Below are 141,071 nucleotides of genomic sequence, written 5' to 3'. Positions count from 1 at the left end.
CGTCCTTCATTCCAACCCTGCTAAAGTGATTACCCACATCAGTAGAAAGGTATGGAGAAAGGCTTTCTCTCCGTGTTATCAGGCTCCTGGCAGCCATCCGAGGTCTGACTGGGAATGGGAAGCCATCGCAGGCTGTAACGGTGATGAATGGACGGCTCAATGAGCTGGACCTGAGCGAGAAGACCGCATTACAGGGGACTGATTCTGCAGAACACCCCTCAGCTGTGCATGAAGACAGACACTCTGTTTGCAAGGTACAAAAACGGAAAATGGATTTTCTCATTTTCGACCCTTGTGGATTGATTTGTGAATCGTGTGCGGCTGAAACCGTAATGACAAAATGAGTACAGAACGTACAGGTTTGTTGAGAACACCGTTCTGTTTGTGCTTCAGTACATAACGTGTTGAATCAAACACAGTTTGAGTACAAGATGTGGGACACGTTTCCTCTAGGGGCCGGGGAAGAATAAATCCTTGTTTCTGATGCCGTGCAAAAGACTTTAAATTCAAGAGCTTCAAAGAGTATTCTTATGGTGCTGCTTTTCCATTGGTATCACACACACACACATGTACACATACACACACACATACACACGCACTCACACAAACAGTCACACAAGTCACACAACGACGCTTCAGAGAGACATGTGTGTGCGTGTGTCTGTGTGAGAGTGTGTGTAAGACATCATCCTTTTCATCAGGAAAGGATATAGTCGTAATGACCTGTGTGTGTGTGTGTGTGTGTGTGTGTGTGTGTGTGTGTGTGTGTGTGTGTGTGTGTGTGTGTGTGTGTGTGTGTGTGTGTGTGTCTGTCTGTTTCTGTGCATATGTGTGAGACAGGGAAGGGCATCGCTGTAGTTCTCAGTGCAACAGATGCTCTCCAGTTTCATAACACATCAGTGTCCTTAATCCCAGATGGGGCTTCACACACACACACACACACACACACACACACACACACACACACACACACAAGTAGAGGGTTATACACTCATCACCAGGCCACAAGGGCAGACAGACGTCTTTATGTTTCCTCAAGTAGTGTTGAGCTGTCTGTGCTTGAGTACTTTATACTTTATGAATTACTTAAAAGTACTGAAGCTCTGGAGAAGTTGAGTTATCATGCAACCGCAAGAATCACAGGAAGGTTTTTTTGGAATCACATTCGCACACTCGCTTTTCATAAATATGAGGTCAGGTTCAAAAACACAAATAGTAGTAATAGTGACATTGCTGGTAATTATGTTGATCATTCACGGTGGGTGGTTGAAGGGAAGTGTGAGTGTGGGGCTGAGAGGACAGGGTTCCAGGTGGTAATGGGATGCAAACAGGGCCCTGGGGAAGAACCGAGCTGAAGAACCGGCTGACACTATTCCAACACGCCCGGTTGGATGATCTAGTTCTGTGGGTAGCGTGTCATGGACTCTCGGCGTAGAAACATGCAAAGCATCTGTGTGTAAGCATACTTATTTGTGTAAGTGTTTGTGTGTGTGTGTGTGTGTGTGGGTGTGTGTGGGTGTGTGTGTGTGGGTGTGTGTGTGTGGGTGAGAGTGAGTAAGTGAGTGAGTGAGTGAGTGAGTCGGAGAGAGAGAGAGAGAGAGAGAGAGAGAGAGAGAGAGAGAGAGAGAGAGAGAGAGAGAGAGAGAGAGAGAGAGCGAGACAGACAGACAGAGAGAGAGAGACAGAGAAGGAGAGAGAGAGAGAACGTGTTTCTATGCTCTGTATTATTGTGTGACATAGGGTGAGTTTTCTGTTGTTTTTCTATTTTGTTGCCATGCGTAAGACAAGACTAGGTCATCCTAACTCAATAATAATACAATCACAGCTGAGGACCTCACACTACTGACCAACAGACAGCCTGAGTAATCCATGTCTCCCTCATTCCTGACCCATGACACACGCAAAGTCACTGATATTCAGAATGTGATGAATGAGTGTCATTTGTCACCCTCATCATTCCGATGAAACCTTTTATAAATAGTACTTAGAATTGTGTAGCATCTTATCCTAGCTATGTTTTTGTACACAGGGAATGGGTTAACCTAGCAATTGTAAGTGCTTTGCACTTGTTTCTATGAATATCTTTACCGTACCAACAGCGATTTATTGTTTCAAAGCGTATGATAAATGCCTTAAATGTAAATGTAACCTAGATACAAATATAAATATCAAGTGATTTATTTGACTCTATCAGCAAGACAAGATTAGGGTCAAGGGAGTGAAGACACACAGCGAGTGGACAGCTCAACCAGAATGATTTCCTATACCATACTGTAAATAATCAAACCATAAGAAAACTTGGGTAAGGTCATATCTTCATGTTAGACACCAAATCAGAGCCTTGATACTAAATCATAGGACAGACCATGATTTATGTGTAGCCAGTAGCTCTGTGATGAAATGTTGGAGGTCGCCATTAATCGTCAAATGTGTTTACAATTCTAATGTAATTATCTGTAGCATCTTCAAAGTGTTTGCCCAAGGGCACCAGGGACTGGATATAGAGCAGGGCAGAGATTATACAAAATTAACTTGTTCCTCTCGCTCTCTCTCTCTACCTCTACCTCTGTATCCCTGTCTCTCTCTCTCTGTCTCTCTCCCTTGTTCTCTCTTTTTCTTTCTCTACCTCTACCGCTACCTCTGTATCCCTGTCTCTCTCTCCCCCCCCTCTCTCTCTCTCTCTTTCTCTCTCTCTCTCTCTCTCTCTCTCTCTCTCTCTCTCTCTCCCTCTATCTCTCTCTCTCTCTGTCTCTCTCTCTCGTTCTCTCTCCCTCTCTCTCTCTCTCTCTCTCTCTCTGTCTCTCTCTCTCGTTCTCTCTCCCTCTCTCTCTCTGTCTCTCTCTCGTTCAGCTAGTATGTTATGATAGATCCCTAGCATCCCTGCCTCTCCCTTCCTGGAGATGTGTGTATGTGTGTGTGCATGTGTGTGTCTTGTGTCTTTGTATGTGTGTGTGTGTGTGTGTGTGTGTGTGTGTGTATGACTGTGTAGTGTGTGTGTCCTTGGTTCACATGGTATTTCTTTGCTCAGTTACAGAGAGTTTACGTAAGCGTGGTACATAAGAAGTCCAATCAAGGCCGGGCTGACGTCAGCAGCTCTGGGCGGCTTAGTTTGAATAAGAGAAAGGAGTGATAATCATGAGCCCAAAGGGAAAGCTCCGAGGCAGAGCGCAGACGGCCGCAATCGACGTTGGAATGTGGCCCTGTGCGTTCTTTAGTAATACTTTAGTAATACAGGGCTGTTCAGTAATACCAATATGAATTCGCTTTGGGCTCCACGTCAGAGACATGAAAACAGTGTGTTACATAGAGATATGACACATAGAACAAAATACATAGGCTTGTTTTGGTTTGGTTGCAGCAGTTCATCAGGGCAGCGAGGAGCTGATCTAGAGGTGCTTTCAGACATATAGTTCGATTGCTTTGGTCCGCACCAGGCCATAAAATGATACAATGTAGCAATGTAGTTGGTTTGGTTCGGTTTCACATATGCATATTTCTAAACAAACCAAAATAGACCAAGCAAACCAAAATAGACCGCGAAGACTACGCCAGTTTCGCGCCACTCACGGGCCACTTCCGAGAACAAAATGGAGCGACAGATTTTCGTTGCGCTCCTGGGGCTGATTCTCGCCTATTACATTGTATGTGTCTGTAACTTTCAGCAAACTATTCAGTTTGAAAATGAGTCGCGGCTGCAACTCGAAAACAACGCCATGATGAATTGGAGTCACCAACGGCGCATTGCTCGCCACTTCAAACAGAAGAGACGTGCCCACCTCCTGAATGACCGCAGATAACCTTTCTCCCTTAGCTGCTTGCTGAATAGTGCATAAACGTCGCTGTTTTTATGGGTTGTGGCAAGTTGTTCCTGTATGTGCTGATCCAACCAAATATTTATGAGGCATTTTATCTCCTCACTAGTCCACGTTTCTCCGCGGTTTGAGGGTTTTGGAGCTTTTTTCATCTCGAGCCACCGATGAATAAACAAATGGGTAAGCGTGAGATCAACAGGAAGTAAAAAATGAATAATTTGACCCATAATTCCGTGCTCCCAACACCCACAATGCATCGTTTTGGACCTTTTTTTTTGGTTGCTTTCACACCAGAGGAACCGCACCAAATTTAGGGAGATGGAGCAGATCGAGACCACCTCTTCAGCGAGGTCTCGGACGGCTGATTTGGTGCGCATCAAAGTGCGCCGGTTGCATTCACACCAACGCAAACGTACCGAACCAAGGGACCAAACTCATTTAGTGCTCACTAAATGCTGTATGTGTGAAAGCACCCTAGGTATCTAGGTCCAGGTCTAGGTGTTGGCTTCTGTGAGCCACACCCAGCAAAAGGCGTAACTTTCTCTCAACACATGCAACTTGTTAAGCCGACGTGAACATGATTTTGGTGTGTTTCGTACCGGGTTGAAGTCACATGACCTACGTGTCCCGCTCGTTCTTTCACCACCCTGCTGACAAGAGAACCAGGTGACACACATATCTCTCTCTCACAATGACTCCCGCGGGTATGTCTACTGAAAAAAAGGTTGCCATGGAGACAGCGGAGGAGGAGGGCCTCCTCCGGCTCCCTGTAGGAGACGTGGGTCAGCGACCCGGATTGGGAGGTCAGAGGTCAAGGGTCCAGAGGTGGTTTAAGATGTTAGCTGTGGTTCTCCCACCTGCGTGCCAGTAGCCTAGATACCCATGATGCATCAGTAGCCTGCAGCCTGCAGACCAGCTGGCACCTCTCGGATAAACGTGCACCACGCAACGTAACAAGCGCACCTGAGATTCGGGCTGGTTTGAATCACGGGAACGTTGGCTCCTTTGTTTGATCTCTAGTCTGGTGATGGTGTAAATATTTATTTTATTTTAGCAGTTTGTTTTGTACACACAGATATGTATTTTTATGTTTTTGGCTGCTTCACAAGGATTTTCCTCACAGAATTAACAAGCATTATCTTGTATTTGCTTAGGCCTAGTGCCAAGTGAATTCGCTAAACATAAATCTTTTTTATGTGTGTGTGTGTGTGTGTGTGTGTGTGTATGTGTGTGTCACACCATCGATACCTGACCCCTGACCCAATTTAGAGATGGAACGGAAACCCACCACACACACACACAGACACACATTCACACACACACACACACACACACACGCACACACACACACACACACATTCACACACACACACACGCACGCACGCACGCGCACACACACACACGCACGCAAACACACACACAGCTCTATTTCATTGCCCTACATTGCGTGTCCCGTGTGGCTGTGTTCATCACCTCTGACTTGAATCAATAACTTAAAGAGCTGGCGAGAAACGGGAGTGATGTCACCTTTGTGATGTCATGGTCTGCCGTCATCGTGTTCTCACAACTTGTTTTTAGTGGCTGAACATGTGATTTTTCCTCTCGCACTGAGCCCTGTTGAACACACTTTGGGTCAGATGACACACACAGATGAACACACACACACACACACACACACACACACATGGACCATGCTGTGTGTACGGTGTTTGCGTGACTAAGGACGTCCGACGGTGACGTCACCTGGATCGGTCCAGGTGTCACGACATCAGGAGCTGAATCACCGCTAATACCTGAAGCAAACGACAGTCTTTACATCCGATCATTGGACTGATGGCCTGGAGCCAGCGGGTTCATCAGCGCGTGACTAAGACCCCCTCCTCCGGGGTCACCGTTAAATCATCACGGAGCCAAACACAAAAGCCTTATTTTCCCCCTCCTGATGTCTTCTGCAGATCACGTCTCCTGAACTTCAACACCGTCACCGCCGGCGCCCGGACCCTCAGCAGACCCCGCGCCGCCACCCCGGGCCGCCCCCCCCCCCGCACGGCTCCCAGGAAAACCATGTGGTTCCATGCGGGGCCGGGGCCCCACAGAGACCCTTTGTGTATGGAGCCTGGGATAGGGGGGTGGGTTTAAATGAGTAGGGAAGACCTCTTTTTGTGTGTTTGTGTATGTGTGTGTGTGTGTGTGTGTGTGTGTGTGTGTGTGTGTGTGTGTGTGTGTGTGTGTGTGTGTGCGTGAGTGAGTGGGTGAGTGAGTGAGTGAGCCTGGGATAGGGGGGTGGGTTTAAATGAGTAGGGAAGACCTCTTTTTGTGTGTTTGTGTATGTGTGTGCCTGCGTGTGTGCGTGCGTGTGCGTGCGTATGTGTGTGTGTGTAAATGTGCGTGTGTGTGTGTGTGTGTGTGTGTATATATGCATGTGTGCGTGCATGTGCGTGTGTGTGCACATGTGTGTGTGTGCAGGAGAAAGCGTCGGGGCGTGGCCAGGCCCAGCGATACGGAGCGGGAGCACGCCGCAGCAGAGTGTCATGTTGCCAGGTTTTCCCCTGGTTAATAATGGAGAGGTGGATCCTATCGCCAGGCCTCCTCTCCACAGCCAGGGGTCACCCCGATCAACCCCGGCTTCCAGGGGCCCCTTTCAGCCAGCGGCCATCTTGGGGCGAGCTGAATGATTTGACCATTTATGGCGAACCGTGAGATAGGTTTTCTGGAACAGGTCCCCAGACTGTTTGTGAAGTCATAAGCCCTCTAAACTGGATCCACACAGGCTCCAATACTGGTGGACCTGTGTGCGTGTGTGTGTGTGTGTGTGTGTGTGTGTGTGTGTGTGTGTGTGTGTATCTGTGCAGGGGTCTCCCTGAATATTACATTATTAGATAACACCCTCTTCCCCTGGAGGGAGATACAGAGAGAGAGAGAGAGAGAGAGAGAGAGAGAGAGAGAGAGAGTGGGGGATAAAAAGGGAGAGAGGCGGAGATATCCTTTGATTATATATATTTTTTAAAAGCCATGCGAATGAAGCACTCAACGTTTAAATTGAATTGAGAAAGACAGTAACAGAGACAGAGAGAGCGAGAGCGTGAGAGAGAGAGAGCGAGAGAGAGACAGAGACAGAGGAAAAACAAGCTGTCCAAGCACATTTGGTATTTTCCGACCTCAACACGATCCAGACACCTGCGGTGTGCAGGGCCATTACTGAGAACATCCCATAATGATAACAACAGCACACAGTATTCATCTTCATAGGTGTGTGTTTGCGTTGCGATGATGGCGCTCCCTAAGTTTAGGCCAGGCTGTCGGAGGCCGTTGATAAACAACGCAGAGCAAAGAACATTAGCTGAGACGGGCCGCACACACCATACATCTAACAGAGAATTTAGATCTGGGTCTCCAAGTGCTTATGTAACTCTCTCTCTACTCCCTCTCTCCCTCTCCCCCTCTCTCTCTTCTCTCTCTACTCCCTCTCCCTCTCTCTCGCTCTCTCTTCTCTCTCTATTTCCTCTCTCCCTTCCTCTTAGTCGCGCCCTCTCTCTCTCTTTTTCTCTCCCTTCCTATCACCCTCGCCATCTATCTCTCTCTCCTTTCCTCTCTCCCTCTCTCTCGCTCTCTTCTCCCTCTCTCCCTCCCTCTCCCCCTCCCCCTCTCCCTCTCTCTCTCTCTCGGTTCTTCCTTTAAGTAGGTCTCTCATGCTGGCATGAATCAGTCAATATCGCAATGCACCAAACTGTTTCAATACCTTCGTTTCTAGGCCAAGCCGTATCGACAGCCAGAGGTGACTCAACTGCAGACTGAAAGCCATAACAGAACTGGCATTACAGCTCAGCACAGAGTAGATCAACTCAGACAAACTCGTACTCGTTCCTGCAATGGTCTATGATGATCCGCAAATTCAATAATGCTTCAGTGTGAGCCATGCGTTTGCTAAGATCATTATTACAGGCAAATCCCCCTCACACACACACACACACACACACACACACACACACACACACACACACACACACACACACACACACACACACACACACACACACACACACACACACACACACACATGACACAAAGGTGGTGTTGGTGGAGGTGTTGGTGGTTGTAGTGGAGGTAGTGGTAGTGGAGGTGGTGGAGGTGGTGGTAGTGGAGGTGGTGGAGGTGGTGTTGGTGGTAGTGGTGTTGGTGTTGGTAGTGGAGGTGGTGGTGGTGGTAGTGGAGGTGGTGGTAGTGGTAGTGGAGGTGGTGGAGGTGGTGTTGGTGTTGGTAGTGGTAGTGGAGGTGGTGGTGGTGGTAGTGGAGGTGGTGGTGGTGGTAGTGGAGGTGGTGGTAGTGGTAGTGGAGGTGGTGGTGGTGTTAGGGGGGTGCTAGATTAGAGCAGGCCTATTTTGTGTGACCCTTCAGCTCTGGGAGCCAAACAACCCAAACTCATTTCCACCCATTCAGCTTCTGGTCCGCATCACTGCGCCGACACACTACACATACCGTAGGGTCAGGAATGTAGAGGTCCTGCACACACACACACACACACACACACACACACACACACACACACACACACACACACACACACACACACACACACACACACAGACACACAGGCACATGGTGGGTACACACAGACACACACACACAGGCATTCACACATCACATGACTGCATACAGACAAATACAGTCAAACATGTATGGCCCCATGCACATGCAATCACACGTGTGTGATGCATGTGAATGGGGCAACAATACAAGTACAGCACGGTTTCAAACGCTCCCTCACACACACACACACACACACACACACAAACACACGAGTCCGGTAAAATATGTTTAGACCCATGCAAATACCAACACACACACGATATAGACGCACACACAAACACTTGCATACACAGACAGGTGAAATACATAAAGACCAGAAATACCTTTCAGAGCGTTTCAACACACACACACACACACACACACACACACACACACACACACACACACACACACACACACACACACACACACACACACACACACACACACACACACACACACACACACCATGCCAGGGGGGCGGCTGGCTGGATTAGCCGCCACAGCAACATTAATCCAGTGTCTTCCAAACAGATCGTGTGTAATCCAGGTTATCTAATGGGATGCGAGCGGGACGCCCATGGCCCTGCTCTCTGGTGTCAGGTGACCGGCTGTTACTTTATCTCTCTGTTCAGAGACCGTCACTCTCCTCACCACCCCAGGGTCGGGGGTCATGTCGGCCGCATAAACTGCGGCCGACATGAGAAGCCAGTTTCAGTGCGTTTCCCTCTCCGTCTGGCCCTCTCTCTCTCTGGGACGAGCTGGCCAGATATGACCTTGCTTGTTCAGTATGTCATCTCATCGCAGCATGGAGCTCTGGGCTGCTTACGGAGGCTAAGGCGGACTGCAGGGTTAGTTTCGTCCTTCGCCCTACGATGATGCATAGAATTCAGGGACTTTACGGTAGTCGTGGCAACAGAAGGTCCAGGGATAAGAGGCGCACGCACACGCAAACACGCACGAGCACGCACACGCAAACACGCAAGCACACCCATGCAAACAAGCACACACAAACAAACAAACCAAGACGCACACGCACACACACACAAACACGCGCAAAAAAACACACACACACACACACACACACGTCGCTTAGGGCTTGAACAGGATCAAATCAACCTTTTCAACCTTTCAGCTGGGAACACTATCACTCCAATATCCTGCTCCACACACACACACACACACACACACACACACACACACACACACACACACACACACACACACACACACACACACACACACACACACACACACACACACTAAACACCAGCTTCAGGGGAATGGGTCTGGTCTATTAGACCTCTGTTCAATACCCTTCACAGACGCACACATACTCCTCCTGACTCATTGGCCCAGATACGCCCCATTAGCATTAGTGTTAGCGTGGTAATGAGCGGTGGTAATGAGCTACACCTGGTCTGGCTCTCCGCTTAAGGACTAACAGGTCACGTCTATCAGTCGATTTGTGTCCTGTGTGAGACGGTGGAGGGAAGCATGACCTTCTGAATGACTCAGGAGTGAGCAGCAGGATTGGGCGTGGAGGGGGTTGGATGTGGGTCTGTGGTGGAGAGTTTGTTTCGACAGAAGAAGTTAAGGAAGTATGTCACATGGTGCTCATACAGCGTGATATGGGTGGGAGGTGTGCACACATAATAAAATACATTTAAATGCAAATTTGCAGACAAATGCTTCACCTATTCCCCATAGCATGCAAAAATAAAGTCCTATTCAAATTCAACCGACCTAGTTTTAGCTCAATATGAAAAATGTCATGAAGCCAATAGAGCTGTCAGTTTTTTCCTTTTTTTGGCAGTTTCCTCATTTCCTCATATCTGGGTGGATGAACATCTTGCAAGTCGACCACAGGGAGAATGATCGTTCCATTGATAACAATACAATCCCACAAATGGAGAGCAGAAAGAAGCAGAAGATATGCCCCTTCACCTCTCAGCCCAAGGCTAGCATGAGTGGACAGTTTGCCTTCACACGGTTCTTAAGACTCCAGCTTTGTTTACCTGAGTCTGTTGCTATTAATATCCCCGAGGTAAGCCTCCCACCATGTCTTCAAATCCTTCTGTCCGTGACCTTCCAGGTTCGACTGTGTTACCAAACACACTCCATAACCCGTGTACAACATATGCTCCATCAGATGTATTAGATCTCTGATTAGACCAATAAAGGCCGCTAAGAGGCTTATGTGGGCTCTGTGCAGTTACGCTTTGTTCCAAATAAATCCTAGTCCAGAGGTGAGTATAGTTTGTTTATTTATAAGTTTATTTAACTGAAAAGATGGACTCACAACTGATGAATGGAAACATGTTGATGGTAATGAAATCAACTCAATAAAAAATAAAGGTGATGACAATGACGATGTTCATAAAGATGACAACAACAATGACGGTAAACAGAAATATATCAGGAGCGCCACTAACCCCCTTTGTCCATAACTCCTGCCGATCCGATTTGTTCATTATGTCTTTTCGCTGACATCCTTGGGGTAGTCAAGGGTCAAAGGGTCCAACTGATAAGTCACCACTATGAGACCGCACATTATAAAAAATATAAGTTTCCTGTATTCTCACCAGGTAGAAGAATGCATAAGGGGATCTCTGCACCCTCGTGACTGGTATACCCCAGGCACAAAAGTTAAAGTTAGACAGTGCTAGGAACAAGTAGAGTCTATCACACTTCTGAGACCTGTGCCACTGTATAAGAAGTCCTTGCTTTTGACAATGCATCAGACTTCAGCTTGGGCAGCTCTTGGAGCGACACATGTTGATTTCCCATGCAGGGGACTTCAGCTTGCGGCTCTCTGGAGAGACGCTGGATGATTTCCTATTTGGGATCTCTCCTTGCGGAGCTCTTGGAGAGACGCAGGGGGAACTCCCACCTAGGCCTCGGATCATTGTTTGTTGTATGATTGTTGTATGTTGCTGTAACGTTATCACCCAAATATATGACCATAATCGTCATAAGTTCAGATGACTCTTTATTCTACCCAGTTTAGACAATTGTGATTGACATGGTTCTGGAATTCCCACCACAAGGGCTAAGGGTTTGAGTAAATGTTGTATCATGTGTGGTTCTGTGAAGCCCTTTGAGAATGAAACCTATAATGTTCAATTTGACTTGACTTGAGTTCTACAGTTTCATTCATTCATCTCCGTTTTGCCGAAGGCCTCAAACTCTTTGACGACTAAAACAATCTAGGTCACCAGAACACTCAAACGATCCAATGACGATGACAGGATTTGCTAGCCGTTAGCCGTTAGCTGCCAGTGTGAGAAAAACCAGCCCCATCCTTCAAGGCTCTCTCCTCCTCCTCCACCATGAGCTGATAATCAGGGTTAAAGATAGCTACAGGCCAGCACAGAGCTTTCTAAAAGAGGACAGGCACACAGTGAGACTCAGCATGTCCTTGTCCCACCTCCTCTTCCTCACACCTGGACGCCAGGCGCTGGTGCAATTCCCCCCGGGGCCCAAAGGAAGACATGACGAACAGGGAGGACTCCACCTGGGCTTTTGTTGTTTGGTGGAGTTTTTTTTTATTTTTTATAGATGCTCAGTTTAGTTCCATGTGCCGTACCAAGCAAAACTAAACACACACACACACACACACACACACAGACAAAAGTAAATTGATAGCAGCAGTACATGATTTAATAAAGTTAAGAAACAATGATTGAACTTTGAACTCTATGCATGTGGGGGGACTAAATCCTCAATGTCCACAACCTGTGGGCCTCCCTGAGCAGGATGCCCTCTAACCCCTACCGGCTCCTCAATGACATGGATCTGACTTCACTATAAGTCAATTTGGATACAAGCCTCTGCTACATAGTAGTACATCCTCCAAAAGCAACAGTATTTATATATGTGTGTATTAGGGATGGAAATATGCGTTATGAATCTGGGATACAATGCAGAAATATAGCGCTACAATATAGCAGTCTGATTATTTGGTTATTTTAGTTTAGTGTTGGGATTCTGGTTCTACAGCTCAGCCAATATTATCGAAGGGGTGGCAGTAGCTCAGGAGGTAGAACGGGTTGGCTGGTAACCACAAGGTTGCTAGTTTGATCCCTGGCTCCTCCTAGCTGAGTGTCGAGGGGTCCCTGAGCAAGACACCTCACCCACCGACGAGCTGGCTGTCGCCTTGCATGGTTGACACCACCGTCGGTGGGTGAATTTGTCCATGAATGGGTGAATGTTAGGCAATATTGTAAAGTGCTTTATGAATGCAGTCCATTTATCTTAATGAATATGGCCAAACAGAACAAAACGTAGTTGACGGTCAAATAACTATTGACGATTTTCTAGCCAGTACTGCAGAAACAAAAAATATATTCTCAGATTCTCCCATGACACGATTGTTCCACCAGGCCTAGCACGTCCGTAGCACGTCCGTGGTACATCCGTAGGTCCTACTCGTGAAGTACTCATGAAGTAATCACTCGGCCACATGAAACACAACAAGTTACCACAACATGACAGGGACATGACTCAGCCAATCGGGGCCCAGGGCTCCACACTCGGCAAGTGATTCATGTCCAACACCATCTCCCACAAGGGCCCTCAGCGGCGCTGTAGCTGTGGCCAATCATCACATCCAGCCCTCCTCTCCATTACACACACGTCTGGCCGTTCAACGTGAGCCTGGCACTGGTTCCCTTCGCCTCACTCTCAGACCTGGGTATAAAAACCCTGCCTTCTCTTGGTCATGAGGCATTACATTCTGAAGGATCCTCTTCTTACATATCACTATACAGAAAGTGTTGCTGTTTTATGGACTGTGTTCAGTTCTATACTTGATATTGATTGTTTGATTGTTGATATTAATGTTTCTATTTTGATTCTATAATTGAGTTCTCAAGAATAGCAGCTTCTAGACCTATCTATCTATCCATCTATCTATCTCTCTCTCTCTCTCTCTTTCTCTCTCTCGCTCTATCTGTCTTTCCGTCTGTCAGTCCATCTATCTACCATCCCCCATTTCCTGTCTTGGACTATAAAGTACCATCATACCTATCTGTCCATCTTTCCGTCCATCAGGCCTGTGTTTATGAAGCTATTCCACGGTGAGCTGTTAGCTTAGCGTAGCATCCTGTGCTTTAAATGAAGTGTTTGTTGGCATGGTTCCTCTTTACATCCACAGCAGGGCAATGGCTTCACAAAAGACTGAAAAACTGAAAGGGCATGCAATAAGACCGAGCAGGCAAGCAGCACAGAATGTTCTCTGTGTATATAAATGTGTAGAGGCAGAAAGGCCAATGATATAACCTTAAATGGAAGATTGTAAAAGGAGCTTCATTACAAAGGATCCATCGTGTTCGAAGCCAGACTGTCAGACAGGCAGCATTGCATGGACGGTCTCCAAAGAACCGTTCAGACACCATTCAGCAGAGCGTGATGAATCTGAAGCCATTATAGAGGCCGTTAAAACAGAAGAATTTTACTGGAATATAAAACTATCGCTCCCTCGTACTTCTCTACCTCTCTCTTCCCCTCTCTCTCTCTCTCCCATTAAAGGCTCTTTCTCCCCTATCTCTGCAGTGACATGTGACACATCTAAATATTCTCCCATAAAAGGTAATCTTTCTATAGCTCAAAGGTCATTTTGTTTTTACACTGACACCATGCAGTGTGTATGCATATATCCAGTGGCTATGCAAAATGTTTAACATGTTCACATATGGGTGATATTCAATTGTATCTGTTGATCTGTACGTTTTCAGAAGGCACGACCTGTTCATTATCCAGCATGTAGTCATCAAACGCTACGGATCATCGAGCTAAATCAGTCCGAGTCGCCCGTGCGCATCCAGCCTCTAAACCTTGCCTCACCACGGGGGACGTTCAACCATCTCTGATGAGGCGGACGTGCCTTGTCTCTCTCTGGGGCCGCCGTGGCTATAGATCCTCACATTATGGCGGTTAGGCCCCAGGCACACGAGAATACCTGGGCCAAACCCAGTGGGGTAGTTCAATGAGCATCACTAGCATCACCTCCATCCTGTTCCAACCCTGTCCCCCGCCCCCGTCCCCCAAAATCCTCAGAGGGACACCGCCAACCAGTGAGCCGTCGGAGACACCGTGGTAACCCCGACGTCGCTGATGTAAAAAACAAACAGCCAGGCAGCTGCTGTCTGTTCCGTTGGGCTGATCAGGTGTGTTACCTGGCGTCATGACAACAGAGTCTTCACCTTGGTGAGAGGGGAGTGGTGGGGGGGGGACATCCGTTTGCACAGGGGAGAGAGAGAGAGGGAGGGAGAGAGAGAGAGAGAGAGAGAGAGAGAGAGAGAGAGAGAGAGAGAGAGAGAGAGAGAGAGAGAGAGAGAGAGAGAGAGAGAGAGAGAGAGAGAGAGAAAGAAAGAAAGAAAGAAAGAAAGAAAGAAAGAAAGAAAGAGAGAGACGGAGAGATAGAGCGAGCGTAACTGGACACCTGAGTGTGTTGTGTGAATGCACATACAGGTAACAGGTTAGAGCAGGCACAAAGGAGATGGGCTGGGGTGGAGGGTGGTGCTGGGGGCGGAGGGTGGGGCAGTAAGGGTGGGTGGGGGTGGGGGGAGGGGTCGGTTACGGAGGAGATGGTAAGTGCGTCACATTTCTTGTGATTGTTGGGGGATTTTTGCCAGCTCGATTCAGAGAGAGGGATGGCGATAGAGAGATAAAGAGAGAGATAGTGTGTATGAGAGGGTGATAGCGGCATAGAGATAGTTAGAGAGCAATAGAGAGCGAGAGAGGGAGGGAGGAGGGAGAGAGAGCAGGAGAGCGGGAGAGAGAGAAGGAGCGAGAGAGAGAGAGAGAGAGAGAGAGAGAGAGAGAGAGAGAGAGAGAGAGAGAAAAAGGCAGCAACACAGGGAGAGAGCAGGAAGCAGACACACACACACAGGGGGAAAAGTGTAAGCGAGGGATCCGATTGGCTGCTGCATTGTTGTGGACTTCTCCAGAGCCGCCGTGCTGCAGCCCTGAGCGAACGGAGAGGAGGAGGAGGAGGAGGAGGAGGAGGAGGAGGAGGAGAAGAGAGCACACGCACCACCGAACAGGACATCTTCCTGCACCTCCTGCGTCGTGCACAACCAGCACGTCTGGCGTCCGCCAACGACACAGAGGACCCCTCTGGGACCGTGGCGTGTGACACACGGCGGTACGAGCGACAGAGGAGGAGCCCGGGGACTACGCCACAGACCGACACGTCGCCAGCAACAGGTCCTCGCCGAGTGCCCGGAGGAGCCATGAAGACTGGGAAGAGATCCTTCATAGGTAGGCTAGGCTGTGGTCCTTGATGGTTTCGGGGTAGCTATTTGTGTTGTTGTTGGTGGTCGAGGGGTCGTGGTCATGTCGTATTTACAAAGATGATGAAATGGGTTTACATGCGTTTTTTTACTCAGTCTTGGCCGTCTGTCTCTCTCTCCTCTCTCTCTCCTTCACCTTTCCCTCTCTCTCGTTCTCTCTCTATGACCGATCGAATTCGGGCTATTTAATGCGGTTAGCCTCCATTTCGTCTCGACCCCATCGATGTGATTGCTCCTATAATCAACAAAGCCCTGGTGAACATCTCTCTCGTGTCGCCGTTGAGCATCATGGCGGTTGTCCTCCCTCCTTGGCGCCCAAGTCACCATCGCCAACACATCTCTCTGTATTCGTTACCCAGCCCCAGTCATCCTGCCTCAACCAAGCACTGGCTGTTGATGTGAGGGCCGGTGTTTCAGCAGGTGTTTCAGCAGCTGTGAGCTGTGGTGCTGTGGTGGCACACCACAGTGTTGCGATACTCTGTTACGATGATCTGTAATGACTTGGCATCTGTCCCGTAGAGCAGTGGTTCTCAGCACCGTCTGCCCGGAGGCGAGACCAGGTGCACCGAGAAATACGCAACCCTGACCGAGGGTACGGATGTAATTGGTGCTATTTAGGATCCGCTTTGTTAAGAAGAATCGTTCGGCGTAATTTCTTGCAGTGGTTCTTGCGGTGGTTCTTGCGGTGTGTTGCCGTCACACCTTTAAAGGTTGAGAACCGCTGGAGTCAGACAGAATCAGGCCGGTTTCAGCAGAACATCAGATCCTCTGACGTTGTGTGGTAACAGGGGGCGTCCAACTTTGTTTTGCTTCATGAATGTTTCAACCAATCAGGTTGCAGTGGAGCGGATGCATTACACATAGAGAGATTCCCTCCTGGAAACAACCTGGCCGCAGGGTGATTGGGGCTTGGCTAATGATGAACACATCGCCAGGGAAGAGGCAACAGCCAACTTCCCCATTCCCAGTCCCTTCCACACACACATACACACACACAAATATTCCACCGCCAAATACACAGAGATTTGCATATTAGGTTTCCATCTGCAACAGAATGTATCTAAAGGGACGGGAGAGAGAGAAGGCATGGGCTGGAATGCCCAGGCATGGGCTCAATTGAATCCCAGACCGGGAATTCAATTGAGGGGGTAGTAGTGTTTTACTTCAGTAAGGGTGGGCTAGATAGTACTACAGTACCACAGTACCTCAGTACTAGAGCGCTACTGTACCTCCATACTAGAGTACCACAGTACCTCAGTACTACAGTACCACAGTACTCAGTACTAGACCGCTATTGTTCCTCCATACTAGAGTACATTCCAATGGACCGGTGCCTTCCAGAAATGTTCCTTCCCTCGTACACCGGCTTCTCGTGACCCGGGCCATGTACGGACGACGAGGTCGCTGGACCCAAAACATCACGAGAACTGAGTCCCGACCCGGCCCTGAACTGACCAATGGGAGCAGCCGTAGCAGGTCTGCAGAGCAGACCTGTCACGCACCACTGGGCCGTGTCTGGGGAGCCATGTGAGGTGTGGGGAGGAGAATCGACCATGGCTTCAGTGGTGGGGATAGCATGTGGTCAGCACGGCACGTTCACGCCATAGTGTATTGTAACAGAACCGGTGCCTTGTCACTGATGAGATGGTGGGATAAGGTGTGGTGTGCATGTTGTGTTTCAACATTACCCCCCATCATGGAGAGAACCAGGTCAGTGCAGCAAAAATGAGTGATTCAGCAGTAATGTTTTGGGTTTGGTGTCGAAACCTTCCTGTACCGATATCAAATGAACTGTTTTCTATTATCTAAGGCAGAGCAATTTCAACAGAAACAATTCCCCTCACCCCAGGGATTAATAAATTGGGTAACCTGACTCTGAAATCACATGAACTTCTTGAAACTTCTGCGCTTGTTCAATTCAGGAGAGAGAGAAAAATAAGCAGGGTGTAACTCTATTCCCTGGTGTGTAAAAACCTCCCAAAACACAAGGGCCTTGAATGCAGGGCTGCAATAAGTCCTGTGTGAACCATAGGTCCTCTCTAAGGTCTGGGTGTCTCTGCTCTCGGTGGAGGGCTCCCCATGGGTCCTTCTGGGCAGCTGAGAAGGTCAACCAGGGGAGGGCGGAGATCATCACACCGGGGGCAAAAACAAGAAGACCAGGCAGGGTGCTAGTAGAAGAAGTCCTGGGAATGAATAATAGAAGGGAAACATGAGGAGACAAGTCGGAAAAAACAACTAAACTGGAGGTTTTAGTCAAGACCTCTAAGGTGTCTCTTGTGAAGGTCTCTTATTTTGAAGTAGACCCTTTCATCTTAGGTACAGTGAATTGATTTTAGATAAATGTCCTGAAGGAGTGAGGAAGGGTTAGGGTGTTTTGCCCGAGGATGCTTCCAGGTACACTGCACGCATGCCGGGATTGCCAAAACCTTTAGTCTGGGAGTCGTAACCACTAGACAAATCCTGTTACTGCTCTGAGTCAGAGATGCCACTCATCAACAAGACACACATGGTTGCGTAGGGGGGTGCAGCTGAGTCCTTGGTTACTCCTCAGAGCGAGTCACTAATTAGCACTCTCTCAAACACACACACACACAATGACACACGCACACACACATCTGCGGGAGCCAAGTCTCAATTGCTGTTACCTAAGGCTCAGCCTGGCAAACAATTGATCATCAAGGACATTTGGTTCGCCTGCATGGGTTACTCATCCACTCTTTTGTGCTCTCAACACACACACACACACACACACACACACCAGCCCCCTCTCTCCCAGACCTTCAACACAGTTACAGCATCAATGGGCTCCACAGACACACATTACATGACAGCTCTGAACCATGAATCGCTGAATAAAGGGAACAGAGCAAGGTTGGATGATGGATGAGTGGTGAGCGTAGGAGGGCTGGAGCAGGCAGGTATACAAGGGCTCGGTCGGTGGGGGTTGGAGGGGTAGGGTGGAGGTTAAGGGAGGGGAGGGGGCAGTGTAGCAGCAAGGGTGTTGGGTAACTCCCAGCCGAAAGGTACTGTGTTCAATCCCCCAATGTCCGCAGAGTTTCACGAATGGACTTTGTTGGGTAAGATGCCTTAAAGCACCTACCTGCCTGCCTATTAATTCCCCAATGACAAGCATCTGAATTTATTTTTACAATAGAAAGATTATGTCGTATTGTAGCCAAAAGATACTGGGTTTGATTCCCATTGCCTGCCGAACCCCTGTATGCTTTTTCTTATGTGAGTATGACTGCTTGCCTGTTATGTTGTGCATTTGACCAATAAAAGAACTGAACTGAACTGACCTAACTCTCTACCTGCTTCTTACAGGCAGGGCTGGACTGGCCATCTGCCATATGTGTGACGATGACACAACTGTCTTTGTTTTTATTAATACTTTTGTGTCTGACCGGCCCATAAAGCAGAAGATCGGCTTATTGTATTTTCTCTTAATTTATACTTCACTGGCCCAATAACCCTCCCCATTTGGGCTCAGTTCCTTCATTAAACAGTGCATTTGCAAGAAAAAAGGAATAAAAACGGATAAGGAAAAAGGGAGGCTGAATCAGAATTTACTTTAGTTATAAGTGTCGCCTTAAGGACAAAATATTTTGTGGTGGGGGTAGGAAAGTTTTGTGTGTTGGGTATAGCCCCCAGTCAAAAGGTACTGAGTTCGAACCCCTGGCTGCTCCTTAATGAATGCCATGCATTGTATTTATTATATTAATATAATATATAATATATAATATATAATAATAATATATTGTATTATATGTATTTACTGCAAGTCCCTTTGGATAGAAGTGCCAGACCCTCTCAAGATCACAACATCCCAGAATAAACACACACACAGTGGTGGTTGTCAAGCAACACCGAATCTGGGAAGGGGCCGTCGGGTCGCTGGTGGAGGGTTTTACCGGCACTGCTGGAGTGGATCCGGATGACTCATCATGGGAGTTGTTTTAATCAACAGAAGCGCAGTCTCCACGTGTTCGTCCCTGGCATCCATCCCATGGTCTGGCGGACAGGCAGCGTGCCAAATACAATCAGTTGAATCGATCATGTGGTTTCACCAGCACGGAGCTGTCGTAAGAACGGGTAAAGGGCGGTTGCAGCATATGTGAGTCAGGATTTCAAACCATCTCAGATTTAAAACCAGCAGATGCGTCCCAAATGGACATTTGATTATCTGGACCAACGAGTGGGCTTCATTTGGATCGGTTTGATCAACTTGCACGGCTATTTTTATCCAATCATTTATTTGTGTTTCATCCAAGATGCAGGGAAAGAGTCATTTTTTCCCATGACAAATGCCTGTGTCTTGACTCATACCGAAATATTCAGAAAGCAGAAACACCACCCTTCGAAACCATCAGGTCGGATCAGTTCTGCTGAAACCAGCCGACAACTATTCAAATAATCACAAACAAAATGAGCGCCACTGGCAGGAACTTCCCCCAACAATCAGACCATATAAAAACGTTGGCTCTCTATTTGTGTGAACAATAACATTTCAGGACAGCATGCTGGTAGAAGTGGCCGTCTGATTCAGAGAGCCCGGTGGTTTCACAGCGTCCTGAGTCACCGTTCAGTCACTAAGGGCTCTGTGCCAACAGGTGGGCTGGCAAAATGTGCTTTCTTCACGTCTTCCTCTTAACTTTGAAGAAGGAAGTGCCAACCGCAGCACACCTCGGGCGGGCAGGGTCCTCGCCAGGGAAGTGATGCAAGTCACATGGCATTCGTCTGACATGTAAGCCACCATGAAAGAGTCCCTGTTTGGCCCCGGGCCCTTCTCTCTGACGACGGCGCTGGTGGGAGTTAAGGTTGATAAGTGTGACAGTGTGGACGGTCAGGGAGAGAGAGGACTCCTTTGTTGTCGTTATTATAAGGCCCATGGCCATTCATCCGTCTGGTTAATAGGGGACATCTCTTTTTGTAGTGATGATATAAAAGCTAAGTGGACCACAGCTGGTGCTCGCGGGGGTTGTGTTGTTGGGCTTTAATGCCGTCATGAACATGAGGCCGTATATAGGCCTATAGGTCATTTTATTTAGTTTCGGCCATGACCTCTCCCAACTGAAACCGAAAGTGTTGACCTAGAGGCATTTGGACTTATGGTTGGTCACAGTTCAAATACTGTAATGTTTCATGTTTACGAGCCATTACCTTCTTGAAGAGTGAAAACAAGTTATTAATGGCTTCTATGTTAACTCACTAGGGATGCATATTCATAATTATCACTCGCACCTGTGGAAAAAAAACGTGTATTTTGTGATATTAGCTTTTCCCGTAAAACGTTTAGTCTACAGTTGATCTATTATATATACAGTAGATAAACATATACAAATGCTCCGATGGGGTTTTCCATTGAACAAATGGCTTCTCGACCCTCGTCTCCATCTTTCCACTCCAATCTGCGGGTTGTCTCGCGTCACCCCGCAGGCGCACGGCGGAAGCCAGTGAAGGAATCCCGTGACATCACATTCGGCAGGCGTTGCCCCTGGTTACGAGTGATGTCAACGCAGTGTTTCAGCCCCCTCGGCCCCGCCCACTCCGGTGTACCACGTGCTCCGTATATAACAGCCCGTTCGCCACCTCCAGTGGGCACTGCAGCGGCATTCCCAACTCGACGTCAGTCCGCGCGCATTGGGGGACCATTACGCGTGACCAAAACAAGGATTACATCTTCTATTCGGATACATCCATTATTTTTTTAATTGTCTCAACATGGCAGTGACCGAGGCGAGCTGTGATTTGACTTACTGCAAGATGAGGGGTTTTGCATCCGTACTTACTGGTGAGCTATTATCCATGACACCGCGACTGTTATAGTTGTGAATGAGCGGCTGTATGTATGTGTGTGTGTGTGTGTGTGTGTGTGTGTGTGTGTGTGTGTGTGTGTGTGTGTGTGTGTGTGTGTTCATGAATGAGTATTCCGCTGTTTCGGGTTTTACGTCAGGGTTTCATAACGCGCGGCGACAGAGGGGCTGGTGAAACGGAACCGCAATACCTAACGACACCGATTCTATTCGATAACCATTTGGCCTCCTTTATAGGTTTTTCATTCATAAAAAATACTCAATTGTCAAAATTGTCATCGGAGCACAAGTGTTTTTATATTAATTTAATAATTCGGTGTGACCAAGCTGGCATGCCAGGAAAAAAACCTAGACATTCAATGGTGTCAGTGGCTAAATTAATGGTTGCGTAACCGCTCCGCGGCCCATGCGCAAATGTAACGCAGCGGCACATAACGCTCTCACATAGTTCACATTATGGTTTGCTTAACGTCCCCATGGGCGTGTTTGTTCTATTTACCTTGGTGCTATAATGACAGTGTGTTCCGCAGCGCACTGAGTAAGCAGTGCGTGCCGTGACAAGCTCCTGTATTGACGTAGGTGTGTGTGTGTGTGTGTGTGTGTGTGTGTGTGTGTGTGTGTGTGTGTGTGTGTGTGTGTGTGTGTGTGTGTGTGTGTGTGTGTGTGTGTGTGTGGGTGTGTGTGTGTGTGTGTGTGTGTGTGTGTGTTCCCTTCTTCGCCCCACAGCCTTCATTAAGGAGAGAAAGATGGGACTCAACGACTTCATCCAGAGGCTGGTCTCATCGCCACACATCTGCCAACAGTGAGCTATATTTACCATGGACCAGTAGGATCCAGTCTGTAAAAATATAGTGAATAAAGTGAACTAAATAAGCTATTGTCCGTGCGCTGACACGGAGGGCGTGATCGCACACCGTGCGTAGGCTATATAGTTGTGTTTGCTCAGTGCGGGTCCGTTGTGTCCGCGTGTATGCACACTGGCCCGCGGTGCGAGGGACCCGGTAGTTTGGCTGCACATTATTCCCAGAACCCAAGCTTCTTATCGCGTCTCCGAGAAGGTGAAGAAAGCATTAAGGGAACCAGGAATAGCCGCTTTCATGACGAACTCCTCCTCCTCTGGCTCACTTGCGCCTAATCACCTTTTCTGCAGCCTAAATCCCATCTGTCCTCGAGACGGGAATAAACCTGTAATTCAATTATTACCGCGGGATCACTGCGTTATCCCGCGAGAGCGGTGACCTCTCCCACGCTCGCAAGTGCGTTCGCAATGAACCAAGACTACGACCCCGTCAACTCACACGATTCAACATACCATAATAATGCAAATAATAACAATAACAAGGTAATAAACAGTCTTTCTGGCTGTTTTGGTTTGATCCACCTGAAGGCGTTCCCACGGCAGGTCACCTTTTATAAGCAGTGCGTCTGAGACGGGATAAGGGCTGGTCCGTTCCCAGGTCGTGAGCTGGTTAATCCGCTGCAGTACACCCCAGGGGTTAATTCAACTAATAGCACGGAGGACTTTTCATTAGATCATCAAGTCTGTTCCGCAGAGCAGATAGCGTTTCTACTGTCGACGGAAAGCCAGGCCAAATCTTAAGATATTCGGTTGTCAATTTATTTGAACCCACACTGATAAGAGATTTATCTAAGTGTTCTCCATCCCTTGCTCTCTCCTTCCCTCCCTCCCTCTCCACTTCTCTCTTTCCCTTCCTCTTCATCATTCTCCCCCTTTCCACCTCTCTCTCCCTCCCTCTTTATCATTCTCCCCATCTCCTTCCCTCTCTACCCCCCCCCCCCCCCATCCCCTATCTCACCGTCTCTCTCCCTCCCTCTCTCCCACTCCTCTCGCTCCATCTATCTCTCTCCCGCCCCTTACCTCCCCATCTCTCCCTCCTCCCTCTCTCTCTCCCACCCCCTGCAGTGCGGAAGTCAACAACTTCATGAAGATTGACGAGCATCCCAATGAGGACATCGAACAGGCCATCCTGAGAGACGGACAGGTGTGTTCTCCAACCCTTTCACTGTTCCCTCTTTTGGGAAACGTACACGGGTGTTCTAATGCGTCCTGTGTCCGTATCCTCACATCATACGGTTGCTTTCTTTCAGTTGTACCTGACCTCGAGGACCTCGCTGGCTGAGGAGACTCAGTAAGTGCTGTTGTAACCTTCATCTCTAAAGAGAAGCTTAGGTTAGGTTATTCATTTGAGAGGGGAAATTAATAAAGGAATATATATATATATATATATATATATATATATATAGGGGTCACAGAACAGAGCAATAATTTAAAAATGAAGAAGAGATTAATTATTTTTTTATAAGAATATGCAATATCTTTGTGTGTGGTTGCTTGTGTGCATGTGCATGTGCCTGTGTGTGTCTGTGCATGTGTGCCTGTGTGTTTGTCTATGTGTTTGTTTGTGTGTGTGTTTTTAACATCATTCTAACAGCTCTGTGTTTTCCTCAACAGGATCAAACCCTCCGATTTTGACTACCTCAAAATCATTGGCAAGGGAAGTTTCGGAAAGGTGAGTTTTTTTCCCACACTCTCGTCAAGCGGAGCCTCGACTTCCCTCATAGACATAGTGACGTTGTCACGGCTGGTAGCATCTGCTCGCTAACCCGGTGACCTTCTACCCATGTGTCAGGTTCTGCTCGCCAGGCACAAGGAGACGACCAACTACTATGCTGTCAAGGTGCTGCAGAAGAAGATCATCATGAAGAAGAAGGAGGTGAGAGTCTCTCTCTCTCTCTCTCTCCCTTGCCTTCATCTTTCAAACACCCAGACGGTTATCTCTACAGGCCTGCCCATACAATTTCAGATTAATAAAGTACATCTGAGTATTTGACATCAAACTCATAACCTTAGTATTGTATAGTTTGTCATCATCATATCACGTTTATATCTGTACTTCCTGTATGTCCTGTTCAAATGTGTATCATAGCCATGTGCACACATCCTACCTCTATAGGTCTTTACTCATACCTGTACTTTCTGTATTGCAGCAAAGGCACATCATGGCAGAGCGCAGTGTGCTCATGAAGAACATCAAGCATCCCTTCCTGGTGGGCCTCCACTACTCCTTCCAGACCACAGACAAGCTCTACTTCGTCCTCGACTACGTCAACGGCGGAGAGGTAGGACCTGCGCCTACGCCATCTTCTGGTCCATTAAGGAACTCACTGAACTTGAATGTACTCAACATTTGCGGTTTTACCTAAGATGATAACTTATCATTTGCTTTTTTTTCTTCGTCCCGTAGCTCTTCTACCATCTGCAGCGGGAGAGGATTTTCCTAGAGCCCCGAGCGAGGTTCTACGCGGCGGAAATTGCCAGCGCGCTCGGCTACCTGCACGCTTTGCACATCGTCTACAGGTGCGTCATGAGCCGGACTACAGTGCCCTCTAGGGGACATTTGAATAATTGCAATTACATGCTACATATTGAATGGAAATGGCTTATCAATCCATTTAATTAATAATACTATATATATATAAAGTTGTATTATATAATTCAATCAAATTAAGAAAAGTATTAATTATTTTGTCTTTCGACCACAGGGACTTGAAGCCAGAGAACATACTGCTGGACTCCTCGGGTCATATCGTCCTCACAGACTTTGGACTCTGCAAAGAAGGTTTGGAGGACAACAGCACCACCTCCACCTTCTGTGGCACCCCGGAGGTAAAGACTGCACACCACCCCCCTCCTCGACACACGCTAGTTAAACCATTTTAAAATAGTTAAGGACGATGACTCTGCCTGGCCAGAGCGGTTGTGTTGATGGTTCTGTATGTGTTGGTGTTGTTTGCAGTACCTCTTGTGTTGATGGTTCTGTTGTTGTTTGCAGTACCTGGCCCCTGAGGTGCTCCAGAAGCAGGCGTACGACCGCACGGTGGACTGGTGGTGCCTTGGCTCCGTGCTGTACGAGATGCTCTATGGCCTGGTGAGACACCGTACTCGTAATTTGATTGATGTATTTATTAGTCTCCTAAAACGTCCTCAGTCAAAATTGCGATGCTCTGCATAGCAGCATGGCTGCCCTGGCTGCCATGAGCTCCCTCACAATATGTGCTTTATGAAATGCCTAGTAGGTAGGCCTAGTAGCACAGTATATTAATATTATCATTGAATTATTATTATTCCCTATATTGGGCCCTTGGTTATCCTGGAGCCATGAAGGGATCCATACAGACTGAAGCATATGATCCTTAAGTCTGTATGCCCCAGCGCTCTGTGAAGAGGTTTCACAATAGCGAAGGGAAGATCTAAATGATTTCTTGTGGATTTCCTCAGCCGCCGTTCTACAGCCGCAACACGGCTGAGATGTACCACAACATCCTGCACAAGGCCCCCGTGCTGAAGCCCAACGTGTCCAACTCCGGCCGGGAACTTCTGGAAGGTCTGCTGCAGAAGGACCGCACCAAGAGGCTGGGCTTCAAGGACGACTTTGTGAGTCCACAATGTCGCTTTTAAAGGCCCCCTATCTTACCCGTTACATTTGTGACATCACAAGTGGGACCGCCCAACCCAGGTGTATTATTGGGTCTGTGGGCCAGGGGGCTCCACCGACGATAGGGCACTCATTCAAACGTCTGGATGGACAGGACACTCCCACTCGTGATGTCACTACATAGAAGGGATTTAAAGCTTCTTCTTTTTTTATAGCTGTGTGTGAAGTCTGTGTTCTGTGGCCGTTCTGACTGAGTGTGTGTGTGACCCTACAGCTGGAGCTTCAGCATCACTCCTTCTTCTCGCCCATCAACTGGGATGACCTGATGGCCAGGAAGATCACCCCTCCATTCATCCCCTCAGTGGTATGTTCCAACTCGTTTTGTAAAATCACGATTTTAGTAGGGTTTTTAATCTCTTTATTTATAATTTTTTAATATGAACAAAAGCTGGGGGTCTCAACTAAAAGAACATTTTTGAACTATACTAAGTGCTAATGTTACCATAACAATACAAAATAAGCACATCAGCTAAACAGCAGGTTTATTGTTTTTACATAATCAATCACCAACATGTGCAGGTGGGACTCGAACCTGGCTCGCTATCCTAATTTCCCACATGATTAGCATACTAGCAATTCCAGCCACCGATCCATCCAGAGGCATCTTTACTTTTTTAACCTGGACACTAACGGATTGTTCATCCTCCACAGAGTGGCCCCACTGACCTGCGGCACTTTGACACCGAGTTCACCCACCTCCCTGTGAGCGGCTCCCTGCTGAACTCCGACAGCCTTGCCGTGACCAACAGCGTCCGGGAGGCAGCCGGCGCCTTCCCGGGCTTTTCCTACGGACCCCCAGTTGACCACCTCATGTGAAGCCTCCCACCTGACCACCTGACCCCCTAACCGCCACACTCCATCCATCCGTCCATCCCTGGCCTGGCCCGAGCGCTGGAGACAGACTCACCGGCACGGCTCAAAAAGGGGGAACTACAACGTGGGCGACGGGCCTGTGGGACATTCCGCATGGGGGCGTGGGTCTGAGTACGATCCCGTCGGACATGGCTGACGCAGACAGATGCAGATCTCACAGGGGATCACCTTAATGAATAGGCAGGGATCGCTTGTCCTCCGTGATTGAATCCTCCATCGCCCCGCCACAATCTGGACCACCCGACAAGGCCCGCGACTGACTTTGAAAAGGGTGCAAAGCTTAGAAACTAGAATGGGTGTTTATTTATTTTTTTACGACTGAAAGACTGATAATAGCCTCTTTTGTTTTTGCTGGTGAAGGAGACCGGAAGAGGAAGTGCCTGAGGTTCTAAAGGCAGTATTGAAGGAACCCAAAGAGCAGTTTTTGACCCTCCCAGTGGGCGTGGGGCGCATGTGACTGGCTCTGATATCATCACTGTTTTACTTGGTTTTATATTGTGAATGCTCTCGTTGCACACGAGGAAAGGAGGGGTCAGTTCTCAGCTGCCACGGTAACGACAGCTGCGCGTCTTCCCGCCCCATAAGTGACGTCACTATTTTAGAACAAAATGGCATTCCACAGAAATGTAGAAGGTATCCCCGACAATATGTGTCCTGTTCATTCCCTCCCAACACTGACCATTCCTCAGAAGAACAAAAGAAGAGTGTGCTGTATTAAACGAAAAGGACATTGTTACCTAATTATTTTTACGTTTAACCAACTGCAACCATTCACTGTTTACGTTTAAATACTCTTTACACACTGGTTCTTAACGTAATAGATTAATGTTAAAGAATGAATCCGGTCTAGGATGTACTATTTTCCTACATTTTACTTTTTACATCGTTTATTTTAATATGCTGCGATACAAACATGTGTTGACCTAAACAGAGCTGTGTTTTCAGGCTTTCTGAAATTCCTTTCATATCAAAAGAGAATCAGTCAATTCAGCAATAATGTTGTAGCTTAACAAAACTAAAACAAAATGGATGCTCCCGCTCATTAGCCTCGTGGAGACCACCCTGGCCTCGCGGGTTCACATTAGGTTTCTCTCTGCAGATCGTTTCGAAATGCAAACTTGAATATCTGGATGGTCCAATGAGATCACCCATTCACGCCCTTTCAGACCTGTCCTTATCAACCGTACTAATTGTCAACGAAGCATCCTTCACAGATAACTACGATTCTAGACGATAGCGAGTAACTGTGAATGTCTTGTGCCTGACCCATTATCATGTTTAGCGACATGCGTGTACAACAAATAAAGCTCACATGTTAGCAACGTATGATCTATACATGTAGAGCTATGTGCATAGCTCATATCGTCACCCTGTAGTCCAACCAGCTGCTCTTCTAGAAACTGATCTGGAGGTAGATCTGCTCCAGCAGCTTTTGTCCAGAAGTGAAAGGCAGAGCTGACACCAAAATGCATCACCACTATTACATGATTCAATAAAAGAAAATGTGCAATAATAGTAACAACTTGTGGAGGTATAGGAAAAAAATCATATTGGAGTGTAAATTATAATTTATAGAAATCAAATTATTGAAGTGTGTAGTATAAGGTTGTTAATACAAATAGAAATACATGTTACTTTATGTTTAGGTCCACCCCTTTGTAAAAAAGTGTAAATATATATTTTAGTCTGGAAATATGAATGGCTACATAAAGAGGTTGTGCATTTTTTACTGAGTACACGGCAGTCATGCATTTCTAGACAGTTCTTCAACATTTGGAGGCTTTACTCATCCATTCCCTGCATTTTTGTTTCATGTATATTTATTCACGCAAGTGTATGTTTATTGTACCACAACTGTGTACACCTGGGGTAACTGACCTTGTTACATGAAAATAATATTTATCTGTTACCTATTCCAGCAGTGGTTGATAAATATAATAAATCTAATGAAAATACTCAGTGTTGGCTTCTTATTTTTCTTTGTCATTAAAAGAGGTAGGCCTACACACTACAGCATATCATATTGTAAACTAAACATCTTGATGTCTTATCTTGCTATATAACATTTTTACATCTTTCATATAAACCCTATATTAGATATGTTGACCTAAACAGACTGGTGCTTTCAGACTTATTATTCACAACAAAAACATAAAATGTATTAATCCAACATTGTCTATATGAAGCTTAACTTCTAGCCCAAGAATGGAGGGGTTTGAGTGGTAAAATAGGGGCTGTTTGGTTAATACAAAGGCAGTTAAGTTTATACGTTTTCTCACCTGTCAGGGAATGCTGCTAAATCGCACACACCTGTCGACCCACATCTCGCCCAGGGTTCACATGAGCGGATGTGCGCATGCGCAGACGGGGGGCAGGAAAACTTCCTGCAAAATAGTGATCCCTAACAACAGACAAAGCTTGACAGTGTGGATGGAATAGAAGACGATTCTATAAAAGGCACAGCGATTATCCTACTTGATGGTAAGTTCGATTGCGGATAGTTTCGCCGTTTTACCCAGGCTTCTCCCCCGGTGGGTTTCCGGCGTGTTTATCGTGAGATAATGGTGTCTTCACATATTGCTGAGCTATTTCAGTAGCCACTCCTTTGCTTGATCCCGTCTAAACCTTGGAGCCGAAAAGTTTCCCATTGGGGAAAACCCAGCCTGCTCTGTGATGTCGTTCGTTATTAAACCTACGTAGACATCAGCCGTATGGGAGGTACTAAACATGCGATTGTGATGTTGTAAACCAGTGTTGTAAAAAAAAAAAAACATTGCAGGGATAGTGTGACTTTGGGCCTCAGAAATCCCCATAGTATTCTGAGCTCGGTGGCATTTAATGCAAGTGAATATTACACACACGGGACCCACTGCAGAAGCAGGGGATTGTATCAAAGATAGTAGTGCATACGTGAACACACAGTGTTGTATCACTTCCAAACGGTTACGAAGCACTGATTTTCTAGGAAAAAGGTTTGGGGGTGGACTTGACCATCATAAACTTGCCCTTGGCGGTGGCTACTTGCTGGATGTGGTCAGGGCTAGCCCGCTAACGTGTGTCCCTCCGATGCTCAAGTTAACCCCGTCATAGCGTCCGTCCACGTTATGTCTACACGGCTGAGAGATGTTCGTTTGTAAACCACAGGTGTCGAAGGACCGAAGAGGTAGACCGGTGCTAACGTTACACGATGTAAAACTTGCGATAAAGGGTTTAGATACAGCGCAACATATAACGGCGAATGTGGATTCGTTCTCACCAAGTGCTGTGGTTTAACGAACGCAAATAAAACGGGTCGTCACGGTTACCATTCAAACCTAACCGTCGTGCCCGCGAATACACCGGTATATACTGTGGAACAAGGCACAAACAAGAGACCACGGCTGGCTAGCATGGCGGACTTAAAAGTTACCCAAGCAGAGCGGACGGCGTCTTACGTGCTACGCGACATGCAGGTTGCGGGGTAAAGAGTCTCGGGGAGCCGCGGTGTTCGCCGTGGCGGCCGGTCGGTGCGGCTCTGAGCGGCTCTGAGCGGTCGAGGTGAGGCTCCTCCGGCGGCAGGAGACCAACGTCTCTGTCGCGAGGATCCGTGACGCCACGCCACCAGAGGACCGCGGTTACTAATGGCAACGAGGCCTTCTTGTTATGGGTTGTCTGTGGGTGTCCGCCGGCATTGTCACGTTTTCCAGCCGTTTGAACAACACAGTCGAAGTCATGTTGCTTGGCTTTTTGGTTTTATTTTTGTTTTTTGTTCATACAATATATTTTTTTGAATTCCAACCTGTTTTTTTGGTGCAGTGCGACGATTGCTTATGCGAGAGACAACATAAAAGAGGAAAACAACTGAACACTAGGTGCATATTTGTCAACTTATATATGTGGATAAACGCCATATACCCTTGGTTTTCAAAAAAAAAAAAGGTTATTCATACCCGTTTGCCAAATAGTCAGGCGAGTTAGTTGTGCTAGATAATTTGTAAAAATGTGTTCTAAATTATGCCCACATTTCTTCTCTCTCAAATACAGAGCCGAGCCTGGATAAAATGTTAATGCTTTTTTTTATTGATATTGCACAATTAAATGCTGCATATAAATCAAATTGTCGTGCAGCACCGTGTTTTTATGTCGTTTTTATCTGGGGGGTTTTTATGCAAACACTTGTGCTTGTCAATATTTCCTCACTCAAGTCCAACCTCAGCAGCAATAGGATTCTCATGTGAGAGAGACGTAAACAGGTTCGTTTTAATAGAAAGAACATCCGTTCGGTATACAACAGCAATTTTGGTAACATTTGAATAAAATCCATTTAAATTATATTTTTTAATGACCAATGTTTAATTGGTAACAACTAATTATTAAAAAAATCTGTCACAAAAAAATATGTTCCTAGCCCGTCAGAAGTTATGTGGGCGTCGCAGACCCAAATCGAAAATAAGGTCCAACGTTGGTTTATTTTTGTCCGTCCACTCGTGAGCGGTCTTGCATAAACCCCACCGCGGCGGCAGAACGTGAGCTGTTAACAAGTGCCTGACATATCAGGATCCTTTTGAATTCCCCACTTGCCCTATTTTCCTGCGCGCTCCCCGCGTCGTGGGCCAGTTATATAAATGTCCCTCAGTGTGCGCCAGCAGCGCCACTGAGGGCCAGCGGAGACGACCGCTCAAAGAAACCAGGTTAGATCTTATCCTGCGGGGCACCCGTGACACGACAGCTTGCACCTGAGCACCTGATGCTCGCGGGAGGACATGGTTGGCCGAATGTAGGTTAGGTCACATGTAAGGAGGCCCCGCACGCCTAATCCCTGCACGCCTAATCCCTGCTCGCCTAATCCCTGCTGTAAGCACAATGACCAATGTTTATGTTTATTACAAATGATTTTGTAACATCTAATTATGAAAAAAAAAAAAAAATCCGTCACAGAAAAATACTATGTTCCTGGCCCTTCCTGGCCAGAAGTCATGTGGCCGGGGCGCCCCGGAGGTTCACCGGGTAGAGCGCAATCCTTGACGCAGCAACCGCGGTTTGATTCCTGCCCGTGGTCCTTTGCTGCATGTTTCCCCTCTCTCTCCCATACTTTCCTGTTTTACTCTACAATAAATAGGATAAAAATTAATTAAAAATAATGTAATAAAGTAATGTGGCCGTCGCATACGCGAATTCCCGAAAATAAGGCCTTTATTTTTATGTATAATAAGCTTTATTTTTGTCAGTCAGCCGGTCGAGGCGGGCCGCCCACTCATGAGCGGTCTCGAATAAACCCTCTCACCGGCACGCCACCACGGCGGCAGAACGTGAGCAGTTAACAAGTGCCTGACATAACAGGATCCTTTTGAATTCCCCACTTGCCCTATTTTCCTGCGCGCTCCCCGCGTCGTGTGCCAGTTATATAAATGTCCCTCAGTGTGCGCCGGCTAGGGCCAGCGGAGACGGACACGCAAAGAAACCAGGTTAGATCTTATCCTGCGGGGCACCCGTGACACGACAGCTTGCACCTGAGCAGGGAGGACATGTTAGGCCGAATGTAAGTTAGGTCACATGTAAGGCGGCCCCCATGTGAGTGCCCTCCCCCACCACCCCCCCCCCCCCCCCCCCACCTCCTCCTCCTCACCACCTCCCCGTTTGGACCGCCTCTGTATCGGTTACCGTGGAGCGACGGGATGGAGGGCAGGAGTGGGAGGACCACCATGGCGGGAGAGGAGGGGAGAGAGGCAGAAGGGGGGGGGAGAGAGAGTGGACGTGGTCATGGACCCAGGGTACTTAAGGCGCCGACCCCCTGCATTCCTCCTAACCGTGTGTGTGTGGCTGGTTGTGCTGGGTTGCAGCAGGGTCAAGGCAGTGGTCGCAGGTCCAGAGAGCAGTAGGAGGAACCAGGGGCTCCATGTCGGCTCACCCCCCTGCAGAGATGGACGGACCGCCGGAGCTGACTGAGCTGCCGGTGAACACACACACACACACACACACACACACACACAGACACAGACACACACACAGACAGACAGACAGACAGAGCAATGCTCACTCATTCATTCACATGCATATGAGCACACACGCATGCATTCTATGCTTGCTCCCTCACACATATGCACTCATGCATGCATGTATATACACACACACACACACACACAAACTCTCTAAGGTACCCATGCTGGCTCACATGCATGTATACAAGCACGTCACCTCTGATGGGTGCAGGGTGATATGCTTGGATCAAACCTTCTTCCTATGTCAATCTTCCATCCATATAGTTTGAGGCGATGAAGTGTTTTAAATGGTCCATGCAAGGTGGATGGCAGGGGATTTGGTTTGTGCTTTGTGGGCTCTGAATGGACAGGTTTTAATCTGTACCTATCATGACAACACATCTCTCTCCATTACATAGACGTATTATATCGTTGCTTTCTGCTTTTATTCGTCCTCAGTCAAAGAAGGCCAAGCTTGATATGGACGATGGACTGGAGAAGGCAGCACGGTGAGTGCTGCTTCACGGCTTTCTGTGTGAACTGCTTTCTATGGAAGTATTTGTACTTTAGGTTAAGAGCAAAAAATGGTTTGCACAAACTTTAAGTCTTTGCACAAGACTTTTTGTTTCAGAGGGCTGGTGGTTAGGTCATCAAGTGATTAGTTAGTTCATAACGTAAAATAAGGTAAAGCTAAACTAGCAGAGCTCTCTTGTTAAGTTAATAAGCTAAAGCGAAGTATCAATGTGTTGCTGGTTTGGTCAATTTGTCAGTATGTTTAAGTTTAGAGTAAATAATTGTTTGCACAAACTAAGTCTTTGCATAAGATTTGGTTGGTGGTTATAGTAAATATTGTAAAACAAGGTAAAACTTAACCAGCAGAGCTCTATGGGGAAGTGAATAATGTAAGATAAATTACCAAGGTGTTGCTGTTACAGTTAATATTAAGTTAATAAAGTAGGACTAACACTATTCTCTGGTTAAGTGAATAAGATAAAGTAGAGTACAAGGGTGTTGCTGTTTTGGTCAGTTTTTCTCAATTGGTTTGGCTCATTTCTTGATCCATGTTAACGTCTTCAAAGCTCTAGGTAAATTTGTCAAAATAGCTTATATATAGCTAAGCTAACCTGCAAAAGGTCTTGCATCACCCAAAAACTTTTAACAGATTCTTCAAAGTTCTTATCAATGTCAATGCCCTCCAATTGAAAAGTTCCTCTGGCATTGTGTAAACACTGTTGGTCAATATGTTTTGACTCTGAATGTTTACTCTGCTAGATTGTTATTTTGGTCTAGATAACAAAAGGCTATTGTGACTCAAACTGAATACTATCCAGATGCCAATTTCAATGGTAAAAGGTTTTGCATTACACATCGCACTTAGCCTGGTGCTACCAGACCATCGTACTTCATTTCATTTGTACAGAAGGTCTGGAACTGCTGTAATTGGCAAACGTTCACTCACTTGGAGGCGGGTGTCTGTTGAAGTTTAAAACTATTGGATCTGCCCAGTGCCACTCTGGATCTGCCATAACCAATCGCAATAGCGTTTGGTCGTGACGTATGTCATACGCCGGGACCGGCCAGAAACTACGTTGCGCGCATGCGCAGGCTGTGTACACAAACAAAACAAGATGAAGCGTGAAGATGTCTGTTAACGATAGCTGCAGGTTTTGTTCATCTAATTTTAGAGTTCAAGGAACAATTACAAATTCTACATTAATATTCGATAGTAAGGACAGAGATAATGTTTGCAGTCAACTGTCGAGGCTGGGTCTTGTCATTGACAATACGTCGCTACTTCAACGTCATCGTTCTCAGCCACTTCCTCTGTTCGCTGATTGGTCACACAGAAATTTGTTCGGGCAAAATCCCACTAACAAGCCCCAGCCCCAGACTGACTACTGAAGGGAAAATGAAATTTGGGCGGAAGTAGGTGGGCGGGCCCACCTACATCGCACTCACATTTCCATAGAAATTGTTCCAGAATACGTACCGATCAGCACAGCCTAATGCAAAAATACATCAGTACAAAAAAGGATTAATGTATAGCCTTACACTGTAAAATTGGAGTAATACACTAAAGGCTCCAGTCCGCTGGATGATATTCATGATATATATGCCTGGCGGATTTTGACAATTGGACTGACTCATGTGCATCTGATGACTTGCACAATGAAATAATTCATCCATGTTGAGAGAACAAGCGTTCAACTGAGAAGCAATTTTTCAGTTTTATCAGCAAGATATATAAGATTTGCACAAATTGCCTGACAGTTGTACCTACTCATTTGCAAATCAAAACAACATTTTCAATTTGTTAGAACGAATGACAAATTCAAATCTCTTGAGAACAATTGCCCAGTTGTTTGGAGGTTTCCACGTGACGTTCGGAAAATATTCAGTATCATTTGAGAATTGCGCCAAAGCCATAGACAAAAACTGTAATAAGTGAATTTTAAAGTAAAGATGTAAAATAAGGTAGAAGCTAAAGTAGCAGTGCTCTGGTTGTCCTGCAGGAACCTCACTGAGGATGGCAGCCCCCAGAACTCATACCCGGCCTTGATCGCAGGTAAGGCCTCTCCACCAAATCATTCTTTATTCACTCCTCATTCTCTATATTCTATGACACACATATTGCTAATGAATAGTTCCTGCTCAGTGGAAATGATGCTCATCTTATCAAAGTTCTGGAAAGTACCTGATCAAGATTGTTGTGATATTTCCACTTTGTAATTAGCAGATTTTCTTTATCCAAAGTGACTTCAAGTAGATGTACAGAAGGGTAGTGGTGGAGTTGACTGTGTAGTAACAATATTACAATGTAATACTGTCTTAATAGTCCAAGACCCAGGGCAACCGGACCAGCAGAGTGCCTTAGCCCCGCAAGCATGCAGTGACCCCATGAACTCCTATACACATTCTGGTAGGAGCAAATCTTGTTTTACAACAGGAAACATTCGGTTACATCTATGCAAAATGATGTGACCTTCCTTGGAACTGTACAAACTACCTTGTTATGCTGCCCCTCTGTTAATGAAACACTTGGATTTTGACTTCAGTCGGACCGTGCAAAGACCCTGATGCCACAGTTGTATCCGAGTTCTCCCAGATGTACCAAGACAACAAGTAGGTGTCCTTTATCTGCATGCATATACAGTAAGAACGAATCATCAATGTTAACATTAGATCCTTGTTGTTTCATGTAAAGCATGTTGTGTACATAAATTATTAACACTGTTGTCTGATTCTCTATTAATATTGATGGTGTGCTTTAACTACTTTGCTACACCATTCCACACATAATTGATGACTACTGATGGTTCATTAGTTAGGCTCAGGGTGCTGTCAAAGCTATTTACTGTTCTGTTGAGGTCAAGAGATCAGAATGTGACTTTTAAGACACAAATATCAACCAGTGTAAACTAATGATACAAATATGAGCTCAATAACATTGCATAAACATCATAAACATGTGGCTGGGAAAGTTTTGTGATTAAACTGACCAAATAAATAGCTTGAGTCTTCAAGTTTTCTAGCATCAGTAAACATGTTGGTGTATTACTCCAGAGTTGCATTTCCCCTCCAGCATGTATGAAGTATGTTTGTGTATTCCCCATGGGAATGGTTAGAGGCATCTGAGCTTAGAGAAGGAAAAACAATCTACATTGCAGATAGAACTAGTATGATTATTAATAAGTAAGTAGTAGTACTTTCGCTCTTTTTGCTTCAACAACTGCCATCGGCAACGAAGCAATCAAATGGAGTACCCAATGTCATCATCAGATGCTGTTCTGTCAGATATTTTGCCATTTTAAAATGAAGAAAACTGCAATATATTTATTATCATTCAAATTAATATTCAAGAAATAACACAATAAAAGTAGCAGTCCTGGGAAAAGCATGTGGCAGCCCTGCCCCCATACACAGTATGCTTTGCAGATGATCCAGCTAATCCCTGACAAGTGCCTGTGTTCTCCTTCAGCCCCGCAGTGACCTCCTATGGCAGCCAGGTGGCGTTCTCTCCCCTGGCCCAGTCTAGCGTCTACTCCTCCTTCCCCCAGGCAGGCCAGACCTACGGGCTCCCACCGTTTGGTCAGTTCTGGCCCTCGACTCTCAAGTGCTGGGTCCCACCTCTTTACTGTATTCATGTCCACACTGCTACTCATGTACCCATTGTCTGCTTACTAAACCTCCCCCAGCCTCTCATGCCTCTCCACTGTGCTACCAGATGCTTTGGCAAACGCAGACTCAACAGCTTTTATTTTATTCATTAATCTCTGCTTTTTACATGGAAAAACCAAAACATCACACCTGGAACTGAAAAAGCTTTCGTTTTATCTTTCCTAATACCACCACTCCTCCTCTTCCTTCTCCTCGCTCCTCCTCCACCTCTTCTTCCCCTCTTCCTGGTCCTTTTCCCATCCGCTCCCACTGCCCTCTTCCTCCTCTTCTTCCTCTTCTTCAGGTGCTATGTGGCCAGGCATAAAAACAGAAACAGGGCTGCCTGAGGCGCCCTCTGTTGGTCAGCCGGGGTTTCTCAGCTTCAGCAGCGCATACACGTCCACGCAGCCCGGCCAGCTTCACTATTCCTACCCCAGCCAAGGCAAGCCGCGTTCTCACCCTCCTCATCCCTTCTCTTTCCCCTTCTCCTCCATGTAACAACACGGCTTTCCCAAACATCATAACAACCACCACCACCACCACCACAACCGGCCACCAGGGGGAGACTGGTTATCTATTTACGCTCTTTAGGCAGATGATTTTAACAGGATGCATTCGTTAAGGAGCAGGTAAGGGTGTTTTTCTGGCACATGTGCCGATGGCACTTGGAAGAACTAGGATGTAGGGTTAGAAAACATAAAGAAAAAACAGCTGCATCTATGTGCTTTTGTTTACTGTGTCTATGACAACCAGCCATGTTAGCTCTTTAGCTTCTACCTCGGCATCGTAGCAATAACTTCTTGTCAAACATCCGTGATGGATAAGCAGCGAGGGCAGACACAAACAATGCAAAACAATAAGAAAGCAACTGACTGTAGAGTCTATAATGTGTATATAACCACCTACTCTTGATGATCTTTGATTGGGTCAGTGGTAAAATGCAACAGTGACGGAAAAGCTTTTCTGAAAAGAGATTTTGAACCGCCCGTAGTTGGTTCACCAGAAAGCCACGTACACTCTCCTCATTGGAAATGATTAAAGAAAGGTGCCTTGCTACCCACAGGTAGTTCTTTGGGCATCGAACCCAGTACATTTCATTGGGGAGTCGAACAATCTTAGCCGTTACACTATCTGCCCAGATACAGATACAGGTCAGGAAGGAGCAGGTAGGCAGTTTAGGAATCTCACTCAAGGATGCCTGCAGGTAGGGACCTTGGGGATCGAACCCTTTGGGGCTCTGAATCAAACACCCTAGACACTACCTGCCTCTCTCCTTGCGTGTAACGGGTCACCCCTCAATAGTGTGTGTGCTTGTGTGTATGTGTGCCTGTATGATTGTGGGTGTATGTGTGTGTGCGCCTGTACGTGTGTGTGTGTGTGTGTGTGTGTGTGTGTGTGTGTGTGTGTGTGTGTGTGTGCGCCTGTACGTGTGTGTGTGTGTGTGTGTGTGTGTGTGTGTGTCCGCTTGTGGTGCAGTGTGTGTGTGTCCGCTTGTGGTGCAGTGTGTGTGTGTCCGCTTGTGGTGCAGTGTGTGTGTGTCCACTTGTGGTGCAGTGTGTGCTAAGTGCGCTGTCACTGCTGTCCTGCAGGCTCTAGCTTCACCACGTCCAGTGTTTACTCCAACATCCCTGCGACCACCGCCAGCACGGTCCCCGCCCCAGTGCCCAATCAGGTACGAGAGAGAGGAGGCGAGGAGGGCCTTGGCACAAGCTTGACCAATGAAACTCAACGTGGTCACGCAACAATAGGTTGATGACTTGATGTCCTCCTAACAGGAGGTTACCCCCCCACACCCCTCTTACACACTTATTGTGGGTTGTACATCTTGGGACTTAATATACGCATGATGACTATGATGACTATGATTTACGGCCTGGCACTTAATGTACACACTTATTGTTTATTGTACGTCCTTGCAGTTATAAATACTACTTAGCATTGTGTAGCATTTTATCCTAGCTCTCTTTGTTGGATACGGGGAATGGGTTAACCTAGTGATTGTTAGTGCTTGGCACTTGGTTTGGGTAAAAGTCGGTTCGGATAAAAGTGTAATCTAAATTGTGTGTGTGTGTGTGTGTGTGTGTGTGTGTGTGTGTGTGTGTGTGTGTGTGTGTGTGTGTGTGTGTGTGTGTGTGTGTGTGTGTGTGTGTGTGTGTGTGTGTGTGTGTTCTCCTCTCCCCTCCCCCAGGAGTTCAGCAGCTACTCCTCACTGGGACCCCAGGCCCAGTTCTCCCAGTACTACGCCCCCCTGCCCGGCTACGCGCCCCCCGGCCTGCCCAGCAGCGACAGTCACGGTACGGACGCAGCGGGCGTGGCCGGCTACCCGGCCGTCAAGTCGGAGAGCGCCGTGTCTGCCGGTCTGCCCAGCAACACCGGTGAATACGTCACCTGACCTCACGGCCCCGCCCCTTTCTCTTCTTCAAAAGGGAGGAGGAGTTAACCTCTGAGACTTAATAAGACAATCTAATTTCTCCTACGGGGGATTAATAAAGTTGTATCATAATTTTTTGCAGATGGGGAAATTCAAAACAACTGTCGTCATTTGATGATTCACCGTTTAGATCAAGTCACTCGCTTGTAGTAAAATATAAAAATTTGAATTGAGGTATTCCTCAGTGAGCTTTCATTTCATAATGATTATGGATCATATTGGCAGTGAGTGCAGAATGAATGTTGCAGTTCAACTCTTCCAAACCACTTTTTTATACAGATTACTTTATTAATCCTGGAGAAGATAATTTTGTTACAGTTGGTTAGCCCAAGGCAGAAGTTATTGTTTATTATATGCTTTTAACAAATATATATATATATATATATATATAGGAAACATTTAGATGTTTTTGCAATCAGTTGGACCTAAACTGACCAAAACCCAGAACAATGCTAACGCTAACATGCTAACCCGGCCCCCCCTCCATGCCCCCATCCCTCAGACGCCCCCCCGCAGGAGAACCTGCCGCCGGGCATCGCCCTGCCGGCCGGGGTGGCCCTCCCCACGGGGGCCCGGGAGCTGGATGACGCGGGCCGCAGGAACTCTGTGGGGAAGGCGAAGGGCAAGGCCAAGAAGCCCGATGGATGCCCATCCACGGACTCGGACCTGGAGGTAAGTGCCTGGCTAGCTCTACCGGGTTCGAACCCACGGTCGCTTCAAGAGGTGTTGCCAAGTGGTTGGCACACTAGCCGAGCTATTAGATAGAGCCGCTACTATTAGATCCATGGTAAATGGTAAATATACTGCATTTATACTGCGCTTTTTTTGTAACGAGTGGCCACTCAAAGCGCTTTACAATATCGCCTAACATTCACACATTCATGCACACATTCACACACTGACAGCGTTGTCAACCATGCAAGGCAACAGCCAGCTCGTCACTCAGGGAAGCCTCGACATTTGGCTAGGAGGAGCCGGGGTTCGAACTAGCAACCTTGCGGTTACCAGCCAACCCGCTCTTTCTCCTGAGCTACTGACGCCATAATACTTGGTTTATTTTTTGGAAGCAGAAGTTATGTTGGCCGAAAAACAATTGGTAGCCAACACTTCAATGGCCGCCCTGTTTTTTTAACAAGCTAGTCTTTTGGCAATGCTCTGGATAGAAGGAGTGTGAGTTGTACTGGTGTGTAACGTGTGTCTGTTTCAGCGGGTCTTCCTGTGGGACTTGGACGAGACCATCATCATATTCCACTCGCTTCTCACCGGCTCATTCGCCCAGAAATTCGGCAAGGTTCGTGTCTGCTCACTGATCGCATAACTTTGGTTATTTCTTGTGTATTATATTTACGGTAATTCTGGCCCGATATTGATCAAGTTGGCAGCTTCATTCTCCCATTCATCAAAACAATGTAACTAAATTAAAATAAACCCACATTTATCGTGTGTGTGTGTGTGTGTGTGTGTGTGTGTGTGTGTGTGTGTGTGTGTGTGTGTGTGTGTGTGTGTGTGTGTGTGTGTGTGTGTGTGTGTGTGTGTGTGTGTGTGTGTAGGACCCAGCCACCGTGCTGAACCTGGGCCTTCAGATGGAGGAGCTGATCTTTGAACTGGCGGACACACACCTGTTCTTCAACGACCTGGAGGTAGATGACGTCTATGGTCTATAAGGCCTGTTGTATGCATGCTCATTCATAATAATGTGTAGGTTAAACGTTCTCCTTCATATAATGAAACTATAGCAGGACATGATACAAACATGATATTATAATGTAATAAAATGTCGTGAGACTAGGTGATGATGTAGTCTCATGACCTGATGTTGTGAAGTCGATGCGTGTGGAGGTGTTGTAGTGTTAGTCTCCTGATGGTGTTGTGAAGTCGATGCGTGTGGAGGTGTGTTGGTCTCCTGATGGTGTTGTGATGTTGAGGTTTGTGAGGTGGTGGTGAGCGAACAGCCTCTGCAGACCCAGCCTGACTAAACCACTTCCTCTTCCTCTTCTAGGAGTGTGACCAGGTCCACGTGGAGGACGTGGCGTCCGACGACAACGGACAGGACCTCAGGTTGGTCTCCTCAGAATCCTCTGGGACGTGTTTGACTTGAAAGACATAATAATCCCGTATGTAGCCATTTAACACTGGCTTTTCTCAAAAGCTTTTGGACATGGTCTCATTGTCTCTCTCTGTGTCTCTTTCTCTTTGTATCTCTGTCTCTCTCTCTTTATATCTGTCTTGTCTCTGTGTCTCTCTCTAAATATCTCTCTGTCTGTGTGTCTCTGTGTCTCTCTCGCTGTGTGTCTCTCTCTTTGTGTCTATATCTCTCTCTGTGTGTCTCTCGCTCTATCTGTGTCTCTCTCTGTGCGTCTCTCTCTCCCTGTCTCTCTTTCAGTAACTATAACTTCCTGGCCGACGGCTTCAGCGGCTCCAGCGGGGGGGGCGGGGGCTCCGGGGCCGCCGGCGTCCCCGGTGGCGTGGAGTGGATGCGCAAGCTAGCCTTCCGCTACCGCCGGCTAAAGGAGATCTACAACGCCTACAAGACCAACGTCGGAGGTGAGCTAGCATCACACTGCTACACTACAGTCTGCAAGGACTCAATGGCTGGTGTTAGCGTAGTGTTGTTTTTGCTAAAGGATCGCCTGGCTTAAAGCTTTTTTTATTTGTGAAACTGTTCTATCATTTTGTTGTTTTTCATCATGTGAGTTTTGTCATTTGTCAGTTTTTATCACCTAGCTGATTGTAGCATTGTGTTTTTCCCCATAGGATCAACGCTAGCTGGTAGTAGCATTGTGGTGTTTTGCTATAGGATTAGCTAGCTAGTTATAGCATGGTTGCGTGTTGTGGATATGTAGTCTAGGGGGGCCAAAGGGTTCAGAGTAGCCGTGTTTGAACAATGTATTTACAGTCAGGACATAATATTTATTTTATGACGTTTCAACTATTTACCATGGCGTCTTTAACTTACATCAGAGGGGACATGTGACAGCAACAGTCTCTGATCTGCCTAGTAGGTGTTATCTGTGGCAGTTTATCAAGTATATAAGTATATCTTATATTTCTCAAAATGGGTCTATAGCCTTGTTTTTATCCTAGGTCTTTTAACATTGGGTATTGAGAAAGGAACAGTTAAAGAGGGGTTCACAGGTTTTGTGTGTGTGTGTGTGTGTGTGTGTGTGTGTGTGTGTGTGTGTGTGTGTGTGTGTGTGTGTGTGTGTGTGTGTGTGTGTGTGTGTGTGTGTGTGTGTGTGTGTGTGTGTGTGTGTGTGTGTGTGTGTGTCAGGCCTGCTGAGTCCTATGAAGAGGGATCTTCTGCTGAGGCTTCAGTCCGAGATCGAGAACGTGACGGACGCCTGGCTCAGCACGGCCCTCAAGTCCCTGCTGCTCATCCAGTCCAGGTGTGTGTGTTTCCTGGTGTGTGTGTGTCCAGGCGTGTGTGTTTGTGTGTCCAAAAAAGGGAACGCTAACTGTTCACAATCACACTGCCCTATCAGTTCCTGTGCTTTCTAAAAGGAAACCAGTGAGACATTTTGTGTGTGTGTGTGTGTGTGTGTGTGTGTGTGTGTGTGTGTGTGTGTGTGTGTGTGTGTGTGTGTGTGTGTGTGTGTGTGTGTGTGTGTGTGTGTGTGTGTGTGTGTGTGTGTGTGTGACAGTACTGAACATGGAGTGATTTTATTGTATCAGTTGACCTGCATTGTAAAGTAAGTGTGTGTGTGTGTCAGGGGGAAGTGTCTGAACATCTTGGTCACCACCACCCAGCTGGTGCCCGCCCTGGCCAAGGTGCTGCTCTACGGCCTGGGCGAGGTCTTCTCCATCGACACCATCTACAGCGCCACCAAAATAGGTCCGTGGAGAAGTGTGAAGGACGTGCGACTTTAAACGATCATTTCTGGTTGTGTATTTGGTTCTGCCTGAACAGTTTTTCTAATAGTTGATGTTTGCGTCATCGACTCCTGTCCCTCATTAGATCATCTTTGAGCCACAAAACGACTCATTCTGAAAACAACTAAGGAAACCCCCTTTAAGAGAGAGATGACTAAAGGCTTTGTTATGGTTCCACGTTGACGCAACGCAATGACCATGCAGTCATTGATACTGGGAGAAATTTGAACGACGTTAGCCAAGCGACCCTAGCAGGCGTGCTAACTCACAGGGAACCCCATGAGGCTAGCGTTCTGATCCAAAATGGCCGCCCGGGGACCGAGGCCCATTCAGTGTGTATGTTCTGCGGGCCGGAGGCGGAGCCTCATGTCGCTGTCCCTCCCCTCAGGGAAGGAGAGCTGCTTCGAGAGGATCGTCTCACGCTTTGGCAAGAAGGTGACCTACGTGGTGATCGGGGACGGCCGCGACGAGGAGTTTGCCGCCAAACAGGTGAGCCAATGAAAATTTCTGATCAATAATCATAAAGGTCTCGACTCTGATTGGATTGAATATTTGGAACAAATTAAAACCACACTCAAAACATACCATGCTCAACGTGGACATTTCACAACATATTTCAACCAATGGCTACCATAACATAATCACCATGGTTACCCCACCATCAGCACCACAATTAATACAACATAAGCACCGTGGGCCCTACAACCGATGGATAGGCATCGTGTTCGACACATTCAATACATGATCCCCATGGATACCACAACATAAGTGACGTAGTTACCACAGCATCAGCACCACGGTCACTACCAAAATAATCATCATGGTTACCACAGCATCAGCACCACGGTCACTACCAAAATAATCATCATGGTTACCACAGCATCAGCACCACGGTCACTACCAAAATAATCCCCATGGTTACCGAGGGTTTGACCTGGTGTGTCTGTCCGTGTGTCCGTCTGTGTTCAGCACAACATGCCTTTCTGGCGGATCTCCACCCACGGGGACCTGGTGTCCCTGCACCAGGCGCTGGAGCTAGACTTCCTGTAGAACCGGCGGTGGAGACGGGGCGCTCGGATGTCGCCATGACCACCAGCGGAGACGCACCCTGCACGAGGACGGGACGCCCCCCCCCCCCCCCCCCCACCCCCCCACCTAACCAACCACCCATCCAACCACCCACCTAACCACCCATCCAACCACCCACCGACCCAACCACCCACCGACCCATCCACCCTCAACCAACCTCCACTATACAACATTTATTTCCTCTTTAGTTTTTCATTTGTTGTTGTTGTTTTTGTTCTGTACTACCGCGGTAACGGGGCCGGCCCTCAGCCTGGAGTTTTGCGGGCGAGGCTTTGAGGCTGGCGAGGACCTGGGGGGGAAGGGGAACTTTTGGATGGTTTGGTGGGACTGGATGGATGACCCTTGACCTGAATGGCAGCTAAACGCTCAAACAAGCTGGAACTGGCACTGACTGCGACACCAAGAGGGACTCTCTCTCATGCTCACCCACACTCTCTCTCTCTCTCTCTCTCTTTCACACACTCTCTCCCCATCATCGCTCTCTCTCGCCATCATCACTCTCTCTCGCCTCAGAAACGCCACCCTGGCTCCTCTGATGATTTAAGGTGGGGGGGGGGGGCTAATGGAAGACCCCAACCAAGCCGACATTCTGAGGTCGCGTCGTTGCACTCATTCCGGAGCTTGAAAGCATGGATGTTGTTTTTCGTTTTGTGTTTATTTACAATGCGTTACATTGCAGTTACTCCTCCTAGTGGTCTGTTGAACATAAACATTTTCATGGACGTTTTTCGACGATGCCGTCGGCCTGGACCTCTCCCAGGGCGCCTCCTGGTTTACGGGACACGTCTCACCTGACCCCCTTCTGCAGCTCGCTATAGTCACCCGGCCGCTCAGCTGATCAGCTGACCACACCGACCCCCCCCTGACCCCGTGACCACACTGTGACCGGGTGTGGTCGGGTCCGGTCTTGCAATCCAGCCGAAACCAGGAAGTAATCACCCTTCCCCACCAAAAGTCCCTCTGCGCATGCTCTCTGACAATCCCCCCGACCGCCGCCCAGTCCCTAGTGTCTGAGCGGAGGAGTCGGACATGGAAGTGAAACGCTGTGTCTTTGTTTGTTCTAAAACTAGCTGCAGCCTGGGGGGTCATAGAACACATCACCAAGATGCAATCACCCTCACAGCAGAATTCCACTTCCTGTTTCCTGTGCGCGAGGACTGTTCTTCAGACTCGGCTGTAGAACCGGCCCTAGGTGTGGCCCCTAAGTGACCTTTGGTGACCTATGAGGATCCCTGTGAACAGTGTTAGGGGGTTAGTAGGCGTGCGTACAGGGGATTTCATGGCAGTTTTCTGATGGCATACTGGGTCATGTGACTCCCTGTTACAAACATTCTCACCAATGGGGTTTCTATTTGCTCCCTGTTCCCGTGACGACGATGATGATTATGAGGACGATAAATACAATCATGGTATCACTCTATAGTCTATTGCAATCTGTATAGCCATTTCGTTTTTTTTTGTTCGCAAAAACTTTGTTCAGCCAAAAATGTTATTAATGGCAGCTGGTACTACTCCCTTAAAGGATCCACAGAGATAAACACCGGAATTTAATTTTTATGCTTTGGAAAGCACCCTCATACTTTAAAGTGGATTCATTTTGGCCACTTGGCAATACTTTAAATCATTGGCTGGAATAGACGGTGGTTCTCATGTAACCTGTGAACCACCAATGAAATCCTCAGATCAGAGTACTGGCACATAGAAACTGATTGGTTGGTTCACCGTCTCCTTCTACCAAAACACGAGGTTGTCATCCGTCAGTCACACCGCATCCCACTGCTGTGTCACGACATCGTAGTGTCTGGTGAGCGAGGGGCAGGGTCAGGAAGGGGGAAGACTGTGCAATACATGGAGAGTTGGTGGCATGCTCGTTAACCAATCAGAGACTGAGGGAGGAGTATGACTGAATTTAGCTGAGCCTGGTTTCATATGTACACACATGCAGCTTTGACCAATAAGAATGTGTTTTTGGTGTATTCTGTTTTATTTTTTTGTCTTTCTTTTGTTTTTTGTGTCTGCGTATTTATAATGTGCCTTTTTAACCAGTTATTGTACACTCTGTAATCTCAAAAAAGGGAACGATCGTCATACGTTTATTATCCAAAGTGTTGTTTTGCCTTTTTAACTATATATTTTTACTATTTATAGATCTATCGACATAGATCTATATATAGATATAGATCTATATAGATGTATATAAAAAATGAATGATGATAATTTCTGCGGAGAATTACACTTCAGCAACTTGACATGTTTGAAAGATAAAAATAATAATTGTTAGATTGTTCTGTCTGTTTACTCCGTTTATTTTCCTTTCCACAATGCTTGATCTGATGTGTTTTTTTTTGGTAATGTAGTGACTTATGGAAACAATCGTCGTTATATTACAAACTATAATTTTTGGGACGATTCATCTTATGGATCATCACGAATCTCGACTGATCCTCTTGATGTCATCTTTCAGAGTTTTAGGTTACTTCTGAATGAAATTCTAAACTGTCCAAATACTCAATTTTGACAGTAATTGTGCGACCATTTCATGTGTGAACGCGGCCTGGAGACAATCAACGGGGAACACGATAATCCTCCACTGCACACTCACAACATACTCTAAGGCAATCGGTACGGACCCACTGTTGTTTGAAAGTGTAACTGTTGTACTACCTAAATAGAGTTGAAGGGAATTCCCAATCCCCTGAATTCCCTTAAATCACGTGATGGGGGGAAATTATAAATCACGTTGCGTCCCGCAACATGCAATGGAATGTGGGCCTTTTAACTGCTTTGTTTCACTGTTCTGATTACAAAGTTATTGTGCTCTGTTTCCCAGACGGGCGTCCGATTCTGAGGTTCATTGTGGCTGATGCACGATGTCTTTTTAGAAGTGAAATCGCTTCATATTTTATTTTCCCTTTTTCAATGCCAAAGACTGTATTTTTAAACTGCAACCTTTCCACTTTATTTTTTATTTTATTTTCATCTCATAGCTCCGACCGGTGTTGTGTCAGCGAGGTGACACGCGGTGGGCTCGGCACACGGCTAAAGTCGTCAGGGTCATTTACATAATCACTATTTGTGAACATCGCGTACTGTTGGAGAAACTGCATATTAACCATAAGGTCCTCCTACTGTGGTCTGTACACACTCCCTGCAATGTAAATAAAATATAAAAAAAATGTAAAGAAACATTCACATTTAATGGTTCCCTTCATTGTTCTTTTAATTATGTACATGGCCGTTTTTAAAATAAATAGAGAAAGGTAGCCTTCTTGCAATCACAATTGGAACAAGTACAATTAGGGACTTAAGTATTTTATATATATATATATATATATATGTGTGTGTATAGATATGTGAGTGTGTGTGTATATATATATATATATATATATATATATATATATAGTATAAATAAAGTTGAGCCAACATCTTTCCAAGGCTGAGCAAAAACAGTCAAAGAAGAAGCGATATTACAATTACAAAAAGTGTGTACAAAATTGTGCATGTACTGTACTCTGTGGGGAAGCAGGTCAGATATAAACTGGTACAGGTACAAAAGCTGTTCCACTCCTTGGCTAAACATCAGTTCTTTTGAATTGTGAAAAGTGCAAAACTGACCAGGGAGAAAGAGGCGTTGGACGATGACCTCCTGATATGGATGGTGTCAATAACAGAAAAACTAAACTGCAAAGCACCTTCTTTGAAATTAAATAATACGAATCAAAGCTCACAGAAGCCCCCGCCCCCCACCCAGACTGATATAAGGTCACTGAATGGCTGTACAACTAAAAAGCACAATAGAAACCCATTGGTAGCATACATACATAAATACATTTGCCGCCAAGAAGTAGTTCCTCAGCCTCCTTGTGAAAACTGTGATGCCTCTTTTAAACGTCCATCTGGGTCAGTCTGTCAAGTGCTCGCTAGAGGGACTAGGAGTAGAAGTTCTGAGCCAGGTGTTTCATCCTTCTGTTCACTGGTTTCGCCACATTCTCCACCTCCTCCCCACCCCCGGCGACCCTCTCCACCGGAAGAGGCACACAGCGCTCCATGGAATCCACCTCAGTGTCGTCAGCCATGCCGCTCACCTGAGCGCCATTTACCCCGTCGGTAGAGTCTCCAGCAGCATAGAACTTAACGGGCCTTTCCTGGTCTGTTAACGGCTCACCATCAGTCTCCACACTCGAGGCCTCCCCTGCGTCCAGGCTCCCCAGCTTGGGATGAAAGCACTTGTAGTACAGCACTTTGACCAGGAGGCCCACGACATACAGCGCCAAGACGATGCCGCCCATCCCCGCCACCGTTTCCGCTGAGAGCACCCCCCCGGTGATGCCTGGTGCACTGTGGGTCTGCCAGAACGCCAGGCCGCAGAGCAAGAGCATGTCCAGCAGCGTCCACGCGTGGTAGAGGACACCGCGGTACACGCTACGGCCCCCGATGACGTTGAACCAGCTGAAGTACCAGATGAGTCCCACCGTGGCGCGGTACAGCCACTCACCGGCAGGGCTGTCCATCAGCGAGGTGCCGCAGCACCAGGCGAGGAAGACGAGCACGGCCCAGTAGCACAGGAAGTGGACGAAGATGTAGCAGGGCTGGGCGTAGGCAAACAGGGCCAGGGCGGCCAGACGGGGGAAGATGAGCAGGAGGTTGCAAATGAAGTAGAGCAGGGAGGAGACGGAGCCCTGCTGGGCCTTGTCCCTCAGGAAGGAGCGCAGCGAGCGGTGGTACACGGTCACGCTGCAGGCGATGGCGGAGGCCGAGCCCACGGCCTTCAGCACTGGAGGAGGACAGAGGCTAATATGTTAGCGCCGGTGCTGAGTCATGCTTTTCTTAGAAATTAAAGTGAAAGGTGATTGAGGATTGTTGCTCAAATAGTCTAATAACTTAACTACATGTCATGTGGCAATATGTCACAGCCACAGTTAAATAAATTGTCTGGCTCTCAAAAGAGAAAGGTGAAGAAAGACAGGGAAGGAAGACAAAATTGAGGAAGTCAGGTTCTAACTAACTTATTTTCTAAGAAAGGTGAGCACAAACGTTTAAACACACAAGATGAAACCCCATTCCCCATTCATTCTTTCTGTTATCATTGCTAAAACGAACAGAGACAACCCAAAGCAAGAGCAGAAAATCGGCTACACTTTCAAATGATGAGGCCTTGGTTATTAAGGTAAAGGATAAATAAAGTGTACGGTAGGCTAATATTGCAACAGCAGGCTACTGATTTAAAGCAACCTAATATAAAATGAATACTAAGCCGTTATTAGGCTACATGATAAATAACAACCTATGGCATGTAGGATAGTTAGCCGCAGACGGCCATCAGGACTTTTTGTATATAGGGCCCAGAATTTGGTGCTACGCCCCTGGCCTCATCGACTGTCAAAAGTGAACGTAGTGCCACTGTGCCGACACAGACCTGTCACGGGGTCCTGCCAGTCCCCGGTCTGCAGCATGACCGTGAGCATCAGCACGAGCTGCGGGGCGCTCTCCGAGAAGGCCTCGAAGAGCCGCAGCATGGAGAGGTCGTGGGACAGGTACACGGCCACGTTCTCCCGTTCGCGCTTTTTTTTGGAAGAGAAACTGCACACAGCGACCTCCAGTACGCCTGCGTACCTGCAAGGTAGCAGCCAGGAATGATGTTAAAAAGGCGGTCGTTGTAGCTTGATGCACGTCGTATTTTAGTGGATGAGATGTCATGAACAAGCCCCCTCCAAACACACACACACACACACACACAGACGCGCGCGCGCACACACACACACACACACACACACACACACACACACACACACACACACACACACACACACACACACACACACACACACACACACACACACACACACACACACACACACACACACACACACACACACACAAAAGCGCTTCTGGTACGTTGAAATGCGCTATACAAATGCAATTAGTTATTATAATCGTATAATAATCTAACCTATTGTAAGTTGTATTATGATATGCATGTATTATGAAGGTGTTGTATTATGATATGCATTTATTATTCTTTACATTACGCTAGCGTATGCCTTCGGGGCTCGAGCAACAGGATTGCCGGGCGGAAAGGATTTTCGTTATGATATTATGTCAAAAGTTCAGAGCACCTGAGGTAGACGCCCAGCTGGAATATGTGCAGGGCTTGAAGGACCCCCTTGCTAACGGAGCCCTCTGTCGTAGTGCGTGTCTCCCAGTCCTCATATCGATACCAGAACCAGCTGAAGAGCTGTCCAAGAACCGAAGAGCCAACCAGAAAAGTCACCAAAAGCCCCAAGTAGATGAAGTCTCCTTCGCGGTAGAAGTGCACCACTGCCCATACGTCCAGCCCTATGTCCACCAAGAAGAAAACCAGCCCCAGGAACGTGAATCCAAAGTCCAAGAGCGAGTACTTCAGGGTGACTTCGCCCTCCATGGCATTTGTCGATTTGTTCTAAAAATAAAAGTGAAACACTGAACCGATCTATTCGTGAGTTTATTCTCATCGAGCTCCGTTCATTCAAAGTTCTCAGAAGTGGTCTTGTAGTAGTGCTGTCAAATGTAGTAATGAAAGATAAGCTGAACGAAATGTTCACTGCTTCCACGACGCTCGTTTTCGTATAAACCCTCCAGTTTGCGTCACGCTTAAGGGGAGTTATTCTGCTACTGTACACTACAATACTATTGGCTGCGGCTTCCTGTATTCAAATGTCTGATCTGTGCGTTCTGCCGGCCTGCCAAACGAGGTAGACTCGACTATTGAATGTCACGTTTGGTTTTGGAACCATAATGAAAGATTACAATCTCAACAAATATATCACACTCTACTTAAAAGTCTCACGGTTATTCTTTGTTTAATACAATATTGTCTAACCATTTTTGAATTAGGCCTACTCATTGATACAGAGTTGTGCAGTCCACCGACTCTGATAGCCATGAGTTGAAGCAACACAAAGTTAACCACACACAGAGTTGTCCCAGTCTCCAGGCTGACCATATAAAACAAAGGCTGCTTTATTGACAAAGTACACAGAACATAAGCAGCGGGCCGCTTATTCCCAAGGAAACAGAGGTTTTACGTGGTGGCACACTTCAAATAAAGAAAAGTCCTGAAGGCAGTGGAGCAAGGTGGGAATTAAGAAGAATGTCTGTGTTCACATTCAAAGAAGCTCTGAGTTCTTTCACCAAAGGCTTCGCCTTTGTTATAGCCAAAGAACTGGAGCTCAGAGGTGATCAGAAAACATTCCAATAGCTGAGGATAATGTTGACCTGTGTGCGATCGATTCTTAAAGGTTGACATTGTAGTACATTCGATATGAAGGCAGCTTTCTCTGTAAAAATCCTTTGGTGCATCGCACCAAAAATTACTTTTAAAACATGTGGATCCATTACGTTTCAAAAACCCAAAAAACATCAAAAGTAAGAACAGGTGTAACAGCGTTTTAAGTCACGGAACACAATAAAATGGATATCATACAATCAATGAGGGCCATAGCCAGACACACTACAGTGGAGGGATATTAGCTTTTTTGTCAGTGAAGAATTTACTCACAGTTGTAAACAATAAAAAAATATAGCTTCTCGACTCTGTGAACTTATTACGTAAGGTGATTAAAATACCACAGCACAACGTATCATGAAAAAGACTGCATCGGCAGGTGGATTTGCTTTTTTAAAACATGTATAAAGCTCTTATTTGACCAGGGTGAGAGAAGGCATGTAGTTTCCCAGCATTCCACAGGGCAGCAGCGCCAACTCCCCTCCAAACCTCCCCGGTGTTCATAAGACAACCCCGGCGCGCGCCTCATATCCTCCCCTGTCACTCATCACTCCCTCTACGGAGTAGAAATGTGCAGCATGGCGGTACATCCTGGTGTTGAGCAACGGTGGTGGCGGCGGTGGCGAGACGCGTCCCTGGTCGGGGGCGAAGTTTCTGAAACCCACGGCCCCACTGTCGGGCACCTCGTGGGCCAGCCCCGGGGGGGTCCTGCGGCGGCCCAGCTTGGGGTGGAAGCGGTAGTAGTAGAGCGCCTTGAGGGCCAGCCCTGTGAGGTAGGAGGCGGGCAGAGCGGCGGCCAGGGCATGGTCGTAAGGGCGCGTGAGCGCCGGGTCGCGGTATGCCCACCAGGTGGCCAGCAGCACCAGCCCGTCGACCGCCATGAAGCTGTGGTAGATGAGGCTCCGCCCCCGCGTGCGACCCTCGCTCACGTTGAACCAGCTGAAGTACCAGATGAGCCCCACTGTGGCACGGTACAGCCACTCGCCGCCCGCGCTGTCCATGAAGTCCGTCCGCTGGAGCCACGCCCACAGCGCCAGCGCCGGCCACAGCAGCAGGAAGTGGCCGCCCACGCAGCGGGGCAGGACGGAGGCGAAGAGCGCCACGGCCGCCACGCGCGGCGCGATCAGCAGCAGGTTCCATAGGAAGTAGACGGCCGCTGAGCCCCAGCCCTGGTTGGCCTTGTTGGGCAGGAAGGAGCGCAGGCAGCGGTGGTAGTCCACCACCATCCACACGATGGAGGTGGTGGAGGCCGCCACGCTCACGCCTGGCAGGGAGAGAGGGAGGGAGGGAGGAGAGAGTGAGACAGAGAGGGAGGGAGGGAGAGAGGGAGGGAGAGACGGAAAGAGAGGGAGAGAGAAACCCTCAAATTCCAGCAGTCCTACTGTGTCGTAACATAACTTATGGTCCAGCAGTCCTACTGTGTTATAGCCGAAGTTCATTAAGGAGAAGGAGGGTGGAGGGGGTGAGGACATCTTGCTAAAAGGATGCCTACAGGTGCACCAGACACTGGGGATTGAACCCAAACCCTTTGCCCTGGTACTCACATTGAACGGTCCGGGCCTGGTTGGTGTGCAGCATGATGTAGGTCATGAGGGTGAGCTGGGGCGCACTCTCGCAGAACGTCTCGATGAGCCGGAGCATGCTGAGGTCATGAGTCAGGTACACAGCGTACTCGGAGCCCTGCTCCTTGCGCCACCACACCCGGAAGCCATGCCAGATGGCCGAGATGTGCCTGCATTTACACACACACACACACACATACAAATGGATGGACACAGAGTATCAGAAACACGCAACCACGCCATCAGCACACACAAGATCAGGCACACAGATCAATCATACAGCACACAATCAGCCACCCACACACTATCATGCAGGCGCCTGCGTGCAAACACACATACACATGATCAAACTATAGCCTGTGATTAGCATGTGATTTCTAAAAAGAAGGTCCCCTGATACCTATTTTAACTTCCCGTGGTTGTCAACACAAAGCAACAGGAACTATTCTCAGCCTTGCCGGCATAGCCAGACCTAATTTTAGGTCACTCCCTAACTGTGACTTATGGATTGTGAATTGTGCACCAGTGAGTCAATTAGGCGCATGCCAGGCATAAACAGACGGTTTTATATACGCATTCCTGCAGTCCAAGTATTGTACGCTATGGTGGTGATTAAATCCTTATAACAAATGACAGTCGCCGGCGGTGTCTCTCGCTAACCTGTTTTACTGTCGTCTTCTTTTAAAACATTTTAAACATTTGTTGGGAAAGATAGAACTAGGAGAAATCCACCATGCAAATAAAGTTTGATTCGCATTTCTTCAAAAAACTAACACACACACACACACACACACACACACACACAAACCTGCAAAAAAAGCCGAGTTGGAATACGTGAAGTAGACAAGAGATTTTAACGTGGTCGCCGAAGAGTACGTTTTTCGTTTCTGCACCGGACCCCTCCAAGTCCCGGTCGTACTTGAACCAGAACCAGCTGAACATTTGGACCACGATAGAGGAGAGAAGCATCCAGCCGACCAGCACCCCGAACCAGAAGAAATCCCCGCGGGAATAAAACTCCGTGGCGACCCACACGTCGGACCCCCAGTCAAACAGGAAAGTGCACACCCCGACCACGGAGAACACAAAGTCAAACCAAGAGTACTTAGACAAAGTGAGCCACTCCATGGCTAACGACTAGTCGCCCCAGTGTTGTGCTCAGTGTTGACGTTAGCAGGCGGAGGCTAATCCGCCCGGTGTGGTACCGTTATGTCCTTCCTCGACTTCACCCCATTCAGGCTCTTGAAACCGGTCGCGATCTATTCATGTCTAGCGACCAATAAGAACAGCGGATTAGTTTCCAAGTTCATCGCAGATAGTAAAAGGCTACATCACTTGGTCGTGAGTTCTGGGTGCATGCAAGCCTGGAGCTGTTGCAAAGCACAGGCATGTTGTTCAGAGGACCGAGCCCAGCAGCTCATTAGTGAGCTGGCCCCTCCCAACAAAACGGGTTCAAATCCTGCCTCTCTCTCTCTACAAACTCGGCTGGTGTGTGTGGCCCCCCCGCCGACTCACACAATGGTGCCCCCTGAAAAAATAGTCCTTGGAGTTTAGACATAACCTACTTTCCAAAAAGTTTGCGTAGTCTTCGAGACTTTAAGTAGGGGTTAAAAGCCGCTCAGACCAAGTACGTTATGCATCTCTAATGTAGTTGTAATGTAACGCACAACGTGTGTGTAGCTCACTAGATATAACATATAATAGCTACAATTGCCACACTTTTGGCTTAAGTTAGGGTCAACTTTGACACACAAAATACACGCCAACTTATTATCAAATGAATCCCTCTCTTCTTAAATGTACTTCTTGGCACACGCACTACTATCTCATTATTGATTATAGACACAAATTATTACGGTGCACAAATAAACCAGGCAAACATTGCATCAGAAGTTTGTGTTGCACTGAACTTCACCAAACAAGCAGAGAGAGAGAGAGAGAGAGAGAGAGAGAGAGAGAGAGAGAGAGAGAGAGAGAGAGAGAGAGAGAGAGAGAGAGAGAGAGAGAGAGAGAGAGAGAGAGAGAGAGAGAGAGACACACATTGGGGCCCGGATCCCGCAACAGCGCGCGCGGCAATATCCAAGCCCCGCCCATCACTGCGCAGGCGCGTATTTGTGGCGTGCCGCACGACATCGTGCAAGTGTGTTCGTCGTCTTCGCCGCACCGACAGACTCTAAACATGTCTAGAGTTTACATCGGAAGACTGAGCTACCGGGCCAGGGAAAAGGATGTCGAGAAGTTCTTCAAGGGATACGGAAAGATACTCGAAGTGGACTTGAAAAACGGGTAATTACATTATTTTGAATTGATTGTTCTTGTCGCTTAGCGCGACGCTGGTTTCGGGGCCTTCTCCACATTTAGGCCCGAAACACAGAACCAGCGAAAGCCGAATAATATTTGAATTAATCCACGAACGATGTGTGCATACGCCTACTCGACCTGGTATTAATGTCAGGCATTGAGTGCATCGTCGTATTCATCGGATCGCCTCGTTTAGAGATGAGATGTGGCCGGCTAACCTACATAATGAATGCTAATCTGCTAGCCCCGGTGCTAACAGACAGAGCCGCCATGTTCCGCCACGGAATGAATATCCGTGGCCATTTGTTAAGCATAGTTATATAACGCATGCAGGAAACGTGGTTGTGTTGCGTTCCGATGTTGTAGGTCGGATCTATTATTCAATATTATGTACTATAATGTACTGTAATCCTAGCAAGTTTCATCTTGGCTCCGCCTTTTAAATTGTAATCAATGCGCTTTAACGCGAGTTCGCCTTGACCATGGAAGTGAATGAGCAATGTTTATATATATATATATATATATATATATATATATATTGGGATTTATGACTCATTCTTAATCACCCTCATTCTTAATCACCCTCTCTCCCTTCTATGTACAGCTATGGATTCGTTGAGTTTGACGACCCCCGCGATGCGGACGACGCGGTGTACGACCTGAATGGGAAGGACCTGTGTGGTGAGAGGGTTATTGTTGAGCACACCAAAGGACCTCGCCGGGATGGGAGCTATGGCGGCGGAAGAAGTGAGTATCAAGTGGAACATTGTTCTCTCAAATGTTAGGGGAAACGGTAGTCGGCGTGGCCGTCCGCTCCAGTTAATGGGAGTTTGGCACGTCTATAGGCATGCTGTAATCTCGGTAGATTTGCCAAGCGTGTCCTTGGTGGCTGATGTGCATCCAGTTTATTATTATTTTGTAAATCAGTGTCCCATTATACATGTTGGAAATCGGCGTCGGCTAAATTTAACATAAGAAAAACATACATTTTTAATTTGATCACCCTCAAGCAAAATTAGCCACGTTTTCATTTTCTACTGAAATATAAACTGTACTTTTATGAAAACTATTAATTGTATTAACACACTTACACGGTTTTATTTTAACCACTCTCTCCTAGGCCTAGTCATGTTAATCTTGCAGATGACAACTCGGTGTCTGTATTGAATCAGTCGTATGCAACAGAGCCACCAATGACTTAAAACGTCTTGGGTTTCTGCATGTTTAGTAGGACTGGGATAGTTTTTCCGCAGGAAATGCAGCTACTGAGAAATATTACCAGATGGGCATTGTGTGTATGTACTTGCTTCTGGAACAAAAATAACTGCTGTAATATTGCAACATAAGTATTTTATGATGTAAAGTATCCTGTAATACATTGCTAAAAAAAAAGCAGGATTTCTTTCTCATTTTAAATTGACTGTCGATTTGTAAAAGGTAAAAGATTTAACAAAGAACCTCAATGTTTTAATTGAAAGAGTCCTTTGCCGACTGCCCGCCCCTATTGCTGGCCATGGTGTCCCCCTTTCCAAGAGTGTGGTTTGACCATTCTGGGCCCCTGGGCAGTCCATAAAAGGGAGCCATTGAGAATGAAGACCGCTTTTCCCTTAAGCCCTGGCCGGGTGGTGAGGATACCATGGGGTTAGGAAAAGATGTGGGTTCAGCTCTTATAGGTGCCTGAAAAGAACATTTTGTTTTCATAACAGTGAAATGTTTTTTTTGTTGCTAGTATGATAGTTTAGAAACCTTTCTTAGTTTCCTCGTAAGTACATAGTTTTTTTTAATCAGATATTTTTATGTCTAGCATAGGCATATTCAATTTGACCTAATAAAATTCAAATATATACATTTGTAGGGCTAGAGCTTAGACGTTTTTTGTAGTCCTTTTAAAAACATTTGTAATACATATGCCCCATTGCTTAATGTGTATTTGTGTTACCCTGTAGTTTTGTGGCTTTTGATTTGCCCCATTTGGTTTCGTTTTGTCCCAGACTTAAATGGACAGTGTGTAGTGTGTTAGCTGTCAGGAGCTTTGAGGCTGTGTCTCAACAACGCTCTCGCCCTCATTGGTCCTGCGTCTTCCCCTTGTCCAATTGCAAAGGTGGCGGCGGTGGCGACCGAGGCGGCGGTGGTGACCGAGGGGGTGGAGGAGGCGGGGGTGGAGGAGGCTATGGCCGCGGTGGAAGAGACCGATACGGTCCACCGACCCGTACCGACTACCGCCTCATTGTGGAGAACCTCTCCAGCCGCTGCAGCTGGCAGGACCTCAAGGTACGGAGATCAATAATCCATAATCGTCTGTTATTGAAGTGTATCGTCAGGAAATGTAGATATTACCATATCGTTGTAGTCTGTTTAAAAGTCTCAATTAATTCCAATAAAAATATATGCCTTTGTAGAATGATCACAATATGGAAAAATGGAGTCAAGCTTTTGGTTTACTTGAATGGAATGACCCTCGTTATAATGCTACATTAGTGTACCACACGCATACCAACTGCCGTGCCGTTTTAGTGTCACTTTGCTCACATCCTCATCCATCTCGTATCGATCCCCTCAGGACTACATGAGGCAGGCCGGAGAGGTGACGTACGCCGACACCAACCGAGGCCGTAAGAACGAGGGTGTGATCGAGTTCCGCCTGTACGCCGACATGAAGAGGGCCCTGGAGAAGCTGGACGGCACCGAGGTTAACGGCCGCAAGATCAGGCTGATCGAAGACCGGCCCGGGGCCCGCCGCCGCCGCTCCTACTCCCGTAGCCGCTCCAGGTACTAACTAGGGCTGATCGATTTGGTGGAAATAATCGAATAGCCACTATTTCGACAATTCTGCGATTTAGTATGCAAATTTTCTTTTTAAAGTTACTTATTTTCTGTATTATTCACTATACAAGCAATAAATCATTCTATAGTATGACCAACCCAACATTGGAAGCAGTCAACATATAAACTGCTCTTTCTTTAAGGTCAGGCGATATATGATAACATCTTTATTTAACTTTTGAGTTTTAAAAGAAAATAAATACGAATCTTACTGACCGCCAGTCTTTACCACGGCAGGAATTTCACCGACGGCCATGGCCGCTATCTGGCTGTGATACCCTACAGAAAATCATATGCCCATCGGCCACTGTGGCCTTGCTTCACTGTGCCCCGCGCTCTGCCCGTTATGTCTTTCTTTCCCCCTGCCTCTCTGCCCTCTCCTGTCAAGTCCTCCCCGGCCACAGCATGTTAGTACATGTACTTGATTGGTCAACACAACAGTAACGTTATCAACAAGTGTGACAAATAAAAATGCAAGCGTTAAAGAGCTCTCGTTGACCGGCTACCCGATCCGTACAGCACAGCGATCCCAAAGACGATGTGACAATAAATGTAAGAGTTCAAAAAACGATCAACAAATAGCTTTTTTCTGAATCAAATAGCTTTTGAGTAGCTATTTTATTGACCAAGTAATGCGCTAGCGTCCACACAAGTTAGAGCTTTTTGCTGCACTCTGAAATAAAACTGCTTAGGATCACTGGAGACCCCCATGACGGCAGAGGGAGGGTTATTGTCATTTTGAAATCATTATAATGTGTAATTAAAAAAGATATATTACTTATGGCAAATTCTAATCTTATAGACAATAATACTGTTTTAACAAAATTCAACAAATTTGAGCTGCTGCCCCCGCAACCCGACCCCGGATAAGGATGAGGAAAATTCAACAAATTCTTATTATTTTCCTCTTGACAAAGAAGTGGAGAATGATTGCAAAAGGTCTCTTCAAGATGCAGATAAAAACTGCAAAACAATGAACAATTTCTCTAGAAGTGTTACACCCATTATTAAAAAGGAGTTAATGCTTTTAGTAATGGATTTGTTGATTTAAGTGAAATAATCATGTTTTTTAACTTATGGCCTTGATGCCCTAACCTGACACCAGATGAATTTCGTTCCGCCTGGCTCCACTCATCCATCTGGGATCGCTCCCGTTGGGAGGTATTTGGGGACTACCAGAAAATGGTAGAGCCAATCAGGACCGCCAGGCGGGATTTTTATAGATGTGACGTAGCGGAGAAGCGACTGTTTTGATTCAGACAACAATGGCGACTCGCATCGAGGAAGCAAGCGTCAACATTGATGCTGCTATTTCATCCGTGTTGTCCAAACTAGCGAATATTCTTTTCTTTAAAATAACATCAGAGGACGGCTCTGAAGGCTTTTGTTGGTGGAAACAATGTTTTCGCCCTTCTCCCGAACGGGTTTGGCACGTCAATAAAGATGATGGACAAGTGGTTTATCCAATCATATGCAAGGTTTTTTGATAAGGCCCAGCCTTCTAAAGCACCTCTTCAATGGAGCGATCCCAGATGGATGAGTGGAGCCAGGCGGAACAAAATTCATCTGGTGAGAGTCAGGTTATTGATGCCCTGGCATGTGGCCTTTGTGCCCTCAAAAAAATTGCCGCGCTGCAGGGCAAGTGGCCTTGCCCCTAAAATCACAAAATTCCAGGCCTGGTCTTTACAGTAACAAATCCCACCAAAAAAGCATATTTTTTCATCGTAGCCTTCGCGATTTGCAAATCGCGTTCTATTACAGTGCAATGTCGGTTTGAATTTTATTTAATCATTCAGCCCAAACTACCGAACCGTACACCCAAACACGCACCTTCGGGAGCTGGGATTATTCTGTCAGATGAAGCCCTGCATCCCCATCAGGCTGGGCGATCAATTTACTGATCGTTAATCCCAGAGCCAATTCTAAAGCCAGTCATGGCTCTGCTGGTGAACTACATTTATTGAACCGGTCGTCACGCTTTAGTTTTAGTGGACCGTTAGATGGAATTTGTGTGACAACAGGGTGGTTACCATTGAATTTCTGGCCTATTGTACACTAATGTGGAGCTCATCTTCAACCATGTGTTGGCCAAGCGCATGTACTGGCTCCTCCACTGATGTCGCCCTACGTGGCCGTCACTTGTTGGGTTTACTGTGGTTGAATCCTGAACGTCTGTTTGTTAAACCCGTACCTAGGTCTCGCTCCAGGAGCCGCAGGTCTCGCAAGAGCCGTAGCCGTAGCGACAGCAGCAGCCGTAGCCGCTCCCGGTCCAGGTGAGTCCTGAAAGCATTTGAGCTACGATGGCCTGTTCAGCCGTTTAACTCTTAATTCACTGTGGAGCTGCCACATGCAAACACTAACTCTGTGCCCCCCTCCCCCAGGGCCGCGTCTCGCTCCCGAAGCCGCTCTCGCAGCAAGAAGAACAAGGACAAAAAGGAGGAGGAGCGCACCAACGGCTCCCACAAGAAGGACGCCCGCAGTCGCAGCCGGAGCCGCAGCCCCAAGAACAAGGAGCGCAGCCGCAGCCGTAGCCGCAGCGTCAAGAAGGAGGCGCGCAGCAGGAGCAGGAGCCGCAGCGTCAAGAAGGAGGCGCGCAGCAGGAGCCGCAGCGTGAAGAAGGAGGCGCGCAGCACCAGCCGCAGCCGGAGCCCCCGCAGCAAGAAGGCCAAGAAGGAGGTGAAGAAGGGCCGCAAGGATGAGTCCCACTCCCGATCCCGCTCTCGCTCCCGGTCCGACGTCAAGGACCGCAGCAGGAAGTCGGGCTCCAAGGGCCGCGAGGAGGAGGGAGCCGCCCCGCGCCGGGTCTCCCGCTCACGGTCCAGGAGCCCCGTGGAGCCCAAGCTGAGGGCCCGCTCCAAATCCAAGTCGAAGTCCCGCTCGCCCACTCCCGCCAAAGCCCGCTCCGCCTCGCGCTCACTGTCCCCGTCCAAATCCCGCTCGCCGTCCCGCTCCCGCTCCCGGTCCTAGTCCCGTCACGGTACTGTCTGCTACGAGCCCCTTACCTTACCGAGTCGTCCCCCCCCCCCCCCCCCCCCCGTCTACATTCCCCTGATCCTCCCCGTCTCGCTCCCGTTCGTTTTTTAATGACTAGCAGTAGAACCCTGGCCACTCCGTCTCAATGTGACTTCTCTGGACATGCTTCAGTTTTTTATTTGACTTAATGTGGATATTTTTTCAGATAGTCTCAAGGGGGTGTTTGCAAAGTAATGGGGGTTGAAAGCCTAGTTTTATGCGTTTTAAGTGGATTAAATGTGCTAGGGCAGTTTTATCACAGGTTTGCATTGTTCCAGTAATGTGCTGGGTCAGGCTTTTTTTGTTTTTTCCTTCTGTGACTTCAAGCTGTTAAGAACTTTTTTTTTTTGTTTCCTTTCAGAATAAAAACTAAAACATGATTATTTTGTTGTCCTGCATGTCATTATTTTATGTATTATGTGGTGTTGCATTGTAAACAAGCAGGAGTGTGGATGCATAACCACTGAAAAAAGAAACCGTGCTGATCTATCAGTCTAAAACAAGTCTTGATTATCAATAGTTAATCTGTTTGTCCAGTGTAATGGTCAATAAGAATGAATATAAATGAATGTATAATTTAATCAATAGAGGTAAATTAGAATGTTATAAGTCAAAATCAAACTAACATGTTTACAGTTGAGATTAGGAAATGGTTCATTGAAGTTTCCATCTGCCATCCTCAAAGGCTTCGTATGGCACCATAAACCTAAAAAAGACTGTAATCTGATAAATGCAGCAATTAATGATTCTGCAGTTAACCATTTACTCATTAATTGAGGAAGCACCATGGGCAATGTTACAGAATATATGCATCTTTGCAGCATTCAATTTGTTAATAGTGAATTTATAAAGTGTATTGACTTAGTGATTGAGGTTAATATCAAGGCGTTAATGGTTTAGAAACTTAATGTGCTTTATGAAAAATAACCTGCAATTTATGAGTTAAGGACAGTAGTTAATTTGTGAGCTCCTCTGAGGATTATCTACAACCCAAAAGTGTATATCTGAACCGGCGGCAAATGCAACGGTACACAACTGTTACTCATGCGTAAACATATTATATACTATATCCTTGGACCCCCAATACATTTTCCCGTTGCGTTAATAACCCTGTGCTAAATAAAGACTTGTTACCCTTAACCTATTTAACTTAACTTTCTTAAAATAAAAACAAAAAATTCGAGCTAGCCAGGAGTCGAACCTAGAATCTTCTGATCCGTAGTCAGACGCGTTATCCATTGCGCCACTAGCCCATGTGATGGTACTGTGCAATGATTGCGCAATTTGTTCTGACGTATGATTTTACTGTACACCAGATAATACTAATCAAATGTATTATTCAGTAGCAGTTTTTCAAACGTTGGTAGTATGTTGTAAAATAAGCCCAACACAGAAATGGCTACCCAAGGGCGAGGGAAGTGGGGTGCTCAGGGCGCTGCAGCCCCCCCTGCTGGCAGGCGTTGGATTTTTTATTTATTTATCAGTACTAATCCTCACAATGTTTGACATTAATTATATCTTTGTATATCAAATACTTCCACAAATAGCAAAAAAAGGTTATGGTTAGGTTTGAATATAGCCTACTTAAAATGAATTTTGTAGCTCTATGTCAAGAGGTCACGCAACTATGTCAAGTACAACCCCCCCTATAAAGCAGCAAGTTGAACTTGAAATTTTCATCAGAGATGTATAGTAAAAAAGTAGAACTACTTCACTACTGTACTTAAGTACTAAGATGCTGTATCGGTACTTTACTGGAGTATTATTTTTTTCTCCTACTTCACTACATATTTTTGTTAAGTTTAATACTTTTACTCCGATACATTTTTCATGTACTGAATCGTTACTCGTTACAATTATAAAAATGTTATCCCATTGATTTCTGTTGGAAGACCCATTGCTTATTGGCTGGCAACGGAAAGGGGGGCTGTTTAAGTTTGGTTGTAGGCTTTACGCTCAGTTCTCCGTCTCAACAGTAGGGCTAGAACTTTATATGTCCATGGCTAGAACCGAGCGAAAAGACTACAATCAAACGTAAACAGCCCCCCTTTCCGTTTCTGGCCAACGAGCCTTCCAACAGGCAGGAGCAATTTGAAATGAGCCAAATACCCGAGACCGGACCAATAGTCAAAATTTTGGTGTCAACCACCATGGGCGTTAGTTTGGTTTGAAATGTGCTGGGGACAGAGACTAAGTCGAAAGTGCATTTTCAAAAGTGCTGGGTACAATGAGGATGCACTCTTTTTTTCTCTTTAGTGCAGGTAATGAAAGGTTCTGAAAGACGGCATACCCATGTAGCTTACTAATGAATAAAATGTATCCACAAGTTTCCTGGGGTGGTCACTGGGGAAATGTGGGCCACACTTCCGGCCACCCACACGCCTCAGCTGTGTTTTTAGCTGATCAGCTGGCAGGCTAATCACATCACTGTATATAGTGGCTCTGTCGCTGAACACAATTATGGCTTTAAAAAGCTTGGGAACAACGTGTGCCGTTTGAGGATGTACAACCGGACAAAACTAAATAATTGGTTGAAATCGTAATGAATAAATGACAGACGGTGATTGTTTACATCAATGTCGTAGTAACCGGTAAAGCCCACAATTCGCGCAAAGCATCACGGGGCAGTGGAAACTTGTGGATACAAAAAACTGATGTCTGACACGTTTTATGAAGAACGTGTTTCCAAAAAGCATTGGACATATGACCCACTATGTTGTGCTCCATGTACCCAATGTTGACAACGTGACATGACATGACTAAGCTACCAACACAAACAAGAAAAATCAACTTCACACAGTGTGTCTTTTTACAATTAATTTGTTACCAGCATTCGTAGTGTTGATCAGCAGAGAAATAGTCCACCAAAGACGTTGACGTTGCTTAGTAATCGACGCCTATGTCAACCACTGTATTTCATCCTACACAAACCAGAAAGGGGGCTCAATGTTCAAAATACCGGAATTGTCATTTAACTTATCCATGTTTGTCACTTAGCCGTTTTCTTGGAATACCCCTCTGGCCTTTGAGATGTTTCAGTTGTATCTTTTTACATTAACACTTGTATGTGGCCTTTGACAGCTTTAAGACAGCTCTGCATTATATTCCTGTCCTTGTACTGCTGCTAAAAGAATTGTGTGTCCTTCAGTTTAAATATTTGAAATAATATAAACAATATGATATTCAAACTTTTGTCTGCTTTCTGCACAGAAAACACGTGCGCTGCAAATTCCAAAACACATGCATATTCAGAAAACACCTGCAAATTCAGAAAAACACCTGCAAACTCAGGAAACACCTGCATTGATTTCACAACACGTGCGCTGCAAATTCCAAAACACATGCATATTCAGAAAACACCTGCAAATTCAGAAAGACACCTGCAAACTCAGAAAACACCTGCATTGATTTCACAACACATGCGTTGCAAATATTCACAACACAAGCAAATAGGGAAACTAACTGCAAGTAATGACAACGGAAATGTTTCCGGGGGGACCATTATCAGTGACGGACCCATATCCGGTTGGCGGTTCTATTCAATTATATATACTAGCTGTGTTCGAAATCGTTCCCTATCACGGATATAGTGCACTATATAGGGTGCTCGCCATTTTGCAGTGCTGTTCAAATTCTCAGTGGTTAATTTCATTCACTATATAGTGGACTATAAAATACTCAAAATTTGAGTGAACTTCAAGTGAAAACTTGATGTTCCCTACATGTTACTCCCATATACCACAATGCAATGCGTGCACATTTAATGACACAAATGACGTTCAGAAATGTTCAGCCTAGTGTCCGAATTCTCATTTGTTCGTTCCCTATATAGTTCACTAGATCATAAACACTATATAGGGAATAGTGAGTGAGGGAATAGGGAAGGATTTCGAACACAGCTACTGACTAGATATCGCATTCGGCTTCTAAGCATGCGTCAACAATGCCGCGGGGTAACCACCCACCTGAATGAATGAACGTCGATGGGGCAGAGGTCCTTTCCCAGTCTAAATCACTCTAAAACGCCTTATTTTAAGGCAATATTCAAGCGGGTTGGTTTCTGACATAGGTCAGACGTGTGATGATAGTAAAAAAAAATATATATTTTTAATTTATTTTTATTAGCATTACCACAAACACACATTTGACCCGACCCGATTGAAGATTTCCTAAAAAAAAGTGTTTTAGAGTGATTTTGACTGGGAATTCATTCAGGTGGGTGGTTACCCCGCGGCAAGATGGCGGCGGCATTGACGTATATGTTCCACTGAACAGTGCAGCTCAGGCGATATCTAGTCAGTATATATATCTATGATTGGATTGTGCTACAATAGGTACGTGTTTCTCTTTTATGACAGACTTGTCGATGTGCTCTGATAACAAAGTGGTTTTGTGTGTTTTCAGCATATTAACTCATTGTCCCCATAACGTCTTAGTCCATGCAGATAATTGTTGTTATCAGAGCACATCGATAAGTCTGTCATAATAAAAGAGAAACACGTACCTCTTGTAGCACAATCCAATGACTGAAGACGTTCGTAATTGAATAGAACCGCCAACCGGATATGGGACCGTCACTGATTATGGTTGTTCCGTTGTCATTACTTGCAGTTCATTTCCCTATTTGCTTGTGTTGTGAATATGTGCCGCATGTTTTGTGAAATCAATGCAGGTGTTTTCTGAGTTTGCAGGTGTTTTTCTGAATTTGCAGGTGTTTTCTGAATATGCACGTGTTTTGTAATTTGCAGTGCACGTGTTGTGTAATCGATGAAAGTGTTTTCTGAATATGCAGGTGTTTTCTGTACACGCAGGTGTTGTGGCGTTTGCATGTGTTGTGACCCTTCTCGGCCACCGTAGCTTTCTTTACATAACACAATACTTTAATACTAGTACTACTACTTTCAGTACTTGAGTAGTAGGCTACATTTTAAAATAAACTACTTGCAATACTTAAGTACTTCCACTTAAGTGTGGTATATAAAGAAAACTTCAACTTCTACTCAAGTCACTTATGATATTATACTTATACTATATAATGATTTATTTTTTTACCAACTGGACTCGTATCGTGGTGACATTCGCCATATAATATGTACTTTGACATGTTTTTCATCGCTAACCTATTCATGTATTTTATGAAAAATATATGTTTGCTGTACTTGGATTTTAATGGAAAGAGAAACCCCCGCTTACATAGCACGTTTACTGATGGGCTAAAGCTCCGAAAGTTTTCAACTTCAAGTTCAACTTTACAAGGATGACTCCCTGAAAGGCACAGCAAGAGCCAAGCGCGGAAAGGGTGTCAGGAGATGTGTGGTTGGGAAAGCTGCCATACCAGGAAACTGGCAGAAGTTTCTGCGGGTTGACAGCAACAAGACAGAACTACTCAGTTTCCTGTCCAATGTCCTCCTTCAGGCGTTCTGTGAGGAAGACAAGGAAGTTGTCCTCACTGATGGGAAGGGGGTGCTCAGCACACAGCTACTGCAGGATCTCCACACCCTGGCCCCATGCAGCCATGAAGAAGCTGATAGTCGTATGCTACTGCATGTATCACACGCTGCACAGCATGGCCACCACCAGATGCTCATTCGCACTGTTGACACTGATGTTGTGGTCTTAGCTGTGTTTGCCATAAGTCAACTACCGGCTGGATGTGAACTGTGGCTAGCATTCGGAACTGGCAAGAGCTTTCGCTACCTGGCAGCCCACCAAATAGCTGCGTGCCTCAGACCAGAGATGTCATGTGCCCTTCCAATGTTCCATGCTTTGACAGGCTGCGACACTGTATCCAGCTTTGCTGGACATGGAAAGAAGGCAGCATGGTCAACATGGAAGTCACTGCCGGAACTGACAGATGCACTACTTATGCTGGCAAATGGACCAAAGGAGATCCCAGATGATGCAATGAACATTATTGAGAGGTTTGTCATACTTATGTTTGACAGAACCAGCACCTGCACCAAGGTGGACCATGCAAGAAGGAAGCTCTTTCCAAGGAAAAACTCGGCACAGCGAATCCCGCCTACCCAAGCTGCTCTGGTGGAGCATGTCAAGAGAGCAGTCTACCAGGGTGGTCACATCTGGGGGAAGACACTGCTACCAGACCCTGTGCTGCCATCACCAACTGACTGGGGGTGGGTGAAGACAGATGGAATGTATGAGCCCCACTGGACAACGTTGCCACAAGCATCAAAATCCTGCCATGAGCTGATCTCTGCAAGAGTGGTTGCAGAAAGCGCTGCAGGTGCAAGAAGGCTGCACTTCAGTGCACAGGCCTTTGCTTCTGTCAGGGAGAATGTGCCAGCTGACTCTAAGATCTCTCATGTACTCGATCATTAAAGTGCCATGCCATGTTCTATGGCAAGTTGTCTTGCCTTGATGAACAATTAACATGATCAAGATGTGTTCATAGAAGGGTTCAAATTATCACTATAACAGGATTAAACCGTAGCAGTAGCAAGTACAGTTACGTATTAACAGAGGCCATTTAACCATTTTGTTGCATTTTCTTTCATTTATTATTGCCTTACATTGTAATAAAACATATTTGTCACTTTAACTTGTATGTAAATAATATTTGTGGTGCTGAAAACATGGAAACAGCAGCTTGGGGGTGGCCAAAGTGTTCTATGCCAGTCATGGTCATCAGAATGCCAATCTGCAATGGCCCAATATCCGGATTTATTCTAAATATATTCAGCTATATATGTACCAAATTTGGCACTTTTATCACAAAATGAACAATAGGTTAGCTATGCCGCCCCACTACTTCACAAAGTGGAGGCGTGGAGTGTGTGGCTAGGGCGATTATAAAACGTATCGCTCTCACTCATAGGAAACACTGCGCTACAGACGTATAGAGTATAGAGAGAAATCGTCGGACCTCCATTATTTTTTTACTCAGTCAGCACCCCTGTTAAAAAATACGTTCCCGCGCGTCTGCTTCTATCGATCTACTTCGACGCCAAACACACTTCTATCTATCGACTTCGACGCTAAACACACTTCTATCTGTCAACTTCGACGATAAACACACTTCTATCTGTCGACTTCACCGCTAAGCACACTTATATCTACTTAAATCTGTTAACGAGCTCAGTGAACCACACCTGTTGATCATCCATAATAAGCTGCTTTCTGCAACGGAAGTGTAGAAAATAAACCGAAACCCCTTGCCATTATCCAGTTTACAGCTAGACATAACGTATACTTCGGTTTTGTTTTATAGTTTAGCACTGTAGTTTCAAACAAATACATTGAAAATGGAAAACAGCGGGGATGTCGAGGTTTCCATATTTCTAGTCGTCACTGAAATGGCCAAAATGAAATCCGTGGCCACATAATGTGAAATAAAACAATCTTTTCCTATTCAATAAAAACGCATTCCTGAATATCCACATTACCTTTATACGTCGAATTCATTCACTTAGCATGATGAACGACGACATATCATCGAACCAGATTTGGGGAGAAAAATCGAAAGATGCTAATTGGCAAATTGGGTGTTATGTAGAGCGACTTAACTTATTTTGTGACCGATAACGCGTTCGTGCTGTTTGTCTGTGTTCTGGCGCCATCAAGAGGCCGGTTGTGGTTACACATGTTCGTTTTCTTAATTGTTTGCCATGTTCAGTTGTGCTATGAACGGCGCTATTTCACCACATTTGAATTAAATGTTCGTTAGCTGTACATATGTTTATGTTCAGATATTCAGACTTTCACTCATTGAGAACCATTGACAACCGGAACAACGAAGGTACTGGTAGTATAAAACACATTTAATTAGTCAGTAACAACCATTCATTCTTAATCTTGATGTGCGATCCATCCCTCTTATTGACTATTTACTTTACCATGAACTCGAAATCCTTGCAGAGTCTTTACTACCTACATGTGATTAATGTTGTTCTGTTAACAAGGAAAGCTCTTATGCATTGTTCCTATATTTTCAAACTGTTTTCTTTTGCGTCTGCTACTTTTCTCTTTACTCCAACACAGCCGTTAGGAGGAGGCATGCTTTAGCAAAACAGTTACTAAGTGCTGATGACCCTTCACCTTATGATGACATCATCATCATCATCCTCCACTGTATGACCTCATCGTCCTTAGTATTACGATGTCATCGTCCACATTATGACGTCATCATCCACGTAACAATGACATCCTTGTCCGTGTGACGATGACGTCCTCATGATGACTATGATGACCTCATCATTCTGTTGCCGTGGAGCCCGTCGTCAGGGTCCCTCGCGGCCCCGCGCATCGTTGCCAAGCGACTGTCAGTCGTCGCTGTCGTTGTCGCTGTCCTCGGAGGAGAAGTGGGCCGCTCCCCGGTTGTCGTCGCGGTAACAGCGGGCCAGGAGGCGCAGCTGCTCCAGGGCCTCCTGGTACTCGGACAGCTCAGGCCCCTGGGAGAGGAAGCTGGGAGCCAGGCGGCGGATGTTGACAGCCCCCACGGCGCGGTGGAGCTCGGCCAGCCAGGGGCCCAGGGCCGGGCTGGACTGGAGGCAGGAGAGGACGGGCGCCGAGGAGACGGTCGGGGGCACGGCTGTAGAACCAGAGGAGGGAGAGAGAGAGTGAGCAGGGACAAAGACAAAAGCGCTTTATCCAAAGCGCTTTGGATAAAAGCGCTATATAAATGAGGACCATTTACCTGCTCATTAAGGACATGTATCTAAAAAAATCACTAAGATGCTTTGTCTGTCTTTGACCCACTTGTGTTATTATAGAATCTTCTAACTTATAAGTAGAGCCCTCAACATAAAAAAATCTAGTTTTTTGTCAGTCCACAGTCAGTTGAGTTGTAACATCAGATGCTGATGATCATGATGATCATGATGATGACATGATTCAACTGTCTCTGGCATGAGGCAGAGAGAGGAGTGGGCCTGTACTCACCGCCGGGGGGCAGGTAGCGGCTCTGCAGCCAGCCCTGTTCACCCAGATCTGGGCTGAAGATCTGGGGGAAGGGTGGGGTCAACTGGCTGGGGCTAGAGAGCAGGTGCATGGCGCTGTATGGTGGCAAGAGAAAGAGGATTATCAACAGGTTATTATTAACTGGTTCAATTTGATAAGAAACATTGTTCAGTCCAAAGTGGTTTGTTTGTTTAGTTAGTTTTTTTCTAACCATGTTTCGTGTGTGTGCGTGCGTGTGACACCTACAGATCGCCAGTTGGGTAGAAAGAGGCGATGTAGGAGGCCAGCACGTCCTCCCCACTGTTAAGCCCGTGGAGAGCGTTGGGGGCCTGCGGCCCAGGGAGTGCACGACTGAAATCAGAATTGAAAAATAATAGGACTGTCAATAGTAATAACATAGCAACCGTTATCATAGCGACAGTAAACAGTAATACTGTTGCAACAGTAAAGCTATAGCAACAGTAAGACCCAGACACTGACCTGACCAGGCGTTGTTCGTCCAGGCCCCTCAGCGTCAGCAGCTGAGCAAAACACTGCCCACCGCTGCTGTCTGGGCACGACGATAAGGGTCTCCATGGCAACGCATCAGCGCATCTGCTCAGGGCGTCGGGCAGCGTGGCGCCTTGCATCATGGGTAAGGGAACAGCTCCGTATGTAGCCACCACCTGTGAGATGGGAAGAGGAACATGAGATGATGGCTCCATCAAGCCCTTCCTTGGGGGACCAGGGTTGACCCGGTGGGCCCAGGCTACGCTGGAACACAGGGCCCCTCCAACCAGGGGGAGGGACGCTGGAACACAGGGCCCCTCCAACCAGGGGGAGGGACACTGGAAGACTGGGCCCCTCCAACCAGGGGGAGGGACGCTGGAACACAGGGCCCCTCCAACCAGGGGGAGGGACGCTGGAACACTGGGCCCCTCCAACCAGGGGGAGGGACGCTGGAACACAGGGCCCCTCCAACCAGGGGGAGGGACGCTGGAACACAGGGCTCCTCCAACCAGGGGGAGGGACGCTGGAAGCCTGGGTTTAGACGACTAAAGCAACGGAGATGGACACGAAGCCGCTAATGTTAGTTCAATCCAACAAAGTAAACTTTTCCATGGTCAAGTCGGTGGAAAGAGAAATTGGAAGCTCAAAAGCGGGATAGAGAAACCCTAAAAAAAAAAAAAAAGTTGGTTGTCATCATCCAATCAACTACAGCAGGAGGTGGGTGCTACCGGGTCGGCTTAACCAATAACATGGCTCCCTGGAGATCCATCAGGTATTGCTACCCCAAATGTGTCCCCAGGAACGAAACATAACCAGCTAGACGGATGAAGAATGTAGCTCCGCCCCTATCTCTAGCCTTGCCTAGTGGGGCACTCGGATTTCAGTGACTAGCACACCTGCAACCAGAGTAGGAGGAGCTTATCCCTGAAACCAATCATCATCATCATCATCATCATCATCACATGATGTTGGTGGTTCACCTTTCTCCCAGAGCCGGTCAGCAGGTCGGCCATCTGCCCCACCGGGACGCAGTTCTGTCGGAGGCGGCAGGGCGCGGTCAGGGCGTCCAGGGCCAGGGCCAGGACCGAGCTGGAGTGGTACCACAGAGAGGGCTGCGCCAGGGAGGGGCGGGTTCCAAAGGAAAATACAGAATACAGACAGACATCAACACTAGATGTACCATTATGAACGAGAGGTTCAAATGAGAGCTAGGAGATGCTGAAGCCTTTCATTTCACCGCCAGGTGTATGGCCAGTTCAGCCATTCAGATCAATTGTCTTATGTATCTGTCTGTCTGTGTATCTGTGATGTCAAGTTTATGGTTATGTGACTCATTTTCAGCATGCACATTGTATATGAACGGTTTAAAAATGACTAAATAACTGAAAATCTACCCACTTGTGGGAGCGTCCACCCTGATGTATGGTGGATCGATCCAACTCCAGCCCTGCACCGTTGGTACAGTCCAACAAGAATGTTGATCCACCAATCATAGACCTGGGTGGAGCCTCCCCCTTGTTCGGGGCGTTTGATTTGGAAACGACGGCAGAGACACTCACGTCGTAGGTGAGGTGGGGGAAGGCCACGGGGGGGCCCGGCCGCCGGCCCAGCCCGCCCCGCAGGGTCAGGGGGCAGAAGAAGGAGCTGTTGTTGGCCATGTGGACCATCCCCAGCGCCGTGTTGATCACGTGGTAGAGGTCCTTCATCGGGGTCTGTGGGAACGGAGAGCAACGGCGTTATGACTTTGGACAAAGTTGAGGAGCAACGACTGTTGGAGAACGGGGATGACGTTGTGATTATAGACTGATGGTTGGTTAAAATGGGTTTCATTTCTATTTCATTGGTGTGTTTGACGGCTGAAAATGGGAATATTTAATTAAGGAACAAGTAAATTAATAAATATTAATTATTGCACCTTTTTTTAGCACGGTAATGAGAATGTATTGATTATTTGACTGCACTAGATATTTAGTGGGTCTTCGCCCAAAAGTAGCTCCAAAAGTGGAGTTCTTCCTATTGGGAACCTGTAAACCAATCCACTCACTGAATCAGGATGAGTGACAGGGACCATTCCCCAGGTGAGGATGCCCTTTCCTCCATACGAGTCCTGGAGCAGCTCTGTGACCTTTGACCCCAGGCCGGAGAAGCCGTTGGTCAGGTCGCAGAGCACCTGGAAGCCCTGGTGATGTAGGACCACACAGAGCAGAGGGGAGCAGGAGGGGGAACGAGGAGAGAACGGTTAGTGGAGGCTCGTTACTATGGAAACCAGGATATAAGGCCCTCGGAACAGAGGGCCGTCAGCATTCAACTGGTTTAGATATGAATGTACAATTGCATTTGTAAGCAACCGAAAATAAAATAGAAGGTCCATTTATAAATAACTAAGGACAAAATATTAATTTTGAAAGTTTAAAATGGCAAATAAATGCAAAATCAATAAGTTATCGAATAAAGTCTCAGAATAAAAACAAAACCTAAAACATTTAAAATACAGCTCAATAAAAGTGAAAGACAAACAAGCTTATAACCTCAAGTAAATAATTAAATCAAATGAAAACGGAAAAGCGCCTAAATCCAGGATTGTGTTGACACATGTGTGGGGTTGTGTACCTGCAGGTTGTCACACTCCTCTATGAAGAAGTGCAGTCGGTCCTCCACGTCCTCCAGCACCGGGCCCTGCAGGAGGGGCTCCCCCTGGCCGAACGCCTCCAGGCGGTGGGTCTCCCTGGCACACACACACAGTTAGGAGAATCCAACTGAATTGAATTAAACTGGACTACAAACTGAGAGGTGTATTTTTTTTTTAAAAAGAGCTACAGTTCCCATAAAGAAATCCCCTAACACACACACACACACACACACACTATCCCAAACAGTGAATTAACATAAATTCCCTTAGTTTAGAAAAGCAGATACGGTTGCTCCTTACCCGCCGTGGTTGTACTGGTGGATGACGGAGACGGTGCGAGGGTGGAGGTGTATGCGTAGGAAGTCTGACCACACCCGGACGCTGCCCTCCAGAGCGTAGCTCTTAGCCACACGTTCCAGCTGCCAGTTCACGCTACCCGCTCCAAAAGCTCCTGCCAAGCAAGACAGCATGTCCCTTTTAAAACCAACTTCTGAAGTTACGACTCAGTGCTTACATAAGGAAGAAAGCGCTATGGTTTAAAGCTGGGGTAGGCAATCTACAGAAACCAGCAGGAGTCAGCTAGATTTGTAAAGTAACCGGCCAAAAAACCTAGATTTTTATATTGCCGTCGGGATGTGATGAGTATGGAAGCCCATTCCCGCCAGTAAAAAAAAGAAAAAGATGAAAACTCTTCCTTGATAAAAAAAAATAAAATCCCCATTGTAAGTCATAATTATGAGATAAAAAGTCGAAATCATGAGATAAGTCATAATTATGATATAAAAAGTCGAAAATATGAGATAAAAAGTCATAATAATGAGATAAAAAGTCGAAATTATGAGATAAAAAGACATAATGAGATTTTAAAAAGTCGAAATTATGAGATAAAAAGTCAAAATTATGAGATAAAATGTCATAATAATGACATAAAAAGTAAAGTGTGCATGTGCTCCAGTAGCACTGTTTTCAAAGGTCCCTTCATTGTCACCATCATCGCTGGCATCCCCAACCATGCTTAAATTAACTAAACAAATGAGATCTCTGTTTGTGTAGCTTTGACTACACGAACAGAGATCTAATTTGTTTAGTTGTAACGGTGTACTTATTGAAAGACTTTAACAAAAGTAACCATAGCTGTAATTCTTAAAGGTCCCATGACATGGTATTTTATGGATGCTTTAATATAGGTGTTAGTGGGCCCCTAATACTGTACTTGAAGCCGTTCAAGAAATTCAGCCTTGGTGCAGAATTACAGCCACTACGAGCCAGTCCCACAATGAGCTCTCCACAAACGCGCCATTTTTAGAGGCGGGTCAAGGTAGGGGGGGGGTGTGAGCAGCTTGTGGCCACGGTACCATGCGCTAGTGTTTACAGTGGAACACTGAACACTCCGGGTGCTCCGGCGGGAGTCCTGGAGCTCTATATCTAAATAATATCATATTATATTTAGATATCTATATAATATAATATATATTATCATGGTCAAAAGCTGTTTGAGCCTCCGGATGATATTATGAATCCCAAACGACTGCGTCAGGTTCTCAAACGCCTCTGGTTCTTCCACTTCCACGTCAATATTAAGTACAACTGCGAAATGGAGGAGAAAGGGATTGTTGCCCGCGATTGTTGCCCGGGGTTGTCTGCGTCGGGTTGGTTGAGAAGGAATTGGGAACCGCGACATGGAGGAGAAAAGGATTGTTGCCCAGGATTGTCTGTCAGAGCCCCGCTAAACGCTGCCCGTTGCCTGGGGTTGTCTCCTGCTGGAGCCCCAAATGGGAGCTTTATGCAAGCTTGCGTTATTGTGTTGCGTGTTATGCGCCATAACACCAACAGCAGAATGGTTATCCAAATAACAAAGAACACTTGGTAACCTGGTCCCGTATGACGTCATACGGGACCGGAAGCCAAATCAAAGCGTTTCAGCTATCCTTTTTTCAAAGATGGAGCAAGATACCTACTTCTCGGTTTACACCTAACGCAATTGGGGACCATAGGGAGGCTAGGGGAACTCAACTTAATGTTAGAAAACCTCATAAAGTGAAATTTTCATGCCATGAGACCTTTAACTTATTCAGGATTGCTTGTCTTTTGCATGGTTCGGGATGCCAGCGATGATGGTGATGGACTTTTTTTTATCTCATAATTATGACTTTTTATCTCATAATTTCGACTTTATATCTCATTATTATGACTTTTACCTCATAATTTCGACTTTTTATCTAATAATTTTGACTATTTATCTCATAATTATGACTTTTTATCTCATAATTATGACTTTTTATCTCATAATTATGACTTTTTATCTCATAATTATGACTTACAATGGGGATTTTATTTTTTTATCAAGGAAGAGTTTATCTTTTTTTTTTTTTTACTGGCGGGAATGGGCTTCCATAGATGAGAATACCAAAAAGAAAAGCTTCTAAAATAAATTGCCTAACCTAGCTTTAATGGCGTTGATATATGTTTAAAGATTGGAAGTGCACATTATTTTTTTACTTTTACAATAAATATTTTTTTGCTAATAAAATCATTTTAGTACCTGAGGAATGGGCCTGGTCATTGAAGTCATCCTGGGCCAAAAGCACCCCATTCTGGCAGGGAACAAACAACTCATTAAATGAGCAAGCATTACATTATTTTCGGTTAAATATACAGGAAGCAGATCATCACATTACACTTTGCATATTAAACTCAACTCTACAGGAGGAGGGGATGGCTCGAAATATTGGAAGTGTCTTAAAAGTGAAATATTATGCCACCAGGTGTGAGTGTGATCAGCCATTACAAGCAGTTTTTTAAATCAGCCTCTTCTGACATTACAAGTTGGCGTTTCCACCTAGATGTATGCTGGATAGATCAGTCTACCAGCCTTCCCAGTAGACTGTAGCAAACGTTGCTCATCTATCCGTCTAGGTGGACATGTCCACTTGTGATGTCAGAAGAGGCTGATTTTCAAAACGGCTTGTAATATAATGTGGTATAACATGTCACCTTTAAGACCACGCAGTAACAGAATCCCAGGAATGCCTGCACCAGAACTGGATCCATCCCATAATACTGACCTCCAGCTTGTCGAGGTCCAGGAGGAAGGGGTTCTTTGAGACCGGGCTCTCCTGGTGCATGGTGACGGCCCCCTCCCTGCACAGCAAAACCGACACACCCACAATTCACACACCACAACAACAACAACACACAAAAACGCTGACGCAGTCAAAGCACGTATTTACCACGAAATGGCGGAGCTTTCTTTGTTTGTGCTGTACAGACACCCCTCTTGTCGCAAAGTCTGAAGACTTCCTGTGGTAGAGAAGAAGCATTTAAAAGACGGTCTGTCTGTATGCAAACAGTAAACACCATATACGTTCATATCACCAAGATACCAACTGGACTGATAGCACTGCTAATCCAGTAGTTGTGACGACTCATGATACAAACAGTCTAAGAGTATAGGTATTGTATTATTTAATAGGTAATAATAAAAGCTGTATGCATGCAGATGAGAGGTTACCTTTGAGGTCCATTGCAATGAGCCTGGGAGTGTAGGTGACCTGCCCATCGATCGTCCGGCCCTCACGGAACGCGACATCGCTGTTGATCTCGCCGAGCTCCTCAGAGAGAGAGGCATCCTAAAAGGTAAACACACACACACACACACGGTCCAAATAACGTTAGTAAGAATCACACACACACACACACACACACACACACACACACACACACACACACACACACACACACACACACACACACACACACACACACACACACACACACACACACACACACACACACACACACACACACCCCTTTACAATGCAGGTTGGCTAATACAACAAAATCTCTCCCATGTTCACTGCTGTTATGATTATGAGCCGTTGTTTCGGCTGTGACTACCCCATCCAGAGCTAATAATGGACATATCTGGACATGTTTACGAAATGTGGAAGCTGTGTAACACATGTTTAAGCTACGCACTAACGTTGGCCAAAACCATCCTCACCTGCAGGTTCCACCAATGGGTGCCAACAAAGTTGGAATAGTGCCCTAACTGGAGCGTGACGAGTTCTTTACAAAGGCTACTCATCGCGGATGTATTAGCAATTCAGATAAAAAACATATCTGCGATTATTAAACATCGTGACTATCCTATTTACGGCATAAGACGTTTGTTGCTGGATCTACCGAACGTGAGCCACAAGCGGATGTAAACCCGAACGGTCTGTCACGCCATTGGTCGGGATGGGCGGGACAGCGGGATGTGATTGGCTGTCCGGCGTTCATAGTTCGGTTTCGTTGTGCCATGGCTTCACGTGCCGGACGGTATGAGTGGTGCGCCCTGTGGGAACGGGCGCCCTGTGGCAACGGGCTGTATTTTTTAATACTCTAATTAAATTGCATGTCTGAACATTATTTTGTATTATTTTCTATTTTGTATTCAGAGTATGCAAATAAATAGTCCACAGAGAAACCGTACTGCTGTATTATTTCTTGTTCGACCGTGACTACTGTAAGGTGGCGTTTGCAACAGCGCGACCTGCTGCTTGCAACCGACACCATCATGTAGAGTTACTTTATCACCAACCGACCCCATCATGTAGAGTTACTTTATCACCAACCGACCCCATCATGTAGAGTTACTTTATCACCAACCGACCCCATCATGTAGAGTTACTTTATCACCAACCGACACCATCATGTAGAGTTACTTTATCACCAACCGACACCATCATGTAGAGTTACTTTATCACCAACCGACACCATCATGGACAGTTCTTTCATCACCAACAAACAGAGAGAAAAGTTGAACTTGAATACTGAGACTTCAAACTATGCTTCTGATTCTCAAAGTGGTTGACTGGGAGGAATAAAGTGTAAGATGCATAGCCAATGAAAATGACAACACGAACTGGGATGATTTTTATTGCGGCACCACAGATGCTACAATGAGAAAGAGAAATGCAGTGATTACAGAGATTTTTAATGTCTGTGGGTGGTGCCAAAGACACATTCAATTGATCATAATGATGTCAAGGGACGAAACATTTCCTTCAAACTTAAAAATATCCAGAGATCCATTCGCTGAGCTCCTCCACCTTGTCCTGCAGGGTGGAGCACAGTTTCTCCACGGTCTCATCGACCTGCTGGCTGAACTCCTGGATCCTTTCGGCCACGTCCTCGGCAGCGGGCCTCAGCAGGCGGTCGATCGTGCTGAGTTTCTCCGCGGCGTTGTCGCGGACCTCGCCCAAGAAGGGCTCTATCTTGCGCTGGATGTCCTGCACGTTATCCGAGGAGCGCCACTGGAGCTCCTCGACGTAGGCGACGGCGTTCCTGGAGGAATAGTGACGATGAGATTAGTTGGTCGAAATGTATGGACTATGTACAGCAGTGGGGTCGAAAGCCTTTAGATTTTTATTGCATCACCACAGATGCTATAATGAGAAGGTTAAATGCAGTGATTTCAGATATTTCAAATGTCCGTGGGTGGTGCCAACGACACACTCAATTGATCATAATGATGTCAAGGGATTAAACATCGAGCGAGATGCCCGGTCTAGCCCCTACCTGCTCCGTTATGGCCTGGATCCGAATCCATTGTAAAATATTTAAATTAAAGAATCTTCCATATCACCAAATAGTAAAAGGCATAGCATATACACCTGCTGCTCCATCCACCTGAATCCACTGTAAGAAGCTTTAGATAAAAGTGTGTGCTGAACAATAATAAAAAAAAAAGGTCTCCATCTCCCCAACCCTCCCCCAACCCCTAAGTAGGTCTTGGGGGGCTGAGTTCTGGTCTGGGGGGAGGCCGGGTCTGGGTCTGGGGGGTTCCGGGCTGGGTCTGTGGGGTCTGGGTCCTGGTCAGCGGGGGTCTGGGTCAGGGGGTGTCTGGGTCTTGGGGGGGGGTCCAACCCTAACACCCCAGCCCTTTACTGGGCCTGCCACTCACTTGTTGAACTGCTCGGCGTCCTTGTGCACCCTCTTGCGGATCTTGCGGGCGTAGGCGTTGAAGGTGTTGCCGATGTCGCTGGCGGTCTGCTCCATCACGCTCCTCAGCTCCTGGCTGTACTCGGCCGCACGCTCGCCGCCGTCCACCATGTTGGTGCGCAGCTTCTGGCCCAGCGCCTGCAGGTCTCTGGCCAGCTTCTCCGCCCGCTCCTGGGTGTAGGGCCCCGCGTCGCTGGCCAGCTTCTCCCGGTAGAGGGCCAGCTCAGCCAGGCTGTCCTGGGTCATGAGGCTGGAAGGGGTGGGTTTAGGGTTCAAGGGAGTGGTCGGATGGTCTAGTGTTTTTTATGGCGCTTAGAGGCTCAGTTATGCGTGGACGCAAGGACACTATAGGTCTGTAAACCCTCTTGCGTTGCGTCGACGTGGAACCATAACTAAGCCTTTAGTGTTATATGCTGCTGAGTCTTTCTGTGGTATCGTTTTGAAACATGTTGGGGGTCTCGTCATTGTTCTGTCATCGGTTTGCTTTAAAACGGAAGGATAGTGAAGTGGTCAGGGGGGGTTTGGACGAAAAAACACACTAAAGGTTCTGGGTTCAATCCTCAGTGTCAAAGACTTCCAGGAGGCAATCCCTACACTGGATGCCCTAACCCTGCCGTCTGTTACATGACTGAATAGTAAACAGTAAGGTTAAAGTAAAGCAACCACAAGTTATCCATAAGTGAGTGTGATTTCCACTAATTTGTGTTCCCCTACTTGATCCCTCTTTAGCCTCTCAGCCGTGTTTGGCGTCTTTCTCTTCTGTGGCCTGTGATCAGTGGAAGAACAGAAAGCTGAACTCACTCTATCTCCTGAAACACTTCGGTCTCCTGGAATTCCTGGACCCGGTCTGTGACGTACTCTCTGACACGGCTCACCGCCTTCTCCCAGGAGCTCCAGGCCTCGTCCTGGGGCAGCATGCGTCCATGGCAACCTGGTTGGGTCCACCATTTTACATTTAGTCAGTTAGCAAACGCTTCTCCTGAGCACGACTTAAAAGTGATTCAGGGATAAAACCACACAATAAGACCCTGCCGACATTTTAGTTATGATGAATGATGAATGAATTGGGAATCCAATATGTGTTACCTGTGAAGGCTACCAAGGCGAGAACCACAGCCAAGAACTTCATGATGAATCCTTAAAGACACCTGGAATTAAATTATTCATTAGTAACGTATCAAGGCCAAATTCAAACAATAATAATATAATAATAATTACACCAATAATCACATACATGAATAATCTTTATTAATTTAAATAATTGCCTTGATTCAATTATTAGAGCATGTCTTTTTAATCATGGGTCATTCACAGTTAACAAAGAGCTTGCAAAATAAATCTAACCTCACCTAACCCACATCTAACCTAACCATATACACAACCTCACATAAATGTAAGGTTATACAAGTATAATGTAACAGTATTTGGTCATTCCAATGCCTGAGTCAAACTCACCTGAGTGCTATCCCGTGTATGGACAGAGACGGACCGGGCTTGTATTTAAGCTGCGGGCCGATAGTGTTATCCGATGAATGTCAGCGACAAACCTCTGTCCGAAGTTCCCTGCATGGACTGCGGCGTGTCACCTTTTATTGGCATGTTTTATTAATCGAGCTCCATGTTCCGCAACTATATAAAGTACACGGACACGTTGATGATTGATGTGTTTTATCAAATAAATTCCTGAATGGTTGGTATTCATTATTTTTCCTATAAAGTAGGCAAGGCAAGGCAACTTTATTTATGTAGCACTTTTCATACACGAGGCAGACTCAAAGTGCTTCGCACACGATCAAATTAAATAATAGATAAGTATAAGAAAACAAAGCAGTTAAAAAAATCATACAATAAAATTAAATAATAAAATAGCAGTTATTAGTAAAAAAAATATATATTAAATGCATTGTAGAAAGTGCAAGTAGTAGCAAGTAGCACTAAAAAAGGTTTGCTGATTTGAGGGATTTTATGTGAACGCCTGATTCTTGCACTTTTTAAGATGTATCTTCAGTGTTGACACAGTGTTGCTTTGGACAAAAGCATCAGCTAAATAAATCTAATATGTTTAAGCCGTACTAGGTCTTAACTGTTGGGAGCTGTCAGTTGTATTTTTTGAACATCATATATCGGTACTAATCAATCTGTACTTGGATTTCATTGTAATTGGGTTTTGTTGAAGTCACAACATCACAAATTTAACCATAGGCAAACAACAGATTCTAACAAACAAGCAAACATCATGAACCACCAAAATATTTCATATGCATACCGTACATGGTTTAGGTCCCATCAGGCCACATGGACCGTCACGTGATCATGTCACCCAAGAAAAACAAAGCAAAGATCGAAGGTCACTTCACCTCCTAATTCAAGTGACACGCAGAAGACAGTCCAGGCAGACCATCGTCTGTCTGCTGAGTCACAGAGGCTCTCTCTGCAGGACCAAGATTAATGAGTAATCCAGTTTGATTAGATTTTATTGAATATGAATTACCATATGGTAATTTATTGAATTACCAAGGAGGAGGGGACATAAAATATATAGTTAATCTGCAATTAATACATAATAGGTGGTAAAAACATGGTTAAAAGTTTAGAAGAGGTTTACTTCCAATCCCAAGGTTGTATTTGTGATATTTTAAAACAAATACTATCATGAATGTAATGTTTTAGATATCTCTTGAAAGCTACTGGCCACTCTGCTAGTATATTGTGGGGGTATAAATAGACCCTTTCAACAAAGGTGTCACCCTAGGACAGGGTGTTGCTCATTACACTCATTATGAATCTGCTCTTTTCTGTACCAGGGCACGGGCAGTAGATTCTACTAGTGACGATACACATTGACCATCCACCCTTTTCATAGCAGCGTCTTGCTCATGGATGCCTACAAGAAGACTGCGGAGACCAGGGATTGAACCCAGAACCTCCCGTCTGGGAGCCAAGCAACCTAGCCACTGGATTTGTGGTGTTTCATTAGATTTGATATGCTCGTGTTTAAAGTAGTTTATCTTTGAAAGAGAGAGTGCACCATAGTGCCTGGCTGAAACCACATTACTCTCATGGTTGTATGGTCCCTGATTCCTTGGGATTTTAATAAAGTTTACGTGGAAAATTACCTGAAACTAAGATGGAGTTCACAGTTGTCATTTTTTATCTACTTTCAACACAAACAGAATTGTAGGAAATCTCCCAGCCCTGTCTTATTTATTTGAGCCATTCTGGATATGAAGAAACAATCAATCGAGGACTTTATTGATCTAACTATTGATCAATAGATTCACACACAAATCATATTACTTGATCTGGCGGGATAAAGTTTGGTATTTTTATGAATGAATAAACTTTCAATGTTAGGTAATGTTGAATGGATGAGTCTAGGAGTGAATGGTGTAGTATTTAACCTGTACGGTCTAATATTTTTAGTGTTGTGGAACTAGTATAGTATTGTTTTCCTCTAACACAACAGCATCAAGAAACACACAGACGATACATGTCAACGGTTTATTGTCGTTTGTCAGACAGATAGACACTTGACACTCATATGTGATAAAGTCATTTGTTCAAATGCTGTTCGATATTAATCGTCCAAAGCATTAAACTATGATAGTGCCAAATTAAAACCCTTCATATATTGCACTTCCTCTGCGGCCCACTGCTATGACCTAGCAGCACGGAATCAACAAACACTGCAAACACTACTCTGAACCACAGGGGAATCTGTGATGCTGCATCGGTCCGGTTCACTTGGTCATCTCACTGATGGTCTTCCACAGGATCTCCAGCTGCTCCTTGAGGTTCTGGGAGTTGACCTCCATGGTCTTCTTCAGGTCCTCCCCGTAGGGGGTCAGGCTCCGCTGGATCTCCTCCGTCCTCTGGGCCAGCCTCTTCTGGAAGTCCTGGGTGATGGGCTCCATGTTCCTCTGGAACTCCAGCATGCTCTGGTCCATCTTCTGCCTCAGGTCGTCGGTCAGGGGCCCCATCTGCTCCTGGATGCGCAGGATGCTCTGGTCCAGCCTCTCCCTCAGCTCCTGGCTCTTCTGCTGCACGTCGGTCCTCAGGGTGTCTGCATCCATGGCCCGGGCGTACGACATCTGCCTCTCCAGGTCTTCCTTCAGCTCGTCGGCGTAGGGCTGGAGGTGGGCACTAAGGAGGCTCAGGTCACTCTCCACGCGGGCCTTCAGCTGCTCGGCTTCCTGGGAGACCTTGGCGAGGAGGTCCTGGCTCATGGGCGCCACCTGGGACTGGAGGGTCACGGTGAGCTTGTTGACGACGTCGGTGCTCTCGGAGATGAGTTTGCTGTGAACGGTAGAGGAGACAGGAACGGGGGGAGAGGAGAGGAAATCAGTGGCCAGACTTTCTTGGTTTCTGGTTGGATTGTTTTAAACATACCCAGACAAACATAAACCATTGGGGTCCAAACATTGGGTTTGATTCCCAATATTCATAAACCAAGCAGGTTGGTTGATTCTAGTTGCTGGGGCGTTTGAATCCCAGCTGAATGGTTCTGGGTTTGATCCCCAATGTTCTCACCCAGTCTACCAGTACGCATCCTTGGGATAAATGCCCCAACCCCTACCTTAGTCCTTAATGTATCTGAACTCACTGTGCCTTGGATTACAGTAAATGGTAAACAACATGATGCTTACTTGAACTCATGTCCCAGCTGAGACTGTTTGATCTGCTCCACAGAGTCTTCTGCGGTGCGGGTCATCTTGGCCACATAGTCCCAGAATAAGTTCTTCGCCATGTCCAGCTGCTGCTGGGGATCCTGCCTTTGCATGTCGGCATTGCAACTTGCTGAAGAGAAAAGTCGTAGGATGACCATAAAGTCCAACTCCTGTTTGAAGTTACTTGGGAGTAGATTATATTTTTTGTTTGTTTGTGTATTTCCCATATTTTACTTACCAGCAAAAACTGCGAGGACCACTACCACAAAGACCTTCATGATGGATGCTGAAATGTAGGGAGAAAAGGATGTTTAATTCACCATTTGAGATTTTATGAAACTTTTCTCTAATGCCATGTTGTACAATATTTTACCGGGTTTGGATCTGGATCAATCTTCTGCCTGCGAGTGAACGGTGGATTGTGGCTGCGCTGAGCTTGACCGGTATATATGGTCTTGAGACATTCAGAGAACGTAGAGGGGCAAAGTTCAGAGCCAAGTGCCCTGCTGTACGCCTCTGTACGTCACACACGTGTATGTCCACATAACCATGTGGAAGCTGACCTGAGGTTGCACACTATTGATGATGACTATGCGTCATCGGTTGAAGGGTTGTCTCTGAATCACAGGGATCAGGAAGTCAACCGATTTCAAAGAAACACAAGTCATGGCGGCCATTTTGAGTGTATTTGTATTTGTACGGAAGGTATTCTTTTGAAGTTATCTATTGTAACTTTTGAGATTAGATATTAAAATAACTTAGGATTGGTTAGATAATTTAGCCTTTCCCTTTTGCCCATATTCTATATTTATTTTGTTATAATGACAAAGAGTTGTTCATAAAAGAGAAATCTAGGCTGTAGAAGAAAATTGGTTAAAATGGCTTCAAACCATTAGAAAATAAAGGCTGAATGCTTGAGTCCCATGTATGCAAAGGTGAAAGATACCTTCATGATGCAATGCAATGCGTCAGCAAAGCAACACACTGAAAACGTGAGGTTAGATGTAGAAATACTGGGTAACTGCTGTGTGACTCGATTGATTCATACAGTTTTCCATTGATTGAGAAAAAGCACAGGGCACGCTTAAACACTTAGACACTGACATACACTAACATGTATCTTGATGTTAGACTATCAAAGGAAACCTTTGAGCCCATGGTTCTCCAGTCCCAACCCTGGGGGGGGGGGATAAACGGATGGACTGACGGACAGACCACCCATTCTCAGAATGCTAACAATCTTTTCAAAAGCTTGGGACAAAAGCCATAGGGAAAAGCATCCACCAAAAGGGGACAATTATGTTAAAGTAGCTTATCGTTAAACACCGAACACCATCTTGGTTCTGAGCGCTAGATGGGTGGGGGGGAAGAATGGGTGGTGTTTGTAATGCCACTGATGGCCATCATAATCCAGTGGGGGTAATCAGATGATGAGGTCACAGGGAATGTAACGTGGTGGGACAGGAGGGCGTACAACAGGGCACAATGACGAACTTTGCCCTTGCTAACACGCTATAAAAGGTCCAGAGAGGAGATCTCAGCCACAACAACTCCTCAAGGCTCCCAGGCAGGTAAGACGATATATTCACACCGACCTCTGATATTGTACCTCGATGACCAGTGGTGTTGCATTCGATTCTCAGATGATGGATTTATTTCGGATTGAGTGTTGAATGTGTGTTTCTTTCTTTAACCACCAGTGTCACCACCACCACCACCACCACTACCACCATGAAGGTCTTTGCAGTGCTAGCGCTGACCCTTTTCACTGGTAAGTGAAGGAATCTCATATCCTGGGGCGGGATAGTGTAGTGGCTACAGGGGGTTTAAGTCCCTGCCGAAGGGTACTAGGTTAGATTCCCCCTGTCTGCATTCTAACCTGTAGGTCAGCGAGATGCCCTAATCCTACCTTCTCCTTAATTCAAGATTCAAGATTCAAGAGCTTAATTGGTCACATACATATACAAAAAACGCAGTGAAATGCAATGACGTGTGCAATGACGTGTATCTTTATTCACTGTAAGTCACTTTAATGACCAAATAGCAGTAATGTTTCTAAAATCCTGGATGTTCCTCCTCACAGCGTGCAACGCAAACCTGCTGTGGCAGGACCCGGCCAAGACCAACCTTGCCTTGGTCCAGGATGCTTTCTGGGACTACGTTGCCAAGGCAACCACCACTGCCGAGGACTCCCTCCAGCAGATCAAACAGTCTGCCCTGGGACAGGAAGTGAAGTAAGAGCTCTTACATTTACCTGGAGGTTCTGTTTCAGTCGTTGAGGCCTTTTCAGTCTTATTCATCCCAAGGCCGGGACGATCAAAACACAGTCACTACCGTTACTGTAAACCAGTCAAAATTTGGCGCAACCATAGTTTTCGAAAAAGCAACTCAAAATCAGCAGTTGCAGATTAAGGACATAGGAAGTACAGTTTGTGCATAAAAGAGGTAGAGACAGTATTTTACAAAACAAAATTGTTGCCAGGACACGTTCAATCAGCAAATAAAAGCCCTATTCTGACGGGATTAGTTTGATGTATTACTAACTACATCAGTGGAATGCTTTTCACTGATTAGACAAGTCAAAGGTCATTCTAGTATCACACGCTGCATTTCACTGACCCCCTCCTCCCTCCCTCAACCCCCCCACCCCTCCCCCCTCCCCCCCCCTCCCTCTCTACAGCACCAGGATCTCCGAGAGCTCTGAGGCCATGAACCAGTACACCGTGGCCCTCCAGACCCAGGTGGCTCCCATAACCCAGGAGCTGCTGGCCAAGCTGTCCCAGGAGGCAGAGGCCCTCAAGACCCGCATGGACACGGAGCTGGCCTCTGCCGGCGTGCAGCTGGAGCCCTACGTGGCCGAGCTGAAGGAGGAGCTTCAGAAGCAGATGGAGAACCTGCAGAAGGAGGTGCTGCCCTTCGCCCAGTCCCTGGACGCCGAGACCCTCAAGGCCACCGTGCAGCAGAGGAGCCAGGAGCTGAAGGAGAGGCTGGACCAGAGCCTCCAGGGCATCCAGACCCAGATGGGGCCCCTGACCGAGGGCCTGAAGCAGAAGGTGGACCAGAGCATGCTGGAGTTCCAGAGGAACATGGAGCCCATCACCCAGGACTTCCAGACCAAGCTGGCCCAGAAGAGCCAGGAGATCCAGCAGAGCCTGACCCCCATGGGAGAGGAGCTGAAGGCCAAGCTGAACATCAACACACAGGACCTGCAGAACCAGCTAGCCCAGCTCTGGAAGTCCTTCAGTGAGAAGATCCAGTAATGGATCAATCCTGAGACCCATCCAAAATGACCCCCCCCCTCTTGTCTTGAGACACACTGGTTATTTAATGTTGAATTGAACAAATAAAAAGTATTTTTAAGCGCCAATTATCGTGTGAAGTTCTTGTCATGCCAGAATCATAGACTTGAGTAAAATCCTTCAAGAGGAAAGGTTGGGTTGTTTACTTCTAGAATCATACAGATTAAAATGAATCACAGCTAAATGCTTCATAAAAAATAAATAAATAAATTGTACCCCAGAGACCCCACTGAATGGGCGAGTGGCCCATGTTGTGAGGCATGCTATACTGAACCTACTTTATCCTCAGTGCCCCAACCCAACTGTTCCCCACTGCAGCGCCTGGAATTAATAAAGAACCATCTTATCCTAACTTGATCTCTAATTATCATGGGACACCATTTGGGTCTGCTGTATTTTACATGAGGACTAAAACCAACATTGAACAGTCTCACAAACTGTTCTGAATAATAAATATTCCTTAAAAAATACATGTTGAAAACACCCTTTTCAGTATCTCTCTTAATACCAATGGGTCTACTGGGTCCAATCTGCCCTGGTACATAGTGCAGCACACCCATAATTAGCGTTATGAGCCTCTGTGTTTGCTCAACAGTGACCCTCAGGTGAAACATGCCTCTTGTCTCGTAAGGCTCCTGATTGGGATCTTGAGCTCAGTAGCACCACTTCAGCATTTCATTGAACTAAGTGTTGACTGTAGTAAAGCTCAGTAACATTAGTCTGAAGGTGGGTAAAAAACGTAATGGACGCAAGACATGTTTTTTGATAAGAAATTGCATTTATCGTTCCCCAATAGATATATACAGGTCATATATATATACTTCTCCATATATATATTTTTATATTGACCGTCCACAGTGAGAAAACAACAATGACAGGTTATGTAGCACGACTTACACACATTCTTATATTAGTTCTACTTGGCCCACACCGCCCCACCCCCACAGACAACACAAAGAAAACCAGAACACACTTCATGGACTTTGTGCCATGACTTTACAGTACAAAACATGAAATCAAACCCTCCCCCCTTCAGAAATACAGCGTAAACAAAAAAAAACAGGCACTGGACTACATGATAGAAATGAAACCGCAGTTCAGGGGTCAAAGAGGTGTAGATCAGTTCCCTGTGATTCTGCTGAGGATTTATTAATGACATTCTTCATCACAGCCCAAGACGCCGTTCCCCCCCCCCCACCCCCTTCCGTACGCCGTTAAATCTTATGTACACTCGTTATCGTAGAGCCGACAGCGTATATGGGGGGGGGGGGGGGGTCTCGCTGACATCAGGCTGGGGAGAGACCCTGATGATGATGAAGAGGATGATGATGATGACGTGCGGCCTCAGGGACGGCGTATGTATGACGTCAGCACTCGCAGCGACGCTCCGTGGCGTCACTGCTTGTGAGGTCACGGCGCGGCTCGACGAGGTCTTCGCTGTCGACAAAGCGTGACCCGGCGGTGCGCGACGTCATCACACGCCGCGGACGGGTGTCGGCTTTTTTTTCGTCCACAGTGCGATTGTCAGTTCCGTGATGTGTGTATGAACCCCTCCCCTCCCCTCCCACGCCCCGCCCCCGCCCCCTCCCAGAGCCGCCGGGTCCGGCTGGTCCCGGCCGGTTTAGCCGATGGTGACGCCGAAGCCGCACTGGAACTTGTTCTTGCGGTGGTTGAGGAAGGAGCACAGGGCCAGCGTGAGGGGGAGGGGCAGCAGCTTCTTCTCCAGGGTGGCGCCGACCACCCAGTTACTGTCCACCGAGCCTGGGGGGGGGGGGGGGGGGGGAACGGGAGGACGGGGGGAGACACCATGCACACGTTAGTGGGGGGGGGTATAGCGACACACAAAGCTAACACCGTTGGTAAAGACGCGCAAGGATAATGTCCGGATGTCATGACGACTTAATACTTCTTCTGACAAATGCACTTATTGTGAGTCGCTTTGGATAAAAGTGTCTGCTAAATACCCTCAATGTAAAATGTAATATGAAAGGAAATAAGACGCTGTTACTGAAATCCTTAAATAAACACGGCACAATCTCGTATCGTCACACGGCCATAACCTTGGTTCAAAGGGCAGTTTGACAACCGTAACAAAAACAAAAAGTCAACCTTCACAACGCAACGTCAGCTCTAGGCATTCTCACGGATGTGGGGAGCGTACCTTTGAAGAGCAGGTTGGCCTTGGGCACGTCCAGCGTGTAGCCGAACGACACGCTGGTCTCCTGCATGCGGGTGCTCGCCTCGAACTCAACCCCCACCTGCAGCTGGAACCACGACGACAACAACAACCACAGAGGCAGATGAGAGAGGGTGGAGGACAACAAGACGGCCACATAAACACCTCCTAGTATCATGTATGGAGCGTCACAGAAAAAGCCATTCATAACGCTCTCGGTTGTTTTGGGAGATGTCACGCATAAACCCACACAGCATTGTTTTAGCTTTGTCTGAGTGTATTGTAAGTGTAGTACCGTCTCGTTGGCCTTGTGGTAGTACGAGGCGTGGGCACCGGCACCCCCTACTGTCAATGTGGCGATGTAGTTGTTGCCTGTCGGGGGAGACGTTGCATCATGTTACTGTGAGCCCATTGGTTTAACTCCTCATGTTGGATCAGGAAGATCCTACACAGTGAGCTCCGACGGTATCACAGACAGACACACACACATTAGAGGCAGACACACACTAACAGATACAGACACACATTACTGACACACACACACACACACATTACAGACAGACAATACACAGATACACAATACAGACAGAAAGACACACACACACACACACACACACACACACACACACACACCTGTGTAGCGTCCCGCCAGGGACATGACGGTGCCCTCCTCTCCGGGCCGGCGGTGGTAGACCAGCTCTCCGCCCAGGGCCAGGGAGGGGGTGATGGACTGCAGGTAGTGGGACACGACGATACCTAGGAGGACCACCAGAGGGGTTAGGAGAGCGCTCGGGCGGTTCCTATGCTACGTTCACAGCAGAGGAGTGTGTAAAGGTCGTTTCTCCCAGCAGAGCAGAGAACTGTTCATTCATGACCTTCCCAGCGGACCCCTCCCACCTCCACGGCGAGTCTTCCATGAGGCGACTCAGACTCGCTGTCATTGGATTGTACACCGCCATTTGTGAAGCGTTTGTTTTGAAATCGATTCGTTTCGCTCCAAAGGGATGGTTGCTAAGCGACCGTCGACCTACCAGAGCCGACAAGGACGTCGGGGTTGCCGAGGGTGACGGCGGCGGTGAAGTTCTCCCCGCGCCACTCTGCGTCTCCCTGCCAGTTCACAAACTTCTGCTGCTGGGTCTGAGGGCAGAAGAAGAACAAACATATAACGTCTGGTACCAGGTGCATGGGACTAGAGAGAGAGAGGGAGAACAAGAGAGGGAGAAGGAGAGAGAGAACCACTGGACTCCTTGGGGGTTTCTGGTTGATTGAATACAGAAAGAAGAGCTGCCTCGGTGCACCGCGGCCGGAGCTGAGCTCCCGGACACCGTCGGTGCACCGGCCGTGGTGCCTCGACCGCCGTGCACTGCGTCCGGGAGCTCAGCTCCAGCCACCGTGCCCCGAGTGGTAATGTCCAATCCAACCATTTCTTCCTCAACTCTTCTTTCTTTGCCAAGAGATGCAACGTTGATTTGTTATCGCCACAAATAGCACAGGCACAAACTCAATACTGTCTTCCTGTGGGCCTTCGCAAGCCAAGGTGGGCGAGGCCATGAATACTAATTCACCAAATGACGTCAGTTGGTGAGGCTTTTCTGATTCGCTCGTTTATGCGTCTATTTTCTTTAATTTGCTAATGCAGGCAATCGAGGTAGAAGAACATTTTCACGTTCAGCATGCCTATGCAACTCCGAGTGACCTATCGTATTTCAAAAGGAACAAGTACTAAACGGTTTCTCCTCGGAAGACACCTTTAAAGACTAGCCGAAATAAATCCTTTAGATTCCTTCTTTTAAAGCAATCTGAATGAATCACACTCATCACACACACGGTCGATAACCATGGTAACGCACCTGAAAAGCCAACTTGGAGCGGATCTGGTTGGAGACCTGGTGGATGATCTGGGCGTTGAGACTGCCACTGTTGTCCATGTCGCCCACCACCACCGGGAAAGACTGGAGCCAGGAGAAACACAAGCAGAAGACCTCAGACCAAGCAGACCTCACAAGATAAGAGTCGCTCCATAAAACCCAGGTGGGAAAGGTGGGTGACAGAGCAAAGCTAGGGACAATAATTGGAAACTGATTAAAAAAATAACTATCATACATACATAGTGTACCCAATACACATAGCAATGTAAAATATTGACAGCTGAGGTAAAACAATATGATGAATGACTCTAAACGATTGGTTAGTGGGTATTGGTGATCTCTAAAGGGATACCTCGGAAGGGCCGGTCTGCTTCGTTCCCACGTAGGTGACCCCGAACCTGTAGCTGGAGTCTCCTAGCGTGCTCAGCATCAACGTGTGGTTCACCTGCACACGTTAAACACACGTTATAACTCTGGCCTTGATGAACCATACCGTCTGAAACACACAGGTATAAAACTTCTTAGAGCTTGTATGTATTGATTGTCTTGCAATTTATTTATTTATTCAATTTTTCTTGGCATGAACCCACCATTAAAAAAACAACAACTCTTAAACGTGTCCCCAAATAAAGAAGATAGGAGACAACAGTGTTTACAGCTAATGCAAATCGTACTAAACAAATGCCTGTAAATGACCCGGAAGTGGTTATGAGGGCGGGACAGAACTGACCTGGAAGTAGTTACTGAGGCCCTTGTTGACCGTGAGCCGGACGCCCTCCATCTGAGCAGGGAACACCTCTGGAGGGCAGATGAAAGCACACGCTCAACAGTCAAGTACAACAAGCACGTACCATTCATTGATTATCGAGAGAGAGAGAGGGCTCAACAGTGGCATTAATTTTTTTGGGACATTTGAGATAGTGTGTGTGTGTGTGTGTGTGTGTGTGTGTGTGTGTGTGTGTGTGTGTGTGTGTGTGTGTGTGTGTGTGTGTGTGTGTGTGTGTGTGTGAACATGACACACAGGGGATTTAAACCATTGCTATGGCAAGGTTTTGGTCAAGCCCCACCTTTGTTGAGAGGTAAATATCAAGCTATGTCGAAGTCCTTTCCAAGACGGGAAAAGACTCAACGTGTTAAATGACTATTTAGCTTTTTATCTAAGGTGAAAAATGTAAAATTAGGTTAACGACAAACGCACCATGACAACACAATCCCCCTCACTATTTACCTTTACACTTCCGATGACACTCCTCGAACGCCCCGGGGTTGGGCAAGGGGCTCTCCGCCTCCGCCTCCTCGGCAGCGGGTAGGACCGGAGTCACCGAGGGCATCCCGAAGCCCGGGGGCACTGTCATCCCCGGAGCGGGGGCGCTCCCGGGAACCGGCGGTGGGGGGGAGCTGGCTGCCAAAACACTCCCCATTCTGAGACGATGAAGAAGCCAGGAGATGGGAACAAATTAGAGTGTCATTGAATGGCCGGTTACTCGTGTAATTACGGGAAACGAGAACATGTAGATGCATAAGTACACATATGGTTTAAGTAAGGTAACGAAATCCGTTTAATTCAAGTGACATGGGTTTAACAAGACATAGATCCGGTAAGAATCCCTTAATGTGTCATTCACAATGCAATGAATTACAAACGGTGACATCACATCGGTCTTCATTCATTCATTTCAACCTAATGAAAACGAATGGCCGCTCATTGGCCAATGAATAGCGAAACCGGTGATGATGGAGACAGTGGTATTACCTATGGACTTAGATAACACCTCCAGCCCCACTTTAATGCGCGATGAGGTGGAGTTTTAATAAAGACTGACTGGCCTTTAGCGTAGCTAAGCTAGTGCTCTGCTGCGGGCGAATGACTAGTCGGCTAGCAGGCTAGCTGTTCTAGCACCATGCACAGCGCCTGGCAATCCCACACGGGATGGAAAAACATTTAGAGTCATTGAATAGAAAGGTATTTCCAGTCAGACACGAGCACTGGAATTTTTTGTATACCCGTTTTAAACCTTGTGGAATGACATACAGCGCTAACATTAGCTACTCACGTTGAATTTTCCAGAGGACAGTACGGCCGGAAGTTATAACATGCAGTACCTCAGAAGAGGACGAGCGTGGGGCGTCGACCCGCCTCCATTTTTGGATACGACTGCTTGATTGGGTAAGAGAGTCCAGACGTCAAACCTTCTTGGCAGAAGCGCCGGTCAATCATCAAATGTGCAACCAGCAAGTCCAACTATAATGTAAAATGAAAGGCGTGGCTTAGAGCTCGAGTGAATTTCTATTGGACGATGAAAGTGTTGTGAGCTGTAAATGGGAGCGGCGAACTATGTTGGGCATGCGGATTGGTCGACGACCACGACGTCGGCTGGTTGCATTGAGGCGTATTTAAACGCAACGGTGATATACGTTGAAGGTCGTTTGGAGCACGTGGGTCTCGGGTTCAATATGTTGTATACGCTCTATAGTTTGGGATGCCAGGGTTACGGCCCGCGGGCCGGACCCTGAGGCGCAGTGCTCAAACATTTCTACATATTACACAGAGATAGCCGAGTTCATAGCCGAGTAAAGGGAAGCCTGTGGTGGAATTGGACGACCCAGAATGGACCAGGGATCTTGCCTTTTTAGTGGACATTACGGAACATCTAAATGTGTTGAATGTTACTATGCAGGGTCGCAACAAACTCGTCACAGAGTATTATGATAGTGTTCGTGCTTTTCAAAGTAAACTGGCTAAATTGATTTTTATTTAGTTATCGTCTCGTTTTCGTCAGACTGTAGACCCCCCACCCCCAATGATTTCTCAATGGATCTCCACGAATCACACAAGTGGCCAATTTTGTTTAAAAAACGGCGAATTTCGCCGAAAGGTGACTAGTTTGCATGCCTGATTGGAAAATGTTACGTTTTTACAGGTTAACTGTCTCCTGCTTTAGTAGTGTAATTGGAGGCCTCATTGTGAGGCTATTTTGGTGTCATACAATTTATTTTTGATGTGTAGGCCTTCATGAATAATTTCAAATAGCCTACCTATCCATGTGTTGAGTCAGTGTTTGGCCTTTTCAAAGTGTAATCCAGCCCCCTGAGGTCTCACTTGAAAAAAATCGGGCCCCCTGTCCAATTTCACCCTGGCATCCCTGAAAGTATCGGTAACGGGCAACCTAAAAGGTGAAAATAAAAAGGCATTTGTATTACTGACTAACCCTTGAAATAAGTGGAGAGACTGGTGTTCTTGAAGCATGAAAAGACGACAGACAAGAGGATATGTTTTAGTTGCAATTTATTGAGATTTTCTTGCAGCCCCCATGTTTATTTTGATGTAGTTACAACAATGGAGGCGACTGAAGATCATCTGCAGAAGTCACTTGAATATTCTGGCCTTATCAATGCAATTTAAGGGCGAACTAAAAACAGCCAAATTGATGACGGTATACAATTGTTGAAAAGTTTTAAGCCAATTTATCCAAAATAAAAGTCCTAATCGGTGTCAAGTCATAAAGGGCCAATATAGGAACAAAAACAAATGGGTCAAAATAAAAGACTTTCATTCCTCAGACTCTTCAGCCAATCAGAGCCCAAGCCTAATTTCCTCGTATGGGTAAAAATAAAATAATGAATACATGTAATTTATTTTCTCCTCAGCATTCCTTGTGCCAAACATGTTGAGGGTCTGCTTTTGTTTTGACCAAAACTCAAGTGGTGTGTGGTGAGATCCAGGGCGACCTCAGATACATCCAGTTCATTACAGACCACGTTTCAAACAGGGGCGTCTTAACGAGGCCAGATAGACTTCTGACTTATCCAATTAAAGAAAATAACAAATAAAATAAAAAAAGGTTGCCAATTTGTTCTCCGAATTATCTCCAACCCAATTTTCAGCCAATTTATTTTACCCAATTACACCCTCCCACCCCATCAATGTTTTTTACTCCGGAAAATGACAATCATTTCCTTTCTTCCCCCGGCTTCCATTAACTTTCTCCCTCCCCCCCTCCCCCTCCCGAGCAAGCACACCTGTGACACCTGTAGCAGGACGTGTGACATACATGTTACATCAGATGGCCAGAACAGAGAACATTTACCCTCCCACAGCCCAGGTCCTTGGTGAAGAGAAAACAAGGGTGGATGGATCCCTTCCAAACTAAACAAAATCTTGGTTCAATTCAAACCCGACTTGGTAAACTTCGCGTATTCAGTGTCAAATCATGTCTAAAATTCAGACAAAGTCCAGAGAAGCGTTAGATCCTCGGTACATTGATCAAATCTCAACCCATTTATGTGCAGAGATATCTTTTAGTTTAGTCTGTCGATTTGGTTCTTGTTCGCTGGTCACCAAGGAGACCATGGGAGTAAAACAACAAACAAAACAAACTGCTCCCATTAGGAAGGGGGCGGGGGGGCATGTCAACATCCATGAAAAAAACAAAATTAAACAAAAGCAGACATGTGTAAGCTACCATGACAGCAGCCAGAGTGTTGCCATAGAAACAAAGAGCGAGCCCACCCAGTCGAACACAAACGTTCAGAGGACACACCTACATGCAGTCTGTGTAAAAGCATCTCCGGAGGAGTTTGTTAGGAATGCAGTGCATCGGCGCTGATGAGTTCAGCAGTGGGAGACGTTTGTGTTGAGGCTGCACATAGGGAGTCCTCCAGGGACACTCCGGACCACATGGTCTCACTCTCTCACACACACACACACACACACACACACACACACACACACACACACACACACACACACACACACACACACACACACACACACACACACACACACACACACACACACACACACACACACACACACACACACACACCTTGACATTATGCTACACGCACACACAATCACTCACACACACACCATCTTTCTCACACACACTTTTTGGTTTTGCTTCAATGTAAATCCTGAAATTCTCCATCTTAAAAAAAAAGGAAAAATATAACTCCACCACCATGAAGCAAACTTATTTTTTTTTTCTAATTGTAAACGATTTATGTAAACCAATAATCATTTACAATTGGTTTTCTAAAAAGAAAATTAAAAAAAACATTCTTAATTCCCGTAGGAAGTTTTGCCCTTGTGGAATCAAGAAATCACAGAGTGGGAGATGCGGTCTTAAACTATCGCCGGGACACTCATGTGATGGAGCAACAGGGCCGAATAGGGGCTGATGCTACCGGGCTTGTTAGCGAAACTCTCCCCCCTCTCTCTCTCTCCCCATCTCCCCCCCCTCTCTCATGCTAGCAGTTACTTATAGATAGCCAACAAGCGGGGAAAGGAAATCTGTCTTTTGAGCGACTGCTTGCCTTTGCTCAACTGTTCAACATCTGAAGTACCACAGAGCCGGTGGTGGAGGGGAGAGGGGGGGGGGGGGGGGGGACTATGAAATAAAAACAGACCCCTCCCAAGAGACAGCTGAACTTAACCCCTAAACCCCTCACCGGATCCAGTCAAGTCAAGGATGAGCCCCCACCCCCTCCACCCTCATTTCAAGATTTGTCCAAATTAAAAACGAAAATAAAAAGAGATTCTATGCGTTTATAATTAAGTTGATCTCATTCTAAGAGGTGAGGGGGCGGGGGTCACAGCTGCCTTTTCAATTGCTACAATTTCGCTTTTAAAGTAGATCCTCAAATACAACAAGTCCCTCATTATTTAGGGATTGCAAAACAAACAAAAATAAGATTCCTAAGGGGTTGAGGGAGGGACAAATCAAACGCTCCCATGGCTGCCATTTTGAAACCAACTGGTTTCTGCTAATTCTTGGGGGATGTGGGCTTCTACATTGTGGTTTTTATGTGGTAGAGATTCTTGGTGGTCCCTGGGCCTGTGAAAACCTTCTTGAACACAACGAAAAACAAAGCAAATCCCCCACAAAGACATAACGTTTGGCATTTCAAGGATTTGATCGAGAAACAAAAACATAAAATACTTAAATAAGGTTTGCAATGCCTGGTTTACGGTATTAAAAAAAAAACACGCTTAAGAGCTTGGCCTTCTCGAAACAGGCTGCAGTATACATTGGCATCCAGTACACTCACAGTAAAGGTGAAGTGTATGGATTGGGGTAAAAAAAAAAAAAGTTTTTCTGTTCTCTTTTCCAAATATATTTTGATAATGTCCAGCAGCAGGGAAACAAAGGAATTGTACTGTACACACAGAAGTCAAAGCGCTGTTTTGCACCAAACCCAACAAAATGTTTATCATGGTTTATCATGGCTATGATCAGCTGGAAAAACCAAACAAATACTTAATTTTAAATAACAATGTTTTTTTAGCGGCGGGAGGGGAGGGAAGGGGTAGGAGGTACCTTTGTTAATCTGGCCTAAACCGGTCTGTTTGAGTTCTATCCTGCGGGTTCTTTGTCAGTTGAAGAAGCGGCCTTCTTACATTGCCGCGATTCAAAGATTGAGCGTTTCAGCCAAACACTTTCGCTGGGGAGACGCCTCAAACCGAGGCCTATCCATATGAAGTCAAACTCACATTTCTTTAGGGATGGTACAGTCCTTGTGGATCAGCAACCCTAGTATTTATAATGGGGACCCACTATTTCCTGGCCTCCTCAGAATATCTAGGTGAATGTCGGTTTCTTTACATTCACCGAGTACTTAAAACCAAGCTGCCCTTTTCTTATTGCGTATCACCTTAAAAAGATGGGTTCACATTCAGGTTGTTGTATTTTTTCTAGACCAGGAGTTTGAGCCGTGCTGTTAACACGCACCGTTTCGCTTTTGTCTGTCATTCAAATAAATCCAGATTGCTAAACTGCATGACTTGTGCTTTGTGCCGTTGAGCTGCGTGATGAGTCGCGGTGGTGGTGTGTGATGGGGTCAGAAGTGGGGATGAGAGAGTTTTGTTTATGAAAGGTAAGTAAGGCACTTAAGTGACGACAGCGGTTGTGGAGTCAGGCTGATGAACTACACCGTCGTAGCGTTAAGAAAGAAACACAAACCCAAAAGGCCTACTTCACAATCGTGTCTGACATTTCTTTTACAAGGGTCCCCGTGTTGGGCTGTCGCCGGACTAAATCTGTTAATACCGTTCCTCCTTTCCTCTTCCCTAATGGGTTATTTAGCTTAGAATAGACTCAAAACAAGGATGGGTCGATTATAAAGTCAACTCCTCCGTCACGCACACGTCTCTGCCACCCATCTACTCATCTCTGCCATGCTTTTCTACAGGCTCTGCTTACAAGCCTGGTGAGAATTTGGAAGGGCGCTTCATAGTCACAAAATACGGCCAACAACTCTGTCAGAAGACCTTTTAATAAACCAGGAAGAGCTCAATGCCGGAAACGCTAAACTCTTGGGACGCTGTGCTTGAACTATACTTCCTACTCTTGTCGTTTTGGGAGTCCTCACTTACACACCGCACTCGGTTCATGTTGGTGTGTGCGTACGTTCTGGAAAGTGGTTGCTTTTGAGACTCAACTGAAATATTCAAACGTTTTCTGACAAATGTGTCGGCTGTATTTTGTGTTTGAAGTAAAAGAAAAAACACCTTATGTCTTCTGAAGTTGTAAAAACGGTTTGTGGAGGAGAGGAGATGGCAGGTGGCAGATGTGACGGCTGGTACTGGAGATGGGTTGGGGGGGGGGGGGGGGGGGGGAGACGAAACATGAAGTGTGGAGAGGATCAGAGACAAGATGACGGGGTAGTTTGGGTTTGGTGCAAAACGGGGTATGAGCAACGCAGAGAGAAGGAGGGGAGAACAAAACAAAAAAATAATGTCTTTTTGCAGCTCTTATTGCTGAAAGAAAAGTCAAAAAGCCTTTACATCCACCTAATCTCCAAAGAAGTTGCTGAGGTTGTAAGATGTGAGGCCGATGGATAGTAGCCTGATGTTAGTGCAAAAGCCTGGCAAGTCCAGCGGTCCTGGGGACGAGAGACAGGGAGAGAGAAGAGAGTGCCATTGTTGACAGAGCAAGTAAACATGACATGTGCCCATTTTCAACCAATCAAAACACTTACCATTTTGAACGGATCAAACACGACAGATCATTGAACAGATCATAACCAGAAACATTTGTTTTCCTAACATTCATGACCAACCTTCAAGTACTACTATTAAGTAAAATCGCAAATATTATAAAAGCAACATTTTATTTTGTTAACTAAAAATCTGTAAACAACGACAATGATGAAACATGATAGCCATGATGTCAACCTACACAACGATGCACATGTACATCATGTCCTCACCAGTCTCAGTCTTGTTGCCGGGAAGATCTCTCGTCCACCTCCTCCACCTCGCAGTCGGGGTTGGCGGAGTGGAACTCGGCCACGTACAGGCTCTTGTCTATGCAGGAGGGGATGGGCTTGATGTCCGTCATCAGCTGGTCCTCGATGGACTTCAGGTTGTAGCGGTCCTCCGAGGTGATCAGGTTGATGGCCAAGCCCAGGTGACCGAATCTCCCTGAAGAGTGAGAGAGAAAGAAAAGGCAGAGAGCCACACGCACAAACAGAGAGAGAGAGCGAGAGTGCAAGAAAGAGTGAGATGCATGGAGATAAATAGATAATATAAAACAGGATGGTGAGCGCAAAAGAACAAAGTTGCCTTTCAACTGTAGTCATTTTGTCTTTCTTTCTGGAGGCAACTTGTATTATGTGTGCATTTCTCAAAACAAAGAATTTCCTTACAGGGATCAATAGACTAAGAATATTCTTTATTGTGAGCACAAAATAACAAAACCATGAAGACCACCATAGGGACACTTGGGTCGTACCTGATCGTCCAATACGATGAAGGTACGTCTCTGCGTTCTTGGGGAAGTCAAAGTTGATCACCACATTGACAGCCTGAATGTCAATGCCTCTGGTGAACAGGTCTATTGGAAGGTGGCAAACAAAAAGGGACAGTTTAGAAGCCATCAAACCTTTTAAATGTCATGTGTGAAACGGTTCAACCTTTAAATCTGTAAACGTCAGCAGTTCAGGAGACTTACCGGTGCTGACCAGATTTCTGCACAGTCCATTTCTGAAGTCATGGAACACGCGGTTTCTGTATTCCTGGAAAAGACACAAATATACTTCACTGAAGCTTAACGAACATCAAGACCAAACTACCATCATTAAATTGACACTATTAAAACACCCTCCAAAATGATTCACGCAATTCATAAAGAAAAGTGTTTGTCCTTTTTTCACTGCTGTTTATTTGGCCAATGTGACAAACGTGTCATGTGACATTTTATTTTAAATTAGACCATTCTGTTTTACTCATGTTTACAATTTTTTACTATACTATCAAGTTTACTATTTCTATTTTCATGTTATTGCTTAGATGTGTCCTCCATGTTGAATGTGGAAAAGGTTCATAAATAATGAGTCATCGAAAAACACCCTTTGCCAATGTGTGTAGCATAACGCTACACCGCCACTTGGCCTCCGTGACGAATCAGGTGTTCTGAAAGAGTGTCCCTCACCTGCATCATCTTGGCATGGATGTAGAAGCAGGAGTAGCCCAGCTGGGTGATCTTCTTGGCCAGGAGCTCCACCCGTTGGGTGGAGTTGCAGAAGATGATCGATTGGTTGATCTGGAGCTGGAACAAAAAAATAGTAAAATAAAGAATTTGATAAAGTGGGCGCAAAATGTGATTAGTTAGATTCTATGGGTGTGTGGTATGGTCGGACTGGGAAGGAAACCATCAGATAAAGCCATCCTTTGTGATGTGACGTTTATTATTAATCCCATCTTCGTCTTTATTGGTTCCTTAGGATCATGTCATTAAACCGTTTGTTCTGCATTATGGCTGGCATGATTCTGTGAAGTTGTGTAATCCTACAATCCAAAACACCTGTAAACAACATTATACAAGACCTAAGGTCTCATGTGACAGCTGCAGTGTTTCCGAGGCAGGGCTGAGGGTGTGTGAGGTTTACCCTGGAGAAGAGGGTGTTGAGACAGTGGACTTTTTGCCTCTCCGTGACGTAGGCGTAGTACTGTGTGATGCCCTTCAGGGTCAGCTCCTCCATCAGGTTGATCTCATAGGGCTTCTGGAGGTGCTTGTTCTGGGGAGAGAGAGGACCGTTACAGGGTGTTGGTGGAGGGAGGAGGGCTAGAGATGGAAGACCATGAGGAAGAGAGGGGACAGATGAAGAAAGGAGTAGATAGTGGGGAAGAGAGGAGACAGATTAAGAAAGGAGTAGATAAAGGTAGACAAGAAAGGGAGAGGTAGACAGGAGGAAGGAAGATAGAGGTAGAGATACAAGATGGACACACCCATTTGAACAAATAAAAATATGGATTTGATTATGTAAATTACTTAGCAAGAGGTCACCAATTTGGGCTGGTGATGGATCTGAACAAACCTCTTCAGAGAGTTGGTACATAGCAACCCATCACAAAAATAAACTGAAGGGAGAGTGCAGATTCAGGTCAGGGACTAATCTCATAAACCGTGATATCCTCAGCTCAAAAACATTGGCCACACTCCTTGCTGCAACCCAGGTTCGAGTCTGACCCGCGGTTAAATACAATAAGGTTCGTGTCATCCAGTCTCTCCCTCAGCCCACTTTCCTATCTCCATTTTCACCAATGTATATAAAAAAAAAAATAGATTAAAAATGGGATAAAGCCCATAAGAACATTTTCAAACTGTAATCCCAATATCCATCCGTTGTTTGTCCACATATGAAAGTGCCCGTGGCATACGGGCGAGAGTCCCCCATGCCCAGGGCAACAGCCAGGCCGCCGACTGCAGACAGAGCCAGGCTGGGGGCCAGATGGCCAAGGGCCACACAGCCAGACTCACCATGAACTTCTGCACGCTGATGGGGAAGGTGGCGGAGTACAGAAGGATCTGCCGGTTCTTGGCCAGGAAACTGATGATGTCCTCGATGAGCACCACAAAGTCCTGAGACAGCAGCTTGTCCGCCTGGCGGGATTGGGGGAACCACAGAGAGACAGAGAGAGAGAGATAGAGAGAGAGAGAGGAGCGTTAGGTCAGAGAGCTCTGCCATGGGGGAGCTATGAGGACATTTACGACGACGAGGTTACGACGAGGGGGACGATGTCTGGATCAGACGGTGGACTTGCAGTATACAATTGATGTCAATATAATAATATCAATTATAATAAGAATATATAAAGTTTAAACTACGATGCCAGAGCAGAATAATTTTCAAATAATATTAATTAAATATGGATTAGCATATTTAAAAAAAAATTTTACACCCTTCAAAAGGATGTATTTTGGGTGATTCATTTTATTGGAGACCGTTTAATAACCCCTCACCTCATCCATCACCATCATCTGGACCCGGTCAACCTTGGCCACACCCTTCTTGATGAGATCCAGGATCCTGCCGGGTGTGGCGATCACCACATGCACTGTAGAGGAACACAGCAGTGCACATCAAAACACAGCAGACACGTCTCAATGAGACTGCTTCAGGTGAAGGAACCACCACATGGAAAAAGGTCTAACAGCGTTAAATAAGAAGAATACATTGTGGTAGAGGGGAGAGTAGAATTTATATTCAACATTATATAGCGCACATTTGGTTCATGAAAAGAGCAGAAATGTTCAACCCATATATGTTTGTATGTTTTTTGCATATTTATATAAACACTTGGTTTCTTCCACCAAGCGGACATCAGAAGCCGGTCTTACCGGTCTCGTCCAGGCGCATGATGTCATCCCTCAGGTTGGTGCCGCCGGTGGTGGCCATGACCTTGACCCCGCCCATGTGCTTGCTGATCTGGATGCAGATCTGACTGACCTGCAGGGCAAGCTCCCTGGTGGGTACCATCACCATGGCTACAGAGACAGAGCGAGAGAGACGAGGACATGACAAACAGTCAAATTAACCGCTGGATGCACAAGTAAGTGAAATTAAGGATGGGGGGAAAAAGTATATTATAAAAAATATAAAAAACTAAAATAAGTAACAGAATCCTTTACATCTTAGTAGAAAAACGTGGCGCACTATTAAACATCCGGTAGAAGACTGGTAGAAACATTATACACCAACTAGAAAACAGTGGATCTATTCTACAAACAGGGAGCTGGGTAGTGTATTCAGGGCGTCCTACCCTGTATGTAGTCCTTCTTCAGGTCTATTCTCTCCAGGAGGGGGATGAGGTAGGCCCCACTTTTCCCCGTCCCGTTCTTGGCGCGGGCCAGAATGTCTCGGCCAGACAGCGCGATGGGAATGCTCTCCTCCTGGAAGAGACACAGCCCCCCATCGTCAGCTTATGGTCATGTTGGCAGAGAACGCTAGCGATTGCTCTCTCAAATGCTAGAGTTACGCAACATTTGGATCAGTGTTCACTCTGATTAAATTCATCGTATCTTGTGTGTGTGTGATTTTGTTCTCATGCATTCCTGTAAATGACTCTAGACATGTTTAGGTTTTAAACTCTGCTAAAACATAATAATAATAATAATAATACATACAACATAACTCTGTTATGTTGTCGGGGGTCCAACAGTATCTTGAGCGTTGAGTGGGGAACCCTCATTCCACTCCAAATAATGGAGTGGAATGAGGCATGAGTCATTTTCAAGACTTGTGTTTAGTGTAAGAAATACCTATACCTATACAACATCATGGCCTGAAATTTAGACTGAAATCTGTTCAAATTCGCTGTCGATTTTTACGCCATCGTTTCCAAGACCATCGTCATGGAGACTGGAGGGGGTTGTAGGCCTACCTGGATAGGAGACGGTTTCTCCCAGCCCATCTCGAAGATGCCCATCAGAAGCTCTCGTTTCAGGCAGTAGTCCTCAAACTCGTTGCCCTTGGTAGAGGTCACATCCTGGGGGAGAGACAGCAGGACAGAGGGTCAAGACAACGGGTCTCACACTGGGGCAGGAAAACACTGAGGAGGGCCTGGAATAATAATCTGAGGATCTTTACCGAAAGCACCTTGTGGTGAGAGAGACACTCAGATATGGAGACGGAGGTCTCCTTCTCACGGGAGTCTACTGGTTCAATACAGAACAATAAAGAAGACTTTTCTTTGTGAATTGTGTGAGGATGTTTTTATTGTCACCCTAATGATGGTCATTTTGTCTTTGTTACTTCAGGTTCAATTAAATATATATGTGCCTGTTTTCAGGAATACAGTGCAATACTAGATTATTAATTGGAACATGATCGATCGGTATTAAGACACATTAATGCTCCATTTTTGTCAATTCCACCACGATGTAAAGAGATACAAATCAATGAATGGATTAACGCTTCGTTAAAAACCAGTACGTCAAAAATGCTGAAAAAAGGCCTGTAATAATAATCCTGTTCCATCATTTCATTCAGCATTAATTAAATGCTGCCCGTCATACCTGGCCATCTGCCTACATATTCAGCTACCTGCCCCTGCCCTTATTGTGCAAGACCAGAGTCTTCCACAACGCTAGGCAGACCTACTGCCAAAGCTAGTAAGCTAGTCGCTTTTATGGGGGGAGGGGCATTGGAGGGAGGGGGTGGGATATTTTCAGCTGGATCTCTTCGAAATCTAGCTTGGTCGGGCCGGTTTCTCACAATTGCCTACCCTAGCTTTTGTAAAATAGAAGCTTGTTTATTTTTACTGTACAGTTGGTTTAAATGTCAATACGTTGACACACCCACCAGCAGCATTGGTGACAGCAGCGCGTCGAGAGGATAAAAAACAATACTACACGCGGCAGTCCTTCACAATCTATCAAAGCACACGATGAGAGGGAGCTGCGGAATGTTCCAGGAAGGAACTGCTTGGCACATTAACCCGTTCTGAGATACTCCCAACTACCACTGCAGCAACTACCTTTTGGTGAGAACTTATGACAAACTTAAAACCAAACGGTACCGAGTAAAGCCGGAGGTTTTGGTGTAGGCTAATCAATAGACAGCGTAGTAATACAATAAATAATGTGTTACGGTAGTGCTGGTGGTGGGGTTTGACCAGCCCGAGTCAGACCAGTGTGTGTGTGTGGGAGAACTGGCCGGAAGTACTCACCGATGTTCTGACCCGGGTGTCTTTGGGAGGAAGATGGAGGCTTGTTTTCCAGTCATCTCCGAACTTGATTCCGCCGCCTCCTTCCTGCGGGGGCCCTCCCGTCTTCTGCTGCAGGGCCACGGCCTTCCCCTGAACCTGGGGTCCTGATAGGAGCATAGTGGGTTTGGGCTGTCCTCTGAGCTGCCCGTTCTGTTTGTTGAGTCCCATGAGGACGGCGGCGGCTGTACTCTCAGTCTTTGCGGTGGCCATTGTGTTGTTTTTTTCAGCGTTGTTTGTTTGTTTTTGAGTTTATTTCTCACACAGCGTCAACGTCCTTCACCTTCTCAGGGAAAAGGGAATGGTTCCTTAAAAAAAAAAAATCCTCTTCAAAAGTAGAAAAATGTACTAAAGCAATCTCGATATTCTCTGCTTTTCTTTTCTTTTTTTTGAAGTCCAAAGCTTTACAATAGAAGTCAGTTGATAGTATTTACACAAACCTGTGCTGCTCAGTCCCCTTTCAACAACAGGGTGACCCAACGCACACCGAAAAAGCAAATTCTTTGTACAGGAGCTCTTCAAAATGAAGAGAAATGTGCATTCACATGCGTAAATATACCTGCACACGATATAGAAAATTATATGTGCACAAGTATCAAAGGGCTTCAAGTCCTGAAATAGAACAACTAAGGCAATTAGAACCTGTGGAATATCTTCTTCTTCTGCTTCAATATAAACTTAAATACTTTACTCTGTTTCTATATTCAACAAGAATTCCTGCCTGTTGCCGTGAGTCCATCAAGAATTGCTCAATTTCATAGTTCAAAATAGGATTGCCAAGTTTTTAGAAATATTCCCACAAAAAAAAAAAATGGTGTCATTTAGTCTGATATTCTCCACTCGAGAACACGTCGCTCCGGTGTGTGAAATATTCCTGACATCAATAAAGTATATATACAAAGGGTACTTTAGTCCAAAGCAGAATTGCTTCAATCTCCCCTTATGGAGTCCTCTATGCCTCTTTTTCAGTTGGGCCCTAGAGTCCCGCTGTGATTCGCCCGAGGGCCACAAGTCCTACATCAGTGTATCTGGGCAGATGTTCGCCGAATGATGCGGTCCTCCACCTAGGTTGAATCGTCACCTGGTATGAACCAAAAGAGAAAGTCAAATCAATCAAGACGTCAAACCGAACCGTAAAAAAGGACTGAAAAAACAACAATCGCACAACATAAACCAGATTTCTCATCTGGGATTCAATGTCCTTAATAGAAAGGGCCGTCTTAAAGCAACTGATGAGCAGGAATTATTAGTAGGAATAGCCGCTTAGTGATATTATGCATGCCTGCAATTCTTTGACAGCTGGTGTACAGGACACCTGCATCAGCCGTAAAAGGCAACTGAAAATGCGTCACATTTACATCTCTTCAAGAACGTCTAGATTTTTCTTAGCGTTTCTGCAGTTTAATACAATATAATCCAACTAGATTCGTAAGGCCAACCAACAGAACTACTGAATAGATATTGAATAACACCGTATTTTCTTGCCGAGCTAATCCATTGTCCGCGAAGGTAACGCGGCCACGTCTACACCGTTCCTGGATCTATAAACTATGCAACGGGACCGAAAATAAGTAAGGTCAAGAGTCTGTAAAAAATATAGATACATTAAAGTGAATCCAAAAACGAAGAGTTCAATATTGCGGGGGGAAATGTATATTATCTAGTTGGCTACGGATACCATTACGAACGTCACCTTGCCAACGCAAGATGATGACAACTTGTTAGATGAGTTCGCCCACTGCCTTGGATGTTGGCCAAGTTTATCCAACTAATTCAGTTTCTGGTGAGTTTTGTGTAGACAGACTACATGTATGTGGAGCACTGCTCACCCCCTTAAAACACACCAATTAACCAGTGTCCTGGTGTGTATATGTGGGCATGGTCGTGGTCAGCCCTCTCACGGTACAATCGACCCTTTGCATTCACGTCCTTTGCCACAGCATAATAAACCCGAGGAATCGAAACCTAACCATTAGCCAGGTTAGATTAGCCGATCAACCTAGCCTAACAATGAGCATCTTGTTAGCCAGCTAGCTAGCTAACGCTGAATGCTAAGCGAAAATAACGCGCACCAATACGTTGTAAATAACCAGGTTACTACAAAAGCTTACAATACAATGAATTCGCTTTAAATAGTGAACTCACCAGGTTATAATTTTAGAGAAGGTTTACCCAGGTCGCTAGCATCAAGCTTAGCATCCAGCTAAGGTTATCACAAACAGGGCTAACGCTAGTTTCTAGGTAGCTAACAACTCCCGCATGTTTTTTTAAATATATTTACCAGTTAACGCGCACTCTCAACCCACCTTGTTGTTTTTATAGGTGTTATTCGTGATACGCTGTCGGTGGATGATCCGTTTCGTACGTTGCAGTTCTCTTGAATTACTATAATTAGTCGAAATTAATTCGTCTCTATTGTGTTTGCTCTTGCTAGCTTAACATGGTCGCCTTCTCTTCCTCGTGCAGCGTCACTTCTCCCTTCCTATGGATTTATCACATGGAAAACGCCGACGCACTACCGCCATCTGCCGGCCGACTAGGGTCACGGCAACATTGACTTCCTACACACCAATGCAAAGACAATCCAGCTATTGGACGTTATTTGACTTTCACATAATAATAAAATGTAATAATTTGAATGACACAAAACACAGTTCATTAAAAGTGGTTGTTTACTGTATTTTATTTAGAGTTTTTGAGTCACACAAATAGTCAAAAATAGTGATTGCACGTATTCTCCCTTATGTAACTGCTCTGATCTCAGTGAAGGTTCATAGTTTGCTCCATCCAGTCAGTGAACTGGCAGACCTGTGGATGAAAAACCATACAGTCAAAGAAAAACAGAGTGCAATTAAACATTTAAAACATATACCATTTTTTGGTTGATGTATTTGAAGCATTCCTAATAGTAGGAAACCAATTAAAGCATTTCTATATTATCTGGAGTTCTGCTATTTCATTCCCAACAACAGTGACTAGTGTGTCTGAATTATTATTATTATTATTATTATTATTATTATTATTATTATTATCTGTTGCTAATACATATTTCATAATTATCTTCCAGTAACATTTTCAATAGGCTTATGTCTACTCATAATGTCTATAGTAGGTTTTCAAAAATAAAAGCCTTTGTATTTAGGATTTAGGTTTTGGGATGAGAAAGACACAGACCTTGGCATAGACACCGGGGCGGCCCTCCTCAGCACAGCCCCACCCCCAGGACACCACACCCTGGAGCTCCCCGTTACACACTAGAGGACCACCAGAATCTCCCTGGGGGAGGACCAAATTAAAATACAGTCAAGAGGGAATCCAATGTGGGAGCCAAGTTAAAACCTTCAAAATAAAGGTCCTCCACTCACTTGAAGTGCTTCACAAAATATAATAAAATAAACAAACAACAGAAAAATTAATAAATAAAATAAACTACAACAATTCACATATTAATGCAGTACCAGATAAAACAAAAAAAATAAGAAATAATTAAATTGAGATAAAACTGATTTAAAACTTGTGTTGAAATTGCTTGAGAGCCTTTAACACTTGACTTGAGCCAGGAGAAGAAGAGAATCTACCAGCAACCATCCTGAAAGCGGCTGTAGTACTACTGTAGTAGCTACTGTTAAAAAGCTTAACAGTTAAATCAACAAGAGAATTGAACAACTGCCCAATATCGAAGAGCGGACAGGAGACACAAACACCATCCAACTGCCATCCACAGCGTGCACTGTATGTTATATTTATACATGAAAAGGTAACATATTTACATAATTATATCATTACAGCATACTGTACCTGACAGGAGTCCTTCCCTCCCTCCAGGAAGCCAGCGCAGAACATGGAGGAGGTGATCCTGTTGGGGTAGGACTTCTCGCAGTCCTCCTGGGGCAGGATGGGCAGGTCCAGGCAGTGCAGGCACTTGAGACAGCCGACTGGAGGGAGCAGAGTGTTCAGCATGCCATGGTCACGTCCAGAGGTTCAGAATACACAATGTAATGTCATATAATATAATATAATATTCCTGTTACAAAGGCTTGAGTGCAGGGTGATTTACATGATACGAAAATAGATAGATCAAATAAAGGTAGGCCTATAATAAATAAATAAAATAATAATAAATATAAATGAATACCTAGAATATTATCAAATATTTAACGATAGTTGTATAACTATATGACAAATATAAAACATAAAATATAATATATAAAATGATAAATACCCTAATATTACATTCAATTATTGATTCAATGTCATTCAATGACCAAAATAGACCAAAGAACAACCATGTTGCAATATAATTAATTGTCATCGTCCCACTTGTAGGCCCACTATTTTTCATCATTGTACATAGTCTGTTGTGTACAGCATACATTCAACAGATATGTAGTCTGTCTGTATGGGAAACTCACAGGGACTCTGGGTGGCGCCCCAGCCGGAGACGAGGCACTGCGTGCCCGCAGGAGCGCAAGTCTTGGGCAGGGCCGTGGGGCTCACGTACTGGTTGATCTGCGCCGGCGCGGCTAGCCTGATGAGCATGATGTCGTTGTTCATGTTGTATCGGTCCCACTCCGGGTGGATCACCACCGCGGCCGAGGCGATGAACTGCTCAGGGCCGTCCTTGTACCCGATGTGGTGCTCGCCCAAACGCACCTCCATCTCCCTCCCTTCTCTTGATGATTAAAAAGCGTCGAGAGGAGGAACTTGATTAAGTTCGTATTGCCGTTTGGATAAGACTTGACATGACGGTCTACTGTACACAAGCGTATTGGATATAGGATATGTAATAAGGACTCCCCATTGCTCAGTGCTACAATGTTGTCATGTTTTCGGAAGCATGTGGAAGTTTATCTCTTTATTATTTTTAATTTATTAAAAATATAGATTTATGTATGAGACGTGGAAAATAGATGAAAAAAATATATAGGCCTAACAACAACAACAATACAAATGGATAAACAAGAAATTACAATACTGCTGGAATTGTAGAGGGCCAGGAGCCTCTAAAAGTGAACACTGACTTGTAGCAGTGGGCCGCGCTGACCACCCAGCGGCTGTTGATCAGCGTTCCGCCACAGAAGTGCCAGCCGTTGTTGAGTGACACCTGCCAGGGCACAGAGTGGTCTTTGCACTCGTACCCTCCGACAATACGGTCGTCGAAACCCAGGCAAACTGTTTGGGAATACGGGACGCATTGGGACACGCAGATTAGACACAGACAGGCACGAGGACTGTTGAGATAAACAGGGCACAGACTGACCTACCGTGAAATCTTATTAGTTAATTGGCTTTTTTTTCTCCTTCAATTGGTTAAAATGATTCTTAGTTTCGAATCACATGAAATGAACCGATGCCAAGTTTATGAATGAATCACATAAATAAAACAAAACAGTTGAAAGTCCATATAGTCTTAAGTAAGGCAAACCCACTCTCACTTTCAGAAGAGCATTTCTACAAGCATCTCATGAACTAGCATTGAACAGTCAACAGCATAGGGGTCGGGTCAGGATCCTTCAGACTCACCGCCAGTGAGCGCCAGCAGCAGCAGCAGCACAGAGATCATCATCGTGGCTGAAGTAGACTAGAAGCCTCTACAAACTGAGGAGAAACACACGCCAAGTTCTCCCTTTTAAGTTGGAAATCTGTGTCAACGTCACCATGTCACCTTGACGGCAAAACCAATCACAAAGATTCTTTGGAGGGATGTGAACCAAGAAGGTGTTCAAAAAACCCTGTAGTAATATCTGGGAACCTGGGCCTGATGCACAGATGTGAATAGTTTCAACAACATATGTGAAATGTCAAGGTGTGTGTGTGGTGGGTATGTTTGTTTTATTGTAGGCTAAAGGATATTCTGTAGTTCATCTGATGAACGTTTACAGATTCTGCATCCGTAAATGTACTTTAAATGCAACAAATCAATCAAAGGACTTCACAGATCTTCACTAAATGATCAAGGTGGCAGTATTATTCTACACATGTCTCCATGTTCTGTAGGTAAACCAGAATTACATAACACGTTGGACTGAAGTGTTGCTGCGGCCACCTCACCTTATCTTATTTACAGTATGTTCGATAGGCAAGGTTGAGTTTAATCAGGTACAAAATGTGCAAAGAAAATTAACTATTTAGAGGACTTCACTCCTCATTGCTCGGTCCATCTCAAACGACAGACATCGAGCTGTAAACAAGCACAGATGACACCAGACACAACACATCTGCGTTGTTACCATCCAGATTTAATGATTTTGGTTTTTTAAACAACATTTCACCCATAAATGTAAACTGTTATAAAACAACACAAGCAGAAAAACAATCCACCGCACCGCTCAAAACGACGGACAAAGGCCACTTGTCAAACTTGTGGTTTATTGCGAATACTTGTAAAACTGGAGAAAGAAAATAAATACAGGACAGACTTAAAGCCCCCCAAACACATGACATTATTAATACAGTACATTGTAGACATTTCCCAAGTGCATTAGTAAATGGTAATGCTGGTAAGGAACTAGGTTCGTTATGATGGTTTGAGGGAGGTAAACAATGAAACGTTTAAATAAAAAGTGGGAAAATGGGAGGGGTGTGTGTAAGGCAACTGTGAGTGACGGCGGGGAATGAAAGGTCAGGGGTCAACTTCCCTTTCGGTTGGCTCATTGTGCAAAGGGGAGCCTTGTCTCTGTCGGGAGAGGTCACCATTCACCATCTCGCCATTGGACGAGCGTATAATCTCATCTGATATACAACAACACCATTATACTATCCCTGGTCCTATCCCATCCCAATCTATGAATACACACCCTCAAATAGGTGTGTGTGTGTGTGTGTTGACTCAAATGTCTGGACTGCTGATAACACACACACACACACACACACACACACACACACACACACACACACACACACACACACACACACACACACACACACACACACACACACACACACACACACACACACACACACACGCGTGCGCACGCTCTTGAAAAAGGCGACAGTTAAGCGGTGTCAGTGCGAATAAATAATATAAATCGCTAGTGGATCGATTCGATCGCCCAACGACTTCAGCTAGCTCTTAGCAGTGGTACAAAATGTTCCCTCTAACCTCCACTCTCTAAGGCACGACAGCTCAGTCTATCAGATAATAGAAGTTAGGCTTTTCCCTAAAGCACGCTCTGTACTGGGTTACTTATTCAATTTTAGTTTTGCCATTAAATGGTGTATTCAATATTTGACTCTTGTCTAAGGGTGGTTTCACATGTAGGGGTCAACTATTTTCTTTCCTCTGTTCTATTTATGTTCTTTGTTCTTTCTTTCCGTGCCATGGAAGGTTGCCAGTTCGAATGCGGTGGTGGAGCTGCCTAACCCTGCTGACCAGCTGTCCTCTTCCAGGAGACACTGTGTTCCCTGTTTTGTACTTTGTTCAGAGACAGTTTTGCACTATTTCAGTGTAATTTCCTTCAAACTGCTGGACTTTCTGACGTCGGTCGCTTACGAAGATTGGAGGGCGGGTTCTTTTGCAGGAAGACCTCTTTGATTCGCTGTACACAAAGGTCCGAGGCCACTTCCGTCTCTTTGGTGAGCTGTGATAGGCTGAGGAAGCCGTGGGGGAGGTCCTCGGCTATGGTCAGGGTCACCGGTTGGCCCATGTCTCGTAGCTTCCTGGCGAACATCACAGAGTCGTCCAGCAGAGCGTCGAGCGCGGAGGCCTGTGAGGAGGACACATGGGGAGGTCACCTTCAGAGACGCTCAGAGAAAACCAGACAGAACAAGCTGGAACCATCGGAAACATTTTATTTGGATTCTAAAACGTCAATGATGGACAGATCGATCAGCCTACTGGCCCACCCAGAGGACTGTACCAACTGGTGGGCTGACCTGTCCATCAAAGGTCTGTTAAAAATTAGCAAAAGACTCACCACAATATGGACAGGCGGCAGGCCCTTCAGCAGCTCGTTGGGCGCCAGCAGTGGTGACACAAACGGGTTCTTGATGACAGGACAGGACGACTGCAGCACGAATGCCAGGATCTCGGAGCGCATCGGCTCGAAGCCTTCGGGGTAGTCCCTGCCCTCCTCGCCGCCACCGCCGCTGCAGTCCCCGCCGTCCGACCTGAGGACGCGGTCGCCGGTGCTCCTGACGAGGGGCGTGGTCAGCGCCAAAGTGGGCGGTGGCCTGCTGGGGCTGCGGGAGCGGGCGGGGTCCAGGAAGGACTGCAGCCAGTTGGAGGCGCCCCAGCCGAGGTCGCTGAGCAGAGTGGCGGTGTCGCGGCCCAGGGCGCTCAGCGTGCCGCTGCCCACCACCGGCTGCAGGCCCTTGCAGGTCACGCCTGGAGGGGGGAGGGGCAAACCGGAGTAGGGTCAAGGCGGGGTCATCGTTCGTTAGGGTCATGGTGTGAGGATGGAATTCATGCTACTAACTCATACTATTTAGTGGACTTGTTACTAGTATATATAATATAAAATATAATAATAATATATACATATTATATATTTATATGGCACAACCCTGGGTGGATGTAAGTATACATAACATATACATAACACTAGGATTTGTACACTATTGTTTGAGTCACATCACATCTGAGACACATTAATACACGATGCATACACAGACTAAAATAAGGGACATGGTTCAACTCAAGGCCATCAAACAAGACCGATAGCTCTTCCACCACCTATAACCACCCAACCCCTTCAACAAACGGACAAACAGATTGCCTTCCAGCAAGTTTAGACACAGTTGCTCACCCTTGAAGGTTACACCTGGATGGGTTTACAATGCACAATATAGATTATTAAGACTGGCTTATATGACTCAACCGTATAAAATCCTTTTTTGTGGACTTGTTACAAGTGTATTTATTTTCCTAACACCTCGCAAATCGCTGATGTGTGGAATAGTCTCACAGCACAACTTGTAAACAGAGCAACATACAAAACTGTGTCCAAAGAGTTTTACATGGGAACAGTGTTAACGAATAAAGTATAAAAGCGTTACAAATCTTAAGGAACAGAGTGCTGTTCAACCTGTTTAGCCACTGCTGGCTAAACAGGTATTGGTATCGGCTTGTAGTGTTTGCATGTGTGTCTCCCCAATGCAAGAGAGCACGACAACCTCGATGAGACTTGTAGAGTCAACACAACAACAACATCAACAGATACGTTACTACGAAAAACAACCTCAGAAAAAATATTTACAGGATTTTTTTCTAAATAACTCTCTCAACCCAGAAAACTAAAATGAGCAAATAAAACAACTAGCATCATGGTCTAGCCACTGCTGGCTAAACAGGTATGGGTATTGGTATTGGCTTGTAGTGTTTGTATGTGTGTCTCTCAATGCAAAAGAGGTGCCCAACCAGAGAAATGAAGAGTCAACACATCAACAACATCAACAGATATGTTGCTGTGGAGACCATCATGGTCTCGCCACTGCTGGCTAAACACTGCTGGCTACAATTCATATGTTACAACAACAACAACAACAACAGGAGCTAATGTCCTGCGCGGCCTCTTCCACAGACCTGCGTATGCGTTGAGACACTTGGCCAGCACCCCCAGGGGCAGCAGGGGGTCTATGAGCGTGAGGAGGCGGGAGGGCGAGGCGTCGATGGTGAGCAAGGTAGCCGGGTAGGCGGCCATGATGCCGTCAGGCACCCTTATCCCCATGGAAACGGCCTTCATGGACACCGTGATGCAAAGGTTGCCGCCGGCGCTGTCCCCCGCCAAACACACCCGCTCTGCCGTGGAACCTTTGGGCACAAGCACACACACACACACCTAATTAAACTTGAGCGGTATTTCATTACAACACCGCCACTGGGAAGGCATCAGTTGGGCCGTTTGGTTAATGTTGCCTCATAAAGTAATTTAGGAGATTATAATTAACCATTATTATTACCACACACACACACATCCTAACACACACACACACACACACACACACATGCATCCTCACTCACACGCACGCACACACACACACACACACACGCACACACACAGCCCTACCTAGCAGGTGGGCGTTCTTGAGGGCCCAGCAGTAGGCATAGAAGCACTCCTCCAGGGCGCGGGGGAAGGGGGCCTCGGGGGACAGGGAGTAGTCCACTGAGAGGATGGGCACCTTCAGGTCCTTGGACCAGCTCCTCAGGTAATACTGCTCAGAGGAAGGAGATGTTAGGGGCTACTTTACATTTCATTAAAGGACAACTGCCCATTTCCGTTTCTGGTTCCGGTCCGGTTTCCGTTTCAATGGGATTTACAAAATGCCAAATAAAACACGACAGAAACTGTATTTCGCTACGATACTTGATTTAGAACATCAACAAACACCACTAACCACTCAGTGAGTTGCACATTTTTGAAAGCAAACGTTTAGGGTTGTTTTAAGGACAGGTTTGTGAATGCCCATAGACAGCCATTCTGAAGCAGGCAGGGGCGATGAGCCAAATACCCGAGACAGGACCAATAGTCAAAATTTCGGTGTCAACCACTCTATTTCATCCTAGACAAACCAGAAAGGGGGCTCAATGTTCAAAATACCGGAATTATCCTTTAACATTTAGGCGCTTTTATCCAAAGCGATGTACTTAAAAAAGTACATTTGTCAAAAGAAGGAGAGACTATATATCTCTGTGGGTACAGTAAGGATGTCCATAGAACCAAGTGCCAAGCACTAACAGTTGTTAGGTTAACCCATTCCCTGTATACAACAGAGATAGCTAGGATTAGGTGCTACACAATGCTAAGTACTATTTTTAAGCAAGGACGTACAACAAACAATTAATGCCTAAGAGGGGTGTTGGGGGGGTCAGGGAGGAGTACCAGACTGGATACCTGCACTGTGTATAGGTCATGTGTCTGTATTGGCTTGCCGTATTTGCATGCGTGTCTCTCAATGCACAACCTCAATGAGACTTCTTAATAAAGAGTCAATGCATCGACACTATCAACAGATGGGTTGCTATGGAGACCATCATGGTCTAGCCCCTGTTGGCTAAACAGGTGCTCACCATCATGCTCATCTACATTCATGTGTACATAATGGTCTGAGAGTGTGTGGTTCACCTCGTGGGACTTTGAGGTCTGGGCCACAAAGCCTCCCCCGTGGAAGTGGATCATAAGCCAGGGGGACCGTGCCTTCTTCTGGGACCAGGCGGGGACCATGTTCAGCGGCAAGGGGGCCTCCTCCATGTCAGAGTAAGCCAGCAGCTCCTCAGTGTCCTGTAGCGAGAGGGAGAGGTGGATCGACATTTTTCAAGGAGCACCTATTTCTGCTTTAAGGCGTTTTTCGAAACCCAGTCCCACTAGTGACATCACAAGTGGGAGTGTCCACCGAGATGTGTGATCGCTGGATAGATCACCAACTGTGTAGGGCTGGGGTTGTTTCATCTATCTATAGTTCATCTTGATAAGACATTCGTCCCAGTTGTGATGTCGCAAGTAGGCAGTTAAAATAGCTTGTAACGACCTAGCAATTGTAAGTGCTTGGCACTTGTTTCTATGAATATCTTTACTGTACCGACAGCGATATATTGTTTCTCTTTCTTCTGACAAATGTACTTATTCTAGGTTGCTTTGGATAAAAGCGTCTGCTAAATGCCCTAAATGTAGATGTTATGACCGACCTACTGGTAAGACAGGGGGCACTTTTAAATCAAACCCAGACCTCTGAATTTAGCGCACAGAGAAATCTAGAGAAATCTCTGGGGGGAAGGGGGGGGCACAACTTACGTGTCCGTCACGGAACTCGTGAGAGATGAGGCGTGCGTGGACCGGACCCGGCCCGGTGTGCGCCACCGGGGGGGACACAGGCGTGGTCAGCCGGGGGTCAGAGGTCAAGGGGAGACGCAGCTGTACCGGGGGCAGGGTGAGGGCCAGGTTAACGTTCACGGGGTTCGAGGTGATCCTGGTGAGACCCTGCAGACGAAGGGGAGGGGGAGACAGTAGAGTAGAAATGAAGATGAGAGAAAGTTCATTATTACAGGTTAGATTCAGAAGAGGTGTATGGGGCATCTGTGTATCCACCAGTGAAATTGCTAAACACTATTATTGAATATGCTATATGTCATTTATATTACAATGATCTTTGGAATTTAGTTTGAAATTTTTAATAGTTTTAATAGTTGAGCAGAATTTAGTTTCTTATCAATATCACGAAACACACATCAGATTCTTTACAGAATCAGAGCTTCATTTGTTGGTTTGGACTGCACTCCCCTCATTCTAATTTCTCATGAATAATAACCCCAACGTTGTGTTACAACATCTAAAATAATCAATTTCTCCTGGGGGGGGGGGGGGGCGTTTGAGTGATTGGGCAAGTCCATCATGCGAGGCGATGGTGTGATCTGATTGGCTGAGAACCGGCCTACCGTGACGAGGCCAGACTCTGTGAGGTTCCAGAAGGACTTCCAGAACTGCAGGTCCAGGTTCTGTGTAATGCGTTCAAACTCTAACCCCCTCTGCTCAGGGTCCATGACGTACTTCCCCGAGGTCAGCAGGGACAGGGCGGCCATGCCTTCAACCACACGACAACACGTAAACAACAACAATAACGATAGAAAGATATCAAGTACGATAATAACACAAGACGATTATAGAACAATTATAATACAATTGATTATACAAACAATAATAGTAATAATAAATCGATAACCACAAATAACTATTACATTTATGTTTAAGTTTAGGGAATTTAGCACTTTGAGCCAAAGCAACTTACAATAAGTACATTTGTCAGAAGACTATACATTTAAACTGCTAAATAAAACAAAAGGATGAAGTCACAGAGGTCCACAAACAGGATGAGAGCCCACTGCCCACGGAGCTCCAGAGAAGGTTCTAGAGGGGCTGGCTTCCGTGGCTGCAAAAGCATGTGAAAACACAGGGAACACTGTGGCCTACTGGTTAGGGCTTCGGCCTTTAAACCGAAGGGTTGCTGGTTCGATCCCCGACCCAGTAGGAAAAATGTGGGCGAAGTGGTTGAGCACTGCTCTCCCATGCCCACATCCACGGCTGAAGTGCCCTTGAGTAAGGCACCTAACCCCTCACTGCACTCCCCAAGCGCTGTAACTGTAGCAGCTCACTGCTCCGGGTTAGTGTGTGCTTCACCTCACTGTGTGTTCACTGTATGCTCTGTGTGTTTCACTAATTCACGGATGGGATAAATGCAGAGACCAAATTCCTTGTATGTGCAAGCATACTTGGCCAATAAAAGTTGTCTTTGTCTTTTGTCTACACTTACCTAGGCCTGACTGCTGTTTGCCGTACGTCTCTCCGTAGGACACCATGCTGATCACCACCGACTGGAGGAACGGACGCAGCGTTGCCGAGAACTAGCAGGACAGTATAACAGAGAGAAACATTAAGGAACGCTAAGGATGCATGCACAAATAGTACTGGAACCACGTTTTGCATATAAACGCTCACCAAATGGTGACCATACGACGATGAAAAATGATAATTATCTTGATTTGTAAAAGGATTGTGGGTCATTAAAAATTGTGCTTACCTCCTTGGCCTTCTGGTCAAGGAGGTAAGCACAATGGCCTACATTGTATGTCTCATCTCTGTGTCTCTCTGTCTGTCTGTGTCTCTCATACACTCTGTGTGTGTGTGTGTGTGTGTGTGTGTGTCTCTCTCTGTCTCTGTCTGTCTGTCTCTCCCTTTCTCTCTGTCTGTATGTGTCTCTCTCTCTCTGTCTGTATGTGTCTCTCTCTGTGTGTGTGTGTGTGTGTGTGTGTGTGTGTGTGTGTGTGTGTGTGTGTGTGTGTGTGTGTGTGTGTGTGTGTGTGTGTGTGTGTGTGTGTGTGTGTGTGTGTGTGTGTGTCTACACTACAAGTTGACATTTACAAAGAAACTTTACATAAAAACGCCGTCCCAAGGCCCCGTCGGCGACTAACCTGGAAGCCCAGGCAGCGTCCGTAGAAGCAGGCCTTGTGCATGGAGGCGTACTCCTTGACGAAGCGGCGGCTGAGCTCCCCGTCCTGCAGGGAGATGAGCTCTCCGTGGCCGTTGTCGTGCAGTAGCCGCTGGGCCAGGTACATGAGCGCCCGCAGCTGGCACAGCGCACTGCAGTAGGCCTCCAGCTCGCACGCGTTGTGCTCCGCGCGGAAGAAGGCGCCGTGGCAGTTGGCCGCCACGTAGCGGCCCTTTTGGACAATGTGCAGCAGGCAGGACTGCAGCACCTGGGAGCGGAAGGGGGGGGGGGGGGGGGAGGGGGAGAGAGACAGAGGGAGAGCGAGAGAGATGGAGGGAGAGGGAGAGGGAGGGAGAGAGAGCCAGACACAGAGAGAAAGCGAGACACAGAGAGAGAGACACACAGAGAGTGAGAGAGAGACAGAGAGAAACACACATATATAGAGAGAGAGAGAAACACACATAGAGAGAGAGAGAAACCGAGAGAGAGAGACAGTATTATTTGAGTCTGTCATATATTATACAGCCCTGAATACAAAGATAAAGGACACACAGCCACATCGACAGAAGGAATGACTGAAATAACAGAATGATGATGATGATGATGATGATGATGAAGAAAGGGATAATGATGATGGTACCTTGACTAACGTGCGGTAGCCATTGGCGGGCGTCTCCGGCTCAAAATCGTAGTGGTGGAAGATTGCGGCGAAGCCCGCCACCACGGGGAGCAGCGCGCGGCCGTGCTCCTGGATCTGGACGATGGTGGTGACCAGCCGCTGGGCCGCCGCGCCATACGGCAGGTCCGGAGGGGCACACAGTGCGTCTAGGCTCTCATCGCACACCGTCTCCAAGGCAACGAACACAGCCTTGTAATCCATGCCTGGGGTCTGGGAAGGGGGTGAAGGGCGGGGGAGGAGAGATAACATGATAATGAATAACGTCACGGTTGACCTTTATCCAGCTAGCTCACACGTTGACAACAACAGACATGTGAAGCGCCACTGTGAGTTCATTGAAAAAAACGGGGCCTCTCTCTCTCTCTCTCTGTCTCTCTCTCTCTCTCAACTTTCTCTCTCTCTCTCTCTCCCTCCCTCCCTCGCTCTCTCTCTCTCTCTCTCTCTCTCTCTCTCTCTCTCTCTCTCTGGGAGTGTAGTCATAACTGCCGTGGACACACCTCATTCCCCTCCCGGTTGAACTCCTGTTATCTGCTTGCTCAAGGGTTGAAGTCCTTGCGGGCATCACAAGATAGTCTTCCCTTTTCCAACTAGGTCAGATTGTCTCAAAGAAGCTCAGTGTTTTGGCTAGGCTTATCACATGTTGTTGATACATGATGTCACTAAGTCAGACGCAGAGTGAACTGGGAATTTCCTGTTGGCTTTTAGAAAGTGGTGACTCAATCGCTACATATTATCAATTTTTCATTTTTTTTTTTTTAAGTAGAGCTAGAGTTTAGTTATTTGGGATGAGAAGATGTCAAGTCGTGTGTTGGAGTCAACATAATCTGTTGAAGGCCAAGGGGCCAACAACAGCACGTCATCGAGGGGAAGTTTACCTTCCCTAAGAATGTCTTTAAACAGGGGGCTTAATTAAACATAGATTCACTTTCTGTTTTCAATTTGTAGAATATGAGCTTTCCCGAATTTTTCTTCCCGAAATCTGTCTGTAAAATGGCAAAACCTCGCTTAACATTCGTACGCCACTCTGAATCGCACTTGTGTTTCTGACCGATCCCAAATATAATTGACCGCGATTACGCAACTCTCCCAACAGGACCCATGTGTGACGTGATCGGGTGATGTTTCATCCGCGACAGGAAAGATTAAAAACACGTCACACCGAACAGGATGAAAGTACCGACAGGCTACCGCGTTACAACACTATAACGCCGTACACAACCGCATTCCGATATACCCGACCATCCTATCCACGCCATTCAAAACGGCAGGGATCCACAGCTAGAATACAAGTTATTAGGAAACCAGTCAATCACTCACCAGCCGCTGGTCTCTCTGTGGGTGTAGACGGAGCGATCAACACACACACACGCAGTTCCTGGTGTGTGTTCGGGCGATCACCGATAACTTCTGTCTACGATTTCCTGTGTATGTTGTCACTGGCGCGCCTAGTCCACGACTAGTCTCATCTCAACGCTCAACACACATGCAGCTTCCTCCCCGGCGGTGCTGCCTTCGGTTTCGTTCTGCTGGATGTTTGGGAGGACCGAGGCAGCACTGGGTCATGTGAGCGCCCCGCCACCCCATTGGCTGGCTGGAGCCGGACGAAATGTGCAACAGGTAGCCGATAAGACACATGTAAATCATGCACTAGTGACATAGGCGTTTATTGTAGTCCGTGAGTCCACGTTTGCCATATTATTCAAAGTAGATTTTAAAGTATATCTGTGTTCACGTTTTGTACCCTGGATACATGTGTCGTGTGTGACGATAAGTTCAGTGGGCGTTTTCATATTGTATTAGTAACTCCCATGCCTGTGTGTCGTAATGTTTGACTAAACACATTTCTTCTGAGGAAATCTTTAATCTTAATTTTACAACAATACAAACATCTTTAAACTATACTAACCATTAACCCTGACTGATCTGATTAGCCCGATTTAAATAATACATTTTTACCAAACCGATCATATTAAACAAATGCTTACTGATATAATGCTCCACTTTTTCCTCCCATTACATATACAGTAGGCCTATATTACATGTCCAGAAATGAGAAGCAATCTGCGTTTCCACCAATAGGGGGCGCACGCCACCTTAATGACGCAGTACCACCGACAATAACAGATTCCAGTGATTGTTTGTTGACCTTCAAATTATTTTTCTCAAGCATTACCCATTCTTCCCACGTAATAGGCCTACTACTTTAACATACCTAAACACATTTGAAGTCTACTATAATTATTACTGCTTAATAAACACTTCTATAGAAGTTCAAACCCATTTTCAGAGGACTCAAACTGAAGTGTATTTTTTAGTTGATGACACAAAAGAAGAAGAATTGTTTTTTTTTGTGAATGAATTATAAGGGACACTAGAATAGATTTCGCAAAACAATGTAATACGCATATTATACAATCCACAATATCAAATATATTTCAGAGAGAACACATGTGAATACAGTGCATTCATTTCATTATATTCTGTATTTCATTCTTTCTTTATTTTTTATTAGGGACCGAGCCAAACTTGGCAAGGACCCTATTGAAACCCTCATGTTTATTAGGGACCGAGCCAAACTTGGCAAGGACCCTATTGAAACCCTCGTGATTATTAGGGACCGAGCCAAACTTGGCAAGGACCCTATTGAAACCCTCGTGATTATTCTTATTATTATTATTATTTTTAGTCGACTTCGACTGCATTTTTCCCCCCCTGCACATATTCTAAAACTCAAATTTTTTTGGTGCAATTGTGGGGACTGGTGAAAAATTTGATATTCTAGCCCTCAAATTCACATTCGCCCCTAGATGGCGCTATAGCAACTGTTCAAAAGTGCAAACTTTGCACAAGCAGCACGCGTCACCGGTTTGACCTACATTCATGAAACTTTGCCCACAAATGAAAATCCTCATGATGAACAAAAAAGTCTCTTGAACTGAACACTTCCGGTAGCCATATTTTCCGCCATTTTGAATTTAGTTAAAAACAGTAAATTCCCCAAGGATCCCAGGTTTTTCGACTGTGACCAAAATCCTTTGGCACATATCATATATGGCCCATTATCTTCAATCTGACTTAAGGATTAGTCTGTACAATAAAGTTTAGAGCATCAACGAGTTCTAAAAGCGGTGTGGTTGAAACCTCGAAAATAGTTAATTGCTCATATCAACGTCAAGTTGGACGCCTATGATGTTGGCCCCAATACAAAAGTTGTTCAGAATCAAATTCTGAACAAGATAAAGTCAACATATTTTCAAATGGGGCGTGGCATCGAAATGGGCGTGGCCTGACACTAAAATCGCCACAGTTCATAGACGCAATGTTTGATTTCAGCGGGACCGACTTAGTGGCCGTTAGGTACCAAAGTTCTAACTGCTCACCAAAAATTAAGTCGATTTAAAAAACAACATGGCCGCCAGAGCCTCAAAATCACTGTGCGGAGACCGTAATAGTTATGAATATGAAATTCACGGCACACGTGTAAACTGGTGCCGATAGCTCACATACCAAAATTCGTGTTTCTATTTTTTGTAGCGCCCCCTACAGGAACTTTAAAAAGCAGCCCCTGCGCCACGTTTCACCAATATGTATGAAACTCAGTATTCACGTACAATGTGCCCATACCTACAGAAAAGCCTCTTGGACCCATGCCCCAAACCCCAGAGGAAGTCGGCTATTTGCATTTCTAATTTTCACTTTTGGCGGCCATTTTGAATTTTTTTCACTTTTTTGCCTTGTATTTGAATGAACTCCTCCTAGGGATTTTATCGGATCTGCTTCAAAATTGGTCGGTACAGTCATGAAGTGGTGCTGAACCAAAATCATGCTATTTGTGATTGTACGTTGAAGGGCGTGTCGGTGGCATGCCGTCAAAGTTGGCCATTTTTGAATTCCGTCGCCTTGTATTAAACTTACTCCTCCTAGGGAATTTATCAGATCTGCTTCAAAATTGGTCAGTACAGTCATGAAGTGGTGCTGAACCAAAATCATGCTATTTGTGATTGTACGTTGAAGGGCGTGTCCGTGGCATGCCATTAAAGTTGGCCATTTTTGAATTCCGTCGCCTTGTATTTGAACTAACTCCTCCTAGGCAATTTATCGCATCATTGATGTAGGGTTAATGAACATGTAATTCAGTTAAATGTGGTCTTACATGTTAATGTCAAAACAATCAGTAGGACACCACAGGGCACCTCTGCTTCTACAGATTACATAAATTTGCGAATTTTTTTTTAAACTGCGCTTTTTTAAAACTGAGCGCAGTGATGAACGGGACCTCGTGCCGGCTTGCGGCTGCGTCACGTGCGGTCCTAACATGTGCACATCTTGCCAGCACACATGTTACGACGGCACGTGACGCGGCCGCAAGCCGGCGCGATTTTTTTTTAAAACTGCGCGCAGTGATGAACGGGACCTCGTAGTGGCGGCTGCAAGCCGGCGCGAGGTCCCGTTCATCACTGCGCGCAGTTTTAATTAGGGACCGAGCCAAACTTGGCAAGGACCCTATTGAAACCCTCGTGATTCTTCTTATTATTATTTTCCAGGATTTCGACTGCATTTTTCCCCCCCTGCACATATTCGAAAACTCATTTTTATTTGGCACATTTTGCGGGACTGGTGAAAAATTTGATATTCTAGCCCTCAAATTCACATTCGCCCCTAGGTGGCGCTATACCAACTATGCCAAAATTTCAACGTTTGCACAAGCATAACTCGTCACCGGTTGGACCTAAACTCATGAAACTTTGCACACATATGCAAATCCTCATAATGAAGAAATTTGCAGATACTAACTTAGCACTTCCGGTAGCCAGATTTCCCGCCATTTTGAATTTAGTTAAAAACAGTAAATTCCCCAAGGATCCCAGGTTTTTCGACTTTGAAAAAAATACTTTGGCACATATCATCTATGGCCCATTATCTTCAATCTGACATAAGGATTAGTCTGTAGGATAAATTTCAAAGTACCCATGAGCTTTTGAGTTCAAAAAGGGGTGTGTTTTTCACCCCGAAAATAGTAAATTGCACATATCTACATTAATTGGACTCCTATGGTGTTGGACCTCTCTACTAAAGTTGTTCATAATCAAATTCTGAACAAGAATAAGTCAACAATTTTTCAAATGGGGCGTGGCATCGAAGTGGGCGTGGCCCGTTACTAAAATAGCCACAGTTCATAGACGCAATGTTTGATTTGAGCGGGACCAACTCAATGGCCGTTAGGTACCAAAGTTCTAACTGCTCACCAAAAATTACGTCGATTTAAAAAACAACATGGCCGCCAGAGGAGGGTCGATCACTCTGCGGACACCGTAATAGTTATGAATATGAAATTCACAGGACACGTGTAAACTGGTGCCTCTAGCTCACATACCAAAATTCGTGTTTCTCATATGTGTAGCGCCCCCTACAGGAACTTTAAAAACCAGCCCCTGCGCCACGTTTCACCAATATGTATGAAACTTGGTAGGCACGTATAAGGTCCAATGCCCTACAGAAAAGCCTCTTGGACCCATGCTCCAAACCCCACCGGAAGTCGGAAATTTTAATTTTTTCATTTTCACTCTCGGCGGCCATTTTGAAATTTTTTCACTTTTTTGCCTTGTATTTGAATGAACTCCTCCTAGGGAATTTATCGGATTTGCTTCAAAATTGGTCAGTACAGTCATGAAGTGGTGCTAAACCAAAATCGTGCTATTTGTGACTGTACGTTGAAGGGCGTGTCCGTGGCATGCCGTCAAAGTTGGCCATTTTTGAATTCCGTCGCGTTGTATTTGAACTAACTCCTCCTAGGGAATTTATCGGATCTGCTTCAAATTTGGTCAGTACAGTCATGAAGTGGTGCTGAACCAAAATCGTGCTATTTGGGACTGTACGTTGAAGGGCGTGGCCGTGGCGTGATGTCAAAGTTGGCCATTTTGAATGGAATTTCACTTTTTCGCATTGTATTTGAACGAACTCCTCCTAGGGAATTTATCGCATCTGCTTCACAATTGGTCAGTACAGTCATGAAGTGGTGCTGAACCAAAATCGTGCTATTTGTGACTGTACGTTGAAGGGCGTGTCCGTGGCGTGCCGGCAAAGTTGGCCATTTTTGAATTCCGTCGCCAAAAGTTGGCCATTTTTTAATTCCGTCGCCTTGTATTTGAACTAACTCCTCCTAGGGAATTTATCGGATCTGCTTCAAAATTGGTCAGTACAGTCATGAAGTGGTGCTGAACCAAAATCGTGCTATTTGTGATTGTACGTTGAAGGGCGTGTCCGTGGCATGCCGTCAAAGTTGGCCATTTTTGAATTCCGTCGCCTTGTATTTCAACTAACTCCTCCTAGGGAATTTATCGGATCATTGATGTAGGGTTAATGAACATGTAATTCAGTTAAATGTGGTCTTACATGTTAATGTCAAAACAATCAGTAAAACACCACAGGGCACCTCTGCTTCTACAGATTACATAAATTTGCGAATTTTTTTTAAAACTGCGCTTTTTTAAAACTGCGCGCAGTGATGAACGGGACCTCGTGCCGGCTTGCGGCTGCGTCACGTGCCGTCCTAACATGTGCACATCTTGCCAGCACACATGTTACGACGGCACGTGACGCGGCCGCAAGCCGGCGCGATTTTTTTTTTAAACTGCGCGCAGTGATGAACGGGACCTCGTACCGGCGGCCGCAAGCCGGCGCGAGGTCCCGTTCATCACTGCGCGCAGTTTTAATTATTATTATTATTTTTAAACACTTCGACTGCATTTTTCCCCCCCTGAACATATTTGAAAACTCGTTTTTTTTTGGTGCAATTGTGGGGACTGGTGAAAAATTTGATATTCTAGCCCTCAAATTAACATTCGCCCCTAGGTGGCGCTATAGCAACTGTTCAAAAGTGCAAACTTTGCACAAGCAGCACACGTCACCGGTTTGACCTACACTCATGAAACTTTGCACACACATGAAAATCCTCATGATGAACAAAAAAGTCTCTTGAACTGAACACTTCCGGTAGCCATATTTTCCGCCATTTTGAATTTAGTTAAAAACAGTAAATTCCCCAAGGATCGCAGGTTTTTCGACTTTGACAAAATTCCTTTGGCACATATCATCTATGGCCCATTATCTTCAATCTGACTTAAGGATTAGTCTGTACAATAAAGTTTAGAGCACCAATGAGTTCTAAAAGGGGTGTGGTTGAAACCTCGAAAATAGTTAATTGCTCATATCAACGTCAAGTTGGACGCCTATGATGTTGGCCCCAATACAAAAGTTGTTCAGAATCAAATTCTGAACAAGATAAAGTCAACATATTTTCAAATGGGGCGTGGCATCGAAATGGGCGTGGCCTGACACTAAAATCGCCACAGTTCATAGACGCAATGCTTGATTTGAGCGGGACCAACTCAATGGCCATTAGGTACCAAAGTTCTAACTGCTCACCAAAAATTAAGTCGATTTAAAATACAACATGGCCGCCAGAGGCTCAAAATCACTGTGCGGAGACCGTAATAGTTATGAATATGAAATTCACAGGACACGTGTAAACTGGTGCCGATAGCTCACATACCAAAATTCGTGTTTCTATTTTTTGTAGCGCCCCCTACAGGAACTTTAAAAAGCAGCCCCTGCGCCACGTTTCACCAATATGTATGAAACTCAGTATTCACGTACAATGTGCCCATACCTACAGAAAAGCCTCTTGGACCCATGCCCCAAACCCCACAGGAAGTCGGCTATTTGCATTTCTAATTTTCACTTTTGGCGGCCATTTTGAATTTTTTTCACTTTTTTGCCTTGTATTTGAATGAACTCCTCCTAGGGAATTTATCGGATCTGCTTCAAAATTGGTCAGTACAGTCATGAAGTGGTGCTGAACAAAAATCCTGCTATTTGTGACTGTACGTTGAAGGGCGTGTCCGTGGCGTGCCGTCAAAGTTGGCCATTTTGAATGGAATTCTTTCACTTTTTCGCCTTGTATTTCAACTAACTCCTCCTAGGGAATTTATCGGATCATTGATGTAGGGTTAATAATGTTAGTTAAAGTTGTTACAACATGTAATTCAGTTAAATGTGGTCTTACATGTTAATGTCAAAACAATCAGTAGGACACCACAGGGCACCTCTGCTTCTACAGATGACATAAATTTGCGAATTTTTTTTAAAACTGCGCTTTTTTAAAACTGAGCGCAGTGATGAACGGGACCTCGTGCCGGCTTGCGGCTGCGTCACGTGCGGTCCTAACATGTGCACATCTTGCCAGCACACATGTTACGACGGCACGTGACGCGGCCGCAAGCCGGCGCGATTTTTTTTTAAAACTGCGCGCAGTGATGAACGGGACCTCGTAGTGGCGGCTGCAAGCCGGCGCGAGGTCCCGTTCATCACTGCGCGCAGTTTTAATTAGGGACCGAGCCAAACTTGGCAAGGACCCTATTGAAATCCTCATGTTTATTCTTCTTCTTATTATTTTACCTCATCTTCGACTGCATTTTTCCCCCCCTGCACATATTCGAAAACTCATTTTTATTTGGCACATTTTGTGGGACTGGTGAAAAATTTGATATTCTAGCCCTCAAATTCACATTCGCCCCTAGGTGGCGCTATACCAACTATGCCAAAATTTCAACGTTTGCACAAGCATAACTCGTCACCGGTTGGACCTAAACTCATGGAACTTTGCACACATATGCAAATCCTCATAATGAAGAAATTTGCAGATACTAACTTAGCACTTCCGGTAGCCAGATTTCCCGCCATTTTGAATTTAGTTAAAAAGAGTAAATTCCCCAAGGATCCCAGGTTTTTCGACTTTGACAAAAATCCTTTGGCACATATCATCTATGGCCCATTATCTTCAATCTGACATAAGGATTAGTCTGTAGGATAAATTTCAAAGTACCCATGAGCCATTGAGTTCAAAAAGGGGTGTGTTTTTCACCCCAAAAATAGTAAATTGCACATATCTACATTAATTGGACTCCTATGGTGTTGGACCTCTCTACTAAAGTTGTTCATAATCAAATTCTGAACAAGAATAAGTCAACAATTTTTCAAATGGGGCGTGGCATCGAAGTGGGCGTGGCCCGTTACTAAAATAGCCACAGTTCATAGACGCAATGTTTGATTTGAGCGGGACCAACTCAATGGCCGTTAGGTACCAAAGTTCTAACTGCTCACCAAAAATTAAGTCGATTTAAAAAAACAACATGGCCGCCAGAGGAGGGTCGATCACTCTGCGGACACCGTAATAGTTATGAATATGAAATTCACAGGACACGTGTAAACTGGTGCCTCTAGCTCACATACCAAAATTCGTGTTTCTCATGTGTGTAGCGCCCCCTACAGGAACTTTAAAAAGCAGCCCCTGCGCCACGTTTCACCAATATGTATGAAACTCAGTATTCACGTACAATATGCCCATACCTACAGAAAAGCCTCTTGGACCCATGCCCCAAACCCCACAGGAAGTCGGCTATTTGCATTTCTAATTTTCACTTTTGGCGGCCATTTTGAATTTTTTTCACTTTTTTGGCTTGTATTTGAATGAACTCCTCCTAGGGAATTTATCGGATCTGCTTCAAAATTGGTCAGTACAGTCATGAAGTGGTGCTAAACCAAAATCGTGCTATTTGTGACTGTACGTTGAAGGGCGTGTCCGTGGCATGCCGTCAAAGTTGGCCATTTTTGAATTCCGTCGCCTTGTATTTGAACTAACTCCTCCTAGGGAATTTATCGGATCTGCTTCAAATTTGGTCAGTACAGTCATGAAGTGGTGCTGAACCAAAATCGTGCTATTTGGGACTGTACGTTGAAGGGCGTGTCCGTGGCGTGATGTCAAAGTTGGCCATTTTGAATGGAATTTCACTTTTTCGCATTGTATTTGAACGAACTCCTCCTAGGGAATTTATCGGATCTGCTTCACAATTGGTCAGTACAGTCATGAAGTGGTGCTGAACCAAAATCGTGCTATTTGTGATTGTACGTTGAAGGGCATGGCCGTGGCGTGCTGTCAAAGTTGGCCATTTTGAATGGAATTCTTTCACTTTTTCGCCTTGTATTTCAACTAACTCCTCCTAGGGAATTCAATTCAATTCGCGAATTTTTTTTAAAACTGCGCTTTTTTAAAACTGCGCGCAGTGATGAACGGGACCTCGTGCCGGCTTGCGGCTGCGTCACGTGCGGTCCTAACATGTGCACATCTTGCCAGCACACATGTTACGACGGCACGTGACGCGGCCGCAAGCCGGCGCGATTTTTTTTTAAAACTGCGCGCAGTGATGAACGGGACCTCGTAGTGGCGGCTGCAAGCCGGCGCGAGGTCCCGTTCATCACTGCGCGCAGTTTTAATTCTTCTTCTTCTTATTATTTTCCCTCATCTTCGACTGCATTTTTCCCCCCCTGCACATATTCGAAAACTCATTTTTATTTGGCACATTTTGCGGGACTGGTGAAAAATTTGATATTCTAGCCCTCAAATTCACATTCGCCCTTAGGTGGCGCTATACCAACTATGCCAAAATTTCAACGTTCGCACAAGCATAACTCGTCACCGGTTGGACCTAAACTCATGAAACTTTGCACACATATGCAAATCCTCATAATGAAGAAATTTGCAGATACTAACTTAGCACTTCCGGTAGCCAGATTTCCCGCCATTTTGAATTTAGTTAAAAACAGTAAATTCCCCAAGGATCCCAGGTTTTTCGACTTTGACAAAAATCCTTTGGCACATATCATCTATGGCCCATTATCTTCAATCTGACATAAGGATTAGTCTGTAGGATAAATTTCAAAGTACCCATGAGCCATTGAGTTCAAAAAGGGGTGTGTTTTTCACCCCAAAAATAGTAAATTGCACATATCTACATTAATTGGACTCCTATGGTGTTGGACCTCTCTACTAAAGTTGTTCATAATCAAATTCTGAACAAGAATAAGTCAACAATTTTTCAAATGGGGCGTGGCATCGAAGTGGGCGTGGCCCGGTACTAAAATAGACACAGTTCATAGACGCAATGTTTGATTTGAGCGGGACCAACTCAATGGCCGTTAGGTACCAAAGTTCTAACTGCTCACCAAAAATTAAGTCGATTTAAAAAACAACATGGCCGCCAGAGGAGGGTCGATCACTCTGCGGACACCGTAATAGTTATGAATATGAAATTCACAGGACACGTGTAAACTGGTGCCTCTAGCTCACATACCAAAATTCGTGTTTCTCATGTGTGTAGCGCCCCCTACAGGAACTTTAAAAAGCAGCCCCTGCGCCACGTTTCACCAATATGTATGAAAATCGGTAGGCACGTATAAGGTCCCATGACCTACAGAAAAGCCTCTTGGACCCATGCTCCAAACCCCACCGGAAGTCGGAAATTTAAATTTTTTCATTTTCACACTCGGCGGCCATTTTGAATTTTTTTCACTTTTTTGCCTTGTATTTGAATGAACTCCTCCTAGGGAATTTATCGGATCTGCTTCAAAATTGGTCAGTACAGTCATGAAGTGGTGCTAAACCAAAATCGTGCTATTTGTGACTGTACGTTGAAGGGCGTGTCCGTGGCATGCCGTCAAAGTTGGCCATTTTTGAATTCCGTCGCCTTGTATTTGAACTAACTCCTCCTAGGGAATTTATCGGATCTGCTTCAAATTTTGTCAGTACAGTCATGAAGTGGTGCTGAACCAAAATCGTGCTATTTGGGACTGTACGTTGAAGGGCGTGTCCGTGGCGTGATGTCAAAGTTGGCCATTTTGAATGGAATTTCACTTTTTCGCATTGTATTTGAACGAACTCCTCCTAGGGAATTTATCGGATCTGCTTCACAATTGGTCAGTACAGTCATGAAGTGGTGCTGAACCAAAATCGTGCTATTTGTGATTGTACGTTGAAGGGCGTGGCCGTGGCGTGCCGTCAAAGTTGGCCGTTTTGAATTCCGTGGTCTTATTTTCGCTTTTTTCGCCTTGTATTTGAACGAACTCCTCCTAGGGAATTTATCGGATCTGCTTCACAATTGGTCAGTAGAGTCATGAAGTGGTGCTGAAGCAAAATCGTGCTATTTGTGACTGTACGTTGAAGGGCGTGTCCGTGGCGTGCCGTCAAAGTTGGCCATTTTTGAAATCCGTCGCCTTGTATTAAACTTACTCCTCCTAGGGAATTTGTATTTGAACTAACTCCTCCTAGGGAATTTATCGGATCTGCTTCAAAATTGGTCAGTACAGTCATGAAGTGGTGCTGAAACAAAATCGTGCTATTTGTGACTGTACATTGAAGGGCATGGCCGTGGCGTGCTGTCAAAGTTGGCCATTTTGAATGGAATACTTTCACTTTTTCGCCTTGTATTTCAACTAACTCCTCCTAGGGAATTTATCGGATCATTGATGTAGGGTTAATAATGTTAGTTAAAGTTGTTACAACATGTAATTCAGTTAAATGTGGTCTTACATGTTAATGTCAAAACAATCAGTAGGACACCACAGGGCACCTCTGCTTCTACAGATTACATAAATTTGCGAATTTTTTTTAAAACTGCGCTTTTTTAAAACTGCGCGCAGTGATGAACGGGACCTCGTGCCGGCTTGCGGCTGCGTCACGTGCGGTCCTAACATGTGCACATCTTGCCAGCACACATGTTACGACGGCACGTGACGCGGCCGCAAGCCGGCGCGATTTTTTTTTAAAACTGCGCGCAGTGATGAACGGGACCTCGTAGTGGCGGCTGCAAGCCGGCGCGAGGTCCCGTTCATCACTGCGCGCAGTTTTAATTCTGTTTTTATTTTAAAATGTTTCACTTGATCATTATTTTCCTCTGCTTTTGACTCTTGGCCTGCTGTAATAACTGAATTTCCCTGGTGTTTGATAAATAACGATCATATTTTATAGTCTTTTATTTTGTGTATGCACACAAAAATGCTATACATTTTAATTTTGGATGTACACACTTTTGTAACGACACTAGTGAGTGTCAAATAAACTTTTAATTTTACACGAGTCGTATCGAAAAGAAAATGTATCCAGCATTGTAAATGAATTACTAGTATTGCCGTAGGCCCATATCAGGAGTGCAATGTCATGATGGATAGACTGTAATGAAAGCACAACTTAATCCCCCCACTTGAACACGATAGAGGAATTACATTCAGGTACGTTCTTTATGTTCTTGTTCAATATAGCTGTACCTTTTGTATGTGGTCCTATGTACACTATAGCCAGCGATTAATGACTAAGTTTGGCATCGTTGTGCGGCCGCTGTGGCTCTGAGGTGGCCCGTGGCCAACCGAGCGAGAGAGCCGGTAACGCTCCGCCTACTTCCACCGTTTGGCCCCGCCCACTCTCACCTGACCTCGATTCGTGCCATTTTAATGGACTACTCTATATACTTTATCCCGCTCTGAGTTCCACGTGTGAGGGCCTTCTCCCCTGTGACTCAGAGACACCACGGTTGAACATGGTGATAAAAATAAACATATTATCGTCAAGCCTCATCCTCTCCTAGTGCTTCTCATGTGTAGAGCAGTGACAATAAATGGCTTAGGCCCTGTCCACACTAACCCGGGTAAATCTACAAACGCATGATTATTTATCCGTTTAGCAGTTCCGTCCACATTAGAACGGCGAATTCCGACACTGAAAACGATGCTTTTCAAAAACGATCGCTGAGGTGGATAAATGTGAAAACTCTGGGTTTGCGTTGTCGTGTGGTCAGGGTAGACGAACGCTTTCAGAGACGATGACGTTCGGTTGCCATGACGCTGCCACACGCTTGCGCTCGAGACAGAGACGCTCATCTAAACAAAAATGGCAGGTGAAATGGAAATGGATGATTTCTCTGTGCAATGTATTTATGTATCTTCAGTTACAACTGGGCATACTGTCTCATATATATTCGTTACTCCAACACCGAAGGCGAGCGCTGTACTTGCTGTGCTTAAGCGATGGGAAAAAAAACGCAAAGACGCCGGTTCAAACCGTACTTGGAGCGGCGTTTCTAAAAGAAAAAAACTTTCGCCTTCGTGCTTTTGGTTTGAGCCATATTTTTGCTTGTGAGTGAAAATTATAAGCCAGCTGATCAACTGCAACTATCAGCTGATCGCGCGCCTGTAATCTAAACAGAGACAACAACTGTTTATCAAAATCATTTCAGTGTGGAACGTGGATGCAAAACATTTCGTAAACGAAAACGATAGTGTGGACGGAGATCGTTTTCATTGCGAATGTGCGTTTTTATCGTATCGATAAACCACGGTAATGCTCGATCTCTGATCCAGTCCGAGACAGTGATCCTAAATAGTTAGACTGAAGGGAATGGTGGCGGTTGTCTTTGTTGAATGATTAATGAACAAGTAGGGTGGATTTGGGTAATGGGTGACATTTCTACAAAAGGTATATGAGAATGTTTTTTTTTCCTAGCGTGTCATGTATTCAAAATCACATTAACTCATGATTACGGATTAATTTGGATGTCAAATGATGACTTGTCACGGATGGGAAGTTAAACAGGAAATATCAATCAGATCAATTTAATCCGAAATTAAATGACATAGGATTTAGACTGGATTAGTGGGGTGTTCAGTTGCCTGCAATCGGCCACCTCTCCGCTAGATGCTCCTAAATCCTAAACACCTGTGAAGTGTGAAGATAGGCTAGAAAGTAAAAAACGAAACTAATGCATATGAAATGAACGAACATGCATATGCGTGTGCTGTGATGTAGTGGTGCAGGGAGAAGTAGGTCTTCTACTCTTAATTCATGTTCCACCATATTTATTATTATTATTAAATATCTGAGTGACATGGAAGACTCTCACATATTTCGTTTACCTTGAAATTGGCGGGTATTTATGCAGTATTGCATCTGCATAAAAGCGTTGAATCGATATACAGAGTTGACCTCATCAACTGCCTCTGACACCGCTAGTTCAAGTCTATGGTTCATTGGTTCAAACAGAGCCATACAAAACGCCTCAGGAATCTCAAGGTCACCTGTTCGCTACTCCTGACTTTTTTCCTGACGTGACGCTGGCTCCATCAGATACAAATGTTACCCAGTATTCATGAAGCCATTCTTCAGTAAAGCCAGCGTTAGTTAAACGAGTGAGTGAACCCTCTACCATGCAACCAGCTCTCTGATTTTCCAGTTCAACCAGCTCACGAAAATTAATTCAGGGATTTCTTCATAAATGTATGCTTTGATTAAACCTGAGCCATTACAGCTCAGTGATTTAAAGAGGAGGCCCTGTCCATCAAACTGCTAAATTACTCCATGAAGCTATCATGCCTTTTGCTCTGTATCTCACAGGTGAATGTTTGGATATTTGTGTTACACTGTAAGGTTAATTAAGCATTGAGCCCATCTTTATACCATTCAATTCCTGCAGTTCAATGAGGCTCTCATGGTCAGAAAAGTGTACAGACTTTTTGGCCAAAAGGCAGGCGGTTCAAAACTTAGCTTTGGTTTCCTTTGTGTAGAGCTCATTCCTCCATCGTATTCTCAATAACTGCTTCTTTTAGTTTTTCTGCCATCACAGCTTGACCGTATGCCTTGGAAAAAGATTGTTTACTCACTTTATTTGTTAAGGCTTACGTCCTTGTCTTAGTATTTTTCTGGCCAGACGCTTGAATTTCATAGTTCATCCATTCTCTCTCTCTCTCTCTCTCTCTCTCTCTCTCTCTCTCTCTCTCTCTCTCTCTCTCTCTCTCTCTCTCTCAATTACCATAACTTGAACATTACTTAATTTATAGTTCATTGACACAAGAACTTGAAGCAGATTCACCAACTAAGTGAACAGTAGCATACAGGTAGCTGCCAAAATAATGGAAGCCATTGAGCAATGCATATTCTATTGAACGCAGGGTATGGTGGTGCGGGAGGCATTTTCTTGGGCTGTGTTTAAAGATCCCCTTGCTCTCTTAATGAAAAGGCCCCCTTCCACAAACAGTGATTGTAACATACCTGTATGTCTCATGATTTGGCTGTTGTGGGACACTTCTGAATGCGGTGCATCAGAGAGGATTTAAAAGTGGTTTTGCACAATGCCAACAGAAAAAGAGCGACATTTGCCAACACTTACTTTACAACACTAACTTTTATGTACTGCAATTCCTACTATTCTATTTAACGTTCAGTTGTGTTCAACTGCTGACCTTGAACTCTAGGACAGGTCATAAACAAGATGAACTCCCATGTTCACCTGAGTGCATCTCTGTAAATAGTTAGACATGCTATTCATTAGTAGAGCCGACATTCCCACCCAGACCACTCTAGTCTCTCTCTAGGTCGACCTCGGACGAGTCCTCCAGCAGCGTCTCCGGTCTTCTCGATCCTCCATGGGACCGGCTATAGTTCACCGGTGTGTTCTCCTCCATCTCTCCGCAGCATGTTCCCGTCAATGTTGATGAATCACGTGGCAAAGGGGCTGCTTCGACTGTCAACATGTGCGCGTGTCCTTCATCACACTGTTGCATATGCTGGCTGGGTCGCTTCTAATTAGATATTCTCTCCTCTAGCTCCGACCATCAACAGACTCTTGTGGCAAATGAACACAATTTCCCCAATGACATCCCCTGAACGGTTACATTCACCCGCGGGTTGGATATACTGTGAGTGTTTGTTGTCAGGTACTCAGCAGAGCTTTTTTGTTTCCTCTTGTTTTGTTTGGTGATAAATATGCAGTTCTCTGTGGCAATCGTGTGTTTTTAGAGCTTTTACACAGAGGCAGATACAGTAAGGTCAGATTGGATGTTAGGTCATTATGAGACTAAATATTAACAGGCGGGTAATATTAACTAACTAGGAATGACGTCACAAATATAATGAAGTATAAAGTACAGTCAAAAACATCACGTTATCTGCAGTATAGGAGTAAGTTTCATCGAAAAACATAAAAAAACAGTTTGAATGGCGCTTGGCCACTAGCACTTTCATTGATTAGTGGAGTTATCATCAGAGGAATCTTTTCCTGAAATCATCAACAGCCTAAAACATAAACCCTTCTTTATGTTCAGCAGCGAGGAATGAGGAAGAAAGAAAAAAAGTCCTCAGGGTAGAATTCATAATGGACACCTTTTCTTCTTATTGGGTGTGATGGCGAAGGGGAGAGTCCAGGTCCTTGCTGACTTTGCGTGACTCGACAGAAATTGGTATTAGTCCCGTTAGTGACTGTGATGGATGGGTTAGTCACGACACGTGTTCACTGAGACACCATGTGATAAAACCCAATGACAAATGTCCTGTTTCAATTTATATATATATATATAGATCATGGAATCTGACAGACAGACGGACAGGCCGGCATGTTGACAGACAGGCGATCAGGCATCAAAACAAGCAGGCAGACCGACTAACAGAAAAACAGACTGACAGACAGACAGGTTCAAACATACAGACCAACAGACAGACAGGTTCAAAACATACAGACAGACAGACAGACAGTCGGTTAAAACATAAAAACCGACATACAGGTTAAAACATACAGACAAACAAATGTCGATCAGAGCGCAAGTCCACCCGGACGCGGCCCACCGCTAAGACCCTCCACACCAAAACACTACACGTCTCTCCTTGACCCCTGACCCCGGTGACCCAGGGCTGGGGTTTGCTGATCTTAAACACAGAGTCGTGCAACCAGATCCCCAAACAGCCAAACTGGTTTCCTCCATTAGGGCGATGACCAGCATCACACAACAGCACCGCTTTGTGCTCCCGTTATTTAGTATACAGGGCCCAGCGGAGGACAAACACGTCCCAGTGCTGGAAGATTCCCCCGATCCGATCGGAATATCGCGTCGCCTCCCCCTCCGGACCTGGAGGGGGAGGCGGATGGAAGGATGGAAGAGCTGGATGGAAGAGCTGGAATATCTGATTTGCACACACGTACACACACAGCACACACTCACACCCATGCAGGCACGCATGCACATACAAACACATACACACATGCACGCACAGGCACACACTCACACCCAGACAGGCACGCACGCATGCATGCACTCACACACACGCACATACAAACACACACACCCACATGCACGCACAGACACACAGACACACACACACACTCACGCACGCACGCATGCACACCATACACATTAGGGGTGGAAAATATAATCGATTCTTCGATGTATCTTGATTCTCTCTAGAACGATTCCGATGCAGATAAGTTAATAACCTGAATTATTATTATTTTTTATTATTATTATTATTATTATTTTTTTTTTTAAATTAAATTTGTTTGCCTGCTGCAACATTCTGTTCGCCTGCTGCAGAGCACTACAGAAAAATCCTTTGCCTGCGGGTTCTCTGCGCAGAGAACCAACTTTATCTAATATAAAATATCAGACAAGGTTAATCTGTCTGTTAATTCATCTGTTAATTGTCTTTAATGATCATCACAAAAGTAGGAAGTGATTAGCAAACTCTGTGTAGCAAACTCAGATGTATATATATTTTTGAAAATCACGCATGGAAATGTACGATAATCGTTTTAGAATCAAATCGTGACCTCTGAATTGGAATCAAATCGAATCGTGAGGTGCCAAGAGATTCCCACCCCTAATACACATACACACAAAGGTGAAGCTCAAGACCGAACATCAATAATTAAAAGTCGATATCTAAATCAAGGTTAACAGATCAAGTAAGCAGTCATGTTGATCCATTGCTAATACACTTAATACACTTCCGTTGCTAAATAAGTTGAAATCAGTTCAGTCTGCCTCTTGTATTTACTTTCATTTTTGTGAAGGGGGATTCTATGCTCAACGGTCGGTTAACTCTGGATCTCAAGTTACTCAATGAGCTATTATCTTTGTTGAGCTCTTCCTTCTTATTAAAGGCAATCATCATAGACACGCTCAGTGACAGTCATTTTGACTGTCACATTTAACCACAGTAATTCCATCAAAGTCCCCTTCCGACAAGCCAGACGCCCAGCTGGCTGCCAGGCGTCTCTCTTTAAAAAAAAGAATGGAGAATGGAAAAGTAATGGAGGAGGTGGGGGAGGAGGAGCAGGTGGAGGGGGGGGGGGGTGGTGGCTGAGCACGGTGGTGGAGGAGGTGGAGATGGAGGGGGCTGGGGTCAACTCTGTGTTAAAATGTGTTTCTTTAATCGCCTAGGTAAACACTAACTAAAATTAAACAAACACACCCACTCCAAATCACTCACTCACCACACACACACACACACACACACACACCCATACACCGAATCACTCACTCACTCACTCACTTCTATGTGTGTATATGACCTCCCACACATGAATACACAGACACAGATACGTACACACACACTAGCAAAAAGGACCAATTACATCACCAACCGGTGGGGGGTGTTGCGGAAGAAGTGGGCGGGGCTAGAGTCTATAGGGGGCTGGCCTTCACCTGCAGTGAAAAGGTGTCTTCTGGGCAAGAGGGGGGGGGTGGATGGTGGAAAGAGGTGTCGGAGGAGAAGAGGGAGAGAGGACTGACCGTACATCAGAGTAGCTAGATAGAAATATAAAGCCCAGAGAGATTTAAATCAGCAGATTAAATGCTGTTGGAGGAGCCGTGCAAGCCCTTGATATCGCTCAAAGCTCTCAATTCATCTTGATTCCACCGGTTCAAGACTCTGACTCTGACTCAGACAGAATCAGGACAGCTCTTAATTCCACCGGTTCCAGACTCTGACTCAGGACAGTATCAGGACAGCTGGGTCCTAGGTGGAGGTCAGAGAGGCAGAGGACAGGGCTGGACATGGCCTCCGCGGCGTGGAGGACCCTCCTCCTCCTGCTGATCTCCCTCCTGCTCATCGGAGGACCGCGTCCGGTCCGGAGCCAAGACCTCCGGACCGGAGTGGGGCCGGACCCCCGGAATGACGTGACCCCGGGTCACGAGGCCAGCGGGACGGGGCCGAGCGGCGAGGCGGAGGCCAGCCACGGAGACTCCCACGGCGGGGAGGCTAACGGCACGACGGCGTGCGAGGGGAGCGCGGAGCACGGGCACGGGGCGCCCATCACCACACTGCCCATCGTCAGCTGGAAGTGGTCGCACGTCCAGGCGCCCTACATTGTCACCCTGTGGATCCTGGTCAGCTGGATCTGCAAGCTCAGTGAGTCACACACACGCTGACGTACACACACACACACACACACACACACACACACACGCGCGCTGACATACACACATATATATACATGTATTCATTCACACACATATATTTTCACACACACACACACACTGACATACACACACACGCTGACATACACACACGCTGACATACACACACATACACACACACACACACACTGCATTTCAATGTCAGACACCGTGTTCCACCACAGCATCCTTTACATACAGAACACTTTGGAGGATCCTGGAGGAAGCACAGGTCATTGTCAGGTCAATGCAAAATAACAAAGAGGTCAAAAGATCAATCAATTCAATCGGTCAATCAATTCAATTGTAGTTATATAGCCCTTAATCACAGGTACAATGGGCTTAACTGGCCATATCTTTATGACCCCCTGACCCTAGCCACAGAGGGCAAGAAAAAACACCCTTAATACTACCATTCATGAATGCTAACCTCCTGCTAATACAAATCAGGACTCATGTCTTCTTCAATATAGTGACAACAGAGCAAAACGATGCGAATGCATGTATTAGTAGGAGTGATCCATTAAAAATCTTCTTCTGACTAGCCAGATGCCCGGCCGGCTGAGTGGAAAGCGAAATAAGGTTTATGGTTTATCCATGAGTCACTGAAAGCACAGGCACATGAAGTTTAAACATGGAGCATAAATGCTACCATTCATACATGTAATGTATTAAAACAGAAATGTGTCAGATTTGTATCAGTCTGAGGTTTAGTTCATATTTTAGACGCTATATTAGTGGAAACGCACCAACTTTGGCGGGTTCCCTTATGAATAAAAGCACACCCTTTATTCTGAGGTTGGGGGAATATCGACCCTGAACTGAGACACTGACCTTTCAACCCTGAAGGGTTATCTTATTAGGAGCATTATCTGAGCCCATAAAAAGGGCTACTTAAAAAGATTAAGTGTTTTGGACCGTTCTGGGCAGTTACTTTGGGCTGTGGTGATTGGTCGAATGGCGTGCGCTAGGTTCGGCCACATACTACCAGTAACCTG

The 141,071-nt window shown here is 45.8% G+C and overlaps 14 protein-coding genes and 1 non-coding gene across 16 annotated transcripts in view; 5 read left to right on the top strand and 10 right to left on the bottom strand.

The window, feature by feature from the left end:
• Positions 1 to 21,296: 21,296 nt before the first annotated feature.
• Positions 21,297 to 28,770, top strand: LOC311364886 (serine/threonine-protein kinase Sgk1). The gene is made up of 13 exons (XM_084484383.1): positions 21,297 to 21,467; positions 22,216 to 22,291; positions 23,414 to 23,492; positions 23,599 to 23,639; positions 23,963 to 24,020; positions 24,141 to 24,224; positions 24,499 to 24,630; positions 24,756 to 24,868; positions 25,054 to 25,177; positions 25,344 to 25,439; positions 25,790 to 25,945; positions 26,221 to 26,310; positions 26,658 to 28,770. Exons 1-13 carry the CDS (start codon positions 21,398 to 21,400, stop codon positions 26,820 to 26,822), a joined length of 1,284 nt encoding a protein of 427 aa, XP_084340509.1. The 5' UTR covers positions 21,297 to 21,397; the 3' UTR covers positions 26,823 to 28,770.
• A 503-nt stretch (positions 28,771 to 29,273) lies between these two features.
• eya3 (EYA transcriptional coactivator and phosphatase 3) lies at positions 29,274 to 47,537 on the top strand. 2 transcript variants are annotated; one of them, XM_084484469.1, is made up of 18 exons: positions 29,274 to 29,360; positions 32,699 to 32,811; positions 33,296 to 33,345; positions 35,350 to 35,402; positions 35,673 to 35,756; positions 35,893 to 35,959; positions 36,816 to 36,925; positions 38,584 to 38,666; positions 39,183 to 39,288; positions 39,928 to 40,097; positions 40,633 to 40,716; positions 40,976 to 41,065; positions 41,425 to 41,483; positions 41,809 to 41,969; positions 42,697 to 42,811; positions 43,136 to 43,257; positions 43,684 to 43,784; positions 44,265 to 47,537. In XM_084484469.1, exons 2-18 carry the CDS (start codon positions 32,755 to 32,757, stop codon positions 44,343 to 44,345), a joined length of 1,593 nt encoding a protein of 530 aa, XP_084340595.1. In that variant the 5' UTR covers positions 29,274 to 29,360; positions 32,699 to 32,754; the 3' UTR covers positions 44,346 to 47,537. The 2 variants fall into 2 exon arrangements, with proteins under 2 accessions (XP_084340595.1, XP_084340594.1); XM_084484468.1 differs by having other exon boundaries at positions 39,183 to 39,369.
• A 199-nt stretch (positions 47,538 to 47,736) lies between these two features.
• LOC311365142 (XK-related protein 8-like) lies at positions 47,737 to 50,957 on the bottom strand. The gene is made up of 3 exons (XM_084484660.1): positions 50,501 to 50,957; positions 49,801 to 49,997; positions 47,737 to 49,158 (listed from the first exon to the last, which is right to left on the bottom strand). The coding sequence occupies exons 1-3, from the start codon at positions 50,803 to 50,805 to the stop codon at positions 48,314 to 48,316; spliced, it is 1,347 nt and encodes a 448-aa protein (XP_084340786.1). The 5' UTR covers positions 50,806 to 50,957; the 3' UTR covers positions 47,737 to 48,313.
• A 1,191-nt stretch (positions 50,958 to 52,148) lies between these two features.
• On the bottom strand, positions 52,149 to 54,571 carry xkr8.3 (XK related 8, tandem duplicate 3; the record flags this gene model as incomplete). The annotated part of the gene is made up of 3 exons (XM_084484846.1): positions 54,019 to 54,571; positions 53,193 to 53,380; positions 52,149 to 52,912 (listed from the first exon to the last, which is right to left on the bottom strand). The coding sequence occupies exons 1-3, from the start codon at positions 54,336 to 54,338 to the stop codon at positions 52,149 to 52,151; spliced, it is 1,272 nt and encodes a 423-aa protein (XP_084340972.1). The 5' UTR covers positions 54,339 to 54,571.
• A 751-nt stretch (positions 54,572 to 55,322) lies between these two features.
• On the top strand, positions 55,323 to 61,729 carry srsf4 (serine and arginine rich splicing factor 4). Its single transcript, XM_084484697.1, has 6 exons — positions 55,323 to 55,496; positions 56,116 to 56,258; positions 57,613 to 57,782; positions 58,072 to 58,280; positions 60,530 to 60,607; positions 60,716 to 61,729. Exons 1-6 carry the CDS (start codon positions 55,390 to 55,392, stop codon positions 61,299 to 61,301), a joined length of 1,293 nt encoding a protein of 430 aa, XP_084340823.1. The 5' UTR covers positions 55,323 to 55,389; the 3' UTR covers positions 61,302 to 61,729.
• A 797-nt stretch (positions 61,730 to 62,526) lies between these two features.
• Positions 62,527 to 62,599, bottom strand: AC3HAE_035854 (transfer RNA arginine (anticodon ACG)). The gene has a single exon. It is a non-coding gene; the product is annotated as a tRNA-Arg (tRNA).
• A 6,533-nt stretch (positions 62,600 to 69,132) lies between these two features.
• Positions 69,133 to 77,548, bottom strand: msto1 (misato mitochondrial distribution and morphology regulator 1). Its single transcript, XM_084484448.1, has 14 exons — positions 77,384 to 77,548; positions 76,892 to 77,009; positions 76,611 to 76,680; positions 76,446 to 76,521; positions 75,923 to 75,974; positions 73,681 to 73,831; positions 73,362 to 73,476; positions 72,796 to 72,930; positions 72,311 to 72,463; positions 71,732 to 71,863; positions 70,743 to 70,927; positions 70,509 to 70,613; positions 70,245 to 70,357; positions 69,133 to 69,894 (listed from the first exon to the last, which is right to left on the bottom strand). The coding sequence occupies exons 1-14, from the start codon at positions 77,465 to 77,467 to the stop codon at positions 69,626 to 69,628; spliced, it is 1,758 nt and encodes a 585-aa protein (XP_084340574.1). The 5' UTR covers positions 77,468 to 77,548; the 3' UTR covers positions 69,133 to 69,625.
• An 889-nt stretch (positions 77,549 to 78,437) lies between these two features.
• LOC311365333 (apolipoprotein E-like) lies at positions 78,438 to 80,497 on the bottom strand (the record flags this gene model as incomplete). The annotated part of the gene is made up of 4 exons (XM_084484845.1): positions 78,438 to 78,711; positions 79,331 to 79,618; positions 80,170 to 80,299; positions 80,455 to 80,497. The coding sequence occupies 4 exons, from the start codon at positions 80,495 to 80,497 to the stop codon at positions 78,438 to 78,440; spliced, it is 735 nt and encodes a 244-aa protein (XP_084340971.1).
• A 2,611-nt stretch (positions 80,498 to 83,108) lies between these two features.
• LOC311365042 (uncharacterized protein) lies at positions 83,109 to 84,474 on the bottom strand (the record flags this gene model as incomplete). Its single annotated transcript, XM_084484562.1, has 4 exons — positions 84,409 to 84,474; positions 84,274 to 84,321; positions 84,015 to 84,165; positions 83,109 to 83,664 (listed from the first exon to the last, which is right to left on the bottom strand). Exons 2-4 carry the CDS (start codon positions 84,311 to 84,313, stop codon positions 83,109 to 83,111), a joined length of 747 nt encoding a protein of 248 aa, XP_084340688.1. The 5' UTR covers positions 84,314 to 84,321; positions 84,409 to 84,474.
• A 1,288-nt stretch (positions 84,475 to 85,762) lies between these two features.
• Positions 85,763 to 87,295, top strand: LOC311365615 (uncharacterized protein; the record flags this gene model as incomplete). The annotated part of the gene is made up of 3 exons (XM_084485194.1): positions 85,763 to 85,806; positions 86,119 to 86,269; positions 86,716 to 87,295. The coding sequence occupies exons 1-3, from the start codon at positions 85,767 to 85,769 to the stop codon at positions 87,293 to 87,295; spliced, it is 771 nt and encodes a 256-aa protein (XP_084341320.1). The 5' UTR covers positions 85,763 to 85,766.
• An 848-nt stretch (positions 87,296 to 88,143) lies between these two features.
• Positions 88,144 to 93,509, bottom strand: tomm40l (translocase of outer mitochondrial membrane 40 homolog, like). The gene is made up of 10 exons (XM_084484579.1): positions 93,433 to 93,509; positions 92,607 to 92,800; positions 92,109 to 92,176; positions 91,731 to 91,823; positions 91,361 to 91,462; positions 90,542 to 90,647; positions 90,144 to 90,266; positions 89,806 to 89,882; positions 89,496 to 89,598; positions 88,144 to 89,095 (listed from the first exon to the last, which is right to left on the bottom strand). Exons 2-10 carry the CDS (start codon positions 92,797 to 92,799, stop codon positions 88,956 to 88,958), a joined length of 1,005 nt encoding a protein of 334 aa, XP_084340705.1. The 5' UTR covers position 92,800; positions 93,433 to 93,509; the 3' UTR covers positions 88,144 to 88,955.
• Positions 93,510 to 94,647: 1,138 nt separating this feature from the next.
• Positions 94,648 to 107,821, bottom strand: LOC311365585 (putative ATP-dependent RNA helicase ddx6). Its single transcript, XM_084485165.1, has 13 exons — positions 107,675 to 107,821; positions 105,333 to 106,449; positions 104,046 to 104,150; positions 103,425 to 103,554; positions 103,003 to 103,149; positions 102,625 to 102,719; positions 102,142 to 102,264; positions 101,270 to 101,398; positions 100,813 to 100,929; positions 100,333 to 100,396; positions 100,114 to 100,215; positions 99,590 to 99,803; positions 94,648 to 99,262 (listed from the first exon to the last, which is right to left on the bottom strand). Exons 2-12 carry the CDS (start codon positions 105,579 to 105,581, stop codon positions 99,595 to 99,597), a joined length of 1,470 nt encoding a protein of 489 aa, XP_084341291.1. The 5' UTR covers positions 105,582 to 106,449; positions 107,675 to 107,821; the 3' UTR covers positions 94,648 to 99,262; positions 99,590 to 99,594.
• A 307-nt stretch (positions 107,822 to 108,128) lies between these two features.
• LOC311364864 (trypsin-2-like) lies at positions 108,129 to 110,934 on the bottom strand (the record flags this gene model as incomplete). The annotated part of the gene is made up of 6 exons (XM_084484354.1): positions 108,129 to 108,176; positions 108,543 to 108,644; positions 109,167 to 109,303; positions 109,781 to 110,040; positions 110,390 to 110,540; positions 110,892 to 110,934. 6 exons carry the CDS (start codon positions 110,932 to 110,934, stop codon positions 108,129 to 108,131), a joined length of 741 nt encoding a protein of 246 aa, XP_084340480.1.
• A 659-nt stretch (positions 110,935 to 111,593) lies between these two features.
• lipea (lipase, hormone-sensitive a) lies at positions 111,594 to 121,486 on the bottom strand. Its single transcript, XM_084484950.1, has 11 exons — positions 121,282 to 121,486; positions 119,926 to 120,174; positions 119,269 to 119,553; positions 118,611 to 118,701; positions 117,739 to 117,884; positions 117,098 to 117,283; positions 116,432 to 116,587; positions 115,376 to 115,520; positions 114,892 to 115,119; positions 113,285 to 113,694; positions 111,594 to 113,074 (listed from the first exon to the last, which is right to left on the bottom strand). Exons 2-11 carry the CDS (start codon positions 120,163 to 120,165, stop codon positions 112,826 to 112,828), a joined length of 2,136 nt encoding a protein of 711 aa, XP_084341076.1. The 5' UTR covers positions 120,166 to 120,174; positions 121,282 to 121,486; the 3' UTR covers positions 111,594 to 112,825.
• Positions 121,487 to 139,671: 18,185 nt separating this feature from the next.
• Positions 139,672 to 141,071, top strand: part of LOC311364871 (sodium/hydrogen exchanger 3-like) — a gene marked incomplete at both ends in the record, with an annotated part of 14,390 nt that continues 12,990 nt past the window's right edge. The window contains one exon of the mRNA XM_084484362.1: positions 139,672 to 140,026. Within this exon, the coding sequence (XP_084340488.1) occupies positions 139,672 to 140,026 (355 nt within the window). The remainder of the gene's footprint in view (positions 140,027 to 141,071) is intronic.

Source organism: Micromesistius poutassou (assembly GCF_964030765.1).
Source record: "Micromesistius poutassou genome assembly, chromosome: 20".
NCBI classification, from domain to species: domain Eukaryota; kingdom Metazoa; phylum Chordata; class Actinopteri; order Gadiformes; family Gadidae; genus Micromesistius; species Micromesistius poutassou.
Note: the sequence above shows the minus strand (reverse complement) of the source record. Positions and strands in the feature narration are given on the sequence as shown.

Coding starts and splice junctions, on each gene's coding strand:
- LOC311364886 (XM_084484383.1), top strand. CDS start 21,398: ATGGCAGTGACCGAGGCGAGCTGTGATTTGACTTACTGCAAGATGAGG. Junction 23,640..23,962: donor TCGCTGGCTGAGGAGACTCA/GTAAGTGCTGTT, acceptor TTTCCTCAACAG/GATCAAACCCTCCGATTTTG. Junction 25,946..26,220: donor TGGGCTTCAAGGACGACTTT/GTGAGTCCACAA, acceptor GTGACCCTACAG/CTGGAGCTTCAGCATCACTC.
- eya3 (XM_084484468.1), top strand. CDS start 32,755: ATGTCGGCTCACCCCCCTGCAGAGATGGACGGACCGCCGGAGCTGACT. Junction 40,098..40,632: donor CCACGGACTCGGACCTGGAG/GTAAGTGCCTGG, acceptor TGTCTGTTTCAG/CGGGTCTTCCTGTGGGACTT. Junction 42,812..43,135: donor CTGCTGCTCATCCAGTCCAG/GTGTGTGTGTTT, acceptor TGTGTGTGTCAG/GGGGAAGTGTCTGAACATCT.
- LOC311365142 (XM_084484660.1), bottom strand. CDS start 50,805: ATGGAGGGCGAAGTCACCCTGAAGTACTCGCTCTTGGACTTTGGATTC. Junction 49,998..50,500: donor CAGCTGGGCGTCTACCTCAG/GTGCTCTGAACT, acceptor GCTACCTTGCAG/GTACGCAGGCGTACTGGAGG. Junction 49,159..49,800: donor CTGGCAGGACCCCGTGACAG/GTCTGTGTCGGC, acceptor GTCCTCCTCCAG/TGCTGAAGGCCGTGGGCTCG.
- srsf4 (XM_084484697.1), top strand. CDS start 55,390: ATGTCTAGAGTTTACATCGGAAGACTGAGCTACCGGGCCAGGGAAAAG. Junction 56,259..57,612: donor GAGCTATGGCGGCGGAAGAA/GTGAGTATCAAG, acceptor CCAATTGCAAAG/GTGGCGGCGGTGGCGACCGA. Junction 60,608..60,715: donor CGTAGCCGCTCCCGGTCCAG/GTGAGTCCTGAA, acceptor CCCCTCCCCCAG/GGCCGCGTCTCGCTCCCGAA.
- msto1 (XM_084484448.1), bottom strand. CDS start 77,467: ATGAGTAGCCTTTGTAAAGAACTCGTCACGCTCCAGTTAGGGCACTAT. Junction 73,832..75,922: donor TGACCAGGCCCATTCCTCAG/GTACTAAAATGA, acceptor CTTGCTTGGCAG/GAGCTTTTGGAGCGGGTAGC. Junction 70,614..70,742: donor GACGAACAACGCCTGGTCAG/GTCAGTGTCTGG, acceptor TTCTGATTTCAG/TCGTGCACTCCCTGGGCCGC.
- tomm40l (XM_084484579.1), bottom strand. CDS start 92,799: ATGGGGAGTGTTTTGGCAGCCAGCTCCCCCCCACCGCCGGTTCCCGGG. Junction 91,824..92,108: donor GCCTCAGTAACTACTTCCAG/GTCAGTTCTGTC, acceptor TAACGTGTGCAG/GTGAACCACACGTTGATGCT. Junction 91,463..91,730: donor AGCAGACCGGCCCTTCCGAG/GTATCCCTTTAG, acceptor TCCTGGCTCCAG/TCTTTCCCGGTGGTGGTGGG.
- LOC311365585 (XM_084485165.1), bottom strand. CDS start 105,581: ATGGCCACCGCAAAGACTGAGAGTACAGCCGCCGCCGTCCTCATGGGA. Junction 102,265..102,624: donor AGATGATGGTGATGGATGAG/GTGAGGGGTTAT, acceptor CAATCCCGCCAG/GCGGACAAGCTGCTGTCTCA. Junction 100,397..100,812: donor TCCATGCCAAGATGATGCAG/GTGAGGGACACT, acceptor TGTCTTTTCCAG/GAATACAGAAACCGCGTGTT.
- lipea (XM_084484950.1), bottom strand. CDS start 120,165: ATGGATTACAAGGCTGTGTTCGTTGCCTTGGAGACGGTGTGCGATGAG. Junction 118,702..119,268: donor GACGCTGCCTGGGCTTCCAG/GTTAGTCGCCGA, acceptor CTGTCCTGCTAG/TTCTCGGCAACGCTGCGTCC. Junction 113,695..114,891: donor GTGTCTCAACGCATACGCAG/GTCTGTGGAAGA, acceptor TCCCCCCTCCAG/GCGTGACCTGCAAGGGCCTG.